This window comes from Saccostrea cucullata, unplaced genomic scaffold (genome assembly GCF_032062105.1).
Source record: "Saccostrea cucullata isolate Sc308-1 unplaced genomic scaffold, CSIRO_AGI_Scuc_v1 ctg977, whole genome shotgun sequence".
Taxonomy (NCBI): domain Eukaryota; kingdom Metazoa; phylum Mollusca; class Bivalvia; order Ostreida; family Ostreidae; genus Saccostrea; species Saccostrea cuccullata.
This window is the reverse complement of record NW_026925640.1, coordinates 1-144,179: the sequence shown is the minus strand read 5'-3', so window position 1 is coordinate 144,179 and position 144,179 is coordinate 1. Positions and strand designations below refer to the sequence as shown.

Below are 144,179 nucleotides of genomic sequence, written 5' to 3'. Positions count from 1 at the left end.
GCCCAATGCATTTGGTGATTTTGTGACAGACAGTCGGACAGCCATACCAGGCCCAATGCATCCTTTTCTCTTAAGAAAAAATGACAATTGAATAAAAACCCTAGTCAATCAGATACGCATTTTCCTTTTTTTTTTTTTTAAAAAAAATGCAAAGAAAACACAAAACACAGTCAAAGTAAATACAGTCTCTTAAAAAGCAATATTAATCAAAAGAATTGAAAAAAAATGCAACAGAAGGGATTGAAGGTACTAAATAAATTACATTCACACCCTGAATGTAATGTGTAGATAAAAAAACAAATGCGTTTATCACGACCGAAAGTGCGTCAGCTTTGCTCTGATATCGGGAAAATTCGAAAAGCGATGGATCTTCATCCCATGGCATCATTATTTGTTCACTGACACTAAAATAATACTTTCACACAGGGATAGGATCACATTACATTTAAAAATAATTAATGCTTAAGCAATTAACTTGTGTTTTAAAAATTAAATTGCGATTAAATCGAACTTATAAGAATGCTTTATAAAACTTAATCAAACTAGAGGTGCTCACTAAATGTTTACCCACGCCTCCCATGTGGTTATAATGGCAAAGTGCATGTTTAGTTCTGAGATCAGAAATAAGTGTCAAATCAAAAAAGTGATAAAGGAGGTGCACAATGACATTATGTACTAAAGAATTTGTGAAAATATCATTTCAGTAGTATAGTATATGCGAAAAAGAGATGGATACCTTTCAATATTATAGAAAAAATTGTCGTGTCCATGTTTGCTCTGGTGTAATATGTGTCCGATCAAAAAGTAAAATACCTGTATATAGAAGGTAAATATATAATATATAATAATATTACATATAATATACGTACACATGTATATGTATCATTTTATTTATTTATTTTACTATATTTTATTTGATTTCTAAAAAAAAATTTAAAATGTAAGAGTAAAACTTTTATTTGCGCATTAATTTTGCATATATAATGCACATATGTAAACATGTATCTAAAGCAGCACTTACATTCCTCATTAACCAATTGATTCAGAATTCAAGGGTTACGTCCAAATATTACATTGAGACAGTAACTTCAAAAAAGTTGCAGATTTAAAAAAAATCTTCAAAACATTACACGAAAGAAATTATGCTTATCGCTATTTTCATCTTTAAAAATTATTTGTTAAAGTGAAAATTTAAGGAGTGATTCTTGTCTGGTTTCTAACTAGATGAAACATTTAAAATATACTAACTTTTATGTCATATATATTGAAATATAAGGGATTTAAAAGATCATCTTTTTCCTTCTATTATCATACAATCTGAACAATTTGAAGTCAAGCAGGGACTATTTTTATGCTCGAATGGCGGCGTATGAAAATATCTCCTATTCTGCCTTTAAAAATAACTATTGAAGAATGAATTTAGTTTCAAATTTTTAAGGCATTTTATTATGTATCTCAAATAATTGGATTAAAATTTTAAATTACATGTATATGAAATAAATATGATTTTTCTAACCAATTACAAACTTTTCAGGTGTTGAAAGTAAGTAATCTAAGAACAAATTTGAGCAATAATACAATAGCCAAAAAAAAAAAAAAAAAAAAAAAAAAAAAAAAATTACAGTAAAAGGCATTTTTCTCTGGAAGTAAACGACCAAAACGGTTTATTTTCCAAACATTTTTTATCTTTATATGACTATTTACCATATGCTAAAATAAGAAAATTTAATCATACGAAGCATATTTAAAAAGTATATTCACAAAAAATTTAAGAAAAATAGAGGTAATTCGGATTAGCCAATATCCTTTTTTTTACTAACTTGTTTATCATGTGAAAGGCCCTTTAATTAGCATCATTTTATGCAAACAGAAAAATAAATTCTTTAAAAAGATTTAGTTTTTTTTTTTTTGAAACAGAAAAAGGCATCAAATAATTGGTAAATGTATTTTTTTATGCTTAATATCAATGAAAATTATGAACTTGATCTGACCTTGCTTCTAAAATAAAAAGAAACTTCATTAGGTCTATCACTTTGTTATATTTCTTTTTGAATCTATTAAAATTTCATCAATTTTTATCAACATTATCCCCCCCCCCAAAAAAAAATTGATTACAGGACTAAATTATACCTTGATTTAAAACTTACTCTAAAATGTTGCCATTTCATCAGAACGTCACAAGTCTCATTAATCTTATTGAGTACAGACTTTTTTTTACAGAGATCAATAGGGTTACAAAAAATGAACTCATATAGTCCGATTAGGTGTTATGTAAACAAAAGTGATAATCGATATCTCGATTAAAAAAAATACGATACAAAGTATATATGTATGCATATATATTGAACTCCCCCAATACCCTTTTCATAGTTAGACGGAGCGAAGAATCAAGAAAATGATCACATCTAAGGTGAGTTCATTTTCCACTTCCCTTTTTGCTATGTGTCTTACTAAATTATCATAATAAACATTAATTTAAAGAGTACTTTATAGATATCATTGCCACTCATTATAATAACTAAAGTAAATTATTGTATAAATTATATTCCAAAATTATTACAATAAAACATCATTTAAAGGGTATTATATAAATGTCCTTTTAGCTTATTTTTATCTTTATCATATTTCGTTAGACATGGTTTGATTAACACTGTAAGAATAACAAATTTCTGAATTTCTCCAATTCAAAACAATATCTTGATGGACCTCTCATTTTATTTTATACATGATACTGAATGAGGAAAATTTAAAAAAAAAAAAATTAATGTAAACTTATGATCTTAAAATATAAAGCAAATATAAAAGCACAAGAAGAACTTTAATTTATATTTTTGATCCCAGTCATTGTGAACTTTAAAAAAAAAATCAAGAAAACAAAGGGAAAAAATACAATTCTTGGTATGTTATGGAGAGTTGAATTTATGAGTATCTTTTAAACATATCTAAAACAGAGGTATTCTGACCAAGGGTGCAAAGACTTTAAACACGAGTAATTGATTGATTGATTAATGTTTTACGCCGAATCGGCACTATTTCAGCCATATATCGGCGATTTAAACGAGTAATGTTTAACAATGAATTCTTCTTGAGCTCTTTTTTAAATGTTCACAATAACTGAGCTCTTTTTTTAAATGTTCACAATGACTGAGCTCTTTTTTAAAATGTTCACAATGACTGAGCTCTTTTTTTAAATGTTCACAATGACTGAGCTCTTTTTTTAAATGTTCACAATGACTGAGCTCTTTTTTTAAATGTTCACAATGACTGAGCTCTTTTTTTAAATGTTCACAATGACTGAGCTCTTTTTTTAAATGTTCACAATGACTGAGCTCTATCGAATATGGGGATTGCTAAGCTGTGTCAGCCAAAAACATTCCTATCTATGCTTTTTGTAGCAGCGTCGTCAGACACAAAAAATTAACTTAGACTTCCCTCGCAGAAAAGATGCAGAACTCTTTTCAATGTTATTAAATAAAAAACAAGACCATAGATGGACCTCCTTTATGTGTAGTATCAGACCTCTTGGCTTAAACCTGTGTAAGAGATGTTTGCAGCTTTGATTTCTTTCAGCAATAATAAGACGACAGCTTTCTAATTTCACTTTTCATTATTGTTCTTCCGTTTCTACACTAAAAAATGAATTTATTTTTTACATTACTGAGTTCACCATACTTTCTTTTGCAATAATGCTTATTTTCATAATAGACGATGGACAAATTTAAAGGAATATGGATTAATTTCAGCTAAAAAAAATTCAAATTTATTTTTCCATTTCTTTTATGTTTACGAATACTCAACTAGGGTATTTTAATGATGATCAAAAATTTGGAATTTCAATTGTCGAGATACAAAACAGATTTAGAGCTCCAAACATTTGTTATAAAAACATGGCCCGTGCCATGTTTTTGTTCACATAGGTTAAATATATATATGTTCGTTCAAAGCATTTTTTTCAATAAGAAAATTAATTCCAAATATTATTAAACACTTTCTAGTAACTCGTTTATATTATATAACTCGTTTTGTTATAATTATAATATTTTTTTATATGCAAACAAAAACAAGACACAGACTGTGTTCACATTGTGAAGAATTGTAAGCTCTGTATCTCTTTTGTAAATCAACAACTGATATTCAAATTTTTGCTGACCATTTGAATTGCCTTAGTTAGAAATTCTAAACATTAAAATTAGTTTGTTTTTTTTAAATCGGTCGAAACTTTGTCCTTTTAAAGTATTTTATCTCCTTAACGTCTGTAAAGAAATAAGGAACATATCTTATATTGAACTATTTTAGATGAGCTCTATAAACTGCGCTGAAGAAATCTCAATTGCCTAACCAACATCTTTCTGCTAAGTGTGGCATTTACACATATCATGTTGCTCACAACATCCAGATATTTTGGTGTCACTATATATATCCTGTTCTATTTTTAGAATTTCTTAATCCATTTGAACACAGTACAGTGTGAAAGGCTTGTCTTTTCAGACATCAAATTAAATCTGTTATATTGGTTTTTCGGCAATTTTGCAAAGAAGAGCAGTTTTTACATTCATCTTAATTTCCGTCTTTTTATCTGTAGGAAAAAAAAACATGCGGTTTTTAGCAATTTTGAGTTTCTAAATAGAACTTTTTGACTATGAAAAATACAATTGTTTTTACGTTCTTTATTAAACGACACTCTTTATTTATTTATCCTAGATTTTAAGTGTACATTTTTTGGTGTCCTTTATCGAAAGAGTGCGAAAGAGAGTGAAGTTTTAGAATACATATATAAACAGCAAATATTTATGAGATTAAATCAAAATTCATATCTTTTAACGTTTTATCATTAACTGAACACCTGAAATAATGGGGAAAATGAATTTAATTTTAATGTTAAAGATAGTTTATTAACGGTCACATCCGTAATAATAAAGCTTTGAATTATGTACATATCTCTGATATTAATTTTACAATTTATTGTATAATAAACTCAAGTTCTAATTTTTAAAAAATTATTCACTCAAAGACATTCCGAAAATCTTTTGTTCATATTTAGATAAGATTGAGAGTAGTTTCTTTTTTTGCAAATATCACGAAGGAAATGCGTTGTTTTGTCCCATCAGTAATTACGAAAAATTGTTTCAGTTAAGAATTTTTCTTCCGATTGAAAAAAAAAATCATAAACTATGATTTACAATGTGTTGAAAAGTAAATAAAATTAATTAAAGAAGGGTATATGATTTCAACTTCCATATATTTCGAATGAAATATTTACATATTCTGTTCATTTACAGCTCAACGTGAAATTTTCATACATGCACTAATTATAAATTAAATGATTTTGTAGATATTTCTTCTGTTTTGTTTATTAACATACATTTCCTGCCAAGAGAAGAAAAATATAGACACCGTACATCTAAGAGCCCTTCTTCCACGATGGATACGGATGATGGATCGACTAGCAGCTCGGGGCTTATTGTCTCACTCGGACTTACAACGTTATGGTAGCCATTCAGTTCTTGTTTGAGAATATATCTTACTTTGATTTCTTTTCATCATATAATAAATTATGTGATTAATACCTTGTCAAACAAAAGAACGCAAATTCTATAGTTCCATTCAATTTAAATTCTTTGAAATTCTAAAAATCAAATTAAAATTCTATTCAAAGTTCCATTGTACAACTAAGATGAAGAAAGAAACATATGATTTTTAAAATTCTTTGCATTTGATTTACATGTATAAGACATATTAAGCAAATATTCTTCGAATTTCATAAAGTCAGAAATCAGACAAGAATCCCTTTCAGGGACAATTAATTGTCATTGCCTTCGAAAATAACAATGTCCAAAAGCAGGGACTATATTTTTGGCGTAATGACAGACTATTTTAGTTGAACTTTTAAAGTCAATTTTATATCAGTTGAAAATACCTAATATGATATGTTTTAAATTTTTTTTTTACGCAAGAAGAAAATAATTAATTTTCTAATTGAAATAGTATGAAATAGACATCCCATGATTGGCAATAGTAACTGTTTATTTTTATTGTGAAGGGAAAACACATTGGCCTTGACCTGACCTTGCCTCTAACTTAAAATGATCAAATTTATCCTAATTGCTACCATCTCCCAGTGATATTGTCTTCTTGAATTTATGGAAATTTCGTTACTTTATACATACAAGAAATGCAAGAAGAATCCTTCATTAAAAAAACAAGCTTTTAACTTTTGTGTGATAATATATTTTTTAAAAAGGTTCAAAGAACTTTATTCGGTAATAACCAATATTTGCCCCCAAAATCAAACTTTGACGGAGAAATATTTAATTATGTTCTTTAACAGGGGTAAATATGCTGACTTCAAAACATTGAATATTTTCATTAGTAATGACGTCATATGTTTGAAATGACGTCAGGAAAATGACTTAAATTTAAGATTTCCATGATTTGTACAGAAAAACGTATATTTTTCGTCGATATTTTGAGTAAAAGTCACCGAGCGCAGATCTGTTCAGGCTCAATATTTTGATATTATGTGTAGAATGATAATATCAATGAAATATGTAAATATTATTCCTGAGCAAACTTGCGCTCTATAATTTTTAAAGCTAAATGACATAAAATCGAACTAGTTTTTGACGTCAAGAAAACAAACATTGTCAATAAAGTACTCTGAAACTATAATATGATCTGTTAATTTATATTTCTTATACAATTTATAAAATTCAGCACATTTCAAGAATTTTTCAAAATTTGACTTTTGTGGGGGCAAAAATATGCAATATACCGCATATAGTTCTTTGTTCACATAAAAAGAAAATCACTCAGTTGTTTAAATACCATTTTTTAAATTCTTAATATATAGATTTTTTAATTACATAGAGTATCAGTTCAGATACACCATTAAAAACTTAAATAAACTATAAGTTCATACCATGATTTACAAATATAAGCTAGTAAAAATATAATATCAATCCCACCTTATCTGTTTCTTCCTGCTGACTGACGTTTTTCATACTAATTGTTAGTCCATTATTTATACCCTGAATTGACGACGGATTTTCCCGTAACTTCCCGATCATGACAAGGAGCACACGCCGGGTGTGACCGGTCGGCAGGGAATTCTCACTCCTCCATGGCACCTGATCCCACCTCTGATGTTTCAGAGGTCCGTGTTTGCTCTGCTCCTATTTTGAATTGTTTTTTGACTTTGATATTGAATACTGTCGGTTATCTCCCTATCCTTCTTCCTGGGGTTCTTGAATGAGAGTATGGTATAGTTCGAGTAAATAGAACAAGCAGTAAGCCCAATCTTCAATTTATTCTCAATGCATCTTCTAAGTAACTGAAAGTAAAGTTAGAGTTAGCCATTTTCCTTGACTTTTAATGTACATGATGGTATTTAATTTATATGTACCATTTCAGAATTGTTCCTGTCAACTATCGGACCTTTGATGAATCACAATGCACATGATTGATGCTTACTGGGTATATTTCAAGACAGAAATATGCCATGAAGATGTCCCAGACCTCTATACCAAACTGAGAATAGACTTAAGTCATTATTTTGATTCTGAATATATCTTAGGCATATTTGAAAATATTCATAGTGTGTAAGTGTTACAAGTTGTCTAAAATGTAGTAGTTGCATCAAAATATACTCTCAGAAATCCTTGGAAGAGTTATGATTTATTTGAAATATTGTCATTAAAGATTCAAAATCTTTGTTATGTTGTAAAAAAAATATAAGTACAATGTGAATGTTTGATCAATTTGAATTTCATAGGAAAGAGAAACAACTTAACTAAAGGTTTAAGCATGATTATATCTATCTCCTTGAAAATATATCTTTATTTTTTAAGTTTGCTTGTTAAATAGCTTTCCACATTTTGTCTTCAGAAAAAAAAAAAAAGTTTCTTTAAAGAGTCTTCGCAATGAAGTGCAATACCTGGATTTTATATCTTTGGACTCCATGAAGTCCAACCTGTCTATTTCGAAATAAAAATACAGTGCCTTGTTTTCCAGTAAAATAAATTTTAGGCAAATTATGGGTTTGAATATTAAATTCGATAATTTTTTTTTCTCCAAAAACCCTAGGCATCGGTTATATATTGCAGATAAAAATTAATGTACTAATTCTGATCAAAGCAATTAATTTATAAAACCTAAAAATGAAATTAAGAAGTGATGTAAATTAATATTGATGAATGATATTTTACTATTGAGCTTACGTTCATAATATTAATAAAAGAGGCTTGAACACCATCCTAGTTATTATGAACTATGACTCGTAATAAAAATATTCTTCGAGATCCGTATTGCATGAAGTGCCAATACTCTTTGGAGCATAGACACTTTGCGCAAAATTGCTTAATACTTCTCAGACCAGATTTATACAAGATCAATAGTGTGATGAAGTCGAATGCTGAATGCGATATTTTCGCTAAAGCTTGAAAACCAGTTCAACTTAGGCCAACTTAATTCATTTCCATGCAAGAAATACACGGAAAAAAAACCATACGATACATCATTAAGGAAGTAGCAAGTACAATATAATATCCATACTTAAACAATTGAGTATATGCAACGCATTTGATTAATGTTAAAACACTTTCAATGTATGAAATGTTTAAAAATTATCAAAGGAAAGAAATGAAAAATAGAACAAAAAGTCATTTTACAAATAATAATACAAACCCTAAGGTATGTCACTCGTCAGCTTTTTAGAAAAGTAGAAAAGGAGGCAGAACCTCTTACTTCAAAACTATTTATTGAAATTCAATCTTTATAACATATTTAAATGAAACAATGTAACTTGTTCACAACATTTCATGTAAAAACTGCTAAAAAAGTTAATAAAGAAGCAAGATTGGTGGTAGACAGTTTCTTGTGGTGGAAGGATATTTAGCAGAAAATTCTGTGCGCATTTATTAATTTTAATATCTTGGAACTTTAACCGCACATACTTTTAATCAGAGATTATTTTCCGTTTTGATATCGTAGGAATATTAAATATAGGTCTCAATATATATTTTTATAACACATTTTACACCTTCCATCAACAATCTATGCCGAGAAGTGAATATCTATTAAAGTAGTTACCTTTTTTGCCTGAAAATTGCATATTTTAACCAATATTTTAAAATTTACATCACTGACCCCAAATTTTTCTTTTATTATTTTAAACTACTTGTGACTGATCAGCACTTAATATTTCATTGCCTATTTTGATTTTTAATGCTATAGATTCCTAAATATACGCGCGGTATTATTCATCGCGTGATTTCGCGAGAAGCACCATTAGCGAAATAAAATTTCTCGCTTTTATTTTAATGATGATGAAATCAATGTAAAAATCTTGATTTGCAAGATTTTTTCAATATATTATTCAAATTATTTTACTCGCGATATATGATGTTGATAACGTCTGATAAAATATGATGAAGGTTAAAGTCATTAACCCAAGAGAAAAATTTAAGTGAATTTATGTTACTATTTTAGTGCAAGAAGGTCACACGATAATTTACGCGCATTAATTTGCAAGATTTCTTCAATGATTTTTATTATTCAAACTATTTTACTTAAAATAAGAATATATTTATTGCCATGATAACGTCTGATAAAATATGATGAAGGTTAAAGTCATTAACCCAAGAGATAAAATTTTTTTTCAAGTGCAAATTCAGGTAATTTGAATATCAATAAATCCTGTAAAGCTCAGAAAGAAAATAGAATGACAATGAAAACAATTTTTTTGCGATTATTTTGAGTCATATTATATAAGTACTTATCCAAGATATACTTATCAAAAATCTTTGATATAACAAATTTCACGAGTGGCATACCTTAATTAAATCATTAATTACTTTTTTAATAGCTTAAACGACAACTATTTTCTACTAAAATCTTTTAAAATCAATATATATATACCGGTATGCTTACTAAGCATGACTAAGATAAACAAATATAGTCCTACAATTTTACCTTATAATCTGAGACATGAGATTTGACCTTATTATTACCAAAAGTAAACATTCCAATCATGAAAGCACTAATCCTAATTTGTTGCAAACATTCTTCACTGAGAATTGACGCAAAAAGAAAAATTTGACAGTAGAACCACGCAGTTATTTAGGAGGTGTTAATATTTCTGACATTAATAAGTATTAATGCTTTTAAATAAATTCTTAAGTCAGCATATAAACCGATATAAATAATGTAATTATACAAAACATGACAAATAGAAATCAAATCTAGATACAGAGAATTTTTTTCATCGGAACAACAAAATGACAAATAGGTGAGAAGGATATGGAGATAACGAACAGTATTCAATATCAAAGTCCATAAAACAATACAAAATAGGAGCAGAGCAAACACAGACCTCCGAAACATCAGAGGTGGGATCAGGTGCCATGGAGGAGTGAGCATCCCCTGCTGACCGGTCACACCCGCCGTGTGCTCCTTGTCATGACGGGAAATAACGGAAAAATCTGTCCTCAATGCAATGTATAAATAATGGACTTACAATTAATATGAAAAACGTCAGTCAGCATTTGACTTAATGATAAATTGTATTTGCTGACAAAGTCATTGTATCGACCATAGAACTTACAATATGATGACTTTAAACTAGACTGCTGATATTCTTGTCTCATCAACTTGCTTGTCAATAATTTACCTCGTTTTAGAAATTGATCATACGTAGAGCATGCTCTTGCGTATCGAATCAACTGAGATATATACACTCCGTATGCAGGTGATGAAGGTATATTTAAGGAATCACTGTCTAGTTAGTATAGTATGCCTGGGCATCAACAATAGTGGGAAACATGGAATAATTTGCATAACGAGAGAAGCCCGTTATGCATAAATTATCCCATGTTTCCCACTATTGTTGATGTCCCTGGCATACTATACTAACTAGACAGTGATTCCTTTTATTTCCATTTCATTGTAAAATAAAATTGTAGATTTAGACTTTAAAAATGCAGACATATATTTAAATTACACGAGTATTCCCATCCCAATTTCAATAGTCCTCGCCCACTGACGTCAAACCCAACGGCAGCCGCACGAGATTTACATGCATATTTGGCCTCCTTAGCGTCAGACTCAGAGACAGATCCGCACGAGATTTGCATGCATAGTAGGCCTCTTTAGCTCCTGACCTATTGACCTGCCTAATTTACATTCCGGTAGAATTATCAAGAAATTAACTCTAACTTTCAAAGAGTTTTCACAGAGAGAAAAAAAATTAGAAATGGAAATATTGTTGTATAAGTAAGGAAAGTTGACAATAGAAAAGTTAAAGTCATCACGTTTATCATATAGCTTGGTTGTTACATTATCATGAACGTCTTTTTCAAGAAAAATATCCAAGTATGAAACAGATGTGTCAGACTCTTTGGTATCTTTTATCTCAAGCCATCCATGATATATCGTATCGATGGAAATTACCATTGTTAATTGATGATACGTCGTCGATATATCTAAATGTCGAGTTGAAGGCCACAGCAAGTGTTTTCTTCTTATAATGCATAAGATTTAGAAATAGAAATTTGAAATTACATCCTTTCAAATCTTAGGTACATGTAAGAAAAGATGTTAAATTTATTTTGTTTTATAATTGTACTTATATTAAGCTTTTTAGGAGAATTAGTATTATGGTTAATTGTGTGAATAAACAAATACAATTGTACTAAATAATAAGATCTTAGGCTAGATTTAAAAAAATGATTTGACAAACTTATCATAGTGGTAGTTATTTACTTAAAAAAAAATAAAATATCCTTATGAGAGTTTTAAAAACTTTAACTAATTTCATCAACTTTTTAAATTATATACTAGTATACATTTTATAAAATGCACCATAGAAATAAAACAAAAATATTTGCAATAAATGCTTACTTTTCTGCAATCCTGAATTTAAAAAAAAATATCAACATTTAGAAAAATAATTTACACCTTATAAAAGGTAAAAAAAATTTAATCAATATCTTAAAAAAAAAACAGGGTGGTAGTTGTAGACAACACAACACGAAGGTCCAAACAAAAATATGGAGACTTTCACAAGAAAAGGTAATAATTTACTTAATATTGTTTACTAGATCTCCATTTTGTATGAATTATACGAATCTTTAAAGAAAGAATGTTTTGAAATATATGGATATTTAAATATCTCGAGAGATGGATTTTTTTTGTAAGTCGGAAGACCCATTCTTTGATCACAACAAAATCGGATCTAATTTGTATCTATTTTGGTCGACCTTTGCAAGAAGCAATGACTTTTACAGTTTACTATTTACTTTGACATTTAAACCTGTTTCATAAATGGAGGAAAAGAATTGATAATAGATAAGAAAACCTTGACAGTGTTCAACTGAATGGTGTTTTTGGCCGTTAGCATTGGAGGGCGGTATTTGAGGCGAGGGTGGCCGAGGGATTCTTCATGGGCAACTTGAGTGCACTTTATTTCAGCCCGCTATTTTCGTTGAATTAATGCTTCGCTTAATATTTTTCTTGCAAAAGAGACACCATATATTTAAGTGTAAAATTAGGTTGTCGACTGAAAAAATTCAACATTTTGATAAGTTTGACGATACTTTTACACACTATCAATGGTCCCCCTGTACAGCAAGACAATATTGTAGAGAACAAATTATTGAAATTATGTTACATTTTATATCCATTGAATCAGTTTCATATCTGATTAAGACCATTATCATGAATCAATTAATTAACGACACTAAGCAAGCTACCTGCATAAATTTCTTGAACAATGGCTGTTCCATCAATTATGCATGCAACATACGATGGTAAGCATCTCTATTACAATGTTGAAAAAATTTAACTTTACTTTGAATGTATTTTTTCCAAAGACATGTTAATATAATGAATAAAGTGTCTTTGCTTTCTATTAGTACGGGAATTAACGTCGTAGATACATTATTGCAGAAAAAAATTAATATAACCCCTTACGCTTGTAAAGCGTTTTTTCTGTAACAACTGCGACACTAATTCCCATACTAACAACCAAAGAAAGCATTTTATTGTTTAAGACAATGCCTTATGTTGTACAATCTATGAGTTGAATTGATTATACAACATATATATATATATATCTTATAATACACTTTACAAACTATAATTTTTAGAATCTATATAAAAATGTGATTCTACATATAGACATTTTTGTCAGTTCTTGGTGACACCCTTTTTAATAAAAAAAACCTCAATTTTCGTTTTTTCTATTTCGGAGGGGAGTAAAAGACCTTGAATCTTTATTATATAAATTAAGAATTATAATGATAAAGTTGCTAATCCTTCTCTTTTATAACGATTGAATATATTGATATACCTGTATAGATCTCACGACAGATCATGTGAGTTTAATCGTGATCTGCTTATCTGTCTTGCATATAAGTGTATAACACCATACCTTCTGCCACAGACCTCTGAGGATATTCAATATACCATGGCTGTCCAGGTTCTAGTCCTCCTATTAGCAGGTATATCATATATAGTAAATCAAATTCGATGTAATTAAAAAAAACATTGCTGACATAATTCCTATGTCATGGATATCTGTCATTACAATTTGGTGTCATTTTTTCAATTGGTTTTTATTTAAGTTTATAAAAGTGACGTTTTAACATGGAGAAATACACTACTTCATAAATTCGGAAACCGAAATGATTTTTAACTTTTCCTGACTTATCAAATATGATTTATCAAATTTAAAGCAAGATACGCAGAATTTCGTTTTGTGTCAAGGTAAATTAAACTGTGGATATTTAAAATATGAATTCATGTCCTAGAATATGTGGTGTGTTGTTAACCATGTAAGAATGAAATTTTTGACAAAGAACTATAAGCTTATCGTCTTTTACTTTACACTCTGGAGGTCATAGAATACTGTTATCTCAGAGCAGAAATTCTTCTTTGAATTTTCCTGATTTTCATGTACCTGAGCTTACTATCAAGAGACAAAGATAATTACTAAAGAAACGTAAGAAAACATAAACCAAAGCATAAGACAGCGGCCAACAAAATTCCTGTTTCTCTATAATCTCTCTCCCACACTCCCTCCTGTTTACATGTTTATGTATTTGGCTGCAACTGAGACAGACGTTTACATGGAATATTGTCGAGAAAAAAAGAGGCAATCTTACATGGATGCAAGAGACTAGCCATCCGTTTTTAACGTAATACTGACTATTTGTTATATATTTACCATATTTGTATTTTTCATATTTTCATTGTAGTAGTCTTTAAAGATTTATATACATTTATCACAAAAATACAAGTATGTTCAATTTAAGATTCACATTGAATCTGGATACCTCAACTCATCTTAAGGAACAGGTTCTTTGGACATTTTGACCGGATGTATGAGTGTTTCAAAGAATTAAAAAAAAATTATTGTGATTTAACATAATAAAAACATTAAGAACATCATAACTGCTATTGTCAATCTAACAGTGACCATCATTCTATATATATATCATGTAATTTTTGTCCATGAACCAGTCTGTTGTGTGTGGCAAAATTACGTCAGGCTTTATCAGCTCCAGTCCGTCCGTACTCTATATAAAGTCATTGTAATGCAATTGTGTTACCAAAATTTCCTTTGCCATATTAAGATTTTTTAAAGAAAAAATATTAATATTAATAAATTGATTAGAAGTTAATAACTACAATATTTGATAGACTTTGATTTGGAAAAAGTAGTCTATTTATGTGAAGGAACACTTGTCTAGAATAAGAAAATATGACTGAACTTAAAAAAAATTATTTTAATATCAGTTAATGCTCCTCTTTTCCTTCTGTTCGAGATGCAGATGAATTGCTTATTCGTAGTAGTTTTTTGTAAGAATTGTACAAAGATTTTAAAAAATTAATAAGAGCATTAAAATTTTAGTCCTTTGAATGTATGAATTGTATCGACATATCTTGAAAAGTGAATTCTTGTTTTCAATTTTAATTTTTTTGTAACCAATGATTTTTTTCTTTTTCAGTTGCTTTGTCTTCTAATGCTTTCCTTTGGGACAGTGAGTACACTGTTTACGAATTTTATATTTAAATATTGGTAAAAAGGGCATGTTTTAACTCAAATTCTGAATGAGTACAAATATGGATGGTATTTTTTAATCAGTTTGTAATTTGATAACACGCATTTCCTTTGAATTGTAAAATTGATTCACATTCATATTTAAAAAAATAAATATATATATACTGTATAATTTATAATTCCTTTAATTATATATCATTATATATCATTTTGTAGCAATAAATCAAGGAAGAACGCAGTATAACTCAGATAATGTACATGAGCCGTGCAGCCGTAAGTACACGAAACTATTTACAAAAAAGATGCATGTTAAGTGGAGATTATATTGTACAATTTAACGTAAAAGTTTAACTCTTTAACCAAGAATGAAACCGTATTATTGACTAGGCCTTCTTTAAAAAAAATGTTTGATTGCCCTCTCCCGACCGACTAACTAAAAATGACCCGATGCAAAACTTTTTTTAACATTCCAGGACACAATATTTTTTCTTTTATTCCTCTCTTCCTTTCCCACCTACCTACCGACCCAATAATTTTTCCCTGAGTTTTTGTGTTTCTTGTAACTTTATATATTCTCTCCATTCTATTTAACTTGAAAAAAAGACCATTAGAATTCATAGTTTTCTTTGATTTTTATCTTCCGAAACATGCCTAAAATGTAGTCGAATAGGCTTGAAAAATACACAATCAATTTTTAATTTTTAGACATAAAAGCCTTAATACATGAATGGCAGAAACACCATCATATGGAAGGTAAACATGTTTTAATGATTTTTATGAAATTTTTGAGAAGTGTCACTGTTGATGTGAATAAATATATATTATATATCTTTTCTTTATTTCAATAATGAAGTACTAATTAGAAGAAATATATGGTGCCGTGACCAGGATATTTATTATTTTCATGTACTTATAAAAAGTTACATATAAATGTTACGACTTGTGCAGGGTTGCTCAATATATATAATTGTAGATCTGTGATCGTTCTAAATACTTCCATTAAAATTTTTATGTGATATGTAATAGTTAGTAAGATTTAAACATGATCTGTTATAATGTTTTGGTCAATTATAATATTTATACAAAAGCCTGCATGTCAATTCCAAATCATTTATTTATTGTATGTGTATAATGGTTCATTACCTGTTTGATTATTTCAAGCTAGATAAAAAGTGTGCATTTACTCTTTTTTTTCCAATTCACACAGCTGTCAGATCGGTATATGAGTATATCGTGACACATCAAAACAGCCACCAAGGACATTTAAGCCACGACAGAGGTATGCTTTATTGAAATTACAAGTCTGTGTATTAATCGACTTTTCTCGAAACATTTGTTATCAGTTAAAGGATAAACAGATAGATAGATAGATAGATTGATTGATTAATTGATTGTATATTGTTTAACGCCGAGTCGGCGATGTTTCAGATAAAGAAATATGTAAGGAAAGAAAATTTAGAAATGTGTATTTTATTTCAAATTTTTCAGCATTACGGTATACATATAGTAGTGACTTTGATGAGGCCTTTGACCACCATAATACCCACCCAGATGGTATGCTGTTATGCTGATATTTTGTTTTATGTATGCAGGAAATTTTTGACCCTGTTTTATTTTCGCCTGTTTGGCCCTTATCACAGGTAGAAGAATTTAACACGTGTCGAATTCATAGAAAACTACTATTTCTTTCATATATTAATTGTGACTGAGCGAAATATAAAAAGGGCCTTTTTTTTTTTTACAAGTGTGGACGGGGCGAAAATAACAATGTTAACGGTAAATTTATAAGAAGTTCGGAACCAATACAGTATTTATGTTATATTACGAACAGGTGTTCGTGGAAAGGACCCCCTACCTTGATATATATCCCGGGTCCAACAAAATTTTTATCTGTCTTTTTAGATAAATTATTTATCTATTAAAGTTTAAGAAAAATGCATTTATATTTCTTTGTTTTCCATATGGAATACCTATCACAGTTTTGGTTTTGCAGTTAAAAGAGTTGAAGACCTAATACGTCACAACCGTGAGCGTGGATGCTTAACCAAATTACAGCAATATTGTGAAGGTAATTTGTTTTCAATTTGCTCTAATAAAAAAATCCCATTTTTTTATTGATTACACAGCAAATTGATTTTTAGAACTTTAAACAATGTTAAAATTATCTGTACATTTGATTTACATATCCACTTATATTTGTGCAAAAAAAAAAATGCATCGTTAGAAGTAACCAAATATTTCTTTTCAAACTATATTTCCTTAAACATTCAAAATACACTTGTTCCGCGTAAAAAATAATTGAACTTGTCTGTAATTTGGTGTGTAGAACTGCTTCATATTCAACCACACTCCTCACACACCACCACCCAGAAACCAACGGAAAAACCTACAACAACACATCACGTGACTCCCCACAAAACAACCACTAAAGAAAAAACTACCACAATGCCACCAACGACAACCACAGTCAAACTAACCACCACAGAAGCCACTACCACACAAGCTGCCACCACAACAGCGGAGACAACCACGGAGTTACCACCTCTTAATCTGAGCAAGTATCTCCATATTCATTAATCAAGTTTGATAAATAATCAAATGAGATCTAGCCCCAACAAAATTAGCAAATTTGAAGAAAACAATATTTTGGGATTTGTAATATTATCATTATTTAAAAACACCTACATCAACATAAAACTTGTTATATTTACCTTATTTCCTTATATCAGTAAGAGATAAAAAGAGAATTTACAAAAGTTATAAGTAATTTTTCCTTGTGATATAATATTATTAGATGAAAAACACTACCAGTAAAGTAAACAGAAAAAAAATTAATATAATTTTTTGAAATTAGTTTTGTTTTTTTTCACACGCAGCGATATACTTGAAGTGAAATTAACAGCAATGTCCTATTCTTTTTACCAGCAATCTGTGACGCCTTTGCCTTTGTGATGGCGCTAGCTAGTGGTGACAAGGTGCTGGATCGGCACGCCGGTCTGTGTTCGGACGGTACCCACAGTCAGTCCGAGGCCGTGCTCTATCAGACCTGTAAAGCCCCGGACGCTTCCACGTGGACAGCTGGACCAAAAGTACCTATTTCAAATTTTAATTTTGATTTTCAAAATTTTGACAATAGCTAAATCATTTTTTGTCTTTGTATAACAAATTATTTATTGATGTAGTTTTTTTCTATGTAGAGAAATTTTTTATCGCATTGTGGCAACGCACTTTGAAAAAATTACGCACTTTGAAAAAATTTTTCAAAGTGCGTTAATTTTTGGGACCAGGTTAACGCACTTTGAAAAAAAACTTTTTTTTTCAAAGTGCGTTAATATGGACCATATTAACGCACTTTGAAAAAAAAATTCTGCATGGCTTAGTCAATATTCCTACAAATCTTATGATAACTTATCATTTGAACCTGATTTGATACTTTTTGTCCCCCGCTTGAAAAGTGGGGGATATTAATTTGGGTCCGTCCGTCCGTCCGTCTAGCTGTCCGTCCATCCGTCTTTCTGTAACGCTTTCGTTTCCACACGATATCTCGACAACCCTTTGTGCTTTTGCAATGAAATTTAACATAACAGAATCCCTGTGGCCTTAGGAAGACCCCTTTTGAATTTGGGGTCAAAAGGTCAACATTCAAGGTCGTAAAGAACTACGAACGATAGTATTATTCTTCCGCCTATCTCTAAGTCAATTCTCAAAAGTAACATCTTGGAATGATTCTCAAAATGTTTATACATATTTATATGAATTTTCATAAAACCTTACTTATTTGGGATACCAAAGAGAGATAACTCTATAATTTTGGCAAAACTTGTGTTTTCCACTATAGAAATCAACGGAAAACTGAAAATATTTTTAAAACAACTCCCCCCCCCCCCCCCCGTGAAACAAAAATTCCTTTTTACAGGTAATTAGGATTGTCAATTTACAAATTCATGCCAAATCTTTTTGTGTTTCACGGGGGGGGGGGGGGGGGGGGGAGGGCATATGTTTATAGACAAAAAACGAAAAAAAAATGCTTATTTTTCACCAATTTTAAAGCTATTTAAAACTAAATAATTGTATTTTATTAATTTATATATGCTTTATTTATTTGCGTAAAACATGAGAAAAGATATTAGATACATGTTAAATGAACAATTCCTATGAAAATATCATGTAAGTTAAATACCTGGAGGTTAACAGAGAGAATATCAGATATGGTATCAAATTAACATCGAAAAGCAGACAGGTACTTAATTTAATTAAATGTAATTAATGTTATTAATATTCTGATTTTCCTGAAAATGAACATAAATAGACTTTGAGATTTAAAAGAACAAAATTTCGATTTACTACAGACTTCCTTGTACAGTGCTTATACTGTATTTAGAATGCTCTTTTTTCCAAATATCATTGACACTTAAGTTTACGAGTTATAGAAATAGATACATCTGGGTGGGAATGATAAAGAGTTAAGCTGATAGACCTTAATTCAGCCAGTCTTTTCTTCGTTGTCCGTTTCTAGGTTTTCTTCAATCCATCATTTTTTAGAAAGAAACACATCAAAGTAAGGGCACCGCAAAGCGGAGCATTCCTTCCCAAAAAGCATGTTCAGTAAATCAAGGCAGCATTTGACATCGATCGCGATACAAATTACGTCAATTCCACACAGATAAAAAAAACATACACATAAAGTAATAACACATGCACATAATTGCATCACTATATCCCATCATACGTTGCGAGGGGGTAATACTGTTGTCTATTTCTAAAATATACATGTAAGTCTAATTCCTTTTGTTTCATGAAAATTTTTTCAAAGTGCGTTAAATGTTTACATGGTGTAAAATTATGATGTACAGTCTTAACGCACTTTGAAAAATTTTTTCAAAGTGCGTAATTTTTCAAAGTGCGTTGTAACATCGCATATTATTTTTTTTCTTTTACTTAATTCATTAATTACAAAAAAATTACAGAAACTGAGATGGCGGTTGGATACAAGTGCATAAAACGTATCAATTGAAACTATGCTCGTGGTATACCTATGTCAAAAAAGGTTTTTTTTGCTATTTACTTACTTATACAAAGACATTTCGTCTTTCCTTGTTCTAGGTTATGGATAACTGTGCGCGGATCCCGGCCTATACACCTATTGCAACTTTTGAGTTTGGTCAGTACAATCTGGACTCGTCTTCATTATCTGGTATCTTTGTCGAGTGCACTGACGATGGATTCAAGGTAAAAAAAATTTAATAATTCTATATTTTTTGTAAATATGTCAATTTTTTATAAAGATTTTAAAACAAACAAGAAAATACAAATATAAAAAAATGGAATAAAAAACACGTACAGGGTATTTGTAATATTATATTGATACTATACCACACTATCATATATTGTAATCCTTATAAAATAAGCTGATGAAATTTATGCAGAATTCAAGTTTCATAATCAATAATCCCAATGTGAGAAATTGCGAAGGTGTTTTGTAAAAAATAACATGAAATTTTTATAGTCTGTCATTTTTATACTACATTTTTATAATCATTTTAAGGTTGCCGCACAATTATGTGGACATGGACCTGAAATTTACACAATCCACAAAGGTGGCTCAACACTGCGACAGGATGCCAATAATTACTATGTCGTTAACATCTAAAAAAGATACTGCGAATTCTGTGATACAAATCTCTCTTGTATATATAACATCATCATCCATTTTATATTTATTTACAAACACTGCCAATTTACTATTTCACAAGTTCATCAGTGTTTTCTTTTATTTATTGCATGCTATATCTTGAAAATTGAAGAAGAAATATTCTTCTTACCCTCAGTCAGCCTTCTCAATTTGACAAATATGTAATATTAAGTTGTGACTTATATACAAATCAAGCAGTCCTGGTGATAGTTAATACATGCACATTACGTCACAGATACAAATCAACTCCTGATTGACACGCTAAATTCTTTGGTAAATCTTAATTTCATTTTTAGATTTAATAACAAGAAAAGACTTAGAATAAATAACTATCAAATGAAAGCAACATATTTCCGTGAAGTCCTAATCTATTTATATCCTGTTGATAAACTTGAGTAATGAGAAAGAAGTGACCTCTATAGAATAGTGTGAAGTTCTTAGACATAGATAAAAAATGAAAAGATACATCCTTTGTTCTTAAATCGAGTGGACCAGTTGTAATACCATGCATTTATATTTGCTGTGTTTTCATCTTAAGGTCCGTCACTTGTGAAATTAGTTTTATCAAGGTTTTTTGAGAAGTATTTTAGTTATACAATAAATTTAATCTAAATTTACGTAAATTTAATTTAATCTTATTTTACGTAAAAAAGTTTGATTTACAATTAACATTGCAAATAAATAAGTTTAATAATTTGCCCATGGGCATATTTTTTTCTATGCAGCTCTGGTGAGTTGCCTGCGTGACTTGTCTCTGCAATTTTAGCCACCAAAAACTCAAAACTTAAAATTATTTCCGAATAAAGCAAACTAATAATACTTGAAAAGGAACTTTCTTACATATTAAATAAATCGTTCATTAATGAAAATTATGATTCTTTTTTCCAGAAGGCAAAATGTCCGATAAAAAGTGTTATATGTTAACCAAACCATTGTTGGGTTTAAAAGCAAAAAAGAATTACCTAGTTATTTTACTGAAATTTACATGTAATTAAAATTTTAAAAAAATGCTAATTTTAAAGTTACTCTTACTGTTTAAGAGAAACTTCAAAATTTGCATTTTTTCCCCCAATAGTCGTATATAATATGAAATTATTATCTGGGAATTCTTAGTTCGTGTCAGTGGTCCTAGGTCATCTATGGATAGAAATAAATCTAATCTGCAAAACGAACATGACAAGGCCAGTGGACAGAATTGTGGGTGAAAATAAGGTCATGACTTTTTGATCACGACCTATTTTTTTTATTCTATCACTAAAACTGATATAGTTCTTGAATCATTCCTCATTCTGTAGATAACAATGATTAAAGAGATGAAAAAAAAATCTTTGAAATGCTCTGCAGGTATATATATTTACATAACGGACAATAAAATATGGATATAAATACATAGGTATGGTATATGATGCATCTACCAACTAATTTCTAGTATATAATCAAATATAACTTCAACTCAGTTCAATATGCTCAAGAGGTAATTTTTTGTCTTTGTTTAAGATCTGGATATAAAAAGAAGTGTTTCAATATTAACATAACGAAGAAAGTTTTTTTTTTTTAATTTAGCCATCTATATTTCTTTTCTTTTTTTTCTCGCTTTCATCAAGTAGAAAAGCTTAAAATCGATTTGTCTCTCACGATTTTCTTCTTTATCTGATTAATATCATATACGAACACAATGAAAAAAGGTTCATAATGGGCTTTAGATTTGATATAAAAATATTGCATTTGTTGATCCAGATCTTGTGTAAAAACAAATACTAGTATTCCAGATCTTGTGTAAAAACAAAACTTAACCTTGTTCTGTTTATTCTGACATGTCAAAGAGTCGAAATACAACAATAATAGTGACAAGTTTTGAAAAGAAAAATGATTTGAAGATTAATGCAAACACTATCAGATTAAGGTAGGATTCTTCTCTGGTTTCTGAGTAGATGAAATATTCAATGTAAATTTGCTTATATGTCTTATATATTTGGGTGAAAGAGATTTAAAAGACCATATTTTTCTTCCCTCATCACAATTGTACAACTTTAAATAGAAATGGTAAATTGTGTTCGAAAACTAGCAGGGACTATATTTTTGGCGGAATGGTGGCGTATGGAAATATCTTCTTTTTTGCCTCTCAAAATTATTATAGAACAAGGAATTTAGTTATAATTTTTACACAATCGAAGACTTGAAGAATTTTTCAATTGTTAGCTAAATTAATAATAAGGGATTAAAGTTTTAAAATATATCAAATAAATATGATTTTCCAAACAAACTACATTTATGTTAGCTTTTAAAAGCTTCCAATCTAAGTACAGATATGAGCCAAAAATCCATAGAAAATGTTTTTACTCTCTTAATAAAGGTCAAAACTTTTTTAGCTCACCTGAGCCGAAGGCTCAAGTGAGCTTTTCTGATCACATTTTGTCCGGCGTCCGTCTGTCCGTCTGTCTGTCTGTCCGTAAACTTTTCACATTTTCGACTTCTTCTCAAGATCCGCTGGGCCAATTTCAACCAAACTTGCCACAAAGCATCCTTGGGTAAAGGGGATTCAAGTTTGTTCAAATGAAGGGCCACGCCCTTTTTCAAGGGGAGATAATTATGAATTAGAGAAAAATTAATGGCATTTTTAAAAAATCTTCTTCTCAAGAACCACTGGGCCAGGAAAGATGGAACTCATGTGGAATCATCCTCAGGTAGTGTAGATTCAAGTTTGTTCAAATCATGACCCCCGGGGCTAGGGTGGGGCCAAAATGGCCGACCCAAGTTTTACATAGGAATATATAGGAAAAATCTTTAAAAATCTTCTTCTCAAGAACCACTGGGCCAGGAAAGATGAAACTCATGTGCAATCATCCTCAGGTAGTGTAGATTCAAGTTTGTTCAAATCATGACCCCTGGGGCTAGGGTGGGGCCAAAATGGCCGATCAAAGTTTTACATAGGAATATATAGGAAAAATCTTTAAAAATCTTTTTCTCAAGAACCACTGGGCCAGGAAAGATGAAACTCATGTGCAATCATCCTCAGGTAGTGTAGATTCAAGTTTGTACAAATCATGACCCCCTGGGCTAGGGTGGGGCCAAAATGGCTGACCCAAGTTTTACATAGGAATATATAGGAAAAATCTTTAAAAATCTTCTTCTCAAGAACCACTGGGCCAGGAAAGATGAAACTCATGTGGAATCATCCTCAGGTAGTGTAGATTCAAGTTTGTTCAAATCATGACCCCCGGGGCTAGGGTGGGGCCAAAATGGCCGATCCAAGTTTTACATAGGAATATATTGGAAAAATCTTTAAAAATCTTTTTCTCAAGAACCACTGGGCCAGGAAAGATGAAACTCATGTGGAATCATCCTCAGGTAGTGTAGATTCAAATTTGTTCAAATCATGACCCCCGGGGCTAGGATGGGGCCAAAATGGCCGACCCAAGTTTTACATAGGGAGTTATAGGGAAACCTTTTAAAATCATCTTTTCAAGTAATTCAAAGCTATGATTAGTGATATTAATATGGAATCATCTTCAGGTAGTGTAGATTCTAGTTTGTTCAAATCATGAACCCCTGGGGGGTTAAAATTCAAGCCCCCCCCCCAGTAAACTTTCAGTTCTGATCTGATATGTGCTTTTTCCTAGCCAATGTGCTCAGGTGAGCGCTGTGGCCCCTGGGCCTCTTGTTTGTTTTTGTATCATTTTGTATCTCTACATGACTTCTTTACCATATGTGAAAATAAGAAAAATTCAAATATAGGGCGCATATAAAAATAACTTAAATATCCTTAAAATTTAAGAAAAAACAGAGAAAATTCGGATTAGCCAAAATTCATTTTTGTTAAACTATTTTTGTCAATTTGGTAGTATCATCTTATAGACCCTATATGGTAATATCTTTTTATGCAAAAAGAAAAACATTTAATGTTTTGAAATAGAAGACCCTATCGCATGATTGGATGCAGTCATTTTTATTCTTAATGTCAAGGGAAAAGGTAATGACCTTGACCTGACCTTGACTCTAATATAAAAAAATCAAAACTAATCTTGATTCTGTGAAAATTTCATTAATTTTATTAAATTTAAGGAATACAGTTTTGTGTGAGAAGAATCCTACCCTAACGCACAATAATTGAACGGTACAGAACGATAAAATAAATGCCTGCGAAAACAATCAAGGGATACACTTTAAAAATAAGAAAACTAGATTGGAAAGAAGAGATTGAAATACGAAGATACCGAAGAGAAATCAAGATCAGAAGTCTATTAAACAATACAAATTAGGAGCAGAGCAAGCTTTAATCACCAAAAACATCAGAGGTATGGTCGGGTGCCATGAATGTACTCACCATGTGCTCCATGTCATCAACAAGCAAATTAAATACTAGTAATCCAATATACAATTCAGCGTAAAACTCTTGGTTTGAGAATTTGTATGAAAAACGCCAGTCAGCAATCTACAATGCTAGATTGGTTTGCTTGCAATGCTAATGTATCAACCAAACAATTGCCAGATAGTTGAGTTTAAATCAAACTCCATATTAACATATAATAAACATATTTGTCAGTAGATTTCTTCTTTTTACAGAATATTCGTGCCAAGGGCATGTTCTTAGGTATCGAATCAATTTTGGGACATGAATCCATATAGAGGAGAAGGAACGTAAAGGTAAAGTGTAAAGAAAGTTGCCGATAGAAAATGTAAACTCATCATAAATTTAGTTCTTAGGTACCTACAATGCATTAAATTTGTAAAATATCCAAATGAAAGCAGTAATTGAGTTCAGGAGGGTGTATATCGAATCAACGTAGGTTTATTCATAAAATTCGTCGAAATATCTAGACAGGGGTTTCTTCATTAAACATAAAAATAAGTCTGATTCTAACGAGAGGCAATTACCCATAGGGGTTGTTGAAAGACTTGAACTAAAAAAATTAAGTTGACATTGTAAATCAGAAAATAAACAATTTTAATGTCATTTTCGGAATACTACGTCTACATCCTATAATGAATTCAAATGTCGTCAATGAAACATTCTACAACAAAAATAGCGTCATATTGTAATCAAAACCCCTGATCCTGATAAAATCTATATTTTTTTTCAAGCTTGTTGTTGCTGCTCCACTTAAGTCTTCACAACATTCTCGTCATATATCCTTTGTAAATAAATGAATTCCTGATATTTGAAGTACATGCATGGAAATATCGCATCATGCAGTATTAAAGAATAAAGGGACAAGCGAAAATTGAGTAATAAAAAATACCAAAATCTTTAAAAAAAAATTTGTAACTATAATTTTCAAATCAATGGAGATACACGTATTTCTCTTTTATAATGAAATAGTTTTACCATGAAAAAAAAAACTTTAAAATGATGATGATTTTGTATATCAATTGTTTAGCAATTTTTTAAAAACAATTCCACAGTATTTTTTGTGAAAAAGTTCATAAGTTCATTAAGTTTTTGGTATTTCGTTTCTGTGATATTTCAAAACGGTAAAAAAGTTCTCTAAATGTACCCAGAGTCCTATTGTAGACAGTAAGAAAACATTAATTTTAAGGGAAAGAGAGACATGAGAGAAGTGATCTTTCAGTTTGGCCGTTTGGATTAACTTCTTGTCCAAATTAAAATTATCTATTTCTTTTTTGTGATACATAATAATTATATAAAAATAATTTCTGTAGGAGTATTTGGGAGATAATTTTAAAAGCTAGGGTAGGGATTCTTGACACTGGTTGAATACGGATAATTTTAATTTACTCTTTTGTATACTGAACTCTCTCTCTCTCTCTCTCTCTCTCTCTCTCTCTCTCTCTCTCTCTCTCTCTCTCTCTCTGTAACCATCCCTTCGGGCAATAATAGGTATAAGATCCTACGCACTTTGTGCTGTACCATTTATTAAGCCTTAGGACAGATCAAGGATTTTTTTCAGGGGAAATGTCCTTTTCCAAAACACGAATATCCTATTTCGTGTGGGGGAAAGGGAGGAGGTAGGTTCGAACTTCAGTAACAAAATTTTTCTCCAAACATCAACACTTTCCTCTTTTTTAATCTATACTGCGACTTGTCTGTGGAAAGTGGGGGGGGGGGGGGGGGGGGGGGGCTAAACCTACGCAGCAATGCTCAGTGTCTATACTAAGTATATATTTATAAAAAAGTCACCCCCCTGGTTCCGACACGTCACCTATGCTCAAACGTACGAGTCGAACCTGGACCTGGACAACAGACAAGAGAATTTTTAAAAAGCTAATTGTAGGTAAAATGTGGAATTCTCACGGGGGGTTTGCTCTCTCTTTCTATCTGCTTTTTCTAGTAATCATTAATTATTTATGTCTAGAAATTTAATTTACATTAAATTCTATTTTCATTATCATTGTACCACAGAATCAAACTCGTTTATTATACCCCTCGCAACAAGTTGCGTGAGGTATAATGTTTTGGATCCATCAGTCAGTCCTTTTTTTTTTTTTTTTGGTCAGCGCAACTTCTTATAAACCACTGCACAGAGTTTTGTCGAACTTTCGAGATATTTATAGGAGTCAATGTGTGTCTAGTTTGCACATCACCAGGAAATTCCGAATTCATTTTTTCGGGAATTTCCGCACTTTTACATTTAGATTTTGGCCATGTCTTGATTATAAAGATGAGCAGTTTGTCAGCGCAATTCCTCATAAACCGCTGCACACAATTTCGTCAAACTTTGCAGATATTTAGGACACAATGTGCATACATGTGCATATAACAAGGAAATAACGATTCCTTTATTTTTTTCTGGGAATTTCAGCACTTCGACTTTTGGGGGAGCGTGGGGTATGTTTTCATTCATTGTGCATAAAATTATGAATAACTTTAAATCAAATTATATTAGGTCTAATAAAGCCAATACACAGTATTTATTTGATAATAATTAATCATAAAGATATCAATCTGTTTCAGACGTTTTTCTTAAATTATTTTTATGAGAGTGTTAATATGCATGTTTTATTACACCCCCCCCTCCTATCACAGGAAAATATATTCAAAAATTGAATGATTCGTAATAATGCATGCTTTATTATAAATTAAATGAAGTTAAACCATGTAATCATAAATTCTATTTGCAACATTTACAGACAAGAGTAATGTTTAGTTTTGAAAAAATTACTTGCATTTTTTTTCAATCAACCCCACTGAGCTTTCAACCTTTGATATTTTCCCTGACCAAATAAAATGATCGGCATGGGCCACGTGTGTCCAAGCATCTTTTACTGTTGAGTTAGCAATGGATTACATGACTTCTGAGATGCATTTTTCAATAAAAGTAAAATAGGATAATTCTTTCGACATGTGCACATCCCTGTAACGATAGCAGTATATTCAGGTAAATGTTTTATCACTGCGTTTGACGCGTTTTCTCGACCTGCATGGATTGTTGCTGTACATGAATGTATTCTGTGTTAGTGTATTTTCTATATTGCAGCAAATGCATTCAAAAATAATTTAATTCTCGGTTTAGTTCTATTTTTTTGTTGAATTCTTACTTTTCAAACATGTATTTGGTCAGTTTATTCAGTTTATGGACTTCTAAAAACTATGCTATCGGAGATGTGTACATGTCGACAGCCAGGCTAGAAAATCACTCAAGTGAAACAATTCTACAAGGCTATATATAGCAGGTACGGGTGGCCAAAAATCTTCGATAAAATATGGCGGAATCGAAGAAATATGGCGGACAAGGGCGTACAGGAATGTAGTAAGTCGTACAAAGATGAAAACTAATGCCTTTTTAAGAGTTCATGTCAGCTTTAATAATAAATTGTATAAATAAATTGAAGATACCAGAAAAGCATCAGTCTCGATTAAAGTCAGCATTTTGAACTTTTAAAGTCTAAACAATGACCTTGTCAGCAAATGATATGAAACATATGAAAAAAAGAACAGTATTCAAGCTCAAAAACTAGGGATGTCAAAATTGTTATTTTCCTTAGTCGAACATTCAATTGCATTATTCGAACGATAGTCGACTATTCGGAACATTTTCTGAAGATAAGCGTATTTATAAAATCAAAAACCATTTTACATCAATTTATATAACAAGTAACATCAATTGCAAATTCCAATATTACATAACGTAAAAAGTTGTTGACACAGAATAGATTTACACTTTTAATTCTCAAAAATGTATTATTTTCAGTCATAAATTGGTCTCTACAGCCAGTTTTTATTCTAGAAGGCTTAGGTAATTGCAATTGTCAGCACAGTATTTTATTTTAAACTTATTAAAATAAATTGGAAATGGGAGGGGTAAAACACTTTCCACACATCAGGTGATATTTATTAAATACTGCTTTTACAACGTAAGATTACTATTTAAATAATTATTGAAGTTTCAAAACTTCACCGCTTTGATATGAAGTCCAATTAAATGTTTTACAAACAAAGTACAATATAGCGTTGCATAATTTACTACAAAAACAAAAGGTCAGAAACTGAGGAAAATATCATCGCAGTAGTGGAATATCTGTAATGACCTTACTTTCCATATGTACATGGAAAGTGAACAGATTTTATGGAAAATTATTTATAAACTGTGACTGTATTTGAGCTGTTATTCGTCTGAGAATGTATACTACATGTATATGGTTTGAGGCTTTTTCAATTTTGATACGAGAATTCATTTTCTTTTCAGACCCCTTTTCTTGCATTTATTTAATATTCGAATGTCGTTTCATTATTCGATCGTCGGTCCTTTCGACTGACAGTCGAATAGTCGACTATTCGTTGACATCCCTATCAAAAACCCATTAAACTATACAAATCAGGGGCAGAGAAAACGAGGACATCTAAATCATCAGAGGTGGGATCAGGTGCCATGAAGGAGTGAGCATCCCCTGCGAACTGGTCACATCTGAAGTAAGCTCATTGTCAAGATCGGGAATTAACGGCAAAATCTATCGACAATTCAGTGTTTGAATAATGGCCTAACAATTAGTATGAATAGCCTAGGCTATAACATTTAGTATGGAAAAAGTCAGGCAGCTTTTGACTTAATGATAGATTGTATTTGCTGACAAAGAAGTTGCATTTCCCATAGAACTTTCGAAATGATGACTTGTTTTAAGAAGACTGATGATACTCTTTTTCATCAACTTGTTTGTCAAAAATTACCCTGTTTTATGGATTGTTCATACGTAGAGCATGTCATTGCGTATCGAATCAACTGAGAGATATAAACCCCATATACGGGCAATGAGAGTATATTGCTACATAAACTTGCATTTAAGGACAGTTGTCGATTGAAAAGTCATCACGTTTATATGTATCATATAGCTTTGTTGTTAGATTAATATTAACATCTTTTTGTAACATAATCAAATATAAAACAGATATGTCAGACGCGGTATGTAAATCTCTTTTATTTCAAACTCCCCGGGATATATCGTGTCTATCATTATGTTGACTTTTTCATTATAACCAAATAGGTCCTCAGTACCCCTTGCTTGTCGTAAAAGGCGACTAAATGGGGCGGTCTTTCGGATGAGACCGTATAAACCGAGGCCCCGTGTCACAGCAGGTGTGGCACGATAAAGATCCCTCCCTGCTCAAAGGCCATAAGTGCCGAGCATAGGCCTAAATTTGCAGCCCTTCACCGGCAATGGTGACGTCTCCATATCAGTGAAATATTCTGGAGAGGGACGTTAAACAGTATATAATCAATCAATCATTATAACCACCCTGCATTGTCTGCGATGTTCTCCGTTTGTCTGATCAGTGAGCGAGCACACAGTGGGTGTAATCGGTCGACATGGGATGCTCACTCCTTCATAACACCCAGCCTTTGATGCTTTAAGAGTCCGTGTTTGGTCTGCTTCCGATTATAATTGTATTAATGGACTTATAAGTTTAATACATGTAACTGTCTCTTATCTTCATGTTTATTGAAAGACTTGACACTTCAAAAAACCATATATGTGGATTATCAGTGATTTACGCAGGCACCGACCAAAATTAGTAACTAGATATTAAAAATCTTATCTGGGAATTCTTTGTTCGTGTCACTGGTCCTCGGTCATCTATGGATAAAAATAAATCTAATTTGCAAAACAAACATGACAAGGCCATTGGACTAAATTATGATTGATTGATTGATTGAATATTGTTTAACGCAGAGTCTGCAATTTTTCAGCCATGTTTCGCTGGATCATTAGTTTAAATCGGTTTTTGAAAATATTTGGTTTCTCTGGCGGCCCCAAGTGAGCCTACTCTTTTTCGAACTCCAGAGAAACGATATTTTACGTGCCAAGGGGGTTGTTATCCTTGACACGGGGCACCATTTAACGTCCCGTCCGACGGACTTAAGTATTTATTTTAAAATATGTAAACTGCTGAATTATGAGAGAAAAAAGATCATTACTTTTTAATCACGACCTAATTTTTTTTATTCTAACACTAAAACTTATATACTTCTTGAATTATTTCGCATTCTTAAGATTATAATGATTGACGAGATGAGACAAAAATGTTTGAAATGTTCTGCAGATACTTTTCTTTATATAACGGACTTAAGTATATTATACATCAACCAACTACTTTCTAGAAATCTAATACAAGTTCAATTCAGTTCAATATGTGCAAAAGTTTAATTTGTTGTCTTTTTCTAGATCTGGGTATAAAAATAAGTGTTTCAATAATAACATACATTTGCAGATCTAGATGGGGGAGGGGGGGGGGGTCATATAAAATCATATAAAATAATTAAGAGCTAAAATCGGCCTTTCGATGATGAAACCATTGTTTAAAAAGGATGACTTAAAGATCTATAAAAGAAAAAGTTGGTGTGGCATTCCACCTTAAATTGTTATGAAAAGTCAAAGGTTTGAAGCATTCCCCCCCAACCCCCCCCCCCCTCCCCCCGGAATAGTTTTTTTTTTTGCTTGTCAAGAAATTTCTGGGTTCGATTTTTTTTTTGACTGGGGTGGAACCCCCCCCCCCCTGGAAAAAATTTCTGGATCCGCGCCTGACATAAAAAAGTGCTGTTTTTTTCACGATTTTCTTCCTTTATTGATTTAAATCATTGATTCAATACAGTGAAAAAGTTCACAATAAGCTTTGGATTTGATATGAAAATACTGCTCTTATTTCAGATCTTGTGGGAAAACAAACTTAACCTTGATCTGTTTATCTTGACATGTCAATGAGTCGAAATACCACAACAATAACGACAAGTTTTGAAAGGAAAAATGATTTTCAGATTGATGCACACATACTATCAGAACATTTCCAAATAAATCAACGCAAATGAACTGCATCGCAAAGAACAACAAAATAAATGCCAATGAAAACAATTAAGGGATAAACTTTAAAACGTAAGAAAATTGGGTTGGAAGGAAGAGGATGAAATAACTATGTGGATACGGAAGAGTAACCAAGCTCAGAAGTTCATTAAAACAATACCAATCGGGAGCGGAGCAAACATGGGTCACCAAAAACAGCAGAAGTATGGGTACCATGTATATGAACGTACCCATCGTGTACTCCATGTCATCAACAAGCAAATGAAATAATCCACACACAACTTAGTTTAAAAGCTAGAGGTACTGTGAGCAATGAAGTCACTAAATGATACCCCCGCCTCCCATATGATTATAATGGAAAAGTCCATGTTTTGCTGTGGCTGGGAAACCCAAAATATGTGTCGGATCAAAAAGTAAAATAGGAGATGCACAATGGCAATATGTAATAAAGATTCTGTGAAAGTTGCATTCATTTTCACTCAGTGGTATAAGAGGAGTTGCGGAAAAGAGATGGGTACCCCAAAGCGTAACAGACAGACGGACGGACGTACCGATTACAGTATAACCTCCCACTTTTCATATAGTATAATAATGGTCTGACAAATTCTATGAAAAAGCCAGTCAGCATTCAACAACAATAGATTGTGTTTGCTTGCAATGCTTATGTATCAACCAAAGAATTGGCAGATTGTTGCCTTTAAATCAGACTCGTGATATCCTCATTTTATCAGCATATTTGTCAATAGATTGTTTCGTTTTACAGATTGTTCATACACAGAGCATGCTCTTAGGTATCGAATCAATTTCATATGCGGGAGAAGGTATATTAGTATATATTAGGTAAGATGCACTTAGAAAAGTTAATCGTCATATTCATCATAAAGTTGTTAGGTTACCACGACTGTCTTTATCTAATAAAATATCCGAATTAATCAGATATAGGAGACTGTATTATAGACTGTATTGAGTTCAAAAGGGTATATAGAATCAACTAATGTGTGAAAATGAATGCTGTTATTTCTTAAAACATCGTCAAATATATATACACAAAACAGAGGTTTCTTCTTTTCATTAAATAAAATAAAATACATTATGTTTTATATGACCATTAATTAGGTCTGCTTCTACCGAAACGCATTTAGCACCCATAAGAATTGTTTAAAGACTTAGTCTTAAGTTTGATGAGATTGATTTTGGAAAATTTTTGTGATTTCAAATGATCCAAAATTTCCTTTGAGTTTTAAGTATCTACGTCTTATTTTAAAATGCAATTCCATCTAATAACAAAGGCAAATGCCCTTGATGAAACATGTAACAACAAAAAATATATCATATTCTTATTATAAGCCCCTGATCCTGATGAAATCTACCGATTTTTTTAAAACTCTTATTTAGCCATTACAACAAAAGAATTGCTTGGTTTCCCTCTCCCTACCGACTAAAATTGGCACAATTCCAAATATTTATTTTATTACAGAAAATATTTTTTTTCCTTTTATTTCCCCTTACACCGTCAACAAATATGTTGAAAGTTTCTAGAAAAAAGATTTTCCCACCTACCTACCAACCAGTAATTTTACCCTGAGTCGGGAGAGGGCATCGAAACATTTTAAAGATGGTCCTGTATATGATGTTCGCTCTATAGTACTAATAATTTCTAAGATCGTGCAAGAGGCAGAGTCATGCTTTAGGCATGCCGACATTGTGGGAAGTGTGGCAATAGGCAGGCAAGGAATAAAACCATCGATAAGGTGGGATACATCGTCGGTAGTGGAGAAGAGGCTACTGGTGCAGAAAGAAGTGCACGAAATGGAACAGCACACAAGAATGGTGCAGTAAAGGGTATGAACAAGCAGGAAAATTGCATGGTTAAACTGGGAAGGAGCCCGACAGAAAGAGTTATCTTGGAACGAGATCTGGATAACAGAGCCCCAAAGACTGCAGTGTCAGCTTAAAGACATATGATACAATTTTTTTTCCAAATTCCTTGAAATAATTTCATTAGTTATATTTATATGTGTGAAAAGAATAAGAACTAGAAACTCTTGTTGCTATAGCAACAAAAAAGGTCTTCCGTTCTCCTCTATTTATCTGTATGAATGAGCTTTTATCTATGTTATAAAGGCAGATAATATTTACAATGATTACAGGAAAACAAACGGCCGGAGGTATAACTCACTAAAATTCTTGACGTTACTTTAGACAGTTTAAAGTCTTAATAACATTCATGAAAAATCATTTTCAATTTTTTAGCACTTCCTGTGATGACTGGAAGTGACAGAGGACGCATTTTACCCTATATCTGTTACCCAATCTTCACAAGTTTAGTGCCTTGGTCTGTTACATTTTAAGAAATCTCGTAATGTTAACTTCTCGTTTTGAGGACAAGAAATCACGTGACCGCGAGTAAATTTTAAAAAAGATATTTTACGTTACTTTAGACTTTTGCAGTCTGAATAACATGTCCTAAAATCATTTCAAATACTCTTTTTATAAAAGATATTTGTGGGATAGTATGATACTCAATTTATGCAGTTTTTTCTCTCATAACTGGAAGTTGTCGTTTTTGTTTCTACTGGGACTGACATATTTCGAAATAACAAATAAGATGCTGTAATATAATATTAAGAAAGATTCCACAAAGAAAAGTTGAATTTTTTGATATATTTGATCACTTCATGTGACAACCGGAAGTGACTGCGGACGATGTTAACTCAAATCGATTTCTCTACTCAGCATAATCTACCATTCCTATTCCTTTGGTGTCTTAATCTCTTACCGTTTACGAAATCTAGCCATGATAACTTCTTAGTTTTAGGACAGAAAATCACGCGACCGGAAGTGAATTTTATAGAGATATTTGAGGTAACTGTAGATATATTGAATCTGAATAACATACCCCAAAACCGTTACACACTTTAAAATTGGTGAATTTTTAAAATATTTTTCTTTTCTCCTTTATTTTCCAATAAATAAAGTGGAAGCAGATAGATTGATATTGATATGATTGGATACTTGTGTAAGGATATAGTATAAATAGTTTTATGGATATGAGTTGAGGAATAAAAAAAATATTGATCATTGTTGCATTGCATTTACGGGATTTCAATTGCAGAAAATGTGACATAATTTTCGAATAGGCATAAAGATGTTGTTTTATTTAAAAATAAAATCATTTGGCATGATATATGTGTACATTATCTTAGCATATAAATGAAATAATATATTTATTTTGTCAAACATGCTAAAATTATCCTAATTATTTTTTTCTGAACTTAAAAATTTGTGGTTTATGTTCGTAACGCATGGTGTCCATATGCATTGAACTTTTTAACACCTCTCTACAAACATTAAATAATTTGTCAAGTTCAATTTCTGTGTTTAATTAATGAGTATGTGTGATAAATTATTTTTAACAATATGCTTCATGAACATAACTCAGTTCTTTTTGTAATCTTAGAATGATCTCTGATTGTAAAATGTTTGGTGTCTTGACCGTTACGAACATAATAGCTTTCAGTATGATTGCTAAAATAACAGCCAATGAATCATAACTTTGGCTCAGGAAGTCCGTAGCAGTAGTATAATTATAAATTGAAAACGAAAGTAGAAAGGTTGCGCAGCTGTCTGCAAAAAAACATGGCGATGCTCATTGTGTCCACGTGGAAGACAGAAGTTACGTACATAATAGATTCGGTAAGTATTTTCATATTGTATCAATTTTAGTGAATTTTTAACACATAAATACAGTCATTGTATCTCTATACCATGTAGACATTAATCAGAGACTGAAATATGTCACTTATGACCATACAAAATGCATAAATCTGTCCGAGTCGAGTACTTTTGGTTTAACATTTGACTTTTGATTCGCGTCTTCTGTTACGAACATGTGTTTTTGCATTATTTGGGCATTATCCTGTTATTCGCTCCGCGGAGTGAATAATATTTGACGTTGTTGACGTTACGTTTTTCTTCATATTTATACTTGCCTTTGAACATGTTGAAAGAATACATAAATACTTTCAGATATTAGCCTTTATTCCGTGGTAATTTTTTTATCACGACTAAATTTCATTACAGGGCATATTGGATAAAATTTTAGATGTGAGAGAATTATTCAATGCAATGTATAGCGTTTATTCCGTGAATTTCTCTTATACGCATGAGGAAACGGCAACTGTTATCAATTAATTTACTCTCTCTATATACTATTTAACGGAATAAACAGCTAGTATTTTCACAAATGATTTCATGTTTATACATTTATCAGAGAATAAAATGTTATATATTATGTTTGTTTTATTACGAGATAAACTACATGGTTTATTGAGTAAAATTTTAAATGTGAGAGAATTATTTGGTATATATAACGTTTATTCCGTAAATGTCTCTTATATGCATGAGGAAAACGAAAACTGTTATCAATTTAATTTCTATATTATTTAACGGAATGAACAATATTTTCATGAATAATTTTATGTTTATACATTTATCAGGGAATAAAATGTAATATGTTATGTTTTTACGCTTGTTTTGTCACGGAATAAACCACATGGTATATCTTCTTGTTTTGTCCATTGTTTTCTTACATGTTAAATTTCATTGCGTAGGACTCAAAAACATGTAGAAATGTGATAAATTGTATGTTTATTTATACACCTGTAACGGAATAAAAAATATTTTTATGCTACTTAAATTATATTGTTCTATAAATTAAGGAATCCATGCCTTGAAGTGGTACAGGTATATCCAAGTGAGTTTACAATATCATTCGAACAGTGAATGAATCTCTGTACATACATGATTTTATTTCCTGTTTACTACATCAGACCTAATTCAAATTGAATACCATAACAAAAATCGAAAAAAAACACGCTTTCACGTTTACTACTTAACAATACGAACAATGACCGAATGCATGAATAGTGTTCACCTTATTGCTATGGTTCAGTTATACTCAGTATGGTCTTTGTAAAAATCTTCCCCCGTTTATTCGCACCGGTGCTAATAAGTATACCTCTATTTTCATCCATTTTAAAAATACTTTTCTCACAATGAATATCCACCAAATATTCCAGTTTAGCTTGAACATGGAAAGATCGTCTGTATATATATACTCCTGTTATTTGCACCGGTGCGAATAATTTTCACACTATATCCATTCATTAAATGTATTAGTGTCTCCCCCAAAAAATATCCAATCCCCATTTTTTTATATTCTCTCCCCCAAAGAAACCCTTTCCCCGGGAATACTTCCCTTTCCTGGGCATTTTAGCTTGAAATCTGGAACTTCGTCTGTATATATATACTCCTGTTATTCGCACCGGTGCGAATAATTTTCACACTATATCCATTCATTAAATGTATTTTAGAGTGTCTTCCCCCAAAAATATCCACGCCCCATTTTTTTATATTCTCTCCCCCAAAGAAACCCTTTTCCCGGGAATACTTCCCTTTCCTGTGCATTTTAGCTTGAAATCTGGAACTTCGTCTGTATATATATAAACTCCTGTTATTCGCACCGGTGCGAATAATTTTCACACTATATCCATTCATTAAATGTATTTTAGAGTGTCTCCCCCCAAAAATATCCAAGCCCCATTTTTTTTATATTCTCTCCCCCAAAGAAACCCTTTTCCCGGGAATACTTCCCTTTCCTGGGCATTTTAGCTTGAAATCTGGAACTTCGTCTGTATATATATACTCCTGTTATTCGCACCGGTGCGAATAATTTTCACACTATATCCATTCATTAAATGTATTTTAGAGTGTCTCCCCCCAAAAATATCCAAGCCCCATTTTTTTATATTCTCTCCCCCCAAAGAAACCCTTTTCCCGGGAATACTTCCCTTTCCTGGGCATTTTAGCTTGAAATCTGGAACTTCGTCTGTATATATATACTCCTGTTATTCGCACCGGTGCGAATAATTTTCACACTATATCCATTCATTAAATGTATTAGTGTCTCCCCCAAAAAATATCCAATCCCCATTCTTTTATATTCTCTCCCCCAAAGAAACCCTTTCCCCGGGAATACTTCCCTTTCCTGGGCATTTTAGCTTGAAATCTGGAACTTCGTCTGTATATATATACTCCTGTTATTCGCACCGGTGCGAATAATTTTCACACTATATCCATTCATTAAATGTATTTTAGAGTGTCTTCCCCCAAAAATATCCACGCCCCATTTTTTTATATTCTCTCCCCCAAAGAAACCCTTTTCCCGGGAATACTTCCCTTTCCTGGGCATTTTAGCTTGAAATCTGGAACTTCGTCTGTATATATATATACTCCTGTTATTCGCACCGGTGCGAATAATTTTCACACTATATCCATTCATTAAATGTATTTTAGAGTGTCTCCCCCCAAAAATATCCAAGCCCCATTTTTTTTATATTCTCTCCCCCAAAGAAACCCTTTTCCCGGGAATACTTCCCTTTCCTGGGCATTTTAGCTTGAAATCTGGAACTTCGTCTGTATATATATACTCCTGTTATTCGCACCGGTGCGAATAATTTTCACACTATATCCATTCATTAAATGTATTTTAGAGTGTCTCCCCCCAAAAATATCCAAGCCCCATTTTTTTATATTCTCTCCCCCAAAGAAACCCTTTTCCCGAGAATTCTTCCCTTTCCTGGGCATTTTAGCTTGAAATCTGGAACTTCGTCTGTATATATATACTCCTGTTATTCGCACCGGTGCGAATAATTTTCACACTATATCCATTCATTAAATGTATTTTAGAGTGTCTCCCCCCAAAAATATCCACGCCCCATTTTTTTATATTCTCTCCCCCAAAGAAACCCTTTTCCCGGGAATACTTCCCTTTCCTGGTCATTTTAGCTTGAAATCTGGAACTTCGTCTGTATATATATACTCCTGTTATTCGCACCGGTGCGAATAATTTTCACACTTTATTCATTCATTAAATATATATAAATGAAAACGGAGAATGTTTTGGATTTCTTTAATTCATACATTTGTATTCTTTAAATTTTTAAGAATAACAAAACACTTGATATTTGCATTTTTATTATATAAATGTTAGTAAGGAATGCATTTTCTCATTACTGTTATTAGTTTCACCCGAGATCTTATTTTTAATTTCGACCTTGACCTAAGATAAATGGATCGTACTGAGGTTTGTTTTAGTTTTATTTGCTATTTCTGCATCCAAGGAATGTTTTGACGTTACGTCAACAACGTCAAATATTATTCACTCCGCGGAGCGAATAACAGGATAATGCCATTATTTGTATAATCTATTAATGATAAAGTTATATTGTACTATATTTTATTCTATATTTGTTAGTTTTGTTCTGCTCTTATCAAAGGATGAATATTTGTTTTAATATTGCCATATCATTTATGCAATTACGTTCATAACAGAGACACGAAAACTTTAAGTAGTGACATAATTTGTACTTTAATTGCCTTCTTTCTGGTTTTATCAAGGATATATAATAAATATAATTAAACAGCATATGTGTTGATTACATCATGTTGTATTTTGTTTTTTATATATTTTTTTCTTTCAGATTTACAAGAAATGACTGTTCATAACATTGACACAAAGATCCAAGACTCAAAATAGAAGACCTAGGATATATAGCAATCCATCTGACAATTTACTTGTCTGCATTAATTCTCTTTGAAAGCTAGTCTATTACTAAGCTTTGAAATGAAATATTAAAAGTATTAAAGACAAGTGTTCGATTGTCTTGTTATTTTTTTTTGTTCGTTTTTAAAGCCTGATTCGGAGTTAGGTGTCCATGTTACTTACATAATTTCTCCTTTTTTGAAACTAGAAATAAAAATTGTGACTTTTTAAATAAATTCCATTTAATATAAAATTAAACATGATTTCATCATACCTTTTTGATTACATTATTTTCATATTTTAACAACTTGTTAAATTCTAGTAACATGTTACTTGTTTAGTGCTTATGTAAGTAACGGTGTCCATTGGTAATCTTGGATATATTTTCTAATTATAATGGAATAAGGCAGAAATAAGTCATGCAGTAAAACATGCAAACTAGTGTTTATATACTTCAAAAAGGATTCACCAGAAAAGAATAGCTTATTGATTTAAAAAACAGTCACTGTGGACACCAAGTTACGTACATAAAATTTCAGACATGCTTGTACATTTGGACACCTTTCTCCTCTTTAAGACTTCAGATTATCTTCCCATCAATTTTTTTCAGAAGCAGGAAGGGTACTGACTCAATTAATATACATAAATTATGAAATTGATTATTTTTAAAAAATAACCCTTTGGTCACACATCTGAACTCAGTACTGAAGAATGAGTTATATATAAATAATATATATTTGAAAGAAAATACTCAAATTATGTAGTTTTTCTCTTATAACCGGAAGTTGTCGTTTTTGTTTCCGGTGGGCCTGATATATTTTGAAACTAGAAATAAGATGTTATCAGGTGATGCAATAAACTTTCCATAAAAGAAAAGTTGAAATTTTCGATTTCTTTGACTACTTCCTGTGACGACCGGAAGTGACGGCGGACAATCTTAACCCACACAGTTTTGCCTACTCATGAAGATCTACCATTTCTATAAGTTTGGTGTCTTCATCTCTTACCATTTACGAGATCTCTCTATGATAAGTTCTCAATTTGAGGACAGGAAATCACGTGACCGGAAGTGAATTTTAAAAAGATATTTGACGTTACTGTAGACATTGGCAGTCTGAATAACATATCCAAAAATCATTTCAAATACTTTATCTATAAAAAATATTTATGGGAAAGAAAAATACTCAAATTATGTAGTTTCTCTCTTATAACCGGAAGTTGCCGTTTTTGTTTCCGGTGGAACTGACATATTTCAATACTACAAGTAAGATGCTATAATGTGATGCAAAAAAAATTTCAAAAAAGAAAAGTTGAAATTTTCGATATTTATGAACACTTCCTGTGACGACCGGAAGTGACGGCGGACAATCTTAACCCAAATGGATTTGCCTACTTATCAAGATCTATCTTCCCTGTAAGTTTGGTGCCTTAATCCCTTACCGTTTCTGAGATCTCACTCGGATTAAATATTTTTGAAAAAAGCGGAAATCGGACATATCTGACGACCGGAAGTGAATTTTCAAAAAATGAAAAAAACGTCTCGCAGTATTTTCATTTTCTACCATCCCTGAAAATTTCAGGAAAATCCGTCCAGCCATCTCTGAGAAATCCTGCCGACAAGATTTGGGGAAAAAAATAATAATAAGAATAAGAAAAAACAGTAGAATCACTATAAGGTCTTCCGTCTGAAACGGAAGACCTGAATTATACTGATTTTGATTTTTTTTATTCAAATTTCACAATGATAGAATTTTAAGTGACAAAAATTGTAAAGGTGAAAAGGGATGGTTGCAAAAAGGTTGGATTTTGAACATCATAGAAAGTTTACAAATTCTTAATGTTCAAAAAATTCATCAATCACATCATTTACAACCAAAATAGGTCAAAAAATATAACATACTAATCCAGATTCCAGACACCCATATTTTCGTTTGTATCATCTGTCCTTTAGTCGGATAATGACGTGCTGCCACCCCAACCAATCCAACAACAAGGGACATGAGGGGCGATCCAAACTGCAGTCTTTGTAGTAGACCAGCCAACCTGGAACATATCTTATCTTCATAATCAGTAGCCTTAACAGATAGAAAATACAAAGACGGAAGGAGGCGGACTGTTGGGGACCGCCAGTAACTGGGAAATGTGAGCAAATCTCAACAGTCTTATGCAATTTCCACAGGAAATGGAATCTACCTGTCAGAGACCAGATATTAATATTAGGTCAATCGTAGCCCGGCTTTTTATTATGCCGAAACTTACAGAGCCGTAGGAGGACAGAATTGAAGAAGCCCATGAGTGGAAAATGACTAAGTACCAGGATCTGGTTGCAGACTGTAAACAACGGGATTGGAGAGTGTTGTGTCTCCCTGTGGAAGTTAGATTCCTTCGATTTGTAGGGCAATCTATGCGGGGGGAAGGGGGGGGGGCTTGCGGATTGTCGGTGTAATAGGCACTGAGAAATGACAACTCAGTGGAAGCCTGGGCAGAGAGGCAGAAGTGGCATCCAGGTGGATATGGAAGAAGAGAGAAGAACAGTGAAAAATGAAACACCAAGATTCCGTGTGTTTGCTTGTAAATTAATTTTAAATGTACTGATGTGAAGGCGGAGAGCTGAGTGGTTCCTGAGGATGGGACCATGATGCATCAAATATTCTCAAGATGTATACAGGTATCTAAAACAAGGCGGATTGTTCACAATATTTTTGCTAAACAAGGTGAAGATACAGAAAAACCAACAGTCTCGTTTAAAGTCAACATTTTGCACATTCTATGGTCTAAACAATGATCTTGTCAGCAAGTACAATTCATCATTATGTCGATTTTTTTTGTTACTTTTTCATTATTTTCACCTTGCGCCAAATAATTATATGTGGACTTTCACCGATTAACGCAGACACCGACCAATGACTAGAACATATCTGATACCATCCTAAATAAGATCTTGATTTTCTGAACAAGAAATGACAGAAGTATATTCCAGGTACAAAATCAATCCCTGCAAGAAAACCCATGAATAATGACTTACAACTTGTGCAAACATTAATTTATTTAACAAGTCATATATAATTATATATTAACAAACTCAATAATTTAAATAATTTCACAGGCATCTAAATCTAGAGAACTTGGAGTGTGCACGCTACCTCAGTAGTTAAAAACAAAATATAACTTTCGTTGTTTCCAAGCTCAGTAACGATAACTTAAGTTCCCAAGAAACAAATTGTTCTTAATTATTCCACGAAGGACAATGTATATTTCCACGTTGAATGTGGCCAAGAATAACTCCAAATATAACAAATTCTTAGCACGGGGTGTTGAAAATTGCACCATTACGAAGTTGGGCGAACAAGCCGAGCAAAAAGCCTACCGTGCGACAAATAAACGTGGGGGAAACATCTCAAAATATCCCAGTTTTCTTTGAAATTTCATTTCACGTTTACATCCTGTAAAATCCGAGTTTTTTTTTCCACATGAGTGAGTCTTTGTTCCATTTTCATGAAAGATTATACTCAAAGTATGCGTAAAATATACACTTTTTGGTTTACCAAACAAAAAATAACATGTGCAGAAATAATAATAATAGAGCAAAGACCCACTAATTTTTTAAAAATAAACATTCATAACAAAATATTTGAAATATTTGAATTCAACGGTCATATCACAGTCATGATTTAAATGGCAATATTTATCATGTAAAGCGTAGTGATTAGCGTGTTTGCTTCCAGGAAGGGAATCCTCGAGATTTCTTTGACTTAAGAAACGGTATTTCTCCTCCGAAAATGTTGTCATAACTTCGGTGATCACTTTACTTTAAATACTAAATTCACAATTGAAAATGTATACAAATGTACACTGTTTATGCACGACTTGTTTGCCCATCTCCTTGCAATAAATACGTTATCTGAAAAAAAAAAATTCCTCTCTCAAGAATAAAATAATACTGTATTATTGATGGCAAATCTGGCTCCTCCATCAGAGATCAGTAGGACAAAAGCTTTACAATTAAATATCACAGACTGCTTTGAACTAAAATTCTACAATGATCAAACTTGTATTTGCCCTTCTTCCTCTAATTTCATCAGCATAGCCTTGTCGACCTCAACAACCCACTTTTTAATCCAATCCTCTTTCTCAGTTGTCATAAGTTCGTTTTCCTCTATGTACTGTTTAACGTTTGTGTAAGCATATGAGTCATTGACGTCACGCCACGTGTGCCAAGTCCTTTCGGAACTCGCTTTCTCATCAACGGAACAACTGGGCAAATTTCCTCCATTCAAAAGCGGCGTGTGACCACTGGAAGACGATTGTTGATGCGGTTCTGTTTTAGTTTTCTTTTCTAGGCGATCTTTCTTCTCCACTGAGATATTGCCTTGTGGGGTATGACTTCCTACCCTGGACGTTTGAGCTTTACGGTTTTCCACCTCATATTGATTATCCACCTCTTCCTTCAGTTTCTTCAATTTGTCTTTATATTGCTCCTCGTGCCATTTTCGGAACTGCTCTATCTTTTTCCTTATAGAAAATTGTTCCTCGTTTCTGGCTCGGCTGTAATCATGAAAAGACTTATGTCTCTCGGCTCTTTGGACAAGTCCCATTTGATTACTTTGAACCTGTAATTTTGCGTTTTTATTACTCTCTTGAACATGGTTCTTTGCAGCCTGTTGATTTGAATTCTCCCTCGCTAATTTTCGTCTATGTTCTAACCGTGATCGTCTTTCTATAAAAGGAGAAGAGCCACCGACTTTATTAATACTTTCATGGGAAAACGATTGGTCTTTTCTAATTCTAGTTACTTCAACTATATTATGCTGTGGTTGATTTTGTGGCGTCCCGGCGTTGTTACGAGAAATATTGGACACTCTCGTGTATTCCTTTTGCACAGGGGATGTTCCATCGTGTTTTGAATATTGGGTATGTAAAACGTATGGTGTCGTGACGTCATGAACACGCGAAATGCCTAATGAACTTATGTATGGCGACTCAGCCTCGATATGGTTTACATACGGCGTAATGACCTCCTTTCTACTCGGTGTTTGGGAAATTGGTGGAAACAAAGCTAAGTCTGTTCCTCTTCGTTGGACGTGTTTTGCGCGTTTTTTCATGACCATTTTTGCACGTGACCTTGGATTTATGTTAACATCAATTGTATCCTTCATTAGAGTGTCTGTAGTATCGTGACGAATGTGATTTGGCGAGAACGATCCTTCATCACTTGTGACGGAATATTTTAACATTATCAAGAACACATTTAATTAGTATTGTCGTTTACTTGATCTCCCTGCCACATGAATTGAAAACTTCTTTTTTCTTTTCCTCAGGAAGGGTGTTCCTGCGACGAAAATTGTGGGAAAATATGAGAGAAATCACTTTCTTTTTAGACACAGATCTTTATTAGATTATAAATCTATTGTGAACCTGTCAACTTTTGAAAAACAAACTTCACCTCAGAAATTATTGTAAATCATTTTTCTAAGAGATAAGAATACTTACATTTCAGGTCTTCCATTTTTGTTCAATCTATTCATCGGCTATCAAAATAGTTCACTGCAAAATAGAAAAATCAACACTCGTCATTATGTTCTGTTTGTTTTGCACATAATCTGAATCGAAGGGAATATTTCCATATATACAGAGGAATATTTTTCTTTGGACAGAATGATTAATTGAATACAAGCAGAGAGCTTACAACGTACAGCAGTCACACTTCACTTGACCTCAATGAATTTAAAGGTTTACCAGTTTATCTTTTGTTTAAATACAAACGATTAGACTTTTAATAATTTTTCCAATTTTCTGTTAGGGTCATTGACAGCATTGTGTTCATATTGAGAATTATCCTCATTTACATAAAGTCTTGTCTGAATACGAAAAATTTCTCTGTGTATCTATCAAAGCACTGCTTTCTCAAACTCTTTACAGGTTCCCTAATATTAATGCTGACGGATTTTTCTGATAATCTTGCACTTACTGATGTCTTACGATACTTTTTTTCATGTGGATGGAGTCGGTTCTAGAACCTACCAGAAAGTACCTTTATCAACACTATCATGTTTCTCAATTGGCTCAAACAAAATGCATTGTCATTATGATGTTTTTCCCATTTTGTCTAGAAATATTTAAACATATAAGAAGAGACATATAAAAACCTCTGAACATAAGTACTAATGGTATAGGAAGTATAAAACAAGAGGCCCAGGGGCCACAGCGCTCACCTGAGCACATCAGGCTTGAATTTACTCCACCCCACCCCCTCCAGGCGTTCATCATTTGAACAAACTTGAATCTACACTACCTGAGGATGATTCCATATAAATATCACTAATCATAGCTTTGAAGTACTTGAACTAAAGATTTTAAAAGGTTTCCCTATATATTCCTATGTAAAACTTGGGTCGGCCATTTTGGCCCCACCCTAGCCCCGGAGGTCACGATTTGAACAAATTTAAATCTACACTACCTGAGGATGATTCCACATGAGATTCATCTTTCCTGGCCCAGTGGTTCTGGAGAAGAAGATTTTTAAAGATTTTTCCTATATATTCCTATGTAAAACTAGGATAGGCCATTTTGGCCCCACCCTTGCCCGGGGGGTCATGATTTGAACAAACTTGAATCTACACTACCTGAGGATGATTCCACCTGAGTTTCATCTTTCCTGGCCCAGCGGTTCTGGAGAAGAAGATTTTTAAAGATTTTTCCTATATATTCCTATGTAAAACTTGGGTCGGCCATTTTGGCCCCACCCTAGCCCCGGGGGTCATGATTTGAACAAACTTGAATCTGCTCTACCTGAGAATGATTCCACATGAGTTTCATCTTTCCTGGCCCAGTGGTTCTGGAGAAGAAGATTTTTAAAGATTTTTCCTATATATTCCTATGTAAAACTTGGGTTGGCCATTTTGGCCCCACCCTTGCCCCTGGGGTCATGATTTGAACAAATTTGAATCTACACTACCTGAGGATGATTCCACATGAGTTTCATCTTTCCTGTCTTAGTGGTTCTTGAGAAGAAGTTTTTTAAAGATTTTTCCTATATATTCCTATGTAAAACTTGGGTCGGCCATTTTGGCCCCACCCTTGCCCAGGGGGTCATGATTTGAACAAACTTGAGTCTACACTACCTGAGGATGATTCCACATGAGTTTCATCTTTCCTGGCCCAGTGGTTCTGAAGAAGAAGATTTTTAAAGATTTTTCCTATATATTCCTATGTAAAACTTGGGTCGGCCATTTTGGCCGCATCTTTGCCCCGGGGGTCATGATTTGTACAAACTTAAATCTACACTACCTGTGGATGATTCCACATGAGTTTCATCTTTCCTGGTCCAGTGGTTCTTGAGAAGATTTTTAAAGATTTTTCCTATATATTCCATGTAAAACTTGGGTCGGCCATTTTGGCCCCACCCTTGCCCCGGGGGTCATGATTTGAACAAACTTGAATCCACACTACCTGAGGATGATTCCACATGAGTTTCATCTTTCCTGGCCCAGCGGTTCTGGAGAAGAAGATTTTTTAAAAATGTCATTAATTTTTAACAAATTCATGATTATCTCCCCTTGGAAAAGGGCGTGGCCCTTCATTTGAACAAACTTAAATCCCCTTCACCCAAGGATACTTTGTACCAAGTTTGGTTGAAATTGGCCCAGTGGTTCTTGAGAAGAAGATGAAAATGTGAAAAGTTTACGACGACAACAACGACAACAACGACAACGACAACGACAGACAACGGACAAATTTTGATCAGAAAAGCTCACTTGAGCCTTCGGCTCAGGTGAGCTAATGAAGCACTTGCTTAAGATGAACACTTATCATTGTAAATTTGCACATACTTTAAGATTTTAAGTAAACACAGTGTTGTATGCAATGAAATTCCACTTATAAGTCGATCATAAATCTTTTTAAATGGCATCGATTCAGTGGTTCGAATTCATTATCATTAATAATAAGCTGATTAAACTTATATTGGAGGCTCTCTAATACCATTCTGACTGAATGATAAAAACATATTTTAAGGTGATCAATTGAAAATTGCTCAGCATTATCAACCACAGATTAAGTTTTGATGAGTTTTTGCAATCACTTTATAAAAAGTGCTTCATGCAACCAATTCTGCACAAAATGCAATAAAGACAGTTTCTTGCTCAAACATTGCATAATTATTCTCTTTCATCAATGACTAAGTTTAATATTTATGGAATATCTTATATCAAACTTGCATTTCAAAGACCCGTTCACTTGACATTAAATTTTTTGTGATGTTGAGAACGATGACTTCACTGTTTTGAATGCTTTTTTCCTTCAATTTATAAATTATGAGCATTTTACTGAGATCACTAATATGCTCATCATTTTGCTAAATATTCCATATATAGCAAGGCTTACTTTATATTATTTACTCTGTTGAACTTATCATCTGGGGCTAGTGTGGATTATTGTATGATGTCAGGATTAACTGTCCTACTTTTCAGATCTGCGTACATAAGAAGTCTTAGGACAATCAATGCTTGCTTACGGTACTCCTTTTTATGTCAGGACAATAATTTTGATATGTTCATTAATTTCAAACTACCACCTATTTTAATGATAAAACAGATTCTTTTTGTCTGCTCATTTTGACAAGTGCAGTCAGAAAGGTACTTACATGCCATTTGAAATTTCTATAAATAATACAAAACAGTAAAGAGGGCTTAAACGAGGACCTCCGGAAATTCCGAAAGTGGGATCAGGTGCCTAGAAGGAGTAATCATCCCTTGTTTACCGGTTACGTCCGACGTGAGCCCTATATATGTATTAATAATGTAGACGGAAAATTCTGAAATCAAATTCGGTATAAAAACAAAGACCTAACGATTGATAGAAACAAGTCATTGTACCCTAAACTTGGTATGCAAACTTTGTATTCACATAAAACTTTTTTGCCAACGAATCTCGGCACTTTTTAAAAATTTGAATCAAATGGAAACATATGACGTAAGACATAGAGGTTCTATAGTGCAAAGCAAAATTGTGTCTTGTTTGAGATCTCATTTTTTTCTTGGTATGTTTTGGTGTAAATATTGAAATTGATAATATCTTTCCCCCAGATTGATAATTCTGACGATTTAGTAAGACAAAGGTCTGCAAAAGAAGTCAAGCTGAAAGCTAATTCGATTTTCTAAAGCCCCCGTAAATTGACCCATTGAGTGTGCCAGGCGTGGGGTAACGATTTTCGTATTGTTATACTAGATATGTACACATGATATGCGAGTTGTTTTTCCTATCAACTGTGTAATAAATGTTCCAAATCAAAAAAGAACAAGTGATCGTTTTATCTTCATGGGTTATCAATGTCGCATTCTTTACAATTGTTCAAAGTATTTAAACTTGCATTATGACTTTAAATGTCTGGACACAATAAATTCTCTGTTTACCAAGTGAAATTAAATGGAAACATCATTTGGACTTCATTGAAATCGAAGAATCGATGGTTCATGTTGCAGGGATGGGATTGCATGCCACAAAGTCTTAAAGATCACCATGGAGAAAAGATTATTTGTTCCTCAAAACATAGAACGATACCATATTTTTAAAATATTTACGCCATCTCTAAAAGAATGTTTGTTTGTCTCCCAAAAGCTGGGTCGGTAGGTAGGTGGGGACACTTTTTTCAAGAAAATTTCAATATACATGTATTAATGTTGACAAAAGAAAATTTTTGGAAAAAGAATGTTAGAAAATATTGTTTTATGCAGGTTTAAATAAAGTTATAGACATTTTAGCCTTTCAGTCCGGAGAAGGCAAACAAACATTTTTTTAAGATGGTCTTACTTAATCATTTTAATATTAGTTCAATTATATTCTTATAATATATATTAGTCTTATAATGTATTGATGACCTTGACTTGAGTCGTAACATCAAACACCCAGCTGCATCTTCATTAATTACTATAAAATGAAATTCCACTTTCACATAGCTAGCTTTTTGTAAATATTGTTGCATTTTATTAAAGGAATTTTCAATTCTTTAGAATAAAATCATGGCATCTTCATTTAGAGATATTTGGTACGTATGTGGTATACCTCTCCACAAGGACATGTCGAATCGAGTACTAGTATGTACTAAACAGTAATCTATTACTATTTCAAAGCAGATTAATGAATTTTTAAATTTTCAATAGTTAAGTTAAATGTTATTAAAGATTTTACTTTGGTTAAAGGGGTATTTATTTAGCGTTAATCTTTTTAGCCCCAATTCCATCCCCTAATTTTCCGAAGTCCACCACTGAAAAAGACAATCGTCATTCTGTTTCGTTTAGGGTAACAAAGTGTGTTCAGCGACACAAGACGCCACATAAATCTGACGTGATATTTGACAATTTTTTTTAAAGTAAATATCTTGATACATGTGCCAGAATCCACTCTTTAGAAAAACTTTGCAATCTCTATAAATATGTATAGACTATGGGGAAAATACCATTTTAGTAGACAACGAAGTGCACTTTTGCCTTGCCAGAATCTATTGAAATCTGCATCAATTAATGACATAATGTTTTGAGGATATTTATATGATTAATGCACGGAAAATGTGTTCAGTTTGAATAAAGGATCTTAAACTCCATTCAATTTATTCTTATATTAATTTTCTGTGGTTTAGAAAGCGTTATTATATCGACAAATAGAAAATTGTACTGCAAACAGAAAACTGCATGACGATGGTGCATTTGCTTGCCTATGCCAATAAATAAATGTCATGTCGACGCGACTTTGCAGAAAATTTTGAAAACATTAATATATTCTAGACACTGCATCATACATTTTTATATTAATCACTAATGGGTTTTACTGAAAGCAGCATGGTACCGCTTTATCGGACATTAATTTGATGACAAAAAATTCTAAAATGCTTACCTCAGTCGATATTCAGTATTGACTGGATCTCAGAATATGTCCTTATCCTGGCACAACGATTTTGAAAGGTTTATCTGCAACATAATGAATAAAATTGATTTAATTGATGTTTAAAGTCAATCGCAGACTATTGCCTTGATATAACAAAGACGAAATGTTATACACAGTTCGTATATCGTGGTGAATTCAGAATCGTTTTAATAGATGCTTGGTCGTTTGAATAAGTAGTTCTGCCAAGTCAGATATGTAAAGTCAGATCAATAGATTTCATTACATCCATTTAAGGCGCTATAAGAACTATTGTAATAAATTAAGATTGAAAAGAATTAGTCCTTTAAGAGACAAAAATGGGTGTGGTATACTGAAATGAAATATGTATTTTTACTTAATATTCACGAAAAAAGATTTCTCAAATAACAATTCCACATTTTAATTGTCAATGCCTTATCATCATTCAATCAATTTTCCAATACCTTTTCTTATAAAATGTGCAACCCTCAGAAAAATTGAAAGGAATCGGTTTTTCTGTTTTGCAAATAAAAAGATTCATTTAACGGGGTATTCACACAAAGTAAATATTCTTTGATTATAGTTATATATACGTGCAATCGACTCATTAATTGGTGACTTGCAATATTTCCCTCTAAAATATACTTTAAACGAAAAAGAATTAATGAGATTTTCGATTATATTGGACCACCTTAAATTCTTGAAAATGCTCTGTCGGAAATTGTCCAAACAGATTAAAGCTTGCTAATTCCTTCACCTCGAAAATTAATATGACAGTGTAAGAAGTAATAGACTTATCGGCGATTTACTAACGAATAACACGTCTAGCAGAGTGCATAGTGTTGCCAGGGCTTGTTTTTTAGTTTTTAATTATACTTGGAAATCTTGATCAGCGAAAAGTTTGGATTTAAGTCCGAGATTTTAAAGGGGGAGCTGATACCTCTGAAAAATATCTATGTAACTAAGTTTTCAGAACACACGTTGATATTTGTCCCCGCAGTGGTAGAACAGAATAACAGAACTAATCTCCAATAAATAGGGGCTAAATAATTTTTATAACATTTATACAGAGATAAGTAAATTTGATATTATTGCTATATGTATAATTATTACTGACTTGGAAAGACAGCGCGGGTGTTACTGTATACATGTACGTAAATTCAGGCCTGTATATATGTAGAGCATTTAATTTTAAAGCGGGGGTTAAACATTTCGGTTGGGGGAGGGGAAACTATACCAGTTTTCATGTATGGACAGAATTCTTCGGGGCACATCATTATTTTAATATTCATACAAGTATTGCGACTGAGTTCAATTGCACTCGTTTAATTTTCGAACTTATACATGAAAGATAATATATTCTGTAAAGTTTTTATAATTTTAAAAGTTAAAAAAAAAAATTCTAAAAATATACTTTTTCCTAGATTTGTTTTTACATGTCTGTAATGCACAGATATTATATACTGAGATCTTTAAGAAAATTGATATCATTATATCTTTTCTTTTATGTATTATTGTCGTTCAACCATTCATTTGAATTCGGCATTTTCGATGCAATTTTTTTTAATTCCACAAAATATAATGGAAATCCTATACTGCATCAGAAATGTTTACAGACATACATGTAGCAACAAGATGAACATTTAAAAAGTAAAATGTATCGATATTTAAAATGTTCTTAAATTAACCTACTCCCTTGTCGGTGTGCAAGTAAGACTAATATATACGTGTATGGGTCCTTTTAAAAACAAGGTGTGGGTCTATGGCAAGTTTGAACTTACAGTAGCTAGGCTGTTTAAAATTCCACTTGATTTACAAATCTGTTCATAGAATTTTTATTTGCTAACACGCTATCCCCAATGCAGTGTGAAATACAACTGTAAGAGCGCCCGGAATCAGTGGTTATCAATAATTCATGAATTCAATAAAAATGTGTTCTTTGCATTTCAGCGCATCAAACTTTATATAGATCTGAGAGAACAGATCGATTTTTACCTTATGCGATGCTTGCAGAATAAAAGGTTTGAACATTTATAGATTATACGTTACCTTCAGTTACTTAATACTTATATCCTAGACTTTTTCCTTCGTAATTCCATGGAAGTATCGATAAATTTGGATACAATCCGATATAGATATTTCCCAGTAGAATTTTACTTATCTAATCCATTTAAATAACTAAGGTATATTCCAGGCTACTAGATTCTTCTGCTAAATAACCCTTTCGTAGTTAGGTAAATACAACCCGAGCTCAAGTTTACAATTACTTATCAAAAAAGAAACGTATTCGGGTCTCTGTTACAGAAAACACTGCAAAAACATATTAATACTCCTTATCGATAGAAAATTCAATCCGCAAACGATAAACTAAATCCACTGGATAAGACTTCGATTACAAATCCTAACACAGAATCAATCTTGAAGGACGGTGTGAAAAAAATGCGATCAATCCCGGCTAATGAAAGAAAAGCAGTCCAACGGTGAATAAAACATGGGGGTTAGGTCAGACCATGTTCACGATTCTCTAGGGGTCGGGTTAAGGAGAGTACTTTTCCCAAGACGTGTTGTTATCCCCCCATTCATCAAAGATCGGAAACCAATTTGTGAAAGGAAGATTAGAACACAACTTAACGGTAGATTAAACTCCAACAACCTATAAACCTTTCTATTAACTGCATAAATTAAAAAGAGAACATAATGGAATAATACACATCTTCTCCCTTAATTCGGTGGCATTTAAATTGAATTATTGTACTTATTTATGTCTAATATGTTCACGACCCCGCGAGTGTTTTCATTTAGTGTTATATCAAGATGAATGTTTTTTTTTCTTTTCTTTTTTATACTGTTAATGCATGCAAACTCTTATAATGACTCAACAAATATAGATCACTATATTAATTAACATTCTGTGTTGCCATTAATGCAAAATGTAATGGAAATTGAAATATTTAAAACGTTATTGCGTATTACATTTTTGTGCTTAGTTTAAATTTACATTGAGGACCCTTAATCCAGTTTTTTTTTTTAAAAATACATCGTTACTTAGTTTCCAAATATCCTGTCGCCAAAATAAAATTGATGAAATCAATTAAATTCGTCTCGCTGGGAGACTAAGCTTTAATGGAATACTTGTAAGTCGTGGTCGATTGAATATGACAGGAGAGCCGATTGCTGAGGTTTTCTGCCACGAACTTGAAAATACAGCATGCTGTCTATAAGAGTGATTCCTTGTAAACCGTGCACAATCCATATTACATAGCCAATACTTAATAGTACAGGATTTATAACCCGGAGTTCGTAATGTTACAGCGAAAAGTGCAATTTACCTCGGTAGTCGTAAAAATATATTCCCTAGTTATATTTAATAGCATTACACCATAGGTCGGTTTTATGAAAGCATCTTCTCATGTATTTAACAAAATGTAATTATTAAATATAATGACCGTCAACAGCGATCACATTAGTAACTAGACCCTGTTATACTTCAGTATATTTTCCCCCTACATATATAATTATGTATTCCTATGTAAAACTTTTAAAGTGGCATCACACTAAATGTACCAAAGGGATAAGGATTACAGCAAAAATTGAAACTTCACCACCTGAGGATGCTTCAGTATTTTAAAATAGAATAGACCTATCATGGCTTTACTCTTCTTGAGACGAATTTTCAAGTCCTATTTCTATAATATGTCAATGTAAAAAAAAAAATGGAGCTCCTACTAAACTCTACTATCATGGCCCGTTTCAGGTGAGTTAAAAAACATATGAATGAATCAGTTTAAGTTTCCAATCCTTTTATGACTTGATCACTCAACAGTAGCTTCAACTGACAAAGAGACCTATGATCCTAAGACCCCCAATAGTTGATGTTTTTAGGGTGAAGGTTGTCATGATCAAAAGGTTGGAACATTGACATCTCTCGGGTACTACTACTTTTTAGTGTAGCATATTCTAGTACATTTAATATGAAGTCATATAATTCCAGTCAGTTCTGATGAGTATTAAAGGGGATTAGGGGATTTTAGGTCTCTTTGCAAAATCTGATATTGAAACACCCCCTCCTAAAATTGGAACAAATGAATACTAATTGTAGAATGGATATAAGGGCATAAAAAAATTATACCATTATGTACATACATGTACAACCTGTCGATATTCCATGTAATATTTCTAGCCATTTTATATACAGTTGAATCTTGTTATGTTGAACTCAGTGAGACCAACATTTTAACTTCAAGATATTTTAGGATCCAAGATGATGAGGTTGACAAAACAATAAAAATGAGTGGTTAGGACTGCTACATCTTTTTGACATATCCCTGGTATTTAAAATACTGACATTCAAGTTAAGAAGTTCAGTATTGAGAATTACTATAAATAAGTCAGTGAAAAATTACTAAATATACCAGTAATATTTTGCAGAATTCATAATATTTTTTTTAACATGAGCATTTTCAAGAAATATTTGTATGGAAACTATTCAAACAACTTTTCCTCTGTGACATTTCAAAACTGATATGTCACATGAATATGTAATCAATATTCATTATGTTGTATAATGTACAAAGAGACATTTTGCATGATTATGAATTTAAAAAAAAAATACCACTCAAACATTTGTTTTACATGTAATATCAAGACAAGAGTTGAAGAATGAATTGAAACACCTCCTTCACTACCCCACTTGAGGTACATTACTGCCAGAATTAATGGTCTTCCTATGTCCAGGGCAGATCTGAGTCACTTTGTTTCTAAAATGTCACACTTCACAACATTCTGTTGTCTACAGAGTTTTCAGTCTCTCCATAAGTGGGAACATTCCATGTTGCAGCATTTGTAGAAGGTTGTCATGGGCTCGTCAGCTGATCTCGTCTGTATCTGCATGAAGTATGCTCTGTTGTGACTGCATTTAGGACATGTTTCTGAGGAGAGAAAAATATTCAATATTTAGATTGTTTGGATCATGCAATGAAGATTTCTGGACTATTTGTTCAATCAGCTGCAAGTTCCATTTCAAGTGCACATTTGCTTTTGTTCATTATTCCTCTTACTTCAAAAGTATTTTTTTAAGTAATGTGAATTCATTGAAATAATATGTTCCAAACTCCACTATCTTTACTGATTCTGGTAGAGTTTAACAATACATGCATATGCAGGCATCTATTTTTTTTTAATAAGATATATAATAAACTCATAGAACCCCTCCTTCCTTTTTCAATCTTATACATGTTTTATATGCAGTTAAACATGTTTATAATGAACACACTTGTAACGAATTGAAGCTTATAGCGAAGTGATCTTCATTTCCAAATGACTTTAAAATATGTTGTAAACTTAACGAATATAACGATGCTTAAATTATATGTAAAAGCAAATCATTAATATGTCCCTAGCATTTTGTTATAAAAGTAATTTAATGCATTGAAGTGGTTGTACTTTTCTCTCTATACTATTGTCTATATGTATTACCAAATCAAATTTCTATTCAAAAAAAATACAAGATGCATGTGGTTTGATTTTTTATTAAATGACAAATAACTTCTGTCCAATCACTAACCTTCCGTAGAATCTACATTTTCCCAGGCCGCTGCTCCTCCCAACACATCATCAACCTCCTTCAGTTTTGGATACTTTCTTGAAGCTATCTATTCAGAAATATTGAAATGAAATAATGGAGATTCTAGCGTTGTCCCTTTCTATTGTAAGAGGTTAGGTGATGAAATACTAAGAAACAAACATTTTGCAAGAAATGACAGTGAATTCTAAAGTCAGTAAAGTATACAAATTATATAAACATACCTTTCTTTGAATATTTTGAACGTACGGACAAGTGTTACAAGCAAATCGATAACAATTCTGTCCTTCTTCAACCACTAAAACATTAGCACACGTTGGACAAAATGTCAACATTTTGGCAACTTTTACTTTCTCTTTTGAAGGTTGTTAATTAAACCGTACAAGTGATGCGTTTAGATATTGTATGTATTTCCCAAGTGAAGCAAACGTTTTCATTTCTAAACATATTTTTAATCTTTTGCTTTTAAGTACTTTCAGTAAATTTTCAGCATTTTCATAATAATGTATAAGATTTTTTCATGTAAAATTGATCAATTTTATGTACGTGTTAATTAGTTAATGATCTACTTTCACTTCAACTAGATGAGGAAAATTTGTAGAACTGGGATGGCCAAATGATGAATGATGGCATTACAGTGGATATGAAATAATAAAATTAACGAAGAAGGTATTTCTTTCAACTGCAGTTATCGTAATATGATGGAATCTCTCTGTTTTAGCTTATATCTGAATTTTTCCAATTATTTTTTAATGTTTTGATTTCATCTCAAGCCAAGGTTCGGAATCCAAAAGATAGTTTTTGTAATAATTGCAGCATACTAATATGATAAATAGTGAACTTTTGAACTTCAAAATCTTATATAACCAGTGTTTATTAGATATATTGGAAAGTCATAACAGTCATAAATTTATCTTTTAAATCTTTGTAGAATATTAAACAATAAAATGTCCAACAATGAACAGAAGCATCCAATTGACTTTGAGCCTCCAGTCACAAGTGAAGACGTAACTGACACTAGTAAAAACACAACAGAGTTGAGTAATGAAGATGGGAAAAGTCCGGGAGAGGATGGAGAAGTAGAGGAAATAGACTCCTCAGAACTGGTGCTCTCGCACCAGGAGGCCATGTCAAAAGTGGAGGCTGCTATTGATGATATTGTCTCAGTAAGTTTTATGAAACAAGGGGTGGTGTCTTGAAGCAAAGCGCAGGTATTATTCCCATTCTCAAGTTGAGAAATTCTTTTGCTTTATCACCTCTGAATGTAAAGAAGCTACAGGTACACAAACTAACAGTACACTGTGAAATACCGTAAATTTTCAATGTTTTTTTTTTTTTTAACTCTTTCCTTTCCTTGTCTGACAATTTCTTTATGGATTATATACCAAACAAATCTATTTTCTAGACTGTATTTTTGCCTGTTTCACACAACACATACGGTATATATTTTTTTTAGAAAGACCCCCTTTTATATGACCTTCCACCTGAGGTGACCTTGGAGGAGATAAATTCATTTATCGCCCTTGAACATGGTCAGGCTATAGTGGTCAACGTCAGAAGAGCTGATGGAGAAGTCCTATGTAATTATCTTTATATTTATTTTATCTTACACTGTTAATCAATCATCATCCATGTGCGAGAAATATCCAGTTAAATTAAGCAATCATCTTTCACTCATGTCCTGCAGAAATCTGCTTTTGTTTAATTTTTTAAAATTCTTTAATGGATGCTTTAATTGCTAAGCTTTATAATCATTGTTTAAGAGCAAAGTTCAATTTTAAGCCATATTTAGTCTATTTACTTAACTTTCTGTAAAAGGCTAAAAAATTCTTTGAACATATAGAGACCACAGGCAGTCTATGCGAAAGTCACCGGACCGTCGGTTTTTACCGGTAAAATTTAGGTCGGGTTGGTGAAAAAAATCAGTTTACAGGACCGAATGTCCGGTAAAAAATAAAGCCAAATAAATCTAAATTAAGAGGTAAACATGGTTCAGTTCCCCACAAATGTCGTTTATTTGACCAATTTAGCAGTAATAACTGATTAATTTTTATATATTACAACCCTGTCATGATCGTTTTTATTCTAATTCGAATTTCCTCTGTCAAAGGTTTGAGATCTTTAGATAGCTCATACGTAGATTTGGTTGGGAAAATATTTAGATAGCTCATACGTAGATTTAGTTGGGATTTTTTTTTCAAATGATCATCAAATTTAAGTAACCATAATGAGTTGTTTCAGGAAAAATAAACATGCATTGAAAGTGCATATTAAATTTAAGAATTTTTTTTTGATACAGTGTATGTTGTACAAGTCAAATGTGAAGGAAAAAAATACATGCAATTGTATAGATACCTTTAACAAAGAAAAATTATGAATAGTCCATGAATGTCCATTTCACTCTGAATTTATTTAAGGTTAAATTTCACAGTGATAATTAACCCCATCCCACCACCCTCTCAATCTCAGTATCATAATGATGTATGGATTTAAAGGAAAAAAAGTCGGTCTGGTAAAAAATTGCTTGGTCTGGTAAAAATTTTATTTTTACCAGACATTTTGTCCGGTAACAATTTTCAACTTTCGCGTAGACTGCACAGGTTGACTAATATTTTAATAGAACTGATGTTAAGACCGTGGAACATTTACTGGCAAAACTGGAAATATACATCTGTTACAATCAAAACATTCAGTGATAGACAATGAAATGGGCGGGTACAATTCGACGCGGACGTGGGGAAAACATCAGATTGAAATTGCAGATCGAAATTCATTTTCAATCCACCTCAGTTACACTAGAATGCACATTATTACTGATTGACCCAGAAGACAAATAATTTCAATTTTGGTATTTGAATTTTTTTTGTCCAGTGTTTTAAATAAATTAATATTTAGGGGCAAACATTTCATTTCTGTTTGGTAAATATATGTATATCTTTGTGTTGGTGTGTGTGTGTGTGTGGGGGGGGGGGGGGGGGGGGGGGGGGGGGGGGGAACGATTTTTAAATAAAGTTGTCCAACACTTTTCAGTGAGAATAAGTATAAAACTCATGCACTCTTATAATCCTAGAAATAAATAATATATTGTCATGTTAAGCCATGACCTCACTCGCCAATTTTTTAACCCCCCCCCCTCCCCTTCTAGAATCAAATATCTCCAGAAAAATAATCTTTGTCTTCTATGATCTTTTGCGTTCTTAAAATTATAAGCTAAAACTCATATTAATGTGAACTTCAAACAATATGTACTTGGGAGTTGAAATTAGTTGATTTTTGGATCATACATTCACTCTTTGCTTTGAAAACAGCTCAGGTGGATTGAAAATGAATTTCGATCTGCAGTTTCAATCCGATGTTTTCCCCACGTCTGCGTCGAATTGTACCCGCCCATTTCATTGTCTAATGTCTATCACTGTATGTTTTGATTGTAACAGATAGAAATGACGTAAGCTGTATATTTCCAATTTTGCCAGTTAATGTTCCGCGGTCTTATTTCTTTGCAGCTATAATGTCAGTATTATGTACAAAATTCTTGCAATGCTCCTATGTTTTATAAAAACATAGGTAATCAGAGATTACAGAGCTCACCTCAACGAATGTTGTCATTAAGTAAGGCAAAGTCACACAGTTAACCAACAAAAAGTGTACATCCAAAAATGCAAAATTTATGCAATTTTGATTTGATACTTTGGAATAGACCTATATAAAAACTTCAAACTAGTTTTTCATCATGAAAACATAATTAAAATCCAGCATCTGAAGCAAGTCTGGGAGTTTTCATCCCTTGATGTATCATCTGTGCAAGTTTGGTTTATATAAGCCTTATAGTTTCTTGTTAATAGACCTGCACCCATAACTTTTACCAGGTCCATTATCTGGAAAATGTATGTCGAATTCAGCATCTGAAGCAAGTTCATTAGGGTGCATCCTAAGATGTATCATCCAGGGTTCGACACTAACGGTGGACCGGCGGGCCGAGTCCACCAAAAAATTGGAAGGTCCACCAAATGTTCTGGACTGGGTGGACCTTCGGTCCACTTAAAATCTGAACACCGTATTAAAAAAAAACAGTGAAATTCCAGGTTTTTTTCTTTAAATCGAAATTCATCCCTAACTCAAATTATTAATTCCTCCATACCTGTATTTTACAAGGAATAAATATACATGTAATAATGTTTTAGGTAATCAGGGGGACCTAGCAACTCGATATATTTTACATGTAAAATTGAAAACTCCAATATTAACAATAATATTGAGACGAAAGAACAATCAACACGGACCTTGAATAAGAAGCATGAAAAATCCATGCCAGTAGCCAGTCTCTCCTCTGTTTACGTAATGTACAGAAAGGTGTGAAAATTACACTGGGTAACAGGAAATTGCTTCACGCCTGAACGCACATAGTTGGAGATAATACTTGATATCGCGATTACTTAACTTAGCGGAACTCTTTCGCGATGGAGGTAGGAAATGTCTGTTGGATGTGGACAAATGTGCTATTGAATACAATGCAAGATCGATCATTTTAGAATTTATAAGTACAGATAATTAAAAAATCTTGGTGGAATACCTTGCTTAACAATCGCTGAACCAGCCTAATTAATTTTTGAGAGGAGCTAATTCTAAAATGTTACATTTTTAACGATATTTATAACTAAGGGGGCTCTTTTCATTAAATTTTCATTGCAAGTCGTCGCATTTAAAAGCTGATAAAATAATCTAAACTTTCCTTAATTGACAATCTATTATTTTGAATTCAATTCTTGGCAATGCATTGTTCTTTCGGCATAAAATGTTCAAATCATTCGAATGTCACTACTGTAAACAATGCCATGTGCCCCAGTAATCTCGTGAGATTTGAGCTTTCTAGACTCCCCCGCAAAAGAGCGGTAGTAAGTTAGATAACTACGAGGTAATCGCGATATAACGTATTAGAATTGATTGACATCTGCATTTATGCATTGTTTTTTGTGTGTGTGTTTTTATAGATGTTCAAAGAGGCATAATTTACATTTTATGAATTATTATCCACAGTTTCATTTTTTTTTCTTGATATACATAATATCACTACTTATTTGAATAAATAATAAATTTAGAAAATAATTAATTTATACACATACATGTACCTATATCAGTTTTGCAACGTTGTAAAAATATGATCTAGCCATAGATCATGTAGATACATGAAAAGCTCAGTTATTTAATATTTGAACATATTAATTAATAATGAATTTTGAATCAAATCTACCTTTGGAAACGAAATAAATGCAGGTTTCACCATTGTAACTTAATGATAATTATTAAAATATTTTTATGGTTTGTAGATTAATACATTTTTTTTAAAGTTTTACAATATTTCTGAAAAAAATGACTAGTCCCTAATCGATTTGATTCTGTTGGCTGGTTAGATCACACAACACATATATAAAAGTTAGTTTTAATTAATGCCTTGTGTAATAATTCATTCATTAATTCAAACATTTATAAAGGTCCACCAGATATTGAGAAGGTCCACCAATAATTTTTCACAAGTGGACCTGCGGTCCACCAAGGTAAAAAAGTTAGTGTCGAACCCTGTCATCCATGCAAGTTTGCTTAACATATGGCTCATAGTTACTTGGAAATGAAACCTGTATAAAAAAGTAACCTTTTCACTAATCCAGAAAATGTAGGTCAGATTCAACATCCGCAGCCAGCCTGGTCGAATGCATCCTTAGATGTATAATCCATACAAGTTTGATTATTAAAGAGCTCAAAGTTACTTGGAAATGAATCCTGCACCAAAAACTTTAAATCAGGAAAATGTATCATTCCATGTGCAAGCAAATATCCACAAGCATCCTTGCAATTTTACATTATAGGGCTCATAGTAACTTGAAAATGAATCCTGCACCAAAAACTTTAACATGTTCAATTTTTCAAAATTCTTTAAGGAATGCTTTAATTGCTAAGCTTTATAATCATTGTTTAAGAGCAAAGTTCAATTTTAGGCCATATTTAGTCTATTTACTTAACTTTCTGTATAAGGCTTATTAAAAATTCTTTGAACATATAGAGACCACAGGTTGACCAATATCTTAATAGAAGTGAAGTTATTTCTTTGCAGCTATAAGTCAGTATTATGTACAAAATTCTCACATTATTCCTTAGTTTCATTAAAAAACCTGCAATATTTTCACAACTTTCTGATAAAAATTTTCTTTCAAATTTATGTTTCATATGTCTTAATTTACAGCTGTGGTAGTGGTTCAGAATGGCACTGTCCTTGACCTTAAACATGCCATTAAACGTCACATGACCTTGAAGCTTGCTCGCAGTAAAGGAAAGAAGCACATCAGCTGGTAAATATTTTTTAATTTGCACATTGCTGTCTATATTTTTAAAAAATTGTAAAGAGTAACTAATTTTGTTCTCCCAAATTAAGAAATATTTTTTTATTGGGGTAGAACTTGACACTTTATAAATTAATTTTTTAGGAAGTATATTTGGAAAAGATATTGGCTATATTTTGAAGGACAGAAACTCAATGAAGACAAGAAGCCTCTAAAAGAGTGAGCATTATTACTTTTCATTTTAAATTAATAAGGTGGTACCAATATATTCAAATTATCTGCAGAGTGACGAAACAATTTTATTCACCTTTTCAGATATGGCATCAGGAACAGAGATGAAGTGACATTTATAAAAAGACTAAAGGAAAGGTGACAGTGTGGAAATATTTTGAAGCAGTCAAGAAAACGGACCCTGTGAACGATTCACATCCTTAATTTCAAGGGGTACAACTCTAGTATCAGACAAGAGCAGTCCTACATTCCCTGAACATTTTGTGTGCCCACCAGTGAAAACACTTTTGTGCTGGTACTGCTGATATACAATGTACATATGCATAGTATTGTGTAACCTGGAGGGAACCAATTAAAAATCCAAATGTAGATTATATGTATTACTGTTTGCTTTATTACTTGATTTGTTTGCGAAAGGAAAAGATTTTGTCAAATAATTATTACAAAAACATAGATTCGCTATATCCGTAATTCGTTATATCCGTATAACGAATTTGTATAATTATACATAGCGAATTCGCAATATGCATTTTTCCTTCAGGTATTACTACCAGATATGTAAGGGAAGCAAATATTACAAAACATACTTTTGATAACTAAGGTTTTATTACGTATGGAATTTTACATACAAATGCTAACAGGAAATAAAGTCAGTTCAATTTATCAAATTTTGAGATCGTTAGAAATTCGTTATAAAAGATGTAAATTTCATTATATTTAATCAAAATGTTCGCTATATCCGTAAATTCGTTATATCAGAGTCATAACCGTAAAATTTTACAAAGATTTGTTAGGAATTTTGCCGGATTTTTGTTATATCCGTGAATTCGCTATATCCTTGTTCGTACTAAACGAGTTTTACTGTAATTTATCAAAATGTTACATTTTTCATGAATTATAGGATAGATTTTGGTTTATTGATTTGCCACTTTAAACACAAGGACATGTAACGGGTATATGTATCAGGAGATGTCAAATTGACATCGATACTGCCATTTTGGTTTTTCTTGGAGGTTGTCTATAACAATGTTTTACCAGCTAATGCTTTTACATCAAAATAAACATTCACCACTATGCATAGTGAATACAAAAGTGGAAAAACATGTAATATCAAGAATATTTATTGATAATACAATGTGTATTACATGTAAGTTCACCACAAACAATGGAATACTACTTGTACATGATATGTATAGTCAGGAGATGTAGCACTGCAAGGATGCTTTCTCCTTTAGTTGTAACAAAAATTTACTTAAATATAAGCACATATTTTGAAGGTAACCAAGATTAGGGTTACCTATATGTATATGAATACAGAAGGAAAATGCCCACAGAACAAAAAAAATAATATCCCAAAACTGTTACTATTCAAAATCAGTTATACAAAAAAGGTATTTCATTTTTCTATTGAAATAGTACATATGTACAGGAATTAACTTAGCATAAAGAAAAGTAAACCATTATGTCTTAAAAAAAAATAATTTACAGCATCCTGAACCCGACAAGCTTCTATAAAACAAAAGACAACAGAGCACTCCTGGATTATAAATCACACAAAGTTTAACAGTTTCATAATGCAGTACAGCTAAAAACACTGTACAAGTTCTCAAATTTAAAACCGAGCTAATGCTGGGAAATATTTTCCCTTTGGAAATCAAAAGAATAACAATAGGCCCATGGGCCACATCACTCACCTGAGCACTTTGGTCAAGAAAAAGAAGAAATCTGTTCAGTATTGAAAACTTTAAATATTAAAGTTTGGCTCCACCCTACCCCTGAGAGTCTTTGATTTGAACAAACATGATTATAAACTACCTGAGTATACTTCCATAAAAATATGACTATAAAATAATCATTGCTTTGTTCTTGAGAAAAAGATTTTTTAAAAATTTTCCTAGGTATTCCTATGTAAAATATTTATCAATCATCTGTGGCCCCACCTTAACCTCAGAGGTCATGATCTGAAAAAAATTGAATTCACAATACCACAGGATGATTCCACAAAACATTTTTTTCATGCACATTGGTTCTTGAGAAGAAGACTTTTAAATGATGCCATTAATTTTTCAAGAAGTCATAATATCTCCCCTCGGAAGAAGGTATGGCCCTTTATTTGAACATTTGAATCCCTTTACCCAAGGATACTTTGCGGAAAGATTACAACAAAGAGGACAGACAATGGACACATTTCAATCAATAAAGCTCACTTGAGCCTTTGGCTCAGGTGACCTAAAAGGTAAAATGAAAATGTGTGAGAGGAAAACTAAATATTAAAAAATATAATATCACAATTTTCTTTAACAAAACTAAACAGGTTATAATCAACTACCAAATGTATGTTTATATATATCTACTATTGTAAAGATTATGGGAAGTTTAAATACTACATGTATCTACTAATGAAACTAAAAGAAAAACTAAATATGGAATGATGTTTTAGATGGTTCGTACCATTTGGGAAAATAAATCTACAAAAATGCATCAAATTTCGTGAACATTGAGATGCCATAACAAATTTGAGATATACCTTCATATATCCCAAAACCTCCAAGCACTTTTGTTCAACTTATGTTTTTTTTTCTTACATTTTTACATTCCAGATGAAAACCTACTACATTGTATATCAACATATTTACACACCTACAATCAAGTGTCACATTCCCATATAAAAACACAATTCATCGACATAGCTACAAAAAGACGATGTCTACTTCAATCTTAATTTCCCATTCAAAAAGGAGGGTAAAATTTCCAGCATCCCACAATAATAGCACAATAACATAGCACTCTAAATACATGTATACACACTAACAAGGGAGGGAACTTTGTACATTGTAAAGATGTTTGTTCCACTATCAAAATAAAACAAAAACGGTTGAGCCCTGATTAAAAGTACATGTACGAATGCCTTTTTTAAACATTCTATAGTATGAATGTAAATATAGATACCAGTTGAAATATATTTGGAGGTCACAATTTTTTTTTTTCACTGTATAACCTTTTGAGATCTTGCTCAGTAAAAAACAATGTATCACAGATCATCGCTTTTGATATAGACAATAGTACCGGTAAAAAGAAGTTATTTTAAACTCAATAACAAATTTGTAAATTTAGTTATGGAAGTAAATAAAATGCTTTCAGTTGTATACAAATTTTGATAATTGTTAGAAATTGTCAAAAATTCAAATTCTACAAATCAAAACAATAGAAAACTGTAAATTCTTTGGAGAAAAAAAAAATCATTTTAAAATAAGCCATTCAAGTCTTTTCGTTGTTTCTTAGAGAAAGACACAAAGAGCAAACATATGAATTCTGCATGCCTCTGGCCCCTACACTGTAATATAACTTGTGATGAGGAAGTACTGCAGGCTCCCATCGGCATTCTGAAATCCGTCCATGGCTGGGTCCACGTAGATTTCGTCCCCGTCCATGATGTCGAATCGACTGATGGGGAGGGACTGGGTCTGCATGATCAGCTCCTCAAAGGTCTGTTCATCCTCCCTGTGATGGGGGCCACACGCGTAGTGGAACATCTTGAAGTTACGCAACCTGGGAATACAAAAAAAAACACAGAAGTGAACATTATATGTATATATACATACTGAATATGAACAGATTTGAAATTTAGAGTAAAGTCAAGAAAGTTTACAAGAAATCTTAGTTTCTCCTTAATACAGTTGAACCATGTTTAAAATATAGTCTTATTTTTTCCCAAAAGGGTCATGGTTCCAAAAATTTGACAATTATTCTATAGATTTGCATTTTTTAAAGAATATGTTAAAATTTTCCAAAAAAGAAGAAAAACCATATACTATACACAGGGTAATTTTCACCCCACTTTATTTTTGCCCTTTCACACTTGCAAACAATTTTGCCCTGTCTTAAATTCTGCCAATCACAGTTTTGCTTCAGAAAATATACTGTTTTTTTTTTAATTCGCCTAGTTTTAAATTCACCCAATCAAGGTAAGGGCGAAAGGGGCGAAAATTTCCCTGTATACAGTATGTAACAAAACAACACTGACTAAGAACACTTACGAAGCATAGAGAGCAAATTTCTGTGCAGCCATGAGCCTGAGTTTCCCGATGGGTTCGACAACATGGACTCTCTCTTGGTAGCGCTTGTCACCGTAGATAAAGGTGACTGTGATCCACTCCTTGTACCCTCCACTGATGTCTATGTCCATCAGGGGCTCCAGTTTACCTAGAATAAGGAAGAGAAAAAGTGAGTCTGACATTTCAACTGGATAATAGAAGGGAAACAAGTTTTACACAATGGAAAACATTTCTGAATTTTTAAAACTTCTTTTTATTTTTTTCTATTTCTAATCTAAATATAAAATTTGAAACTTTTGATCCCAAAACATATATTGTTAATTAAAAGAAGTGGCAACGATTATCTTCAAAAAGAAAATTCTTTAAAATCCATCAAACAGTTAAACAATTCCATTTATGCAAACACAGAAAGGCAAGAGAGCAAAGAGTCTTTATGATAAATATCAAATACAATTAAAACCTGATTAAAAAATTTTAAAATGAAACTGACATACCATGTTTAGCCTCTAATTCATGAAACCTGTCTGGTTTGTGCTGTTTGTCCATGAAGTATCGGAGATAATGTCTCTCTGACTTTTCTCTTTCTGTGCTGGTCACTTCACTTCCATTCAATATTCTGATGCTTGGAATTCTGTTCAAGAAGATTATTATATAGAAATAAAGATTTTTCAGTCTGAAGTTTATTGCAAATGCATGAATTTTTTAGGGATGTATCTACAGTTCAATTTTGGAATCTTGAACGCCGATATCTCAATTACCATGGGTATGTCTAGCTACAGAACTGTAGCGTTATGGTTTTATATATTTGTCTTTGACCACAACGCTACAGATTCTCTAATGTAAAATAGGTGCAATTTACGGCGCAATATTTTTTGCGCACTTTTGGGGAGAATTTCTCCACTTTCTAGCATTGGTCAATCAACTACCTTTCATTCCCTAATTCTAGACACATTCTGTCACCAATATGTATATTTTATCCACCTCCCAACCATTTATACTTGTCTCTACAGGCAATAAACGCTCTTGAAGTGAATTTTCAGCAATCTAACAAATAATTTTAATCAAGTGAATTTACCACTTGTCGAAACGACTATAAAGGGTTGGGAGATGGATAAAATATATAGATTAGTTAAATAATGTGCCTAGAATTAGGGAGTGAAGGGTAGTTAATAGACCAATGCTGGAAAGTGAAGAAATTCTCCCCAAAAGTATGCAAAAAAATAAATTGCACCTTTTTTGCATTAAGGGATCTGTAGCATTATGGTCAAAGACAAATATATAAAACCACAATGCTACAGATCTGCAGCTAGGGTATGTAAGATTGATTTGGAAGTCCCCCTAACTTACTCTTTAAGTACCAGGTATTTTGATATTCTAGATATATTGAAGCCTTGAATATTTTCAAAGTTTTCTTGACCCATCTGAGATGGAGATAAGGAGATTTAACTGTATGAATCAATGTTTGATCACATACTGTGCAACAAGAAGTTTTCTTCTGTCATCTGTTTCTAAATCTTTCACTAAGGGAACATCCTGTGTAAAATAATCAAAAATAAGTTTTTGGAAAACAATTCAAAACAGCCATTCTGAAAAATAAGTTTTTCCACTGATACATGAATCTACACACTGGGGTAATTTTAACTTGTACATTCCAAAAGTGGTACAAACCTTGATTCTGAGAGATTCCAGAGCAGGATACTTTCTGAGTTCTTCACAGTGAGTCCAATCATTGAGCTGAGTCTCACTCAGACAGAGAAGGTTGAGTCTGGAGAACGGGTCACAGTGTTGACAACCTTCAGAGTCACTCTCTGTTTCTTCCATGACATCTCCTCCCACATGGATGATCCGAAAAACATCATCAACAATATCTTCCACAATATCCTGTACATCCATGGAAACATCCCTCTCACTGCTTTCTCCTTTTCCTGTGTTTTCTGGACAGCATATCTTGCACTCCTCTTTTTCTTTGTAGAAGATGTGTTCAATAGGGTTCCCTGACAGAATGAGGGATTCTAAGCAAGGCAGATTTTTCAGTTTCCATACTTCCTCCCAACTGAAATTCAGTTTTTTTCATTTGTACTTCTACTCACAGAATTATTTATTACAGAGTTCAACATCAGAGTTCTTGAAATCTTTCGGTCCTGTCGGCAAGACCGATAAAAACAACCAAGGACTGATAACTTTACGTTCTGTGTCAGTCCAAATGACCGGTAGATGTTGAGAAAGCAACTTACGAAAATCTGACTAATTTTCGTACGAATTCCCTACAACCGACCGATCATAATCTGTTAAATGTTTTTTCAGTATCTCGTAATGGCTTCTTCGATGAACGCAAGTACCAAACTATGATTGATTAATTGTTTAAACAAGTTTTTGACGCCGATAAGGTATAGCCAGGTGAGAAAAATCAAACTAAGATTAAAAACCTATGAAGAAAATCGACCTCCCATGGGAATTCAACGAAATTTGTTACACGATGATCAAATTCGCATGAAGTATGCAGTGTGTATTGACAGAAGGTGCCAAATGTAATGATAATAAAATTCAAAAACAGTTTTAATCTTCTTAAAATTATGTTTTATTATTTTGTTGGACTGATAGAAATCTGTCTGGACCGACAAACGTCCTGTGGCAGTCAGTCCAAATGACTGACAGTGGAAAAAAGATTTCAAGAACTCTGCAACATGCACATAAAAACAAACAGAAAGACATGTCAAAAACTTTTCCAGGGTATAAATATAAGCTGATAAACATGAAACAAATAAAAGTTATAGGCTACAGTGAAATCTGCCCAATCCAGATGCTGTGCATTCTGAAATTCTGCCTAATATAATGCAAAACTTTTTAAGTCTCTCTCTCAGTAAATTCAATTTTTTAAAAAAATGTATAGTCTAAACTATCTGGCATTTTGTCTAATTCTACTAATTTCTTAAGAATCATTGGTATCAGGATTAGACAAGCTTTACTCTGACAAAATTCCAACATTTACCTCCGGAGTCTGTTGTTATTGAGTCTGAGACAGCTGATGTTTTGTAGATACTTGTAAGCATCCTCTGGATGATCCAAATCTTCATATTCTACAATTATATGCAAATAATTACATTTCAGAAAAGACCAAATTAATTTTTGTCGAAATGAAATCTAAGATAGAAATCACAAATTCAATATACACCCCTACTAATGTGTTCGGAACTTTTTATTTATCAGTGTTCTGCAAATTATAAGACCCGATGAGTTCAGAGTAGCCCTGTCAGTGGCTCTGGCGAGAGTTAGCGAGACTTCAGCGAGATAGGGTAAATTATTCACGGAAATGTGGCTAGGAAGTGACTAGCACGTGGAGATATGGTAAACAGAAAAGTTATGTTGCGTTTCAGTTTTAACCACCCTAGAATCAGCTGACAATGTCTGTAGAAATGTACTTCAATCAATCGATCTCTCTTACATTCATTCAAACTTAAATAAGTATTCTCTATAATACAATTTTCTGCAGTCATGAATTAAAATTTCTTTTCGGAAAAATATTTTTGCATGGGAACCGGGACTATATTTTTTGGCGCCAGATTAGCAAATGAGGCACCAGTATGATTTTAACTGACCAATCAGCTGAATGAGTATTGCATTATGGGTTACTACGAATACTACAGGAATTTTACGCTTGAAAAAAAGGAAAATCTTTTGTAAATAAAAAAGCATTTTAAAAATATTACGTTCATGCTCATAATGACAAACAATTCATTTGTTCAATAAACGATGGAAGTCTAGGTCTCTGAAAGTCATACTGCAAAAGCGATTTGCGTCTGTATTAATTCCTTTGTTGTACTATCAGTGAATACCATTGCCAGGTGGATTCCCTGGCCAAACACGTGATCACGAACGTAAACAAAGTTTTGTCCATTTAAATGCATAAGAGATGCTGCTCGTTTTCCATACCCTTGAAGCGCTGGTGTTCTGAACTAGACACAAACTACATTTTATTCAACATTTTTTCCTGTAAACAATAAATTAAAAACGCCCGTAACATCTTTAATATATAGTTTCTTATCTTTGTATTTTGTTCTTAAGAACATTTTTTTATTACTTTGTATTCCATTGACATGATCATAGATTGACCTGAACCACGTGTTCGAAGTAAAAGGTAAACATGTATTTGGCGTAAACGTTGCTATTCATTCCAACGATTGGTCAGTTGCTCGTGGTAAGATCCTCTGTGCGCATTTATAACAATATCCATATAAGGCAAACAAAGGTTTATCAGTGTAGATGATAAAACACATTTTTTACCAGCGAATTGGTCACTAGTGAGCTCTTATTTTCGCCGAAAAGTATAAGACATATTGTTATTTTAACACCCCCTCCTTTAGTCACCCCCTTTCTGTTGAAAATCATGAAAGTTTTTCAGAAAGGTCTGGAAAAATTTATTATAGGACATGTTTTCAAAAGAAACAGGCTATAGCAATATCCTGTTTACTGCCGATTTTATTTATAAAACCAGTTCTACCCTATAACCTTTGAATAGATCAACCTGAACCACGTGTCTTGAATTTAAATCACAATAACATTAGCAGGGGTGATATACATGCATCTTCGAATAAACTGAAAACTTAGAATACAATGGAAAACAAAACAAATAACATATCATTTTGCCCCCTCCCCTTTTCTCCTACTTTGTCTTAATATATTTCCCTCCACCCCCTTCAAACTGCTTGAGAAAAGCAAATGGATGAGAAAATTAAAACATCAAATGATATTGGAATCAATCCGGTAAAAATAAATACTCATTATCTTCAATTCAATGGGAAACAAAAAAAACTTTTAGGCAATCCAAGATTGAAGATGTCCAGGGGAAAATACAGATTCTGAAAGATTATGTAGCTGGGGATATACCATCATATTTGAGACATCATTTTTTGAGATACTAAGATTTAAAGCACCTTTAAGATTTATTATATTTACAGAACAGAAAATTGCCAAAAATAGCCACTATAACTTCAATTTCCTCATCAGTACACTCTTAAATGTAATCCCCTTTAATCTATATATTCTCTTCTTTTTTGATAAATCTAAAAATATTGTTTATAACAAACTGGTTTTATCATTTATGGCAAAATATGGCATACCATTTTCACAGGCATGCAATTCTTTGAGGGACGGAATCTTTTTGGACAACTCAATGACATCCTGCCAGCTGGTGTAGGTTCCATTCAACACTAGGTTTTCTATCTGAGGAAGGGCTGTGCTCCAAGACTGAATGACATTCTACAGAGAAATAAATGTACCAGGTATATTTTTTTAACTTAAAAATTTTAACCACTTAAGGTAAAGAAAGATGAATTGCTCAAAGGTACTTATGTCCATGATATCATTTACACCTTCAGTAAATTGATCTTTATTAATTTTATTGAGCTGAAATTCACCTCATGATTTTGCAACAGGTTTCGGGCTAAATTGACAAACTTAAGGCACTGTAGGTTAGACAAGATGGTCAGCATGTCTTTCCAATCTGTCAGGGCATTGCTGGACAGGTCAAGGTCAACTACATTTGGACACAGAGTGGACAGTCCTTCATTTGGCAGACCAGCATGGCCAACAGCACTGTTAGTCAGGACCTATGGAATAAAAAGATTTATAATCTCCAGATTCTGCTGCCATTTAAAAATGGTACTGAAAGTATATCATATTGGGTATGCAGTTGGCATAGCAACTCATCTGGATGCACGAAGAATGAAATGCATGGTTTCAGTGGTGGCTGCATTGGTGGTGGTGGTGGTGTGTGTGGAGGGGGTTGGGGGTGGGATGGGATGGTAATACTTTAATCATTATGCATCCAGTCGCCAACTTAGTTAAATCTTGGTGAAGTAAACGTATCATAGCTCTCACGTGCACTGATGCATGCAAACTTTTGTTATCTTTATCTAGATCCTTAAATTAAGATGTTTTTTTTTTTAAATTATGATTGACTCTATGGAATTAAATTACATACTTATACAACAATCTATATAATACAAGGTTATGGCGGAAAATTTTTCGCGCTGAGGAAAGCTTAAACTCCACAATATTAACAAACCCTGGGCAGTAAGCATTGGTAAGATGACATTACAATTAATTAAAAATATCAGGCTCAGTGACCTGACAGTTGATTTGGACATGGGGGCCATAATGAAGGAATATCCTGCTACCTGTTTACCAACTAAATTGCAACCAAGAACAGGCAAAGCCAAAAATTCTTTATTTGAAGAAATTGACAACAGTCTTTACGACAAAGGTGCAAAAATTATTACGTATCACACAACTGCAGACAGAATCCTGCCATGGATTAAGACCTTGGCAATCTTTTATTTTGACAACATAAGTCACATTAGTGGAGCGCGCGTGGAGTGGAAGGATGCGCCCACTAGTGCGTGGGATAGCAGCACGCAAAACCCTACAATAACTATTGAATTGCATGACCAGGCTGAATCAGACTCATTGATATACAACCTTACGCTGTTTATTTCAACAGGAACTATTAGGGTGCAAGGTCATAATTACAGCATCTTTGTAGAAAAGCACTTTTCTTTATTGTTACAAATATTAGATATGATCATAGCAGAGGATCAAGATGAAAGTTCGCAAACATCTGTCAAAACATCTGTTAAAACCACAATGCCACCAATGCCTGACACAAGTGACTTAACAAGACTAGAAACCAGTCTAGTAAGTGTCATTGAAAAACTTTCCACTGCGCAGACAAACATTCTATCCAATCAAAAAAGCTTACATGAAGCGATTCTAAGGATGGACGAAGTCCTCAATAAAATGGTCATCACCCAAGACAGAATATCTGCAAATATACAAGAAACACAAAACAAGGTAGAATTACTCATTGGGAGAATTCAAGAATCCACTACAGTTACACATGTTACAGCACCCAAAAGTACTTTGGATGTTGGTTCGGCTGGTGCTGTTGACCTTCCAACAGTCTTGCTCATCGGAACGTCTAACATAAAAAACATTAAAGAAGACAAACTCACTGCTTTCGCAAATTTAATTTAAAAAATAGAATACACACTGGATGAAACATACCAATATATTGAATCAAACTTTTAGGTGATGATACCAGATTTAGTTCTTCTACACTCGTTTACTAACGACATTAAAAAATATGAGCCTAATCAATGCGTGGACAAAATGGATCGAATTATTGGTCTCATGCACCAGGAATGGCTATCCAGTAAAATAATTATATCCCTTGCGACACCCAGGGCAGATGAATTTCGTTACCATACAAATGGACAGATTCTGAATGCACTTCTTAAACAACACTTGCATGAAAACCCTTCTGTGTCAACATTAGATCATTCGTACATGCTACACGAGGGTGATCCACCACTGAACTTGCTGTGTGACGATGGTGTTCACTTAAACGAAAAAGGAGTCTCTCTATTAGCTTCTAATATGAAGAGAGTGATTCACAGCTCCTTAGGAATCGAAACTGTCAACAGCCGCAGACCAAGGTCCAAGTCCAGAGGAAAGTTTGGGTTTGGTAAGAACAGAGGGTCCAGCCGTAAATACTAATGTATAGTACTCAGATCATAAGTACCATAACTTTTATTGATCTCTTATTACAATGTCTTGCAATTGCAAACAAGTAGTTCTCATCATGATTTTATTAGCAATTATTTTTTGCACTATATCCCAGTTCTTTTGTTAAAATTTTTTGTTGTGGAATTTTTTATGATGCTGATCCTGAATCTTCATTTTGTCTCGTTAATCACATACATAAAACAAGAGTGATTCTTGAGATACGACACTTCTTTATTATTAGATTTTTTGTTCATGTATTACTTAAGAATACTACATAACAAATATGGAGTGTACAAGCAAACAAAATTCTTTGAAGTTTGCATTTCTGAATGTTGGTGGCTTAGTAAGTCAGGATTTTAACAAAACCTGTGATCCTAGATTTATGAATACCCTGAAAAAATATGACATTGTTTTTCTTGTTGAAACCCATATTGGGTCTGGTCAACTACCACATAACATTGGTGATTTTTACTTGCATACTGTATGTAGACCAGTGAGTAAACATAACAATAGACATTTTGGTGGATTAGGTATTTTATGTAAAAATCATATTAAACCACACATAAAAATCCTCAATAACACATCTAATGACTTTCAGTGGCTTCAACTAGACAAAAATTATTTTGGTCTCCAAGAAAATTTATTCATATGTGTTGTATATGATCCACCTAGTACGTCATCTTATACTCTTGGACTGAATTACAATATAATTGAATGTTTAGAAAAAGAATTGATACAATAGAGTAAACTAGGTAAGATATTAATCTGTAGCGACTTCAATGCTAGAACATCAAATAACCTTGATTTTATTTCTTGTGATGATAGTGCATATGTGCCCCTATATGACCAATATAATATTGATAAAGAAATCAGACGTAGAAAAAGTCAAGATGACAAAGTAGATAATCGTGGCAAAGAACTTATTGAACTTTGTATCAGTCAAAATATGAGAATAGTGAATGGTAGAACATTTGGAGATATTTTTGGAAAACCTACTTGTTATACCCCTAATGGTTCTAGTGTGGTTGACTATGTTATCATCTCTGAAAGCATTTTGGATCAGATTTTGTACTTCAGAGTAAATGATTTTGATCCTACACTATCTGACTGTCACTGCTTATTACATTGGGAAATGTCTGCCAATTTTACAAATCTAGTAGATAATAATCAAGATATGTGTAAGATGCAATTTATAAATCCACGTTTTATATGGTCAGAAGACTCAGCATTTAAATTTCAAGAAGCTTTAACCTCTGTAGACATACAGAAAGAACTGTCTGATTTGGCAAATTTGGAGGTTCAGAACTCATTATCCTCTGTAAATACTGCTGTAGACAAACTCCAGACTATTATTATTAATGCTGCCACTAGATCCTTAAAAAGAAATAAAACTAAAGCAGAAAAAAATAAAACTAAAGCAGCACAAAGAAATAAAAATAAGAAGTGGTTTGATGGAGATCTAAAACACACAAAAAATAGATTAATTAATATCGCTAGAGTTATGTCTCAATTCCCAAAAGATCCAATTATTAGAGGCAGATTTTTTAAACTCAGAAAACAGTATGCGAAATTATGTAAACACAAACGAATACAATATCAGCAGTCCCTCATTGCAAGGCTTGATGCTTTAAATGAGGATAATCCCAAACTTTACTGGAACCTTGTGAACCATCTTCTTGACAAAAATAATGCAGTAGATACAACTATTCATCCTGATAGATGGCTGGATCATTTTACAAAATTAAATGAAGTGAGAGAGTCATATTTTGACAGGCTAAATGAATTGAAAACGAAAATTTCTCAAATGGAAAATAAACAATGTTTTAACGAATTAGACTATACAATAAGTTCTTCGGAAATATCAGAGGCAATTTCTTGTATTAAATATGATAAATCTCCTGGACTAGACAACATTTCCAATCATATGATTAAATACGGTCACAATGCTCTACTACCATCTTTAAGAAATATTTTCAATGCTTGCTTATCACATGGACTTTATCCCAAATCATGGGCCGAGGGATACATTACTGTTCTGCATAAGTCAGGGGATATCAATAATCCAAACAATTATCGTGGCATTACCATCACTAGTGCAATTGGTAAATTATTTAACAGTATTTTGAATAAAAGACTTGATAAATATCTAGAAAAAAACAAAATTATTAATGATTGTCAAATTGGTTTCTGTAAAAAGGCAAGAACATCTGATCACATGTTTATTTTAAGAACTTTATTTGAAACATATTGCTCTCAGAAAGAAGGACGACTCTATGCATGTTTCATTGACTTTAGAAAAGCATTTGACACAGTAATACATGAAGGCATCAAAATTAAACTGCTAGAAATTGGTGTTGGATCTAAATTTTACAATGTAATTAAGAGTATGTACAATTGTAGTAGATCATGCATTAAGTTAAACAATCAAGTCACTGAGACTTTCCCTATTAAGTTAGGAGTTAAACAGGGAGACAATTTAAGTCCAAATTTTTTCAAAATTTTTATCAATAATCTTCCAGAATACTTCAATAATATAACTGATGATAATATTCAGTTACACGATAAATTACTTCATTGTCTAATGTATGCAGATGATATAGTTTTATTGTCCAAGTCATCAAAAGGACTTCAACAAAAACTTAATTGTCTTGATAAGTTCTGTACTGACTGGTGCCTTGATGTAAATGTTTCAAAAACCAAAGTATTAATCTTTAATAAAGCAGGTAGACACTTGAAAGAAAACTTCACACTAAACAAAGAACCTCTTGAATGTGTTACTTCTTATAAATACTTGGGCATACATTTCACTGCATCTGGAAGTTTTACACTTGCTCAGGATGAACTTTACAAAAAAGCTTCAAAGGCATTTTTTAAATTACAAAAAAATTTCCTATCATTGAACCCTAAAATAAACACAGCTTTACATGTATATGATCATACAATAAAACCCATATTACTTTACGGTAGTGAAATTTGGGGGGCCTTTAACACTACTACATCACGATTTAGAAATGGACCCATTGCACTGGATGAATTATTTTCTAAGTCACTTTGTGAGAAATTACATTACAAGTTTTGTAGATTTTTATTAGGTGTAAATAACAAAAGTACAAAATTTGCAGTCCTTTCAGAACTAGGTAGACACCCTATGAGTTTCAGTATTGTTCAGAATATATTGAAATACTGGCATAGGTTAGAGAATTTGGATGACACATATCCTCTATTAAAAGCTGCGTATACTACCTCGGTATCCAATTTCAATAAAAACAATTTATCATGGTTTGGTTCTATTGATATGTTTAAACAACTTCTTCCTCAGTTAACACCTCATCTGAAATCATCTACATCAACATTTAAATATCATTGTAAATGCATTCTAAATTCATATTTTCTTGAAAAATGGTATCAAAAGAAGGAAGAATTAAGTAATTGTGGGAAATTGGACACCTATTGCACAATTAAACAGAACTTTGGGCTAGAACCTTATTTATTAATTTTAAGAAAGTTTGAAAAAAGAAAGATTCTAACAAAATTTAGAATATCTTCTCACAATCTGATGATTGAAAAAGGTAGACAATACGGTATTCCAAGAGAAGAGAGAATATGCCCCAATTGTAAAATAGAAGAGATAGAAGATGAAGTACATTTTCTTTTAAGTTGTCCATGCCATAGTCAATCAAGAATAAATTTACTATCCATGATATCTATGAGGTGTCATCTTTTTAATAGCTTGTCAAAAAATAACCAATTTTTATGGTTAATGAACTGTGAAGATGTTGATGTGCTGTTCAAATTGTGTGAATTCATAAGTCATGTATAGTTCGACAAATTCAAAATCATTTGAAGTACCTTGGTTGGATAATTATGCTACACTATGTAAAGGTGTTGTTGATATTTGTTGTATTATATACTCTACATTGGACAGAAGTGGATAACTTTAATACATGTATAATAACAATATACTATCCTTCAGCACTGACTCTTGCTGTCCATTGTAGTTTAGTTTAATTAACACATGTGTCAATGTATAATTTATTTATATAATATATGTTTATCTCCATAAATTTTATGTCTGTTTATTCTACATGAGGCAGAAGTGGAATTCTGTATATCCTTTAGCACCGACTCTTGCTGCCTCCTGTTGATGTTTCAAACATAGTTTTATGCATTTTGATATGTATATATTTACATATATATGTATATCATGAATAATACTTATGCACACTTTTTTTGTACAACAAACCATCATGTATGTCTGTATATGAAACTTAAATTGCCACCAACATATATATCAGTATATATATATACTTAATAGAAGAATTGCTCTTCACCACATGTTGTATTCTGTCTATTACTTTAATATTATGTTTATATGTAATTATATATGTTATATGTTTATGCCTAATGGGCCCTGATTGGTAATAAATTCTATTCTATTCTATTCTATAATACACACTTCGTAATTGTTTAACCAGCTAAATAAGACCATCGCACTAAGCATCACGATTTACGTGATAAACATGATAACGGAACAGAGTGCATTATCCAACAATTATTTGGCCTTGTGCCAAAGTAGGTCAGCTGTTTGATTATCTATTTTTGTAAACAACGTAAAAAACATATATCAACACAAAATCATACCACATTTCTGAGATATGCCAATTCAGCTTCCGAGTCATTTGCTTTAGGTTTCCCCGTCACCTTTATGTCGATCACAAACCCTGAAGTAAATATTTTATTGGGATCGCTCATGCAGTATTTTTCTTTGACAGCCTCTGTAAAAGATTTCTTTCTCACTCTCCTTTTTCGTCCTTTGGAAGACGGAAGCATCACACTGAAAGCAACATTTTTTCGCTCCATTCTCTCTTCCTCCATTTTCAAATGGAAGGTTCTAAAGTATTTGAACCTTTGACGAATCATTTATATTTTTAGAACGAGACCACTGCGATATTGACGACTTAGCCACGAGACACCCTTTGTTATTATTTTTGTGAAACGTGATGCACACAAGCATCGTTTTATAAACCGATTAAGATATCACAATATGAAGAGAAGATTGTAAAAAATTAAAGTCATATCAAATTATTTGTTAAATGATACAAAAATATTTTTTGCTCATTGATCAACAAAACATTTTCCCGTCAAAATCCTAATACTGTAGTGCATCACGATGAAGAAACTTTTTTTTTCGGCATTCGGCAAACTTCGGCTTGTTTGCCGAATGACGTTTCGGAGTTTTCCGGAAATTACCGATCTACTCGGAAGAATGACGTAATATTCGGTACTCCTCGGTTTTCTACCACCATTGACGTCACACACAATCAAAGATGTCTGACTTCGATGCTTTCGACACTGAACCTCCAGCACAAAATGAAGAGGAGGACCCAGCAGCTGCCTTCTTAGCCAGGGAACAAACGGAATTAGCTGGTTTAGAAGATGACGACACCACACAACAGACCGATGAAGGTAACTTCCTCATCATTACACCACATAATACAATTTTTTTACCGGTGTCCGCCCACCATGAGCAGTCCAAGGTGAACAATCCCTTGAATTTGCATGTTTAGCTATATAGCTTCATTTAGCTATTCGAAACGGTTCCATGAATTTATTTTAGCTTTTTATCCGCATATGAACACAGGTACTTGGGTCTTGGTTTATAACTATGTATGCACCTTACTGATATGTAAAAAAGTACCTTTTTAACATATCAATAAGGTACATACATATTTTATAAACCAAGACCCAAGTACCTGTGCAAGTGAAGGTAACGGGTTCGTTCGCCTGACCTACCTGTCCGTTCGCGCAGAGTCTGTTCGCCCGAAATATTTTTCGCCCAATATCTTGTTCACCCTATATGTGGTTCGCCCAATACTTATATATAAACTCATATGAATTAAAAAAAGAACATGTTTTTTTTCTGTTTATTTCCTTCATGAACTTGGGATATTTTTTCTCAAATTCTGATACGAGGAACAATGTTTATTCATAGTCTTAATTAATTTTTGATTTGATTCTTATGTTTTTTAAATGACTTTTGAAGAACTTAGTTTTTGCACTACAGTTAATTAGATGATTAATATGATTAATATCAGTGTTAATTAGGGGGATACATCCGTGTTATTTTTACGAATTGCGCTATGTTTTGAAAACAAAGGACTGAGGCGTTAATAGGTCCATTATAGAACTGCATGAACAGCGGATGTGGAAGGTTTTACCTTTGAAGAATCTCCCTTTGATCTCAAAAAATGATTTATTTGGGAAGAAATTCGTTAGATTTTATTCTACATTAATTGAGGGCGAACGGACCCTGTGCGAACAAGTTTTAGGGCGAGCGGACTCTGGGCGAATGGGAAATCGGGCGAACAATTTTTAGGGCAAAGGAACATGGAACCGCAAATGAACATATAAAGAATGCTCACTAAAAATTGTAGTTTTATAACTCTACAGAATATTAGATGGTTTGAGAATGGAAATTGTAAAACATCTACCACAGAAGTTCAAAATTTTATCAATAAAGTCACTAGAAATCAATCGATTGACAAAGCCATTTGCTAAGCGTTAGCGTAGCAAACAGGTTTGCAAAGCTAATGCATAGCTCATGGTTTGATCAATCGAATGATTCCCAATATTGATTTTATTGATAAAATTTCGAATCCCAATGCATCCACAGTCTCTATAATTGCACTTAACTTCAGCTGTTCAATGCCCATGCAGTTGGGCCAACAAAAAAGTAGAAAATGATACCTACGTAGTACACACACAGTGTGTCTTTTCTGACATATCTATGAAAATTTAAATATTGTCACTATTCTCTTTTTCTTGTGTTTTTAGGGCAGTATGATATGTTTGAAGGTGGAGAACCCCAAATAATGAATGGAGCCCCAGGTTTCATGGGAGAAGACCAGTTTGAAGAAGCTCAGGTAGAGAAGACTGTTTTCGTAGAAACTAATGGAGTTATGTACTCTCGTTGGATAAATAAATAGAGAAACGGCACACTTTTTGTACACAATAACTAAACTTTACATGTTTCTTTGGGTATATATCATAATTTTTTCAGACCAGCAAGCTACAGATCTATCTAGATAAAATCAATGACTTATTAAAAAACTTTTTTTATACCAATTCTGATCACTAGTTCTGGAAATTAATAACATTCAAGAGAATAGGGAAATGATAATTTTAAACTGATGGGTAGCAAGATGATTTCATTATCGGAAGGATTTTAATGATTGAAAACCTATCAAACATATGTCCACCCTTTACAGATTATTATACCCCCCGCTTGAAAAGCGGGAGGGTATATAGTAATCGGTATTTCCGTCCGTCTGTACGTCTGTCCGTCCGTCCGTCCGTCTGTCCGTCCGTCCTTCCGTCCGTCCGTCTGTTACGCTTTGGGGTACCCATCTCTTATCCGCAACTCCTCTTATACCACTGAATGAAATTTGATGAAACTTTCACAGAATCTTTATTATATATTGCCATTGTGCACCTCCTATTTTACTTTTTGATCCGACACATATTTTGGGTTTCCCATAGCAAAACATGGACACTGCCATTTATACACATATGGGAGGCGGGGGGTATCATTTAGTGAGCCCATTGCTCACAGTACCTCTAGTTTACTGTTATCAAACTTGCTCTATTTATTATATGTGCAATGCTCATGTCGATAACATACATAATTCTGTTCAGTTTAACATTTAACTCCAAGTGAAAATTTCAGGAAAATTTAATCCCACCACCCACTTTTTTTCAATGCCAAGCAGAGTATAAGCTTTACTTTTGTATTTAATTCTATCTTGGTGACAATTGAGAAATAAATATATAGGACTTATATTTATATTTTCAAGTTGTTTTGATGTATTAATTTTATGAAGGTTGCTTCATTTTCTCTAGACAAATGGACCTTCTGATGCCTATTCAGCTATCACCTCAATGGACAAAGAGAGGAGTGAACCAGAAAAACTCAGGATATGGAGGGAAGAACAGAAAATGAGATTAGAAAAGAAAGGTTCGGTGTAGATAAGACTTAAAAGATTAAAAACATTGTTTGTCATTCAATATATATGTAAAATGAACAGGTTTCAAAACATATTAAGTTGAAAACAATTCAATGTGCATGCATTGAAATTACAGAAATAATTAATACAGTACTATAATATTATAGGCCTTTGATATTCTTATTCTCTCTCTTCATTGATAAAAATATCTCCATACTATAATAGTATAGGGATATTCTTATCAACAAGGAGAAAAGTTTAGAATGTCAAGTGCCTGTGTTTGATATACCTAAGTATAATTATCAGAATCTATTTTTATCAGTGAATTTTATTTTAATTATTAATCTTTTGTAATTAGATGCCGAAGAGGCTCAGAAGAAGGAGGAATGGAGAGAGTCAGCTAAGAAGGAGTTGGACGATTGGTACAAACATCATAATGAGCAGATACAGAAAACAAAGGAAACAAACAGGTTAGTACACCAATACAGATACAGAAAACAAAGGAAACAAACAGGTTAGTACACCAATACAGATACAGAAAACAAAGAAAACAAACAGGTTAGTACACTAATACAGATACAGAAAACAAAGAAAACAAACAGGTAAGTACACCAATACAGATACAGAAAACAAAGAAAACAAACAGGTTAGTACACCAATACAGATACAGAAAACAAAGGAAACAAACAGGTTAGTACACCAATACATGGACATAATTTCACCGTCTGTCCCCAGGGTAGCTTTTGTACAAGGATTGTAGTACAGTCACAGTTAATGTGAGGGAAGGAAAATGACTGATGATTGTCTATTTCTTTGATTACATGTAACACTAATTTAGAAAAAAAAAGTTTTAGAATTTCTTGAAATTGAATTTCTTGAAATTGAAAATACCATACTTGTTTCCATAATCAAAAAATTCTTTGAAATAATTAATAATGAGATAAAAAAAAATCAAAAGACTTGTATGAGGGGAAAAGAAGAAAAAAATCTCCTTTTACAAGTAAAAATTAAAATCAGAGGATTTTAATGAAGTGTCACAATTAAAAAAAATATTATTTTTCAGTTTTTGCTTGTGTATAATGTGTACTGATTTCCAATAGTAGTGATGTAAAAATAATGCAAGGTTTAGACTCTTCAATTAATATCATTGTAATATACATAAACTAATTCTTACCATTAAACATAATAGCCTTACAATAATTGTTTCTAAAATTGTTTTATACACAATTGTGATGAGGGTAGTCTTCCTACAGTGTATTTTTGCTTTTTTATGTGCTTTCATCTGGTTAGAAAACACAATGTGTAAGTATTGGTAAACCTTCTGGAATTATATCAATTTTGTGAATAGTATATGTAGACCTCTGTCTTATTTGGAAAGGGGTATCTTTGTGTTGTTATTAGGTACCGTGGAATCATCACAATTTGTTCAGATTCACTGAAAATTTCTTCGACTTGATTACCTTTATTTAAGAAATGGTGATAAACAAGAGAAATCTTTCATAAAGGATCTTCATCTTTGTAACCTATAACTTTTTATCAATCTTAAAAAATGGTTTCTATGAAAGAAAATGATTCCACATTTATTCTGAATTCTTTTACTTGTGTATGAAAAAAATACTTGTAGTCAGAAAATGGGAGAAAATGCATGTTTGTAAAAAAAAAATGTATATTACACATTTAAATGTAACATGTATTAAATGGTGTGCTTAGCAGCTAGCAGTTTTATGTATTTAAAAAAAAAAATCATGGATCCTAATGGTTATACAGAATACATGCAATAATTAGATTTCACTGGCAATATTTTCTCAATGCTTAGCATTCATTTGCAAACACATTATTCAATATAAATTGTGTATAAAGGTAAGTGTTTTATGAAGTTTTTTTTTCAAATTTAGATGAAGACTGAAGTAAAACCTTTAAATTAATATTCTTGTGAATCATCTTAAGATACAATGGTATTGGGAAGAAGTAATTGATTTATATGAGTAACTGTTTATATTGATTGAAAATTCACAATATTTTCAGATCTGATTTCTATAGGATTATCAGATATATGGAAGGAAAAACAATAAGCATTTATTTCGCTTCAGATTAATGAAGAGTATAACTAATTTTACTCAAGAGACATATTCTAATCCTCCACCCGAAAGGAAGAATACAACAATGCTCTAAAATATAATTAGGTTAAAGGAGAACTCTTTGTAAACTTAGATGAGATTTTCTCCTCAAATAAACCACAAAATTGAAACAGATAATGAACAGAAGATAGAATTTAAGAAATTAATATTTATACTATATGCAAAAGAGACAAATTTTGATTGAGAATTTTTTTTAAATCATAATTTATCAATTATAGTAGAGTTATCTTTCTTTTATAGTGTCATTTGTCCAGTAAAATAAAAAAAAAAAAGGTTACCATTTAAATTTCTATGTTATGGTCACTTTGAACATGCTAACATATCTTAAAAATATACTTTTGCCAAAGACATTGACAGAAATATAAATTTAACTAAGGAATAAAAGTGGTTATAATATTATTCTCCTCTCTACTTCAGAACTGCGGAGGAAGCATTTGTGAAGGACCGAGACACAACCCAACCCGGTGGGGAATGGGAGAAAATCTGTAGATTGTGTGAATTCAACCCCAAAAATTCCAAAAACACAAAGGATGTATCCAGGCTACGCTCCATCCTCCTGCAGTTAAAGCAGACACCATTAGTGCGATGAAATCAAACTGCGTCATTCCCAGAACTTGTAGTTGTGTGTTGTGACTGAACAGCATGTAGAAATTATTTGTTGTCCAGTATGGAAGAATTCTTAATATTAATAATAAATAAGTAATCTTCATATTGAATTTTTAGATTCAAGTGTAAAAGAAATAAAGAAAAGATATGTAAACAGTCAAACCATTTTGTGATATTTAATTTCATTTTTCACTCATATCAATATAATGTTAGCAAAGAAAGATGTATTTCTTATACATGTATTTCATTTGAGTTTTTAAATAACATCACTGATAATAATGAAAAAAAGTAAAACTATGGTAAGATATTCCAGTGTTGTCATTTTGCTATTAAAATACAAGAGAAAGAGTGTGTCATTAAATTGAAAGACCTCAAATTGAGACTGCAGTTTAGTGGATTGACCTTGATATGTCTATGTTTAATAAATTATTGTATACATACATTTATATTGTTCAAAAGTTAAGGTCAAGGTTAAATTTTGTTTTAAAGTGGGTTAACTTCTAAGTCAAGGTCAAAAATGTTTGTACCCAAGGAAAAGGTTTTGTCACAATGAATATACTTGTGAAATATGAAAGCCCTAGCACCAACCGAACAAATTTTATATCCAGGGTTAAAATTTATACTTTTTGCATAAGTGGGTCAAATCTCAAGTTCAAATATATTTATACTAAAAGAAAAGTCTTGTCACAAGGAATGTACAATGACATGCAAAATGTTAAATCCATAGCTCCAACCAATCAAATATTACTGGCAAGTTTAAAGTTTTTTGTGGACAGACAGTTTTTAAAACATATAAACAGCTAGACAGACGCGACATAAACTTTATACGCCCGGACAGAATCATCGAGTACGGGAGCAGAAAAGTAATTCAGCGCAAAACCATCTTATTCACAGAATATGTGTCTCCCGGTTATAAAAGGAAAAAAGAAGAGTATGTGCGGATCTAGGCAATCGAAAGGCTGGTGCGACCATTGGGAGTTATGATGAAATTTCATTGCTAAGCTTGAACCTCTAGAGATATAGCCCGGAAAATAAAAAAAAATTATACACAGACAGAATGTATGAATTTACGACCTTGACTTTTGGCCTCCAATTAAATATTGATCTCCCTCAAGCCACAAAAAGATGTGGTATAAAATTTCACTGCAAAAGCTAAAAACCCTCTCGAGATATCGTGCGGAAATGAAAGTAATAAAAACAAACATAATTTGTTAATTTACTACTTTGACCTTTTGTCCTGAGACCTTTGGTCACAAGGATTTGATATGCAAAATGTCATTGCAAAAGCTCAAAGGCTTTTTGAGATATTTTGCACAAACGAAAAATGTTACAGACAGCCAGAAACACAGAGAGACAAACCGTAATTAATACAGTAACTGTAAAACTCGTTTAGTACAAACACAGATATGGCGAATTCATGGATATAACGAAGTTATCTTGGATTCCCCGGAATTAAAAATATGTTAAGCAAACCCACATTTATTTTCATTAATTGGAACAAATCAATGGATAAATAAAGTTATGATTCTTGATGTCAGTAGTTTGTCTATCAAATCAATGTAATATTATTGCCGTCCGCTTTCACTAACAGTGGGGATGTTTTTTTTCAGCATGTCTATCTTTCCGTCTGTCTGTATGTCTATAACTTTCATTTCCGCGCGATATCTCGAGACGATTTCAGTTTTTATATACACAACAACTCCCGGGTCCCCATGGCCTAAAGAAGATCCCTAAATGTATATATTCTGAGATCAATACGCCAAAGGTCAAGGTCAAAATTTCATATATTCTGTCTGTTTTAATACTTTCGTTTCTCCGCGATATCTCAAAAAGGCTTTAAGCTTTTGCAGTGAAGTTTTATACCACAACCCCTTTAATAGCTTAGCTATGGCCAAAGGAAGACCCCTATTGATTCTGAGGTCAACGGTCAAGGTCGTAAATTCATGCATTCTGTGTGTGTGTTAACCTTTCATTTCACGGCGATTTTTAAAAAAAAACTTTTGAGTTTTTACAATTAAATTTATACCATTTACACTTACGGCCCCGCCCGTCCTTTAAATCCAATATTAATAATATAATAATTTTTATATAGAATAGACTTGGGGTATTTTGACTTAATATTGATTGCTAGTGAGTTGTAATTACGAGTACTAGTAGTTGTTTTAGCTCCATAATTATCTCGAATCCTCAGATATATCGGATTTTTTATAGATCACATCGAGTTCAACATACTTAAACGAGTATTGCTTGAGTAATAATTGCAACACCGTAAGACCGTTCATTGAAAAAGAACAAAATAAGAAATAGCTATATATAGATATGGAGAATTTATCTTTATTTCCACTTATGTATCAAGTTCTATGAAAGTTAAACAAACTCTATGAGACGTGACACACTTTAAGGACTGGGGATGTACAGAGGAGCAATGGAACGTCCCTCCTGGTAAAATCGCTTAGAAAGGTAAAAATGAAAGACTTGTCTCAAATACTGAGTGCGGAAAAAATTTAAAAAGTGACCTGACTTACTGATATGACGATTTCATTTGTTGCTTTAAAAGCCATTCCATTTTACAGTTGCACAAGTTTTATGTTGTATGTTTAATATCGTTGCAAATAAAAGAGAAACTGCTTATATTCAATTTTGTAAAATTAATCTGCAACATTTGTCCCTTAAAATGAATACATGTACCAGTAAAACCAAAATCTGATTTTGGAATGCAAACTACATTTTTGTTTCTTCAAGCACTTCCATATTTGTGTTTATCCTCTGGAAAGGTTCATTATGATACAGATTTTCAGAGGTAATAGCCATGCTATCTAAATCATATGAATCATAAAATAACAAGTCAGTATTCACAGTATTGTTCATTAAAAGTTCGTTTTGATCTATGAAATCTTGGAATATCTGTCCATTCATAGGATTCGTTCCACTGTCCATAATAATGACCACGGGAGCCGGAGGACTTGGTGTAGTGTCTACCTCCCTGTTCGGAACAGCTATGTTCATATAGACCATCAGAAAGAGTATAAGAATTATTAATTGAAGTAACCAACCAACAATGCTTTTTTGGCGACAAGAAGACTTTTCGTCCATAGAAAATTTCGTGGATTCAATAATCACACAGTCGTTGGTAGACTTACTTTCACTATCCTTCGCACGACTGTTAGTGTCAGAGTTTTGTGTAATTGTGAATATCTGGTTGCACATTTCTTCCTGGGCTTTTTGGCTTTTGAGAATATAAGATTTTTGATCGGTACCAATTAAACGAGCTTTTCCATTCGCAGACCAATTCCTGAATTCTTCTTGCATGGCTGATTTTTTTAGTTTTAATTTTTTGCCTCCGAAGGATAACTATACAGCAACAATTTCTCACAAGAATATTTTATCAAAACACCCGTTCCTCTTGCTATATAATGTAGTATATATGTAAGTTTGTATCGGCTTTGACATGTTCATCTGATGGGGTATGTCTCGGTGTAACTTGTTTGGGTTATGATTGATTGCGCAATGATTCATCAGTACTCGGAGTGGATGACCGTGTCAACACGGAAGTACTTCACATAATGCGTCACGGCGAAGTTTATTGAATGAATAATTTGTTGAAAAGATGTTTTCTTAATGAAAAAAGAAGTTTTGGATATAGCGTGGTTGAACTTCCAAATCCAAAGTTTATTTGGTGCAAGGTGCATACATGTGGCATGCACATATTTATCTAATATTAGGCGCTTGAACGAAGATTAAAAACGTCAAGCGCATGTGATTAAGATCATTTATGCAATGTATGAATAGATATATGAAAAAAATGTTTTATCAACATAGTTTAAATTAAAGCGACAGTTGATACTAAGCCATATAGATATATACATTTTCTTCAGATTCAAATTCCTCCAAATTATACCTTCTCTAATTTGCATAATAAAAAATTCTCTTACCATGAGAAAAAAAGACATAATTACCGGTATATTGTACAAAATACCTTCTTTTTTTTTTTTTAAATAATTCTTTTTCGTACATTTTTTTCTTTCGGTATCATATAAATGTTCAAATATCAGAGAAAAATTTTTTGACACAAATGCACCATTTTTGCTGTTGTGCTCAGGCGGAAGTTCTTTATTGATACTGCAGTTTATATAAGGATTTTAATACTTAGGCATATACATACATCCTAAAGTGAAAGATTATATAACTTAAATAAATAAGGGGCCCTAGAGCAGTGGGGGTAGAAAAGACAGCTATCAATTAGAATTAGAGAATGTGATCTAAATTCCTACCAATTTTTGGTGCATTTGTAATTCCAAACCCTTGGTTCTTCCTTTCTATCTATAGATCTTGTATTTTTCTGGCAGCGACCCGCGTTTATGTCAGTACAAGAAACAGCATAACTTGTCTTTGATGCGAAGCCATACGTCGATGCTGTAACAAATTCAAAAAGGTTTTCTTCAAGTCCTCATTAGAGATTTTTCCTAGGTGTGTAACACCATGTCACGTCTGATTCCAGTAAATCTTCACTCACCCAGTTTGCTCGTTCCAGAGCTTGAGAACAATTTTGAAAAATGTTTTGAGGAGTTTGAAAAAGAAGCGCGGAGGGAAATGTTCAAATTAAACCCATGGGACGAGAAAAAGGATCCGCTCGACAAAGCTCACTTTGGAAAGAACCTGCTAGAAATTGACACGCCCTTCATAGAAGACTCTTTTGGAAACAAGAAACTTGATATGAAATTTGATTGCAGTCAATTCAAACCGGAAGAGATTTTTGTGAAAATAGTGGACCGGAACTTGGCAGTGCACGCAAAACACGAGGAGTCAGGGCCCGGAAAAAGAGTGCAGAGGGAGTTTACACGAGCTTACATTCTTCCAGAAGGCGTAGACACCTCAAAACTGACCTCTTCACTATCTTCTAACGGCGTACTGACCATAGAAGCCCCTATATATAAAAACGAGGACTTAGCTGTGATGTCATCATGACTTTTAAATTACTGTAGTATACAAAACATTTATAATGTTGTGTGTATTTGGAGTGTTTAGTTAATCCAAATATTTTGGTAAGAAAATTTACTTCTATATGTAGTTTGTCAAGAATGTTGTTTTTCCTCGTACTTTTATGTTTGTTAAAAGTTGACATTCTTAGATAATAAATTGATTATGTGTCATTTTCTTAGTTGTACATATGTATTTCCCAAAGAAAGATAGTTATAAAAAAAAATACATGCATATTGATTTACTACAACGCCGTCGCAAAAGGCGAGCTTTGGATGTAATAGTCCCCATTTTGACCTCCAAAACTGACATTGAATGCTGAGCATAAAAGCCCATCATAACTATACAGTGACGTTTCATGAAGATTGGATTGACATTTTAGAGAACGTAATACAATAAGTATTTGATTTAATGATTGGAAATGCCTCAAAATACAAAAGAACCATCTATAAAATGATACCCTCCCAGATCTTCTTTGCTCCCCTGCTCAGAAACCTGTCGAAAACCCTGTACCAATATGATAACTTCTAATATTTTTAAAAATATTATCGGTGAATACTATCCAATAACCACGTGGTAAAAATAGTGCATAAAAATCATACAAGAAAGTGTGTGTCGTGCTGATGTTTACAGGAGTTAACATGGTTAAGTGTACTCTTACATAATGTTGATAAGACCAGTGTTTACTTTTATGTGGGCTGCTTACAAGAACCACTTACATAAATATCATGTATGATTATGGAATATCTATACAAATCTACAAAGAGAAACTGTGTTAATTAAATGTACATCCAACATACATATATTTTTAAATACATATTTGCCTGATTTATAACTTATTTTGAAAAGGAACAATAATTAACTAAGATAAAATTCTGTAATTCTTTATTTAAGAAATTGATTTTTGCCTGTTTAACATTCTTTTCGAGAACTTCCGGCGGTGGGCTGCAAATTTTGACCTGTACTCGGCAGGGATGGAACTTTTTCGACCTCAATTTATAGATCTCTTGTTTTGGCTTCAGGAAGTCTTAGAGCTAGGACTTAGTGTCCATTTACAGACTTGGTGTCTGTGGACGGCAGGGGTTGCCATGACTGAAGAGGTTTCAGGAAGCTCTAAGGGTAGGGCTTGGTATCCAGGAATGGACTCTGCGGACGGCATTGGTTGCCGTTACTGAAGGGGTCCAGACACTCAGAGGTAACTCATGCTAAGCTGCGGGTCGAAGCTTCCAAGAGCGCGCGGGGGGGGGGGGGGGGGGGGGGGGGGGGGGGTTAACGTGAGCGACTCCAAGGTGTACACAGACCTTAAAGCTACCAAATAAATATACATTGAGACCATAGAAACATATTTTTATCCGACATAATTAATTATTTGTCCCAATTACATGTATGTAAAAAAAAAAGGTTGTATTCCTTTTTCTTAAGGCTTTTTTATGTCGTAATGACATAATGCACAAGACAATTTGATCATCAATTTTTGCTGGCTAAGCATTGACTTCCTGGTGCATTGTTGAGCATACCAAAACAGCCCTTTCTTGGTGCATGTTTTCAACGTAAGCGTGTGAGCTACACAATGTACACCTCCTGTGACATCCGCTTTTCATTTCTTTAGTAAACTGGTGTTTTATCAAAAACCATTGATTTTTAAAGAAAGTTTTAAAAGTACCTAAACAGCTGTTTGGGCGATGTCTTTCAATATACATGAAACTGGATAGCTATTGAAACAAAGCGGGTGTACAGCTAGATAACAGAAGATATACGTAAAAGAGCGCGAAAATCATTACAACGATTACAAAAACTCTAAAAATAGGTTTTTAAAAACGATTATCTGACATCTTATATGATTGTATGAAAATTATAAGGAGATTGTTTCTTGAACTCAGTTAAAGAGTCTGTCTACAAAAAAAATTTACATGTACGTGTTTCAAGTTTAGTTATCACATCATAAACGCAATATACCAGACAATATCCCGAGAAGTGTTACCCTGTAACCACTTGGCATCAATTTTGGGGAATGAAGAGAGGGATCAAGCCGGGAAAATGATTGACAACTAACTTGAATATATTGTTTACCAGCAAACACAAAAAAGAAAATGTAGACATTAATAATGTTCAATGTACAGAGTGAAACTTGTCTTGTCCGGACACAATCGAATCCATAAAAGTTGGATAGATTAGACAACATTTCGGACTGGTCAATTGAAGTACAGGTGTATTTGAAAAGAATTTAAAATTTACACCGGAATAGAAAGGTTTCGGAATAATACCATCTGGATATGACAAGTTTTACTATAAAAATGTATATGTTTGTTCCATGAAGTCAGAAGGTGTATAGATTTATTCAAATTCATTATTAATTATTGTTAATACATTGTAATATTTTATAAAAGAGAAACACTTATGAAATCTATACGTGAATAAAAGCAGAAACTAATCGGTATTCTTTTTTAATTGAAAATTGTTCAACAAATATATACTACAGTATTCAGATTCTAAAAATATACACTGTATAACTATCCAGACATCTGGGGAAAAAATCATATTTAATTTTTATTCAAATACAGTATTTTTCTAGTTTTTTTTTTATTTACTTCACATTACAAAATGTCATTTAAATAAGCATTTAGTGTCTAAGGCTAGAGAATAGAAAATCCGATAATCTCATAGACGGTATATATACCGGTATTTGTACTTATATGAAGTACAAATGTCAAGTTAGTACAGGACCATTTCTCAATAGACTTTGAATTGTTGTATGAAAACGTTTCAATTTCAAGTTTCGTTTTGACACATAAATAAAATCATTATAAGAATTATCAACCATGACTGAGGAGCTGAATTCTTAAGAATAATTTTATTTAGTCCATCTGTTTGTCTGTTAATCTTTTTGACTGCAAAAACTCTAACCTTTCCCATAACTTTTGATTGGTTCAGATTATGGCTATTTCACATATGTATTCCTTGTGAAATGACCTTTCAAAGGGAACCATCAAATTTGACCTTTTGATCTTGACCTTGGAGTTTGACCCAGTGTTTCACAATTTTAACCGACTTTAACCATAACTTTTTAACAGTTGGGGCCGGTGGTTTCATACTTCACATATGTAATCCTTGTGACAAAATCTTCCATTGGATACCAACGACTTTGACCCTTTGTCCTTGACCTAAGAGTTTGACTTTAATACCATCGAGGAGTGATTCAACTGAACATTACTGCATCTTGAAATGTTCAATCCTTAAAAAAAAAATAAATTAGTTTAAAGCAAAGTATTTTCCCAGTGAACGCGCAGGTCTGAGGAATATGAACTCACTTTTAACTAGAATGAGACACAATATAAATCTCCTAAAATGCTCTTTATTTTTTTTTTTATCTAAAGGATACAAAGTGGTCCTGTAGGTTTACATACTGATAAAAAAAGAAACATGAGTATTACTTTCAACAATTTAAAAAGAATTTGAATTAATTTTTTTTTCCTATCATTAAAATTTATATTGGAATACAGTTGTAAGAGATTTTGACACAATCTTAATCGGGGACCCAAAGATAGGCCACCAAAATAACGATAACATTAAACAGCTGTACACACCGTAAGTATATACATGTACATGTAATGGAAAGATTTCAATGATCAGCGTAAGCATTGCTATCTCATACACTCCTCCCTTATCTATACACCGTGGAATACTTCACCTTTCGATGTACTGATTCTTGAAATGTTTTAAAGTCTAAAAAACTAATGAGACTATTTAGATCGCTTAGAAAAAAAATTGAGGTGTTGAAAAAAAAATTTTTTTTTACTCACAATTTTTTTAAGCGATCCTAAGGCCTGTGGTATAAATTTCTTCCAAAGTACACGTATTTTTCCCATGGTGACTGTGACAGTCCTTTATATATTTAGGTTAGATTAAGTGATCCTATGTGTTTATTTATTTAATTACCGGTAATCGAATTAAGATAAAAAAGTTTCCAATAAAAAAAACATAATAGAGTAATAGATTTTGAAACAGTCTTATTTTGGGACTCAAAGATAGACCACAAAAATAACTTTAACATTGTAAAACAGCATATTTTAATGATCATTGCTATCTAATACACCCTCCTTCTGTTCGAGCTGTCCACTCTTCATTTCTTATCTTTCATCATTCATCTTTGTTAACCTCAGTTATTTTTTTTCTTCATTTTCTTTGTTTTTTGAAGTACATGTAGTTATACAGCTAGCGAGGTGTTACTGTAATATTCATTACTTTATTAGATAAAGGGGGTAGATTTTATTTGTAAAACTTCAAGTTCAAATCATTGTATTTCTTGGAATATTCCGTGAATCATGCCATGTTTGTTTTGTTTATAGATTAATCATTTACCATTGTGTTGGTCCCACATGTTTTTCTGTTATATGCTTATGTATTTTGATTATTATTTACCTGACAAGGCTATGTTCTTAAATTGTTTAAGATTTTATTGTCAATGAATATAAGAATCTACTTACAGAGTTTCAGTTTTATTTATTTAAGGAATGAAGCTAATTTCATTATAACATAACTTGGGGCAGTTTACGCTTTATAAACCGTTTATAAATAAGCGTAAACTGCCCCAATAACATAAGTTGAAATAAGCTTCATTTCTTTAATTTCAATGTAGACAATGAGACAATATTTCCTCCAGGAAAAAGCTTCAAAGTGAGGATTATTTTAAAAGTAACGTCAAGTGATACGTTGCTGACATAACTCATTGTGACGTAGGCAAGTTATGTTATACGAAATGGATAAAACCGTTTAACCAATCAAATAACGCGTTAAAACTGAAATTAAATTATTATGACATGACATCTACTGTCAGTGCATGTAGGCCACCATTGTATGACATCATCAAATAGTTCACTTGGCGCAATAATTTGGATTTGTTATAATGTAAAGCTAGTACAAGTAAATTCCTATTAAATTACAGTTAAATTACAGTTTTTATAACATGAACTATTTAAAAGATACCTGTAGATTTGATCTCTCTATTTATGATTGTTGTCATTTAGCACTATTTATTTTGCTCAAGAATATTACCTAATCACTGATGTCTACTATAGTTACACCACAAGAGATAGTTCTTTGTTAAGAATTGTTTAATTCTTGATTTATTAAGTAAGTAATGCATTCATTTGATTGTGTATAGAGAATTTGTAGTTAACAGGATAATTTGGTAATATATGATTGTTTTTAATTGTTAGAATTATAATAATTTATGCCTGTCAGGATTGTCAGGGAAATGAAGCATTTTGATTGGTTAGTTTCTAGATGCAAAAGCTATGTCCACTGAGCACTTGACTAATTGTTATCTTATTAGGTATGACGAATTCTGAAAAACAAGATCAAAATTTTTATAAAGACAAGTTCTAATTATTATTCAGCATAAAGATTGTTTTCATAACAGAATCCTGACATTTTATAAATTCCTGACACTCAGATTTCCTGACACTCAAATTTTCTAACACACAGATTTCCTGACACTCAAATTTTCTAACACACAGATTTCCTGACAAGTGAAATACTGACAATCTCTTATAATGTAAATTATTATTGCTCTCCACATTTTTTACTCCTGATACAGCTCTCTTTGTTACAAGAGTTATTCCCCTTTTAAATCACATTTTGGCTATAGATACCTAGAACTTCATATCAAGCTATCTCCCACCACTCATGAGACCCTAACAAAATGTTGTGCGAGTTGATAAGAGGGCCAACACAGTTTTGTGCATTAACTGTTGACTTCTTTATAAGTTTGTGCTGAGATTTAATAAACAGTTACAAAGAACATATGGAGTTCCTTTGTGAAACATCTACAGTGAAAATAAGGATATATTAAGGCCAGCCTGTTACATTACTTAAGTTGCTACATGTAGCACAGAATTAATGTCGCAGCTGTTGCAGAACACTTATTAATAATTTTTTTCTGCAAAAGCAGCGAAGTTATAATTTCCGTGCTAACAACCAAAGAAAGACTTTTTATTGTTTATATTTTTATCTGTATAAATTTATCATTTAAAGTAGGCTTAAAAGATTAATAATGTATTATTAATATTTGCGTCATAGTATGTTTCATTGATGGAACAGCCACTGATAAAAAATGTACAGGTGATATGCCTAGTGTTGTTCATGATCTAAATAACGGCATTGGTTTTCTAAAGGAATAAAGTAGAAAATACCCAGTAGATGTATATTTCTATGGTAGTATATTAATTTAGGACTTTTGCAAATAATTTGATTAAATTCCTCTTCAAACACGACGAAGTAAAACTTGTAAAATTGACAAATGAATTAATCGGTTCTCTAAGCAGGTTTTTGGACGGACGAGCTAGGAGATGCATTTCCATCCGTAAATAGCTGTTTAAAATAGTCTCTTATATATCTACTCACGAATTAAAAGTTTTTAAATCGTCAAGCGCCAACCCCTCCTCTTTTTAAATCAATGAAAACCACTAAATAAATTTGATCAAAATGACAATAAATTTAGGCAGAATTAATTCACGTTTTTGCCTGTTTCATAATTTGCCACAGTTCATAGACTACGTGCGCATGCATATGCTTATCCATGTTACTGAAATGTTTGCTGTCATAAACATGATGAATTAAGACGTATGGCTTTTTTCCTTATACAACATCAATTTTTAAGAGTTTATATATACTTATACTTTAAGTCAAGTCTCGGAATATAATACTTAACGTGAAACGTCTGGCTATTTATAGCAAAATTTCATCTGAGCCGACTTTCCTCATCAATTCAGTGTCTGATATTGACCACACCTCCCCGCGCAGATTTTTGACTGACATTCCTGGCAGTATGTGTAGCATGTGTGATATACGATAACATCCCCTAGGCCTCTTCACATGCTGATGCTGCATGAGAGACGGGGGGTCATCGGCTGTCGGCTAATTTACAGCATGTGACTGCCACACAAAATGAGCAAGGCGAAAGGAACGATTATCTTGACATTGTTATTAATTGGAACTTTATTTTATTTACATGTAGCAGTATTTGAAAGGAAATTTGACTTTTATAAGCCAGTAAGTAATTTGTTTATGTGTATGTTTCGTGGTTTTTTCCTCTCAATCTCATATAGTATGGAGGAGATTATATACAAGTCATGATGGTAAAGTCTCCTTCCAAATTGTTTTCACACGTCAGTAGTTCTAACCTCTATGCTGTGAAATACATGCATGTGCATAATGACTTTCTAACATACGCCTACAATATAGCTCTGTTATTCAGAAAGTACACAGTGTCATGCATTTGAAGTGAAGTTTCAGTAGTAGATTGTACTGTCAACAAAATTGAAGTGATCAAGTATCTTTTACAAAAATTCTCCATACTACTGTGATTTTTTTAGACTATTGAGGATGAATTTTGGTGTTAAGAAAAATTTAATGCCCAGTACCCGTGAACAAGTTCAAGTATACGCTAAACTGGTGCTTAGATAGGCGATGGATATATGTAATTCATGTAATCTAATATGGTTGTAGCCATTTTCCTTCAGAATTTTCTATGTCAGCATCAGCTATTTTTCACACGTTTTTTTATTGTTATTCTGATTTCATCATAAGCGATTTTCTCCCCAATTTTGAGATTTTTATACGACGATGTAGATGTGGAGAGCATTGATTACCACGTGACCCTGTGTTCTGTTTTGATGTGAGGGATTAGAGTTTGGCAAATGAATACAGAACGCTCGTATTATTGCATAATGAGTAGAAAGATACAGATTATCGCTTTGGCATCTGTAGCAATTGGAATGGTATATTTATCACTGTTTTCACGACAATTTGACTCATTCACAGCCATTTTCCAGCCAGTAAGTATTTATTCGTGTACCATTATTAACCTCGCAGTCCTCGTAGATTTTCTTTTTGGGGGGAATGTATATGAGTGCGATATGCTGAAAGCGTAAAACACTAGTGTGCGAGATTGTGTAAGTGTGCGTGGAGGTAGGAGGGAGTGTTGAGATTCCAAAACTCGCTGACCATTTGATCATGTTGATAAGTAAATCTACGATATCAGTGATATGACGTCATATGAAGCATTTTCTGACTATTGACAGATAACAAACGCTATAGCCTACATCATGTAGGTCTTCAAACTTTAAATGAAAAACAGGATAGGAAAACAAAACTGTTTTTTAAACAAACCTTTTATGATTTTAACTATTTGACTCCTTATATTATGGTGATTATTTGTCGCAGTTAGCGGGTCCTTTGACCGATGATGGCATCATAACGTTTGAAAAGTTATGTCCCCTGACTGGCCAGCATAAAGGTTAAAAAGTGCCTGCTTTTTAAAGTTGGTTCACATTTAAAACCCCAATCACTTAAAATTGCCATTTTTTGTTACCCAGGGATAGGGCTACCCATATTCCGAAGGTTTTGTTTAAAACAGTGTCTTATCCATATTTGTTTTGGTTATAATTATGGTTGCATAATTAACGGTTACCCTGGAAAGGGACACAACTCATTTTACTTTAATCAGATTGGATTGAACACAAAAATACTAACTTGTTCATGAAAACACAAAAATAGTTGCCAAAAATGAATATTACCTCCAGAACAATTTTCTTAAATATTACGAACATATTATAATGAACAGAATAGTATTCAGATTAATTAAATCGGCCATGGTATGCTTTAGTTTAATATCGTCATCATTTGTAAAAAATTTAAAGGATTTGGTTGTTTTTTTTAATTAAAGCCAAGACATTAGTTTTGAAGTGTGTGTTTCTTTTGCCATGCTTTCAAAACTAAAAAATTTACTATACAAAAAAAAATCAACCAAACAAACAAAGGAAACACCCACACCCTTCCACTCCAACCCTCCCCCCTTTAAAAAACGGCAAACTTACGCACAATACAAATGAACATTATATGTAATCTTTTATGTACATATATTTTTTAACAGAATCATTGGAATTTATGTGTATTTTAAAAGCAGGATATAGATTTCTATTTTAGCCTAATCCATCATTTACTGCGATATATTCGTGGCTAGACTATGTAGAAATCATAATAAGGAAGTGACATATTAGGTTAATATTTATACCATGCAGTGAATTTAATCGTGTCAATTTTTTTTTTAAATATATTTTTTCTTCACACAAAATGGTTTCGCTGGAAAGAGTCAATGACATGATATTGTATTTGTTTGCATGTACTCTAGCTATTATCTATGGGGGAAATAGGAGAGATCTTAGCTTATAAGAATCAGTATTAGGCAATGTAGAATACTGCTGAATTTTCGTAATATTAGTTTAAAAAAACAAATAGCAATTTTTCATGACATTCTTTTTAGAACCCCTCTACATATTGACGGAAATGTTTCTATTTTGGATTTTAAGAAAATTGTATGGCGTATAGGATGTTATATAGATCTATAAAAATGATGTAGTTTATTTTTAAGATTTAGATGTTTGTCTCTTTCATTCAGGAAAAAAGTATTTAAGGAGGAGGAAGTGAAGACATATGAGAAAAATTTGCTTTTCTTAATCAACTAGGAAGGGGGATATACATGCTCAGGCTGACTCAGGCATATTTTAAGTTTTCAATGACTCGCTTGGTCTAATATTATGATAAGAATAATTGAATTAATCACATAATGTAGGACAGATTGACTTTTATTTCTATTTCATACGAAATTGTAAATAAAAGTGTAAAATTTTATTGTGCAATGTAGAAAAGTCTTTTGCCTATAAGAAATACAAGAGAACATGGGACAAGTCACCGAGTAATAAATCTCGCATGTCTTTAAGAATAACTGAATGAGATTTTTCCTTTTTATCTCAATGAACTTGATTTCATTCATTATTTCTAGCCTAGGAATTAGTCTCGTGTACATATATATAGTCATAAAGGACATTTGTTATGTTTGTAGTAATACAATATCACTCGATAAATAATTATACATGTGAAGATACACTAAAGGTTCTAATAATGGAAAAGGCAGAACAGTTTTTAACGGTTGCATGCAAGAGATCATTGTAAAACTTTATGCACAGATTTTTGTGTACCGATCAATTTTTCCGAAATTTTCAGTAAATTAAAAAACTATGTACATATGTAATATCTATAATATTGTATGTATTACGTAGTTTTTAATTTAATGAAAATTTCGATAAAATTGATAGGTACACAAACTTCATTCATTGTAATAACAGGTTTCATCTTTCATTTTGTCCTGTATATCATTATATCTTTTAAATATAGTATACAGTTAATTATGCCTCTCTTAACAACACTGTATAGGGAAACGATATAGAGTTTGTTTGAAGAGTTTTGAGTAGAAAAGTAGATATTCCAATTAAAAATGTGGAAAGTGGTGCTTATCTTGTTTATCCTGTTTTTAATCATGTTAATGTCTAAGTCATAGTGTACTATACTTCTCGTGAAGCAGCTTTGTCATGATTTTTAGACACATATTTCTGAGTGTGAAAAAGATGTACCAAGTACTCACATACAATGTACATGCTTAGTAAAAGTTTGAGGGTTATATTTCAGAGCTATATAGTATATATCAATAAGTCCTCTATAGAATCTATTAAGATTCTTTCACAGTCAATATTCAAACGTATAATACTTTAGGCCATCCTTAAAAAATTGTTTGTTTGGAATTGCCGCCTGAAGGGTTTCAGACACAGGAGGGAGGGAGGGAAATTATTTTTATTTTTTTAAATTGATGATAAATTTAAAATTTTTGATAAAAATCTTAGTAAAAAGTAAAAACATTTTCTGACTTTTAAAAAAAGTATCTACCATCAACAAAAATTCTAAACTTTTACATAGATCTAACTCTGTCTTTCGATGTTTTGTATGGTGCATGTGATACATGAATAATGGGCAAAAAAATTGATTAAATAAAAAAAAAATCTTCCTACTTTTGGTCAATAAAATTTTTTCAGGAGGGGGGCATTTCAATGAGGCGGGAGGCAATTCCAAACAAACTATAATTTTATTTTGGCCTTACGTGGTATCTTTATGTTACAATTCACCTGAAAAAAAAAATACATTGGGAGCCCGGGCCCCCCTCCCCTCGGATATGCACTCAGAATGAAAGCTTAGTTCACGTATACTGTATTTTTATACACCAGATAAATTTAATATTTAAAAAAAAATCATGAAAATTTGCCTGCAGTGGGTAGAATGATGAGTAATTTAATCAGTACAGAAAAAAAAATCCTACTTACATTGACGACTGTCACAAGCTCTGGCTACTGTCGGTTGATTATATCATCAATTTTAATCTATAGCTTGAAATACGACACAAAAATTTAAATATATATGATATATTAGAAAAGGCTGACACGTAATTAATAATTTTAATGCAATATGATTAAAATCAGATCCTTTGATTCGCTCACTGGATCGCTACCTTGTGTAGCGATCTACGCGAACGGATCAAAAGATCTTATTTCAATCAGATTTAATTTTAGTGCATCGAATACATGTAGTATTTACATACATCCTCATATCGTAAAAACTATATGAAGTAAGGAATCACACTGAAGCAAAACAACCCCCACCCACCCCACATCCCCACCGAAAAAAAAGACATTGCAAACATTAGTAAAATGTAACATCCCCCACGACACACACTCACACAGACTATACTAGTACCTTATTTTAAGTACCAAAAAACATTAAAAATTTTTCAAATGTCTTGCTGCGTTTTTCTCCTAGCTGCAGAACCGTAGATTTTAGCTGTCCGAATTTTTTCAAGCAAAGAGCTGCAGCTACGTTTTATCCAAAAATTGATGAGAATATATTTTATGTAAACTACTGTATTCCTTTTTTTTTTTCAGGTAAAAACACTACTTTTTCAAATTTTTGACTTCTTGAAATCAGTCTAAATTTTCTCAAGCAGAGAGCTACGTACTGTTCTGCAACTACATTTTCTAAAAAAAATGGAGAAATATATTTTATATAAGCTCTTTCTAATTTTGGTGAAAACACTATGCTTCTCTCAAAATTTGACTTCCTGAAGAATTTTTGATTACTCGCTTCAAAAAGAATACATGTGCCGATGTCAGTTTTCCTAAGTCTGATGAATAGAGAGGCTTTATAGAATTACACTCACAGACAACTTGGCTTTGTTTGGCAGTTTTGTGTAACCCACTGTGATGAGCAATAAAGACAATCGATGGGGTAAAAGCCTGGCTTACTGGCTGGCTCCAGTAGTTTGGTTCTCAGCCTCTCTGTGCGACAGAAAAATTGGACATTATCGATTTCTCGGCAGAATTGTGCAAAATATTCCATTTTGCCAGAAGCCAATTGACAGATCAAACTTGAGGAGTTCTGTTCCTAGCCTCTCCTCATCTGTCTTCTGTGGATTTCTGTGTACCAATTTCATTTTTGTTCATCGATGATTAACTTTATCGTAGTTTTGAAATGTTGCAATAAATATGGGGTCATTCAATAAAAGGCAGAATTTGCAAAAAGCCTTTCGTAATATAAATGCCCCTTCTCTGAATTAAATGTTTCCCTGACCATGTGTAAAAGATTTTAATTATTTGCGAAAATACACCAGTATATACAAAAATTGGTTCACTAAGTATTTTGAAATTGTGTCATGTTTGTTTTTTTGATTTACTGGGTCATTGAATAAAATTTATTTGATTTAAAAATTATAACTTTGCAAATGTTTATTTAAAAAAAAAATTAATTTGGGATGATATTTGCTCTGCGATTTATGATCATTTCTATGTAAAACAATGCATTTTTCTAGGGATATTTAATCCTACGTAATGAATAATGCATTTTTTTCTCACTGTGGATCAATGCATTATTCCAACTGAGATTCAATCCCAAGTCGTGAACAATTTAATATTTCCCACTGCACTTCAGTGCATTTTAGCACCACTGGTTAGTGGTAAGGGACCAGAAAATCTTCGAAAATAAGGCACCCGTCGTTTGTCTGTATTACTGTCTGTCTGCCTAGATCTTCCAAAAAAAAAATTTTTTAAATGCCACACCCCCTCCTGCAGTTTTTGATCCGATTTCAATGTAACTTGGCACGAAAATAGACTACATGTATATTAATGTACATAATTCTTTGTATCCATGTTTATGTTTTTAATTTCATTTAACGGTGTTGCCATGGTATTAAAAAATGATTTAAAATTCTGTGAAATCTTATTACATGTACATTCCTAATTAAGTTTTGGTCTGATATCAAGACAACCCATCACACGAGTAGACTTCGGCTAATCGGTTTTTTCCATGGCTGCTACAATGTAGAATAGACATTTCTGTAAAAAACTTTCAAAAATGCCACTTTTCCCAAAATTTTGGTCTGATTTAAAATATACTATAGTAATTTGGCATATACGATCGTTATACCGAGGTAAATATTCTGTTTTATGAACAGAACTGCCATTGGTATCAAAATGAGAATTTTTTGAATTTTTTTTTTTTTTTTTTTTTTTTTTGCAAAAGGCCACAATAAATCTTGCCGCAAAAAGAAAGTAAACCAATGATCATTATTTTTTTTATTGCTGTTTTATAGTTTCTATTCCAAACTTTTATCTTCTTTTGTAAAAGTTCAAACCAGTAGAACTTCAGTCTCACCAGAGACTTCTGGTTCCTATTCAATACTGTGATTCAATTCAAAAGGGGAAAACATTGTACTTTCCTCTGTGATTCAATCCCGTGCAAAAAATTGATCAGAAAACTCAAAATGTGCTAAACAGAGAAAGAAAATAACACATTGTAGTATGAATATGTGTTGTATTGATAAAAATCGTCAGTGAAACAATATACTTGTATTCTAATTATACAAGTTATAAGCTTTATCATGTTACGGAACTTAAGTTCTTTGATGATACAGTTTCGTTCCTGACTATCGGGTTATATTATCAGGTATAAATCGTGTCCGATCATTACGCAGAGACGGAAGGAAGGTGGGATGGGGGGTTCAGAAGCAAGGCAAGGGAAAAGTAATTAAGAGATATTGAAAAAAAAAAAGAATTGGAATTTAAGCAGGCAAATTATTTTATCTTTACTTTCAAAGAGGAGGGACAGGAATTTGAATAACGTAAAATTCCTAGTAACCCCTTCTCACTTCACAGAATTTAACCCTCTCATGCAAAAGAGTTCATGTATAAATAAACAAGCATTGCTTTTGGAATGGTACATGTATGATGTTAATGGATTTAAATGCTTGTTTGAGATGTCCCTGAAAATGTCAAAATATAATTTGTAACTCTGTTTTTCAACATAATACTTAACGGGAAATAAAATATAGAATTCATTAATTATTTAAGTATTTGTCCACCAAAAAAGGGATACTATCGATCGAAATGCAATCTCCAATATGATAGCATATTTTTTCTAGATTGGTTACCATGGTTACGATTCGTAATACTTAGAGTTGTATACTATATTTTACAATTCTTATACATATCTGTCTGTTTTATTTCTTTAAAAAGGTTTGCACTTACCTTTCAGTTACTTGAGTTTGAGTAATTTTAAAAGAAAACTAAACAAGTCTCTTTCGGTTAAAGGTTTCAAATTACATATGTATTGGAGAGGAATAGTAAATGAACATTCAATGCAAATTTTGATGCTTTTTGCAGCATACAAAATAACTAAAGTTTATAAGTTATCAATTTTCTCAACTTTAACTTTATTTTCTAGGTGACAGTAAATGCTAAATTTACGACATAACAATAAATTCCCCTTTTATATATTTTCTACGTAAAACAAATATAAACAACAAATGAAGACAGAAGACTGAAAAGTAAAAGTTTTTTAAAAAGTTTTTCTTTATTATGACACTCTGAGTTAAAAGGATCGATGCAAATATACACTGAACATTTGTAAATCTGAGATGAAAAAATTATTTTGGAACACTATATTTGAATGCTCTGAAGTTAAGCTTCGGAAATGAAAATACATGTAGACGAATTTCATTGCATTCCAAATTTGTCAGTTTAATTTTGCTAGCAGATTCAGATTTCCTTCCTCGTTATACAGAATCAGAATTGATTGCAAGATTGTCATTCCAACCTTATACCGTAAAAGATCATTTTTAGCGATAGGTACATGTATTCTTCCTTATATAGCCCTAAAAGATCACTTTTAGCGATAGGCACTATAGTATTTTTCCATACACTAATTTGAATTTTACAATTTAAATTTGTATATGATCAATATAAATAATTAAGAAAAGCACGAGGATTATTTTTTTTAAGGGCGACCTTATAAATGATCATGTACCACGGGTTGGGGAGGGAACATTTTAATACTAATTATATGTTTTACCATGTAAGCATTGATAAGTGAGGTCTTGCCCCTGGTCCTTTTTCTGCATTCACAGATTTTTCAAGACTCGCGAAGGTGATGGACTCCCCAAGTTATAAGGTATAGAGTTAGAGCCTTTTGCCAGTTTTAGCACTCCAAGCGGAAGTTTGATTGTGTACATGCGTTTGACCCCTGGGCATCAACATACATGTGTAATTTGCCTCTTAAAATATTATATTTGCACAACATGCACAATTAATGACATAATCTGGAAGTATGGAATGCATTATTTTCTTCACAGTTTTTTTTTAAATTCAAATTTTGTTTCTTGTATGTAGATATTATAGAAAAAAAAATATTTTTTGTATTTTTTATTATCTAATTTTAGAATATTTGTTAAATCAGGATATCTAAATCAAAATTGATATTTTATTTTTGAAACCAAAATTAGAATAGTAAAGGATGTAAATATTTGACCCAGTGAAAAATGTAGCAGGTGCCTCCAGGCTAAAAAAAAGTTTTGTCGTGATCGTGATGACGAGTGTAGAACTCTCTATAGAAAAAAAGAATTCCTGAAATATGGAAAGAAAAGACATTCTGGTTTTCATCTTGCTATGTCTAGCATCTGGAATATTTACAATTTATCGGTATCAAGTAAGTTATCTCACTGGTCATTTATGATAAATTTTATATATGTGCCTTTAGGTCAGGGTTTATGTGACGCATTCTTTTCAACATGGCAGACCGTGCAGAAATTTACACGACCAGATCTAGATATTTTGTAATGAATTGAATTTTGGAATAGGGTCCTGGTCCAAACTAAAATATAACAATTTTGCATACTTATGACATGCTATTATAATATATTTTATTGATTTTGACGGGTTCTTGAACGTTTTTCTTTCATATTGCACTAATTAATTAAGTGTGTCATCGCGCGTGAACAAAGACAAAAGATGGAGGATTGGGGCTAAATAAACAATAGAAAATTTTCAGATTCATCATTTCCTGCATTGGATCAAGATTTTCTATAATATATAAAATATATCTACATTAGTTGTCTAGAAGGAAGATGTTCAATAAGATTTTTTTCCACAAACAAGTTGAGAAAAATATTACTGTTCCAGAATGACCTTATCGTGAATAATGTATTCTACTCCTTTTTAATAAATGACCATGCTAACCGATGAAAATTATTATTAGTAATGTCATGCAATTTTTTTTTTAATTTTCTTAAATAAATTTTAAAGGTAGTTATGATACAGTTTTTATATCATTAGGTAAAAAATTAAATTGAGAGAGAGAGAGAAAGAGAGAGAGGTGCATGGGATTATAGTTTATTTCAATTGAGAAAACGAGAGCTGAACCTCTTATCCCTTGAGTTTATACAGTAATGATCGAGTTTGAATTTCTTCTTCTTTTTTTTTTTTAAATAAAATAATTTCCTGATGAAAATTATTCCTGGTATATTTTTAGATTAGTCCCAATAGAACTCTATATTTATACAATAGTTTATTTATTCTTCAATACTTTTACTACGTAGCCAATTTAATTTTTTTAAAACAAGAAAATAGTGTAGTTAGTATGTACATGTACATACACCACATCCACACAACCTTCACCCCTGTTGTTTTCATCAACACACAACATAATTAATGGGTGTCGTCTGCTGAATTTCTTGTTTTTGCCTTGAATCAATAAAGTCGGCAAATGTCAGACTTCTTATACTGATGGATTGACATTTGTAGCATATTTGTAGTTCACAAGTAACATTATATGTGCCAGAATAAATCTTTAGAGTTTAGACAATTGAGAAAACAATTAATTGAAGATTGAGTATATAATACTAGTAAAAAGTTTTGGAAACTTGTTTCGACATTTTATTTTTTTTTTAACACTCAACACGCCCCCCCCTCCCCCCCCCCCCCCCAAAAAAATAGATAAAAAGTATCTGTGTTTATTTGTATCATATTAACTAGCTAGTGCTATTTTGATTTTGGTGTTTGGAAATGTTTGTTTAGAACAAACATTGCATCAATATCTTTGCTAGATGAAAAAAACAGTTTAGTTGTTTTTATTTTGGGTCCAATATGTTCACCACACCCCGCCCCCTGTATTTAATGCATAAATGTTCACGGTATAGTATCAAAGCAGAGCACGATTTTAATTAATTTTGTGGGGACATCAAACCAACTTTCAGAATCACGCCCATGAACATGCATTTACATAGATACCAATTTGATATATATGACTTAAGTTACAGCACAGGTAATGAACTTAGAATGGCAGTATAGAATTCACAATTATTGGGTGAGAGAGGTAATAACCATGATTAATACTCTTATTTATACCACATCTAGAGCAGTTTCAATCTTGGTCAGATTTGACTTTTTAAAGGTCAGTCCTCACCTTATTATGCTTCAGCTAAAGACATTGTAGAAACTTTTTTTTTTACTTTATTTAGTTAAGTATTTTGAACACGCTTTAAAATTGTCACTTTTTATTGAAAAGGATGTCTGATTTGTTAATTTGAATCCATCGAATACCCAGCTCCTTTATCTCTTTTGAAAATATCGCGCAATAATCGGATCACGTCATTCTTTTTCCATCGCTCGCTGCGGAAAAGTGCGAGTTGATACGATTACTCTAAGCAGTTTCTTGATGCAATCGCATCATCTCGGATCTTTCCGTCAGAGGTCGGACCGCTAGCCGGAAAGGCCCGAGAAGTTGCGATTGTTTCTTGATGAGGCAGCGACTCACATATAGTCTCCAATCGCATCATCTCGGGTCTTTCCGTCAGAGATCGGAAAAAACAACCTCGAATGTATTTACATCGCCGGATGTTAAAAATTTATACATTTCCTGTTTAGTCAAATGTAAGATAGACGGTGTTATATGTCCCTTCTATAGTATATTTTAGGTAATATCATTACATTGAATAAAGTTAAACTCCATATTCCACAGATAAAAGGTGTCCATGCATTTATTTAAAAGATCGTGAAAAAGGAGGGTTGTCATGGCGTCTACCATATACATTCGAGGTCGTTTTTCCGCTATAGTCGGAAAGGCCCGAGAAGTTGCGATTGATATAGTCTCGTTCAACCAGGCGCTCGGCTGTCTCCGTAAATCTCCGACCAGCAGAAATATTAAACAATACAAATGGAAAATCATAAAATATAAATTAAAACTAAAATCTATACAATAATTTTTGTATATGAAAAATTCTACAATCTAAATTATGGAAGGGAATTACCGCCAAAAGTCTATGTATCTTGCTTTTATTCTTATTCTGCCTACTTCTTTATGCTTTGTTATTATTGTAATTATATGTCACTTTATTGTTTTCATATTCGTCTTTATTACATTTCACTTTGACTTTTATCCTTTTTCATTTTGCCCTTACTTCTATGTTGCTTTATTCTTGTAAATTCATTTTACTTTCTTTTAAATTGATACAGTTTCTTAAATGATTATAACTATTACGAACGTTAACTCAATCACGCAAACAATGAAGCATACATGTATTCAATGAAGACGAACACAAGTTGTCCGAATTTAGTGCCGCATTATAACGCTAGGTGGCAGGGGTGTTCGCTAAGAGTGTTGGTAAAATTAGGTAAGCAAACCCGGGCCGGGGTTATTCGAGTTTTTTTTTTCAATTTTCTGCCTTAATACTTTATTAATCAAACTTAATTTTTTAAAGACTGATGTTTGTTATAAGTCCAGGTATGTACCCGATACATGCCATTCCCTCGGAAGTCTCACTAGATGGTAAGATTTCCCCTGGAAGACTGACTACATAGTGGTGCTTCCTTCGAAAGACTATACAATGGGACTTCCCCCGGGGAAGTTTCAATATATAGCTAGTCTTCCGTGGGAAATCTCGCTATATATAGCAATTCGCCCCCATTCCTAGCAACCCCTTCCCCGAATAGTTTTTTTTTAATCGTAAAACAATGTTTATATATACTAACAGTTTTAGAAGAAAATTTATCCGTTCTATCAGGGACCTATATACAAGTATATAGATGCCTGGTTCTACATGAATAAATATTTAAATAATATCATTTTAATAGTGTTTTATAATTAAATCATTTTAACCATTTTTTTAAAAATATTTAATATTAACGTTTACATATGGTTAATGACTCTTTCTCCCCCCCCCCCCCCCCTTGGATGCAGTCGCCCGCGTGGCACTGTGGTTTCGGCGTCTGCTCTATATAGAGTCACGAAGTACAGTAGTAAGGAGTCGACCAATACGTCGTGGGTTCGAATCCCACTATAGGATGTGGAGCTCGGTCCTTCGGATGAGATCTAGACCTTATTATCCGAGGTCCCGTGTCACAGAAGGTGCTGGCACGAAAAAAGATCCCTCACTGCTCAATGGCTATAAGTGCCGAGTACATAGGACAAATTTGCGGCTCTCCACCGGCAAGTGGTGGCTTCTCCATTTGAGTGAAAAATTCTCGAAAAGGAAATTATACAATGTACAATCACACCACCAAAGTCTCAATATATATGACTGACTTCCGGGTGGACGACCTCCTATGGGGTAAGTTCCATCGGTAGAGGAGAGGGTGGCCACGAAACATTTTCCTAAACGTAACTTTTTACTACTGGAAAAGTTCAGCGAAAGGCTTGTTGCCCCTCATCCCTTATCCCTTACACTTTCTGTTGCAGTACTAAAAGTCAATTTATATATTAAAAGTCATGTACTTAGGGGCATATGAGTAAAATTTATTACTGAAAAAAGTTGACGACCTCCCCTCCCGTTTCACCACCGTCAAATAGAATTTTTGAGTTTTAAGATTTTTTTAGCTCTCCTGGTTGATGACAAACACGATGCATACTAAAGATATTTCTTTCTTAATTGAAAAGTGCTAATTTAATATAAAATATTAACTCAGAAAAAAAGACCAGGGTGTTTCTAGAATGCCTGGGTGCATGTAATCTGGTTCAGACTTCGCCTTCCATGCGCGGATCGGGGGGGGGGGGGGGGGACCCCCTGGAATTAACAAGGTTACTAAAACAAGGAAAAAAAAGTTAACCCCCCCTACGAAATTGAATTTTGACGTTTGGGCGAGTTTAGGTTTTTTTTTATGCTTGTCAAGAAATTTCTTGGATTGGATTTTTTTTTGGACTGGGGTGGACCCCCCCTGGAAAAAAATTCTGGATCCGCGCCTGCCTACCCATAACGCTCCTCACTCCTTTGCAAAGCCCTATCCCTAGAATTACGCGCATCAGCAGAAAAACAACCCAATTTTTATGGGTTAACTAGTATCAAAATATTTAACATTTTTTATAACAATTATACTGTAATTCAATTATCCAACTAATAAATTTAGTAGAGTTATATTTTTCAGGCGAGAGAACAGTGACGTAGCATCGTTTTTGAAAGTGGGGAGGGGGGCAACAAGAGAATAAATATTCAAGCTACTCGGTTGAAAACAACTTGACAAGCGCAAAATAAACCCCAGGAAATTGTCCAAACTTGAAAATACATAGGCGTCGGAACCGGGGAGGGGCGGGGCTTTGCCCCCACTTCTTTCCAAAGATAGACTTAGTATAGACATTGAACATTCATGCGTAGGTTTAGCCCCCCTCACTTTCCATGGGCACGATGCAGTAAAGGTTTAAAATGGGGAAAGTGGTGGTATTTGGAAAATAAATACTTTGGCACTGGAGTTCGAACCTTCAACCCACCCCCATCCCCACCCCTTTTCACGAAATAGGTTTTTTGTGTTTGAAAAATGAACATTTTTTTTTTTGCTTGTCAGGTTTTTTTTGAAGGTCTAAAAAAATTCTTCACTCCCCCCCCCCCAACTTTCAATTAGCTTCCGACGCCAATGAAATCCTATTTCGGGGGCGGGGTGGGTTTTGAGTTAGATTCAAATTCTTCTATAAAATCAAATTTAAATTTTCTTCCAACTATACGTACATGTACTACATTTACTTATTTGACCCTTACTCTTACAAAAAGTGGGTCGGCCTTTAAATGAACATATTTAGTATAGTATAAAGTTATGCATGCGCGGATCTAGAGGGGGGGGGGGGGGGGTCAGGACCTCCTCTGGAATTTACACGGTTAAAAAATGTATATACTAAAGGAAGAAAAAAGTCACCTTGGACCCCCCCTGGAAAATGCTGACCCCCCCCTGGTGAACATGAATATGTGTAAAATGGGTATGAAAAGTGAAAGATTTGAGGCAATAGAAGTCATAGACTACCCCCCCACCCCCCCCACCCCACCCACCCCCCACGAAATAGGTTTTTCACGTTTTGGCGAGTAAGGTTTTTTTTTTTGCTTGTCAAGAAATTTCTGGGATTGGAATTTTTTTTGACTGGGTGGACCCCCCCCCCCCCTAGAAAAATTTCTGGATCCGCGCCTGTTATGTCTGAAAAAAAGAAGCCGCTTTTCCTGTGTGCCAAGAGAAAATAAATATGGAGTTTCCATCATTGGATCGGGAGATCGGATTCGGCCTTCAGAAGTTCGATTGATAAAGTATTAAGGCGTATTGAAGAATCTCAGATAACCCGACCAGGGTTTGCTTACCTAGATTTACCAACACTCGTAGCGAACACCACGCCACCTAGCGTTATAATGCGGCACTAAATTTTGACGGTTTGACAACTTCCATTCGTCTTCATTGAATATGCTTCATTGTTAGCGTGATTGAATTGATATTCGTGGTAGAAATAATGCTAATAATTTATTAAAGAAACTGTTTAAGTTTAAAAGAAAGTAGAATGAATTTACAAGAATAAAGCAACATAGAAGTAAAGACAAAATGAAGAACGATAAAAGTCAAAGTGAAATGTAATTAAGACGAATATGAAAACAATAAAGTGACATATAATTACAATAATAACAAAGCATAAAGAAGTAGGCAGAATAAGAATAAAAGCAAGATACATAGACTTTTGGCGGTAATTCCCTTCCATACTAAATGGAAAATTATAGAATACAAATGAAAGTTATATACCAAATGAAAAAGATCGAATATTGCAATGTTTGACATGTCATACGTATTTCTTAAGCTAAAAAAAATACTTATACGAGATTGAGATTAGATACATATTAAATATATATATTTTTTTTTACCAATTTTTAACTTGATTAACCTCACGTTTCTATAATTGAATTGAATTTTAATCTGTCTGTTATCTAAATGTGGAGACAGTAAATAAATCGATTATTATCTTTTTAAAATTTTAATATCTGTGAAACGTGACTGACTAGGAAAAGTCCTATTTTTCTTTAAAGTAATAAATAAAAAGAAAGATCTTTTTAATTTTAGTTATCCGAACTTATCAATAAATATGCCATATATATCTTTAAAACATTGCCATTTGAATTCCATTCGTTGATTTACATTAAAAGTACCAAAGAAAGATAATGGTATGTTGCCCATTGAAGCAATTTTTCAAGAGTGCAGGTGATCTAAGGAAACAAGATTGTTCAAAGTGATTTGTAAGCAACATATATACATTTATATGTTGTATTTTGAAGGGCCGACACACACAGTAAGATTTGCATTAGATCTATAAGTTTTACACATGTAATCTAAACAGTAAAATGCTTTCTTTGACTGTTAGTGCGCTTTTGCTGTCGCAGCTGTTTCGCGGGTTATGTAATTTTTCTGCAATAGCTGCGACGTTAATTTCCGTATTAACAAACAAAGACATATTATTTATATTTTCATCTCTATGGTAAAAAAAAACCAAAAAATAAACATGCTAAATATTGTATTATAGAAGTACAATTTATTGTATGCTTAACTGATGGAACAGCCATGGGTTAAGAAATCTATGCAGATGGCTTTCTTTTACAGTGTCGTTTATGGGCAGATTAACGGCAATGGTCTTCATAAAAAATAAAGAAAATGATATGTAGATTTAAATATATTATTTAAACAATAAAATGTCTTTCTTTGGTTGTTAGTACCGGAATGAATGTTGTGCACAGCTGTTGCAAAAAAAAATACGCGGGTTATGTAATATTACCTGCAATAGCTGCGACATTGTGTAAACATATAGGTAAAAACAACCTTGAAAGTGGATACTTTGAGGGATTCAATGTTTTACAAAATGACACTTAGTATACATACATTTCCTTAAAAATGGTCATCTAAACAACAGTAAAGGCTCTCATTATGCAAATTCAAAGCACAAAACATCATTACATACCTGTAATTTGCCGATTTTAAAGTAAAATTGATGCAAATACCCTATATAGAGGATAATTTTTTGCCTACGTCTTGATTATGAGGCCACAGTCCTGAGATGTTCAGTCTAATGCATTTAATTCATGGGAAAGAGTGCGTTTGAAATAAAGATTTACGGAAAAATCGTTTTAAAGTAACCAATTAACTTGCCTCTTTTGTACATCGTAGACCGATTCAATTTCGAAAAAATTATCGCCTTGGTGCCAAAGGAACGAAGGGAGGGAATGGGGGTGGGTAGTATTAAATTGTGAAATTTGTTAAAGATAAAGGGTTTCTCTTTATACTGGTTGTAGATTGCAGCTACAGTTTCATTAATGCATGATTTTAATATTAAGTATTAACTAACATCATTTTTATTCTATTTAGGCATGGAACGAGTCCAACGTTTTGAAAAGAATAGTTTCCTCAATGAATCTCAAATCGGTTATGAATTTTTCACAAAATTATGTGACAGAGAAAGTAAAGCCGATAGAATACACGTCAAATCTCACAGTTGTCACAGCGTATTGGAATCTTGGGACATTTCAAAAAGGTTCAACGGGCAAACTGCATTTCTCGACGAACACCTACTTTTCTTGGGCCACCTCCTTTAAATATCTTGTCAATCCACTGGTGGTGTACACGGACTCCAAAGAATTCAAAGAGTTAATGGAAAAATTAAGAGCTGATCGTATGAATACTACAGCAATATATTTAGTAAATCGTACAGAGATATGGCCTTTTCAACTTGTAGACCAAATAAAAGCTGTCTATAGCCAACCTGGTTATCCGAAACACTATCCCAATACAGTGAATCCAGGATATGCCGCGGCCCAACATGCCAAATATGCCGTAGTTGCCAAAGCAGTGCAAAAACAAATATTCCGTGCTCCTTATTACGTTTGGCTGGATATAGGATATTTTAGAGACATTTCAAATAGAAAAGTGTTTTTTGAATTGAACATTCCACCGGGTTTTGACCCCAAGAAATTAGCTGTAAACCGGGTCAATGACCTTTCAATGAATATAGACCCTTTTAGTATATTTAGACACAATATTGTTTGGGTCGGGGGCGGTATGTTTGTCGGAAGTGAAAAACTAATTCTAGACTTTGAAAAATTATACCATAAAGCAGTGTTGTACTTTCTTGACCAAAAATTAATGAATTCTGACCAGCAAGTGTTGTATTCTATGTACAGTAAAAAAGGCAGGGAAGCTTTGAAGCCTAATATAGAACTTCAGTTGTACATTCCAAAAGGATCAGGAAATCCATGGTTTTATTTAGGATATCTATGTCTCAAAGATGTTGTAAGACAAAACTCATGAGAGAGAGAGAGAGAGAGAGAGAATTTGTTTTATAAAGTGCTGTATGGACCAAAACCCTTTCAGTATTATTAGGTTTTCTTTGTTGTTCAAAATTATGATATGTATTTTTTATATATGTAGAACCAAACAGAATGCTCAATTCATGAACAAACATAACAATAAATCCTTTGTTATTTATTTTTTACAGAGTATCTTTTGTTGCATGCATTTCTCTGTGGGAGAAAAATAAAATACAAAATTTGATGAAAGATTACTGCATAATTATCTTTCTTGGAATACATACACATCAAATGGCATCTTCGCTAGCCAAGGGTTTCCTATCCGAACTCTAGTAGATTTCGGATCGGAAACCCTTGGCTAGCGAAGATGATCAAATGGGTGATAGCTGTATTTTTTTTTCACAAAAATTAATTGCTAGCATGCATGTTGATTACACCACCCTCAATATTTTTATTAAAAAATTGAATTATTTCAAACACGTTTGCCCTAGTATTTAAATAATTTTTGGCATGCATGGGATTGTTCTTTAAATATTTCTTCACACTTCGTATTTAAGGTCAGACGATACGTTCCCCAAATTTCTGTTTTGTATATCTTCATAATGTAAGAAAAATAATAATAATCATTAAAAAAATTAGTCACTTTCTGATTTCTAAACCTGTTTCTAGTTGTTTTTGAAAAGTTGAAACACTTAAAATTTGATTTTGGCAAACTTTTTTTCCCCTGAAGGATTATATAATTAAGAAATAACATCATCTGGTATCTCGCACAAATGCCTGATAAGGTACCTCAATTTTTTGTGAGTAAACATGTTAAAGTAGTATTTGTTCAATGACAAAGTCTTAAGAAAAATTATCTAGTATTGAGGAACGTCTCGTCTGTCCTTAATAAACTTTCTTGTCCCTGGACGAACTAATTTTTACCCTTGGTCATTTTGAGAGAGAATTGGTTTCCATCACTTTTATAGCTGGTGCCGCTGTCACATTCAGCCCTAAATGAAGATTATTTCACACAGAAGAGCACATGAGTGCGTTTAAATTGAAAGATACAGTGGAAATCTTGGGAAATTTACTCCTCAAGAATTGCCTGGCCAAAATAATACAAGTTGTAAACAAGGTTATTTTTATGCCCCCGTATATGCAATCGAAGATTCGGGGGTACAGTGTATCTAGTCTTTGTCGTGTCCGTCAGTCGTCTCTCCCCCCCCCCCCCCCAAAAAAAAAAAAAAAATTAGGTACCACCAAATTTAATCTTTTGACCTTGACCTTTTAGTTTGACACAATGTTACACAAAAATTCCAAACTTTTACTTTGGCCATAACTTTTGAACGGTAGATAGTAACTAAGACTCTCATAATCGGTTTTTGCCATGGCTGCTACAACGTAGAATAGACATTTCTGTAAAATACTTTCGAAATGCTACTTTTCTCAAAGTTTAGGTCTGATTTTAATATACTATAGTAACTTGGCATGCACGATCGTTATATATACCGAGGTAAATATTCTGTTTTATGAACGGAACTGCCATTGGTATCAAAATGAGATTTTTTTGAATTTTTTTTTTTTTGCAAAAGGCCACAATAAATCTTGCCGCAAAAAGAAAGTAAACCAATGATCACTATTCTTTTTATTGCTGTTTCAAAGTTTCTATTCCAAGTCATACTTTTATCTTCTTTTGTAAAAGTTCAAACCAGTAGAGCTTCAGTCTCACCAGAGACTTCTGGTTCCTATTCAATTGTGATTCAATTCAAAGGGGGAAAACATTGTACTTTCCTCTGTGATTCAATCCCAAGTAGTGCAAAAACTTGATCAGAAAACTCAAAATGTGCTAAACAGAGAAAGAAAATAACACATTGTAGTATGAATATGTGTTGTATTGATAAAAATCGTCAGTGAAACAATATACTTGTATTCTAATTATACAAGTTATAAGCTTTATCATGTTACGGAACTTAAGTTCTTTGATGATACAGTTTCGTTCCTGACTATCGGGTTATATTTTCAGATATAAATCGTGTCCGATCATTACACAGAGACGGAAGGAAGGTTGGGTGGGGGTTGGGGGTTCAGAAGCAAGGCAAGGAAAAAGTAATTAAGTGATATTGAAAAAAAATAATTGAAATTTAAACAGGCAAATTAATTTATCTTTACTCTAAAAAAGGAGGGACAGGAATTTGAATAACAAAAATTCCTAGGAACCCCTTCCCACTTCACAGAATTTAACCTCTCATGCAAAAGAGTTCATGTATAAATAAACAAGCATTGCTTTTGGAATGGTACATGTATGATGTTAATGGATTTAAATGCTTGTTTGAGATGTCCCTGAAAATGTCAAAATACAATTTGTAACTCTGTTTTTCAACATAATACTTAACGGGAAATAAAATATAGAATTCATTAATTATTTAAGTATTTGTCCACCAAAAAAGGGATACTATCGATCGAAATGCAATATCCAATATGATAGCATATTTTTTCCAGATTGGTTACCATGGTTACGATTCGTAATACTTAGAGTTGTATACTATATTTTACAATTTTTATACATATCTGTCTGTTTTATTTCTTTAAAAAGGTTTGTACTTACCTTTAAGTTACTTGAGTTTGAGTAATTTTAAAAGAAAAGTAAACAAGTCTCTTTCGGTTAAAGGTTTCAAATTACATATGTATTGGAGAGGAATAGTAAATGAACATTCAATGCAAATTTTGATGCTTTTTGCAGCATACAAAATAACTAAAGTTTATAAATTATCAATTTTCTCAATTTTAACTTTATTTTCTAGGTGACAGTAAATGCTAAATTTACGACATAACAATAAATTCCCCTTTTATATATTTTCTACGTAAAATAAATATGAACAAATGAAGACAGAAGACTGAAAAGTAAAAGTTTTTTAAAAAGTTTTTCTTTATTATGACACTCTGAGTTAAAAGGATCAGATGCAAATATACACTGAACATTTGTAAATCTGAGATGAAAAAATTATTTTGGAACACTATATTTGAATGCTCTGAAGTTAAGCTTCGGAAATGAAAATACATGTAGACGAATTTCATTGCATTCCAAATTTGTCAGTTTAATTTTGCTAGCAGATTCAGATTTCCTTCCTCGTTATACAGAATCAGAATTGATTGCAAGATTGTCATTCCAACCTTATACCGTAAAAGATCAATTTTTAGCGATAGGTACATGTATTCTTCCTTGTATAGCCCTAAAAGATCACTTTTAGCGATAGGCACTATAGTATTTTTTCCATACACTAAATTGAATTTTACAATTTAAATTTGTATATGATCAATATAAATAATTAAGAAAAGCACGAGGATTATTTTTTTTTAAGGGCGACCTTATAAATGATAATGTATCACGGGTTGGGGAGGGAACATTTTAATACTAATTATATGTTTTTACCATGTAAGCATTGATAAGTGAGGTCTTGCCCCTGGTCCTTTTTCTGCATTCACAGATTTTTCAAGACTCGCGAAGGTGATGGACTCCCCAAGTTATCAGGTATAGAGTTAGAGCCTTTTGCCAGTTTTAGCACTCCAAGCGGAAGTTTGATTGTGTTTATGCGTTTGACCCCTGGGCATCAACATACATGTGTAATTTGCCTCTTAAAATATTATATTTGCACAACATGCACAATTAATGACATATTCCGGAAGTATGGAATGCATTATTTTCTTCACAGTTTTTTTTTAAATTCAAATTTTGTTTCTTGTATGTAGATATTATAGAAAAAAAATATTTTTTGTATTTTTTATTATCTAATTTTATAATATTTGTTAAATCAGGATATCTAAATCAAAATTGATATTTTATTTTTGAAACCAAAATTAAAATACTAAAGGATGTAAATATTTGACCCAGTGAAAAATGTAGCAGGTGCCTCCAGGCTAAAAAAAAGTTTTGTCGTGATCGTGATGACGAGTGTAGAACTCTCTATAGAAAAAAAGAATTCCTGAAATATGGAAAGAAAAGACATTCTGGTTTTCATCTTGCTATGTCTAGCATCTGGAATATTTACAATTTATCGGTATCAAGTAAGTTATATCTGTCATTTATGATAAATTTTATATATGTACCTTTAGGTCAGGGTTTATGTGACGCATTCTTTTCAACATGGCAGACCGTGCAGAAATTTACACGACCAGATCTAGATATTTTGTAATGAATTGAATTTTGGAATAGGGTCCTGGTCCAAACTAAAATATAACAATTTTGCATACTTATGACATGCTATTATAATATATTTTATTAATTTTGACGGGTTCTTGAACGTTTTTCTTTCATATTGCACTAATTAATTAAGTGTGTCATCGCGCGTGAACAAAGACAAAAGATGGAGGATTGGGGCTAAATAAACAATAGAAAATTTTCAGATTCATCATTTCCTGCATTGGATCAAGATTTTCTATAATATATAAAATATATCTACATTAGTTGTCTAGAAGGAAGATGTTCAATAAGATTTTTTTCCCCAAACAAGTTGAGAAAAATATTACTGTTCCAGAATGACCTTATCGTGAATAATGTATTCTACTCCTTTTTAATAAATGACCATGCTAACCGATGAAAATTATTATTAGTAATGTCATGCAATTTTTTAAAAAATTTTCTTAAATAAATTTTAAAGGTAGTTATGATACAGTTTTTATATCATTAGGTAAAAAATTAAATTGAGAGAGAGAGAGAGAGAGAGAGAGTGCATGGGATTATAGTTTATTTCAATTGAGAAAACGAGAGCTGAACCTCTTATCCCTTGAGTTTATACAGTAATGATCGAGTTTGAATTTCTTCTTCTTTTTTTTTTTTAAATAAAATAATTTCCTGATGAAAATTATTCCTGGTATATTTTTAGATTAGTCCCAATAGAACTCTATATTTATACAATAGTTTATTTATTCTTCAATACTTTTACTACGTAGCCAATTTAATTTTTTTAAAACAAGAAAATAGTGTAGTTAGTATGTACATGTACATACACCACATCCACACAACCTTCACCCCTGTTGTTTTCATCAACACACAACATAATTAATGGGTGTCGTCTGCTGAATTTCTTGTTTTTGCCTTGAATCAATAAAGTCGGCAAATGTCAGACTTCTTATACTGATGGATTGACATTTGTAGCATATTTGTAGTTCACAAGTAACATTATATGTGCCAGAATAAATCTTTAGAGTTTAGACAATTGAGAAAACAATTAATTGAAGATTGAGTATATAATACTAGTAAAAAGTTTTGGAAACTTGTTTCGACATTTTATTTTTTTTTTTAACACTCAACACGCCCCCCCCCTCCCCCCCCCCCAAAAAAATAGATAAAAAGTATCTGTGTTTATTTGTATCATATTAACTAGCTAGTGCTATTTTGATTTTGGTGTTTGGAAATGTTTGTTTAGAACAAACATTGCATCAATATCTTTGCTAGATGAAAAAAACAGTTTAGTTGTTTTTATTTTGGGTCCAATATGTTCACCACACCCCGCCCCCTGTATTTAATGCATAAATGTTCACGGTATAGTATCAAAGCAGAGCACGATTTTAATTAATTTTGTGGGGACATCAAACCAACTTTCAGAATCACGCCCATGAACATGCATTTACATAGATACCAATTTGATATATATGACTTAAGTTACAGCACAGGTAATAACTTAGAATGGCAGTATAGAATTCACAATTATTGGGTGAGAGAGGTAATAAACATGATTAATACTCTTATTTATACCACATCTAGAGCAGTTTCAATCTTGGTCAGATTTGACTTTTTAAAGGTCAGTCCTCACCTTATTATGCTTCAGCTAAAGACATTGTAGAAACTTCTTTTTTTTACTTTATTTAGTTTTGAACACGCTTTAAAATTGTCACTTTTTATTGAAAAGGATGTCTGATTTGTTAATTTGAATCCATCGAATACCCAGCTCCTTTATCTCTTTTGAAAATATCGCGCAATAATCGGATCACGTCATTCTTTTTCCATCGCTCGCTGCGGAAAAGTGCGAGTTGATACGATTACTCTAAGCAGTTTCTTGATGCAATCGCATCATCTCGGATCTTTCCGTCAGAGGTCGGACCGCTAGCCGGAAAGGCCCGAGAAGTTGCGATTGTTTCTTGATGAGGCAGTCTATACAAAGCCTTGGTGTTTGCAGCAAGTCTTCTGCAGCAAGCTTGTTGCAAACATTTTACCATGCAAATGAGGTTTGCGACTCAACATATAGTCAACCAGGCGCTCGGCTGTCTCCGTAAATCTCCGACCAGCAGAAATATTAAACAATACAAATGGAAAATCATAAAATATAAATTAAAACTAAAATCTATACAATAATTTTTGTATATGAAAAATTCTACAATCTAAGTGGAAAATTATAGAATACAAATGAAAGTTATATACCAAATGAAAAAGATCGAATATTGCAATGTTTGACATGTCATACGTATTTCTTAAGCTAAAAAAAATACTTATACGAGATTGAGATTAGATACATATTAAATATATTTTTTTTTTTACCAATTTTTAACTTGATTAACCTCACGTTTCTATAATTGAATTGAATTTTAATCTGTCTGTTATCTAAATGTGGAGACAGTAAATAAATCGATTATTATCTTTTTAAAATTTTAATATCTGTGAAACGTGACTGACTAGGAAAAGTCCTATTTTTCTTTAAAGTAATAAATAAAAAGAAAGATCTTTTTAATTTTAGTTATCCGAACTTATCAATAAATATGCCATATATATCTTTAAAACATTGCCATTTGAATTCCATTCGTTGATTTACATTAAAAGTACCAAAGAAAGATAATGGTATGTTGCCCATTGAAGCAATTTTTCAAGAATGCAGGTGATCTAAGGAAACAAGATTGTTCAAAGTGATTTGTAAGCAACATATATACATTTATATGTTGTATTTTGAAGGGCCGACACACACAGTAAGATTTGCATTAGATCTATAAGTTTTACACATGTAATCTAAAGAGTAAAATGCTTTCTTTGGCTGTTAGTGCGCTTTTGCTGTCGCAGCTGTTTCGCGGGTTATGTAATTTTTCTGCAATAGCTGCGACGTTAATTTCCGTATTAACAAACAAAGACATATTATTTATATTTTCATCTCTATGGTAAAAAAAAAACAAACATTAAACATGCTAAATATTGTATTATAGAAGTACAATTTATTGTATGCTTAACTGATGGAACAGCCATGGGTTAAGAAATCTATGCAGATGGCTTTCTTTTACAGTGTCGTTTATGGGCAGATTAACGGCAATGGTCTTCATAAAAAATAAAGAAAATGATATGTAGATTTAAATATATTATTTAAACAATAAAATGTCTTTCTTTGGTTGTTAGTACCGGAATGAATGTTGTGCACAGCTGTTGCAAAAAAAATACGCGGGTTATTTAATATTACCTGCAATAGCTGCGACATTGTGTAAACATATAGGTAAAAAACAACCTTGAAAGTGGATACTTTGAGGGATTCAATGTTTTACAAAATGACACTTAGTATACATACATTTCCTTAAAAATGGTCATCTAAACAACAGTAAAGGCTCTCATTATGCAAATTCAAAGCACAAAACATCATTACATACCTGTAATTTGCCGATTTTAAAGTAAAATTGATGCAAATACCCTATATAGAGGATAATTTTTTGCCTACGTCTTGATTATGAGGCCACAGTCCTGAGATGTTCAGTCTAATGCATTTAATTCATGGGAAAGAGTGCGTTTGAAATAAAGATTTACGGAAAAATCGTTTTAAAGTAACCAATTAACTTGCCTCTTTTGTACATCGTAGACCGATTCAATTTCGAAAAAATTATCGCCTTGGTGCCAAAGGAACGAAGGGAGGGAATGGGGGTGGGTAGTATTAAATTGTGAAATTTGTTAAAGATAAAGGGTTTCTCTTTATACTGGTTGTAGAATGCAGCTACAGTTTCATTAATGCATGATTTTAATATTAAGTATTAACTAACATCATTTTTATTCTATTTAGGCATGGAACGAGTCCAACGTTTTGAAAAGAATAGTTTCCTCAATGAATCTCAAATCGGTTATGAATTTTTCACAAAATTATGTGACAGAGAAAGTAAAGCCGATAGAATACACGTCAAATCTCACAGTTGTCACAGCGTATTGGAATCTTGGGACATTTCAAAAAGGTTCAACGGGCAAACTGCATTTCTCGACGAACACCTACTTTTCTTGGGCCACCTCCTTTAAATATCTTGTCAATCCACTGGTGGTGTACACGGACTCCAAAGAATTCAAAGAGTTAATGGAAAAATTAAGAGCTGATCGTATGAATACTACAGCAATATATTTAGTAAATCGTACAGAGATATGGCCTTTTCAACTTGTAGACCAAATAAAAGCTGTCTATAGCCAACCTGGTTATCCGAAACACTATCCCAATACAGTGAATCCAGGATATGCCGCGGCCCAACATGCCAAATATGCCGTAGTTGCCAAAGCAGTGCAAAAACAAATATTCCGTGCTCCTTATTACGTTTGGCTGGATATAGGATATTTTAGAGACATTTCAAATAGAAAAGTGTTTTTTGAATTGAACATTCCACCGGGTTTTGACCCCAAGAAATTAGCTGTAAACCGGGTCAATGACCTTTCAATGAATATAGACCCTTTTAGTATATTTAGACACAATATTGTTTGGGTCGGGGGCGGTATGTTTGTCGGAAGTGAAAAACTAATTCTAGACTTTGAAAAATTATACCATAAAGCAGTGTTGTACTTTCTTGACCAAAAATTAATGAATTCTGACCAGCAAGTGTTGTATTCTATGTACAGTAAAAAAGGCAGGGAAGCTTTGAAGCCTAATATAGAACTTCAGTTGTACATTCCAAAAGGATCAGGAAATCCATGGTTTTATTTAGGATATCTATGTCTCAAAGATGTTGTAAGACAAAACTCATGAGAGAGAGAGAGAGAGAGAGAGAATTTGTTTTATAAAGTGCTGTATGGACCAAACCCTTTCAGTATTATTAGGTTTTCTTTGTTGTTCAAAATTATGATATGTATTTTTTATATATGTAGAACCAAACAGAATACTCAATTCATGAACAAACATAACAATAAATCCTTTGTTATTTATTATTTACAGAGTATCTTTTGTTGCATGCATTTCTCTGTGGGAGAAAAATAAAATACAAAATTTGATGAAAGATTACTGCATAATTATCTTTCTTGGAATACATACACATCAAATGGCATCTTCGCTAGCCAAGGGTTTCCTATCCGAAATCTAGTAGATTTCGGATCGGAAACCCTTGGCTAGCGAAGATGATCAAATGGGTGATAGCTGTATTTTTTTTCACAAAAATTAATTGCTAGCATGCATGTTGATTACACCACCCTCAATATTTTTATTAAAAAATTGAATTATTTCAAACACGTTTGCCCTAGTATTTAAATAATTTTTGGCATGCATGGGATTGTTCTTTAAATATTTCTTCACACTTCGTATTTAAGGTCAGACGATACGTTCCCCAAATTTCTGTTTTGTATATCTTCATAATGTAAGAAAAATAATAATAATCATTAAAAAAAAATTAGTCACTTTCTGATTTCTAAACCTGTTTCTAGTTGTTTTTGAAAAGTTGAAACACTTAAAATTTGATTTTGGCAAACTTTTTTTCCCCTGAAGGATTATGTAATTAAGAAATAACATCATCTGGTATCTCGCACAAATGCCTGATAAGGTACCTCAATTTTTTGTGAGTAAACATGTTAAAGTAGTATTTGTTCAATGACAAAGTCTTAAGAAAAATTATCTAGTATTGAGGAACGTCTCGTCTGTCCTTAATAAACTTTCTTGTCCCTGGACGAACTAATTTTTACCCTTGGTCATTTTGAGAGAGAATTGGTTTCCATCACTTTTATAGCTGGTGCCACTGTCACATTCAGCCCTAAATGAAGATTATTTCACACAGAAGAGCACATGAGTGCGTTTAAATTGAAAGATACAGTGGAAATCTTGGGAAATTTACTCCTCAAGAATTGCCTGGCCAAAATAATACAAGTTGTAAACAAGGTTATTTTTATGCCCCCGTATATGCAATCGAAGATTCGGGGGTACAGTGTATCTAGTCTTTGTCGTGTCCGTCAGTCGTCTTCCCCCCCCCCCCAAAAAAAAATTAACCTTGCCCATAACTTTTGATTTAGTGGAGCTATGACTTTCATATTTAGGTACCACCAAATTTAATCTTTTGACCTTGACCTTTTAGTTTGACACAATGTTACACAAAAATTCCAAACTTTTACTTTGGCCATAACTTTTGAACGGTAGATAGTAACTAAGACTCTCATACTTCCAATATGGATTCTTTGTGATAAGAACTTTCATTTTTATCTATCAATACTACTCTCCCTCAAACTGAGTACTCTGAATATGATGATGGTCGTCGAACTGTGCTTCATGCATTGAGAAGAAAACGAAATTATCATGCTTAAAAGTACAGTACATTCAAACAATATTGCAAGCAAAACAAACGTGGCTGTTTTAAAGACAGGGATGGGATCGGCTGCCATGAAGTAAGCATTCCCTGTGAATAGGTCACATCTGCTGTCTGCCCTTTGTCATGAACGCATAATCGAAGAAAAGTCAGTAGACATTTCAGTTTGAAAATAATAGCCTAACCATTTGTATGAACTTCAACAATCGACATAACGATAGAGTGAATTTTTGAAGAAGGTAATTGAATATTCCAAATGCTAACTTTCGATGAGATTGTTGATAACTTGTTATCTGTACATGTATATATTATCAACTTATTTAAGGAATCACTGTCTAGTTAGGAGGGTATGTCAGGGCATCAACAATAGTGGGAAACATGGGATAATTTGCATAACGGGCGAAGGCCGTTATGCTTAAATTATCCCATGTTTCCCACTATTGCTGATGTCCCTGACATACCCTCCTAACTAGACAGTGATTCCTTACATTTCCATTTCATTGTGAAATAAAATTGTAGATTTAGACTTTAAAAATGTAGATAAATAGATTTAAATCACTTGATGACTTCCATGCCAATTTCAATAGTCCTCGAACAACCGACGTCAAACACCTAGGCAGCCGCAAGAGATTTACATGCATATTCGGCCTCCTTAGCGTCAGACACAGAGACAGATGCGCACGAGAATTGCATGCGTATTAGGCCTCCTTAGCTCCCGACCTATCGACCTGCCTAATTTACATTCCGGCAGAATTATCAAGAAATAAACTACCCCTAACTTTCAAAGAGTTATCACAGAGAAAAAAAATTAGAAATGGAAATATTTATCAATAACTGCCTATTTCAAAATTGATCTGTGCGTAGAACATGCTCATGCATATCGATGTGGGCAGTTGATGATAGTTCTAAAATTTGAAGTCACAATATTATACACTTATTGACTGAGTTCGAGGGCAACATGCGTTTTGTCGGACTCCAGAACCAAACTGTTAGCCTGAGACTGTCAGCCAAATTTTGTTCGTGGGTTAAAAAAAACGCATTTTGCCCGACAAGACACTTGATAAGTGTTTTGTTATACTAGTACCTTCTATTTTATTACTTTAATATTTTTTGACACACATGCGTATTGTACTATCTTCCCTGATGTAAACCAGCTCCGTCACTGTTCCAACATCTCATCGACCGCTTCTCTTAAGTCGCCCGCGAGAGCGTCTGTTCTAGATTTGCGAAGTAAAGAGTCAATCCTTATGTCGCGGGTTCGAATTCCACTGTGGGACGTGGAGACCGGTCCTTCGGATGAGACCGTATAAACCGAGGTCCCGTGTCGCAGTAGGTGCTGGCACGAAAAAGATCCCTCCCTGCTCAATGGCCCTCAGTGCCGAGTGTAGGACAAAATTTGCAGCTCTCCACCGGCAAATGTTGGCGTCTCCATATGAGTAAAAAATTCTAGAGAGGGACATTAAACAATACACAATCAATCAATCATCGACCGGTTCAACATCTCACTCAGCGGTCAAACATCGATTTGTTTATGCCCGCTCAGCAGAAATGTTAGACTTTTTTCGCAAATATTTTTATAGGAACAAATTTTCTAAAGGTATAACAATTATCATAAAAGTATTACTTGTTTGCTTACAATCAGTCTTTTTCTAGTAGGACGTGAAGACACGTAATTGAGAAGAGACTTTCTTAGTTTAAAATTGATTACACTCTTGCACACAGAAAGGGAGACAACGTTAGAAAAACAGGAGGATATGACAATTTTGCAATAAAAAATTGTGCAAAACAGGTATGTGGGGTGATGGAACTGGTCTTCAACGAAAACTTTTTTACAAAATTTACATTGTTTGGAAAAAAGCAGTAGGGCAATTTTTTTGGGAACAACATAATATTACAACAGTAAAATTATCCCCCTGTACAATACCATGGAAATAGCATTCTTCAGCTAGTTGTGTTTAGAGCTTCCTTCAGACCATTACGCAAGCAATTCATGATGACTTGATGAATAAAACATGAAAATGATCTTGATAATTTATTGGATACATACTTCCTACAGTACATTTACCAAAAATTCATTTCCCACTTTCTTATCACACTTATTGCATATTTCTCATTCACCATTTCTCTTGATGATTTTGAATCTGAACTTTCTATTTACCTGGTAGACTATGTTCAATAATCATTTATCTCAACAAAAACTTTTTTTTCAAGCAATATAAAATTAACATTTCCTCTAGCTTTGACTAGTGATATAAAACACAGACTTCATTCCCACTCTCTGAAATTTCTTCTTTTTTTCCGTTTTCTCTTGTTTCTCTGATAATCTGTATAAAACACACATATAAAACAAAGGACTGGTCACACTGTCTTCCGTTGCTCCTCGTGAGATTTTTGGTGAAATGTGAAGGAGATGGTTTCGTCCCAGGCCCCTTTGAGGACCACGTCCACTAGTCCTTTTTTATCGGCTGAGTGCTGCCACTGAGACAAGTCTGAATTTGTATCACTACCCTCTGGGGGGCCTCGAACTTGAATGTTATTCACACATCTTTTGCACTTAAACCTTAAAAAAGCAAAAATACCATGTAAATACAGATAAAAGATAACTCTTCGATAACTCAATTGGGATGTTAAAAATACACATTGTAACCATAAATATACATTGTATATACACTCAAATCTCACTACCTATGAACTTGAACAGGAACAAGAACAAACTCAAGATTTTAAGATAATGAGGGTAAAATACTTAAAGAATAAAGTGGTTAAGTGGTTTGGACTTCCAAATAAATTCGATATATCTATAATATTCTTGATACTTTGATCAACCACAATTGATTTTTTTATCCAAAATTTCACCTATTGTATATTTTTTATAAAATTTCTCCATTATTTCAAACTTTTTGAGGATTGCATAAATCAGCTCATGACCCAAACATCTGACAGATCTCTTACTTTTCATGAGTATCGCTGATGGTGTCTTCGTTGAGCCGGAACAAGTCTCGGAGCTGCTCCCGACTGAAGTGTCTCTCCACATCTTCCTCTTTGTCCACTACACAGCTGCTCAGGGCCTTCTTGTGGGTCTGTCGTTGGAAAATCTTCTCCTCTATCGTGCCAGTCTACAAGAATGTGAAGATTTTGTTAATACTGTGAATCAATTTTTATTTGCAGGAACTTTATTTTCATGAAACAATTAACTCTTGAAAATTTCATTCTCTTGTATAAAAGTATTCCTTACGATTATATATCGAGGAATAACAACAATTTGTGAAAATTATGTCTTACTAATGAAGAGTCAATGACTATCTCACAAAAATAAGGTGTCGAGAAAATTTAGTGATCTACAGTATTATGGACCTTACTGATCTCTTTACAGTTTTAAACACATTTTCATTAAAATGTTTACATATGTAATATGTTAAAATGAAATCAAGGAAGAGAAAAAAACCTTGGGAAATTATCTTGCTGTTCCAGAGAAGAAGGACACAAGTAATGAGGATTGATAAAAAAGAATTTGAACATAAAAAAAATTAATCTTGAATATGTGGAAGACCAATTAACATGTGAAATAATGCTTTATCTTTTCATTATGTAATTTGAACACTGTCTCTCACTTAACATGCATATCATATTTAAGCACTCTTGAAAGAAAATGTGCATGCAATTTGAACACTATCTGTCACTTAACATGCATATCATATTTAAGCACTCTTGGCATGAACTTTAAGAGATCTGTATTATTTACAGCAATGAGTCTATATATGTAGCACTGCTTCTTCTGTCCATCTCTCCAACACCTGGCCATTGCTTGTTCATCATTGGCTGGATTCCAGTCAGGATCAAACATCACCAGACGATTGGCTCCAATCAAATTTAAGCCACACCCACCAGCTTTGCTGCTCAGCATGAATATGAACTCTGGTGACTAAAAAAGAAATAGATTTTGTTAAAGGCAATAAATTCAAATTATAATCTTGTATCCCAGGTACACTGCAACATTAAGTCATTTTTTGCAAGTAAGGTGAAACATTACATATATTTCACAAAGCTCACAATAGGATTGCTATAATGCACATGATCAAATTAAAAATTTTCCAACCAATACATGAAACAGAAGAAATACTGTAAATGAGGTTTTATTTGTTTGCGATAAATATCTGTTAGTTCAGCGACTTTCTATAGCTCACAGTATAGCCTATATTTGTTTATATTGATTACAAGATACCAGTAATTGTACAGAAATTTTTCTAGTTCACCAAAATTTATAATAGCAGATTGATTTTAAACTGCAGAATCACTAATAAAAGATGACGCAAATAATCATTAGTTTACAGTAATAGTGTTAAATAATATTGTGCCATACATGTATAGGTAATGCTATAATTTCAAGTCCTGCTTCCCAATTCTGAAACTCAAACAGAAGTGTACTTTCCTGGGTAATGAAAGAAAAAGTGAGCAAGCTCACATACCCCAAGCTCCCCCAAAAATTCAAAGTGCTGAAATTGCCAGGAAAAATAAAGGAATCCCAATTTCCTGGTAATATGCACATCTACACATTGTGTCCTAAATATCTGCAAAGTTTGACCAAATTCTGTGCAGCAGTTTATGAGGAGATGTGCTGACAAAAAAAACATGACTGACGGACGGGTAAAAAATATTATACCTTCCGCATCTTGTTGCATTGTGTATAATAAGGGTTGATTCCTGTAACAAAACACATTACTTACGGACGGATTGTTGAACTGCTCTACAACCTTTGCTCTTTTCTTAATGGTCATTGATCCATCAAGACGTACATATAGATACCTGTAACAGACAACAGTCTAATTATTCAAATTTACAAACAGCATAACATATCTAAATCTTAATTTCCTTAAATAAATAACTTGCAAAATATCATTAATCATATCATCAAAACTATGCACACTGGGTATTGTAATAAAACTCAGTATCGTTGGCTTAGAATATAAATGCATGAATATAATTCATTTTAATTCCACAAAGCTAAAACTTTTTGGAAGAAAAAACAAACAAGTTTTTCTAAAAGTGTGGTGGTTTTAATTTCATACAATAGTCATGTGCCTGCAGATACTTCTCTGATCTACTAATCATATTCACAATAAGATTAATTTTGCAGCAAATGATAACTTGTAAACACAGTCAATTTGAAAATATTCTTCATTTTTCAATCTACAAATCAATATGGTAGTCAGACAATTCTGTCTGTCGGCTTACCTTCTTTGATGACAAAGGGTTTCAAACAGGTCCAGAGTCTGTGTATAGTTAGATACCAGAACCACTTTGTCGCTTGTCTGGGCTTTTATCAGGGCCAGCAAGCGGTCAAGTACTAGCACTTTACCTAAAACCAAGTAAATATGTGAAGAGTAATGCCCATAGAAAATGTAGAGCATGTAAATTTGGATTCTTACCTAGTAGCTTCTCTATATTATATAACACAAAAATGTTATCATAATCTAACAAATTACTTGAAATTTTTAGTTTTAATCTCTGAAAATGATGTTGCCATCATAATTTTTACAAGCTATTGGGAAGAAAAATTCAACCAGATAATTCCCCATGTCTAATATACTTATCAAAGAAAATGCAACAGCAAGTATATAAATGAAGATTTAAACTCACGGCCAAAAATTGTCAGGTGTGATCCAATATTGTGGAATCATCATAGTTTTGTTGAACTTCATGGAATTTTTGGCTGATCTCCACCCACATATTTACATCTCATAAATATTTACTTTCTGTACCCATATAAAAAATACATCCCCACAGCCAGAAAATTTTAATTTGTAGACAACAAATTCAATTGACTTCAAAAATTAAAAAAAAAATTCCACCACATGTAAACACAGGACACTACAGATGATCTAAAGTATCTCACAATGATGTCAGTTGGTTACCCATTTAAATTTTACAAAAATTTTTTTTAAAAAAAAAATTACCACCACATGTAAACACAGGACACTACAGATGATCTATAACCAGTATTCTCACATTTGATGTCAGTTGGTTACCCAATTAAATACATGTATGAATTTCACTATATGAAAGTTATTCAGTACTTTTTTTATTTTTTAAAACATGGTAAATCAATATATTTTCTACAATGAACGTTTTTCCTGCTATATAAAATTCTCTTTATAACGCCAAATTCGCAGTTCTGTTTTCAAAACAAACGTCCATTTTTAAGTGTCAATTATCTCGATATACCGCCACAGGTGCGTGCGGTATGTTTGTTGTAAAGCATACAAAGCCAGACAAGGTACACACAATTAAATAATTAAATTAGAATTAAATGAACAAATAATTTTAGTATGAACTGTTACAATTTTTGTTCTGTTGTTTTGTAAAAAATCATTTAGTCAGGCTTTGCCACGAAAGCGGTAGTTGTGAAAGTACGCCGAATACGATATTATTTTGATGATCTCGATCTGCAAAGTTTGCTGAAAAATGATTATACGGTATAAATTGTGAACGTTTCACGAACAATGATGCCATAAACAATAAATTTATTCAAGAAACTATTTTACGTACTGAAATATATCACGAAGAAATTAAATACATGTAAACAGTGAATTTCACTATATGTAATGAAAAATACTTGAAGTATTTTAAAATTCAGTATGTTTTGTATACATGTACATGTAAAAAAAAAACGCTTTATGGTATTTCTCAACCATTTTTTAAAACCATATACCGATACAAAAGGTGTTGCTTTTTTTTTTTTTTTTTTTCAAAATTGTATTTTTATTTTTAGTAAATATACAGACTTACAATTATTTTTAGTTAAAATTGTTTCTCTGTGATATGAACAAAACATTAAACATACATGTACTACCAATTTTATTGCATATATCTATATTTATGAAACAAATCATATATGCATGTGAACCAGTTTCAACAGATGACAGATTTTTCTGTTGTTTCCCGATCATGACAAGGGGCACAAGGCGGGTGTGACTGATTGGCAGGGGATGCTCACTCCTCCATGGCACCTGTTCCCACCTCTGATGTTTTGGAGGTCTGTGTTTGCTCTGCTCCTATTTTGTATTGTTTTATGGACTTTTGATTTGGAATACTGTTCGTTATCTCCATATGTTTCATTGATTCTTACTATTATATCAGAAATAGCACCTCAAATATCACAATAGCTTTAGCAATTTTACTCTTCCGCATAAACATGCACTGCAGATTTAACTTTTATTCATGTCTTCATTTTAAAATTCAAAGTAATAATTAAAACATATATACTTTCATTTAGCTCTGGTTGACTTACGATTACAGAGTTTTTTCAGCTGTGTAATGAACGCCAGAGTACTGGAGGAAGATTTCTCCTCTTGTTCCACCTCGTAACATTTAGATCTAACCAAGAGTTTATATAACTCAGACTGCATCTGTGTCAAACGACAGCATACTATCTGTTCAACTGGAAATGAAAAAGAAGGCAATTAACTCTGCGACAGAGGAATTATTTTGTAGTTAATAACTCTAGATACTTTTTGAAACTATAAGACATTTTTATTTATTTGACAGAGGGGGTAAATATTGTGATTGTATGTGGATTGCTACATAGAATGTGGATTAGCAAAGGATAGGACTGGGTGGAGGGACTGTGTGGCTGCCTTATGTGCCACCTGGCACGAAGAGGCCTAAGTAAGTAAGTACATGGATTGCTACAATGTGAAGATTTGTGGGGATAAAATTTTATTAATAACTTACTGTATACAGGAAAATTTTCGCCCCCGTTTTATTTTCGCCCCTTTCGCCCTCTTCTTGATTGGGCGAATTTAAAATGGGGCGAATTAAAATTACACAGTAGAATTTCTTAAACAGAACTATGACAGGGCGAATTTAAAACGGGACAAAATTGTTTGCAAGTGCAAAAGGGCAAAAATAACACAAGGCGAAAATAACCCTGTATACAGTATTTTCTTCAGGAGGGTTTAAATTGCTTCACTGAGAATCATGTTTTGAAATTATCAGACAAACCTTTAACTGGTAAATATCTGGTCAGGAGGGCTTGAGTTCTTCTAATGATGCACTTGTTCACAATGTCTGCCAACTACAAAATATTACAACATCTGCAGATTCCTATTTTATCTGAATACTCTTCACTGATGTTCATCCCAATGGAAGAACTGACTTTCAATATTCCCTTGGATATTCTTAATCTTTTGATTTATACATGAATTGCTGGAAACATACTTTTTCTGCTTTGGATTAATTTACGTTACATGTATGTATGAGATAAGATTTTCTGGAAAGCCTTGTCAGGGAGTAATTAGAGTGCAGTAAAGAAATACAGTGTCATTCCAATAAATTTGCCTATCTGATTTCCTACCACTCATTGAACCAAAATTATAATTCCAAAGAAAAAATTACCCAATGGAAATAAAATATGTTTACAGTACATAAAGAATTTTTGTTTTTAATTTTTTGTTGTTGTTGATAAAATCTGAAAGTCATCACATATTATTACAGTAAAACTCATTTAGTACGAACACGGATAAAGCGAATTCACGTATATAGCGAAGTTTTTCTGGGTCCCCGGCAAAATTCTTAATAAATCCTTGTAAAATTTTACGGTTATACCGAACTCTGATATAACAAATTTACGGATATAGCAAACTGATTTTGGGTCCCGTTGAAGTTAAATATAATGAGATTTACATCTTTTATAACGAACTTTCAAAGACCTCAAAATTTGACAAATTGAACTGACTTATTTTTATTCATGGAATTGTATATATAATTCAATTCAAAATAAAACCTTAGTTATCAATTCAAAATAAAACCTTAGTTATCGAAGGTATGTTTTGTAATATTTGTTTCCCTAACATATTTGGTAGTAATACTTGAAGGAAAACATGCATATTGCGAATTCGCTTTATATGTTTTACGAATTCGTTATATGGTTATAACGAATTACGGATAAAGCGAATTCGATTCACAGGTCCCTAGGACTTCGCTATAACCGAGTTTTACTGTAATTCATCAACACAAAGGATAAAGAAATGTAATGAAGTGTATAACATTTTCCAACAAAGCTTACTTCTTGTAACTTTTCCTGGCCCTTTTTATGGTCAGCATCACTGGCATCAGCATCTCTACCTCTAAGTATGGGAGTCTCAAAACGCCTCTTAAACTCCTGGGCAGTACCTTTGAAAACAGAATCATAAGATAATGTATTCACGTTAGGAATAGTTTACTACATATGGACAAAAAATTTATTTATGTAATATGCAATATGTTACAACTTAAAAACTAATACTGTGGAATCATTTTAATTCGTGGGGGTTCAATGTTCGTGGGTAAGCAAAATTTTACCTGTTCGTGGGGATGTGATTTCATGGGTTACTCGGAAATATATACGATGGTTCAATGAATCAATATGTTAACAAAATGTATATTCGAGGGGATGTAAATTCGTGGGTAAGGGTGACCCACAAAATCCATGAACAATGGTCCATGAATAATAATGATTCTACAGTAAGCACATCTTTTAAGGAGGCTGGCGGGTCAAAAATTTAATCCTAAATTAACCACCAGATTTAACTTATTTTTTTAGATACGGTATATTTAGCTGTCAACTATCATTTGGCAAAGAAAAAAATCATATATTTTAGTTTTAAAATTTTATCATTTTGTATATCTTTATATAGAGCTCTCCTTTTAAAGGAGATTGAAATAGTCTAAAAATGGCTGCCACCCCCTAGCCTCGTTAAAAAAATCAGTTATTTACATGCTTTTCTAAAAAAATTATGTAATAATAATAAAAAAATTTAAATTAAAGATGGTCCTTTTCTGGTGATGTTCAATAATAAGGGATGATAATTTATGATTCTCCTGCTTAATACTAACTACTCTTTTTTACAGCATTACTTCTTAGCTTGACTCATATAATTCTTTCTAACAAAGAAAAAAAAGATCAATGAAATTTTCTGATAAAAAAAATATAGAAAACATTAGGACAAAAATTACCCAGAATTCCTCCATTGACAAAGTGGACGAGACTGAAGTACTCCAATAAGTCATTCTGTATAGGAGTCCCTGACAACAGGACACGCCTCCTGGCCTTCAGTCCATTCAGGGCCTGGTAAGTCTGGTTCTCAGAGTTCTTCAGCCGGTGTCCCTACGAATGAAAAATTGAAGGACGGTTTGGTACAAGTACTGGTAACAGAAGAACACATGAATCTACTTTAAGATGTCTTCTATTCAATATTGGTTCTTCATAATTTTAGGAAATTCCTTTAGAATCTCACATTTACAGGTATGCCTATTGCAAACCACGAAAAGTTGCACTTAACATTAAAGAAAAAGTAGATAATTGTAAAAATTACAATCAATGTATAAAATAATCTAAACATGTTTTACTTACATGTATATCTTTCAATTTAAATTTTCACCTGTTTCTTTGTTATAAATAAGTTAGCAAGTAAATGCTTTTGAATCTTTATTATTTATGAAACATGTAATTGTACCTCAGATTTCATACCATGTGTCAATATATGTATAGTGTAATTTCACTTTTACATCTACATGAAAAAACAAGGAGTATTTTTTCATGTACAGGTACATGTAGTTTATAACTTGCTGAGAGCTTACCTCATCACAAATGACTAGACCAACGTTTCCTTTATGCATCACAGCACTGTGAAGACGAAAGGTTTCATAGGAAATAAATAAAATTGGATGTGGATTTCTCTTTCCCTGAAGCTGCATAAATTGATCTAGGGAAAAAAAATTTAAATTACAATCAAAATATTATTCAAGTCATATATTACAAAACTGATCTGCTTCAACAAATTCTATACAAATATGCATTCACAGCAAAACAAAGTTTCAGTTTCATTTGATTAACATCTATTCAGGGTTTTATTTGCACCTACTCAGTTGCCTGTCTATTTCACTTTTGACTCCAGAATCAATGGCCAAACAGTTGATTTTTCCCCCTAACCATTTCTGAACTTCATTGTACCAGTTCTGGAAAAAAATCAAAAGCCTGAAAGGCTTCAATGGCGTCGAACAAGAAAAACAATTTCAAAAGATCTGCAAATAGGTCAAGTGAGTGACTCCAGTAACATAATAATAAAATTTAAAAAAAATAGTCTTAACACAAATACAGTATAGGGCCTGATAGCCTTGTGTCCTGGTCCGAATGAGTCAGGGTTCGAATTGACCAGACATCGTCAGAAATGTCCATCATCTATATCAATCTAATTTCTTTTCAGTCAATCGAAGACATATGAAGGGTTTCATAAATTATTTTAATTAATTGCCATTGTCAGAGTGTTGTTCTTTGTATAGTGATTGCATCTTAACTACAACCATGACTCTAATGTTACAAGTACGATCGACTTACGATAAGGCGCGGTAAACAAATGGAGGAAATGGATAAATACAGTAATACTGGCATTACTGGTCAATATCGTAGGTTGTTCAGCTAAAATTGGATTGAAGATCGTAAAAGTAAAGCTAAGATTAAGAAATTCAATCTTTATAGTCTTGTTGTATTCGTGTTTATTTTGTAATTATTTTACCGTATCTAAGATTGTTTGTATTACAGTAATCGGTCCCAGAATGTGATTCATGTCATTCGACGCACCCTCTCAGTAGAAATTCATCCGCAACAACCATAACGTTTTTCTTGCGTAAAAATTAAACATAATATCGTTGTTTTGTAGTAGTATTAATTGAAGATACAATTGATTTAATTTTATATTCAAGCTATTATTCATTGTGAACGTTTTAAAAGAAATTGGTTTACAGCTGTTGCTATTTTCTATTGCGGATGCATCCACTGACACGTGCGGTCGCGTAAACTTGACTGATCGCTAGATGACGATCGGGCAAGCCCGACGCCATAAAAATCAAGATTCAGTTTAGTCTATTATCAAAGAGATGGATAAAGCATTGAAAGCATTTCATTGGATACTTCTAAAAGCATGTATTGAACTCAAACTGCATCAAAATCTTATTTCAGGTAATTTTAAAGCATTACAGACTTTTAAAATAAAATTTGTACAGAATCATTTGTTCACTCAATCTCAAAAACTTTAAATTTAAATAAGCCATACATACATAGGTTATAAACCTTACTTGTTATATCCTTTAGCATCAAAGTATGTTTAAAACACACGGAGAATGAAATCCACTCTGTTGTAAGCATCAATTCATTAAAAGCATGTTTACTATAAGCATGATTTACTGTACTTGTGCTTAAGTTGAGTTTCTGTATATGAAACGTTACATTGCATACCTTGACCAGACTACTGGGAGTGACCACTACCACTTTATCAATGAGTGGACAACAGTCAGGACTCTGCCTCTGGAAATGACCAAAAAATATTCTGTATCCTCCTCACTTATAAGTACCGGTACATGTATTCATTTCAAATTAAACTTGTCCTAACATATTATAAATAATTATGGAAGTACATGTACATGCATTATAATTCAATAAGAAGCATTTCTCTACTTCAGTATATGATATGAAACAGAATAGCATGAAACTTTGATCAAACCACAGGCACCTGAAAGTTACATGTACTTACTTTTCTTTTAATAAAAAAAATATAAACATACCTAATATTAGGTATGTGTATATTTGTTTCATTAGACTGAAGCTCTACTGGTTTGTACTTATAGCAAAGGAAGAGAAAAGTACTTAAATAAATAGAATAATGATCCTTGATTTAAAGTCTCTTTATGTTCTTGGTGAAGTCTACTTGCATGTCACATTGTATTATAATCAGACTAAAACTGCATGTATTTGGAGACGTAGCATTTTGAGAGTATTTAACAGAAATTTCTATATTTAGTAACCAAGGCAATAATGTTCATCGAAATCAAAAACCGATATTCAAAATTTTGTATCTTAGTGTAGTCTACTCATGTGCCAAGTTATATTGAAATCAGACCAAAACTGTAGGAGGAGTAGCATTTTGAGAGTATTTAACAGAAATTTCTATATTTAGTAACCAAGGCAATAACGTTCATCAAAATCCAAAACCGATATCCAGAATTATGTATCTTAGTGTAGTCTACTCATGTGCCAAGTTATATTGAAATCAGACCAAAACTGTAGGAGGAGTAGCATTTTGAAAGAATTTCACAGAAATTTCTATTTTTAGTAACCACGGCAACACCGTTCATCAAAATCCAAAACCGATACACAGAATTATGTATCTTCATGTAGTCTACTTGTGTGCCAAGTTATATTGAAATCGGACCAAATCTGTAGGAGGAGTAGCATTTTGAAAGAATTTCATAGAAAATTCTATTTTTAGTAACCACGGCAACACCGTTCATCAAAATCCAAAACCGATACATAGAATTATGTATCTTAGTGTAGTCTACTTGTGTGCCAAGTTATATTGAAATTATACCAAAACTGTAGGAGGAGTAGCATTTTGAAAAATTGATTACAGACAGACAGACAGACAGACGGACGGACGCACGCCGGACGCATTACTATTGCATAAGCTCTTCTGGTCTCTGACCAGTAGAGCTAAAAATAAGTAATGTCAGGTGCCTTTGGATCAAACATAAGGTATACATATTTTGATACTTATCAAAATATTTTAGAACCAGAAGTCTCGGTCGAGACTGAAGCTCTACTGGTTTGAACTTATAGCAAAGGAAGAGAAAAGTACTTAAGCAGCTGGGATTTGAAACTAAATAGAATAATGATCGTTGATAAAGTCTCTTTATGTTCTTAGTGTAGTCTACTTGTGTGCCAAGTTATATTGAAATCAGACCAAAACTGTAGGAGGAGTAGCATTTTGAAACAATTTTACAGACATTTCTATTTTTAGTAACCATGGCAACACCGTTCATCAAAATTAAAATTCGATACACAGAATTATGTATCTTAGTGTATTCTACTTATGTGCCAAGTTATATTGAAGAAGGATATGGAAATAACGAACAGTATTCAATCTCAACGTCCATCAAACAAACATACAAAATAAGAGCAGAGCAAACACGGACCTCCGAAACATCAGAGGTGGGATCAGGTGCCATGGAGGAGTGAGCATCCCCTGCCCTTGAAATCAGACCAAAACTGTAGGAGGAGTAGCATTTTGAAACAATTTTACAGATATTTCTATTTTTAGTAACCATGGCAACACCGTTCATAGAAATCAAAAACCGATAAATAGAATTATGTATCTTAGTGTATTCTACTTGTGTGCCAAGTTATAATGAAATCAAACCAAAACTGTAGGAGGAGTAGCATTTTGAAAAAATTTCACAGAAATTTCTATTTTTAGTAACCACGGCAACACCGTTCATCAAAATCAAAAACCGATATACAGAATTATGTATCTCAGTGTAGTCTACTTGTGTGCCAAGTTATACTGAAATCAAACCAAAACTGTAGGAGGAGTAGCATTTTGAAAGAATTTCACAGAAATTTCTATTTTTAGTAACCACGGCAACACCGTTCATCAAAATCAAAAACCGATACACAGAATTATGTATCTTAGTGTAGTCTACTTGTGTGCCAAGTTATATTGAAATTAGACCAAAACTGTAGGAGGAGTAGCATTTTGAAAAATTGTTTACAGACAGACGGACAGACAGACGGACAGACGGACGGACGCCGGACGCATTACTATCGCATAAGCTCTTCTGGTCTCTGACCAGTAGAGCTAAAAATGAATACAAACCAAAAGGGTCCACATTAAAGTTATACATTGCAGAGTTTTGCCCAATCCCTGTAAAAAAAAAAATCAAATAAGAATTAACTGACACACATACATGTAAGTGTAGGCATAATCAGTAACATTTAACAAATACATGAAACTAAATGTAAGAATATTGAACAAATAACTTATCCAATGTAATTGATTACTTTAAAAAATCCAACGAAATTATAATTTTACTGATTACTTTTGAAAGTAATTGACCACAATCCTGCTGAACAAATAATACATTTACAACACAAAATACCTATCTGTGAAAATGAGAGTAATGAAATATCTTTAGAACTTTTGACAATAACAATGGCAGCCACTATTAACCAATTTTTTATGGAACAACAAATCGGACTTGTATACCATTTCATCCGCCATAATGCAACCAAAGTTGTCAGGAATTCTCTGGCCCGTGACACAGTCATACATGAACTTTACACCCTGTCAATGTAGTAAAACAAAAACTTTGAAATATTTTCCAAACTGTACATATGGAGAGGCATATCACTGAAACCTTAATTTACCAGGAAAGAAAAGAGATGTATATATAATATCCAATCAGGCTTTCATAAAAAATTCCACAATAGGAAAAAATAATTGTTACTTGCTTAAGACATAAGAGGATTTCTGATTTTTTAAAATTAATTTATCATTATAAATTAAATCAAACAAATGCTGGAGAAAGAAAAGAAATTGATAAATAACAGTATTCTGTCAGTGATTAGTAACTTGAGCTTCAGAGTATGGTCATTTTCAATAAAAAGAAAACCCTACAAATGTAGTATGATGCCACTGACCTCCCTTTGATGAGGCCTCAAGACTTTGGATAACACTGGATCCACCACTACATGAACTGGCTGCTTGTCCCTGTAAATACACACAGAAACATAAAGATTCTAGATACAGATTTCCTTTACAGAGATGGACATGAACTTTTTTTCTCACTTGTTCATCATGCAAATACATGTATTTATGTCTCTTAAATTATTCAAGGACTTTAATTGAAAAGAAGTTTGAAATTAGAAAAAAAATGATTATTTTTGGATTGGGAATGGGTCCAGCAACACAGGTCTCAAAACATGCCATATTATTATATTGAGTTCACAATATACATTCATAGTAAGAATATGCTAAAATGCTGATTCATGTCTTAATAAATAATCTACAAAATTGACTTTTGATAATTTTAGCAAATTATACAGACATTCAATCATTACCGAATAGTTTACTTACAAATCAGCCTTTAGTTGTTCATGGGCAGATAACTCAGGAGGAGAGTAGAGAATTAATGCCCCTTCTTCATTGGGATCATGGAGAGATTGTCTTGTACCTTGTCGTCTTATTCCAAGTGCTCTACCAGCAAGTGGTCCTTAAAACAAAATATACTGAATTTGTACTCTCCAATATTTAGGATGGTCTCCTTGTATTACTGTGTAAGTGGAATTTTTAGAGAGACGCAACTTTAGCGATTTGTCCTTAAAATCTGGTAATTTATTTTTAGCGAGATGTTATTTTAGCGATTTTAAAATGCACATTTAAGAAGCTATTACAAATAAAACGCAATTAATTTTTAGCGATATTCAATTTTAGCAATCACAGCACCCTCGCTAATAATGCCAAAATTAAATCCTCGCTAAAAATTATACTTTTACGGTATTATTTACTGAAAAATTCTATGAAGAAGTGACAAAGTTTGTCTGTCTAAGAAATATATTTTGTATAAATGCATTCAATGGTATCATGATGCTGAAGGTTTTAAAACTTACTCTAAGGAAACACACACATTTATACTGACCTTTGTAATTAGGTATAGGGACCTTAAATGGCTTGGATAATATCTTCCTGATAAATTCTTCCTATTAATTTTTAAGAAAATCACAGAACAATTTTATTGGAAAGTAAGAAGAAATATTAGAAACAAATATAGTAAATAAATGTTTAATGATAATTCTGATACAAATTCACATTTATTCCTCTATTTCAGATAAATTTACTCTTAAATCAATGAAAATTGAATACAAGGGTTGCTAAATCTGTTCTTGACTTTAGACACCTGTGTGACTTACATGAACCCTTGCATCTGGATAACTGACTGAGGGTATGTTGGTGATTGTTGACAAGGGTTGCCTTTCATCTCTGTCATTGTCATCTTCATAGCGAGGTCTCTTCACCTATAATTTAAAGAAAATCAACATAATTTGACACATACAGAGATAGATGTGTATCTTGAATTTTCCAAAATCAGTCAACACCATCTTTAAAACTAACACAGAAAATCATGTATTCTGAAACATAAAAGAAAGGAGTGTTTAATTATACCGGGTAATAAATAATACCCACCGCAGGTTTAATTTTCTCTTGTACATGTCGGGGGAATGAAACGGGTACCGTAAGCCTCTGGCTAGGGGCCTGACTTCTTCTCTGTTAAAATAATAATAAAAAAAACATGAATGCAGGGGCCTTCTCCCGATGTGTCATAATTATTTTTATTATATAGTCTATTCATATTCCCAATATAATCTATACAAGTGCTAACAGTTCATAACACTACATATTCACTGGATTTGAGGCCGTATTCACCGGGGGGTAATTGACTAATTGCGCGTGCAGCTGCATTGTGACGTCATAATCAATACCTCAAACAACGTTGTAAACAATGGTTGCAACGGCCGCAGCGAGCTACGTATCTGAGCAGGAAAAATATTATACAAACCTATTTCAGGATTATTTTTAAACATTTGGATGTCTTACAAGGCGAAACTCGGAAAGGATAACAGGGAGGTGACAAATTGTAATCTTGGCATTTTTTTCAACGATGTAAGTTAATGAAAGTGCTGTCGTCATTCAGTCTTCAATGTCTTATTTATTCAAATCCTGGACTATATAATAAAACAATTATGGACTCTTTTGGTATTGAATATGGTTTGTTATTCACCAGAAACATATCCATATTGACCTCGGCTTCGCCTCGGTCAATATGAATATTTTTCTGGTGAATAACAAACCATATTCAACACCAAAAGAGTGTAATTGTATAATAAATCATATACATGTTGTTTTAGTATTCTGATATGATTTTTATCAAATTATTATTACACTTTTGGAGCAAGCCCCTGTGAAAAAGACTACCTCTTAAAGAATTGATGGAGACAGAAAACAGAAAGTAAGCTTTTCTTGTTTACTGTTACAAAGAGTGTGGTTTTATCATTTAATTCTAAAATATAGCCTGAATTCTGTATTGCAGGTTGCAATTAACATCTCTGAGAAATAAACCTGGCTGTCCACAGTCTATCATTTCTAAGATATAGGTCTAAATCGTTTTTATTTATAAGGCAAGAATCTCATAGTAAATCAAAAAGAGAAGAAACTGCTTTAGTTCACATAGGTGAAACTAAATCCATTGATAGCATAATCATATTGCATAATTTAAGGGGGATGTCCGGCCACCTTAGGGGCTTTAGTGCAGTAAGAACAAAATGTAAACATTTCTTCAAATGGCTAAAATACATTATATTTTGATCAAATTTTAAGTCCTTATGATAAAAATACAATAAATATTAGGGATGGCAACGAATAGTCGACCATTCAACTGTCAGTCGAATGGGCCGACGATAGAATAATGAAACAACATTCGAATATTAAATAAATGCAAAATATGTGGTGATAATGAAATTTTCATCTCAAAATTGAAAAAGGGTCCTTCCTCAAACTATGCAGCTGAATAGTGTACGTTTTCAGACAAATAAGAGCTCAATAAGAGTCACAGTATATAAATAATTTTCCACAGTTATTAATTACATACCGCGATAATTATTTCTCAATCACTGACGTTTTTTTTTGTTATTGTATGTGGTAAATTATGCAACGCTATACTGGACTATGAAAATTATTTAATTGACTTGTACTAATTATATTTATAAAATCTAGGAATTTCAAATGCTTAGGAACACACAGTATTTGCATAGCTGTGAAGTTTTAAAGTTCGATAATTATTAAAACAATAATCTTACATAAAAGACATTTTGATATATAGCTTGGGCAATCATAAATTAAACAAACATTATTTAACATTTTCATCGGATATGTGGATAGTGTGTGTTTACAATTCCCCATTTCCAATTTCTTTGAAATTTCCAATTTAATTACACAGCTCTCGAAAAAATGTGCTTAAAAAATAATAAATGCCCCGAAAGTTTTTTTGAATAAAA

General features: G+C 32.6%; 10 protein-coding genes across 13 annotated transcripts; 6 read left to right on the top strand and 4 right to left on the bottom strand.

Annotated features, from left to right (window-relative positions):
- Positions 1 to 15,769: 15,769 nt before the first annotated feature.
- LOC134269416 (uncharacterized) lies at positions 15,770 to 20,813 on the top strand. Its single transcript, XM_062751604.1, has 8 exons — positions 15,770 to 15,811; positions 16,266 to 16,337; positions 16,547 to 16,612; positions 17,052 to 17,126; positions 17,385 to 17,612; positions 17,984 to 18,147; positions 20,162 to 20,287; positions 20,604 to 20,813. Exons 1-8 carry the CDS (start codon positions 15,805 to 15,807, stop codon positions 20,706 to 20,708), a joined length of 843 nt encoding a protein of 280 aa, XP_062607588.1. The 5' UTR covers positions 15,770 to 15,804; the 3' UTR covers positions 20,709 to 20,813.
- Positions 20,814 to 42,647: 21,834 nt separating this feature from the next.
- Positions 42,648 to 53,297, bottom strand: LOC134269431 (uncharacterized). 2 transcript variants are annotated; one of them, XM_062751623.1, is made up of 4 exons: positions 52,552 to 53,297; positions 50,494 to 50,567; positions 45,097 to 45,150; positions 42,648 to 44,935 (listed from the first exon to the last, which is right to left on the bottom strand). In XM_062751623.1, the coding sequence occupies exon 4, from the start codon at positions 44,838 to 44,840 to the stop codon at positions 43,650 to 43,652; it is 1,191 nt and encodes a 396-aa protein (XP_062607607.1). In that variant the 5' UTR covers positions 44,841 to 44,935; positions 45,097 to 45,150; positions 50,494 to 50,567; positions 52,552 to 53,297; the 3' UTR covers positions 42,648 to 43,649. The 2 variants fall into 2 exon arrangements, with proteins under 2 accessions (XP_062607607.1, XP_062607608.1); XM_062751624.1 differs by lacking the exons at positions 50,494 to 50,567; positions 52,552 to 53,297 and having other exon boundaries at positions 45,097 to 45,232.
- A 1,708-nt stretch (positions 53,298 to 55,005) lies between these two features.
- LOC134269414 (DNA-directed RNA polymerase III subunit RPC10-like) lies at positions 55,006 to 56,447 on the bottom strand. Its single transcript, XM_062751602.1, has 3 exons — positions 56,308 to 56,447; positions 56,066 to 56,153; positions 55,006 to 55,430 (listed from the first exon to the last, which is right to left on the bottom strand). The coding sequence occupies exons 1-3, from the start codon at positions 56,416 to 56,418 to the stop codon at positions 55,303 to 55,305; spliced, it is 327 nt and encodes a 108-aa protein (XP_062607586.1). The 5' UTR covers positions 56,419 to 56,447; the 3' UTR covers positions 55,006 to 55,302.
- Positions 56,448 to 56,641: 194 nt separating this feature from the next.
- LOC134269413 (U11/U12 small nuclear ribonucleoprotein 25 kDa protein-like) lies at positions 56,642 to 63,052 on the top strand. The gene is made up of 6 exons (XM_062751601.1): positions 56,642 to 56,752; positions 57,015 to 57,249; positions 57,540 to 57,663; positions 62,319 to 62,424; positions 62,560 to 62,634; positions 62,731 to 63,052. Exons 2-6 carry the CDS (start codon positions 57,031 to 57,033, stop codon positions 62,786 to 62,788), a joined length of 582 nt encoding a protein of 193 aa, XP_062607585.1. The 5' UTR covers positions 56,642 to 56,752; positions 57,015 to 57,030; the 3' UTR covers positions 62,789 to 63,052.
- A 2,851-nt stretch (positions 63,053 to 65,903) lies between these two features.
- Positions 65,904 to 79,301, bottom strand: LOC134269425 (tubulin-specific chaperone cofactor E-like protein). The gene is made up of 9 exons (XM_062751615.1): positions 78,906 to 79,301; positions 72,116 to 72,307; positions 71,819 to 71,957; positions 69,691 to 69,778; positions 68,370 to 68,754; positions 68,176 to 68,234; positions 67,196 to 67,332; positions 66,684 to 66,849; positions 65,904 to 66,195 (listed from the first exon to the last, which is right to left on the bottom strand). Exons 1-9 carry the CDS (start codon positions 79,182 to 79,184, stop codon positions 65,976 to 65,978), a joined length of 1,665 nt encoding a protein of 554 aa, XP_062607599.1. The 5' UTR covers positions 79,185 to 79,301; the 3' UTR covers positions 65,904 to 65,975.
- Positions 79,302 to 79,554: 253 nt separating this feature from the next.
- Positions 79,555 to 85,109, top strand: LOC134269426 (clathrin light chain A-like). The gene is made up of 5 exons (XM_062751616.1): positions 79,555 to 79,730; positions 81,099 to 81,187; positions 82,164 to 82,278; positions 82,626 to 82,737; positions 84,823 to 85,109. Exons 1-5 carry the CDS (start codon positions 79,592 to 79,594, stop codon positions 84,992 to 84,994), a joined length of 627 nt encoding a protein of 208 aa, XP_062607600.1. The 5' UTR covers positions 79,555 to 79,591; the 3' UTR covers positions 84,995 to 85,109.
- A 4,266-nt stretch (positions 85,110 to 89,375) lies between these two features.
- On the top strand, positions 89,376 to 90,161 carry LOC134269412 (body wall muscle protein HR-29-like). The gene has a single exon (XM_062751600.1). It carries the CDS (start codon positions 89,491 to 89,493, stop codon positions 89,974 to 89,976), a length of 486 nt encoding a protein of 161 aa, XP_062607584.1. The 5' UTR covers positions 89,376 to 89,490; the 3' UTR covers positions 89,977 to 90,161.
- Positions 90,162 to 96,675: 6,514 nt separating this feature from the next.
- LOC134269424 (uncharacterized) lies at positions 96,676 to 114,983 on the top strand. 3 transcript variants are annotated; one of them, XM_062751613.1, is made up of 2 exons: positions 96,676 to 97,038; positions 113,844 to 114,979. In XM_062751613.1, exons 1-2 carry the CDS (start codon positions 96,934 to 96,936, stop codon positions 114,780 to 114,782), a joined length of 1,044 nt encoding a protein of 347 aa, XP_062607597.1. In that variant the 5' UTR covers positions 96,676 to 96,933; the 3' UTR covers positions 114,783 to 114,979. The 3 variants fall into 3 exon arrangements, with proteins under 3 accessions (XP_062607597.1, XP_062607596.1, XP_062607598.1); XM_062751612.1 differs by lacking the exon at positions 96,676 to 97,038 and adding an exon at positions 97,690 to 97,823 and having other exon boundaries at positions 113,844 to 114,983; XM_062751614.1 differs by lacking the exon at positions 96,676 to 97,038 and adding an exon at positions 105,788 to 105,906 and having other exon boundaries at positions 113,844 to 114,983.
- Positions 114,984 to 118,721: 3,738 nt separating this feature from the next.
- LOC134269410 (uncharacterized) lies at positions 118,722 to 123,900 on the top strand. Its single transcript, XM_062751599.1, has 2 exons — positions 118,722 to 118,825; positions 122,785 to 123,900. The coding sequence occupies exons 1-2, from the start codon at positions 118,751 to 118,753 to the stop codon at positions 123,721 to 123,723; spliced, it is 1,014 nt and encodes a 337-aa protein (XP_062607583.1). The 5' UTR covers positions 118,722 to 118,750; the 3' UTR covers positions 123,724 to 123,900.
- A 3,422-nt stretch (positions 123,901 to 127,322) lies between these two features.
- Positions 127,323 to 142,392, bottom strand: LOC134269421 (DNA repair and recombination protein RAD54-like; the record flags this gene model as incomplete). The annotated part of the gene is given in 20 exon segments (XM_062751609.1): positions 127,323 to 127,820; positions 128,213 to 128,376; positions 129,003 to 129,182; positions 129,985 to 130,063; positions 130,493 to 130,669; positions 130,671 to 130,731; positions 132,549 to 132,698; positions 133,262 to 133,334; positions 134,325 to 134,431; positions 135,254 to 135,404; positions 135,878 to 136,002; positions 136,162 to 136,255; positions 137,532 to 137,600; positions 139,945 to 139,992; positions 140,335 to 140,412; positions 140,769 to 140,838; positions 141,205 to 141,340; positions 141,767 to 141,827; positions 142,038 to 142,142; positions 142,312 to 142,392. Coding segments are annotated over 20 exon segments (2,211 nt in total), but the record flags the coding sequence as incomplete, so codon positions are not given.
- Between the last annotated feature and the right edge of the window lie 1,787 nt (positions 142,393 to 144,179).

Coding starts and splice junctions, on each gene's coding strand:
- LOC134269416 (XM_062751604.1), top strand. Junction 16,338..16,546: donor ACATTTAAGCCACGACAGAG/GTATGCTTTATT, acceptor CAAATTTTTCAG/CATTACGGTATACATATAGT. Junction 17,127..17,384: donor ATTACAGCAATATTGTGAAG/GTAATTTGTTTT, acceptor TTTGGTGTGTAG/AACTGCTTCATATTCAACCA.
- LOC134269431 (XM_062751623.1), bottom strand. CDS start 44,840: ATGTTAAAATATTCCGTCACAAGTGATGAAGGATCGTTCTCGCCAAAT.
- LOC134269414 (XM_062751602.1), bottom strand. CDS start 56,418: ATGTTGACATTTTGTCCAACGTGTGCTAATGTTTTAGTGGTTGAAGAA. Junction 56,154..56,307: donor TTCAAAATATTCAAAGAAAG/GTATGTTTATAT, acceptor ATTTCTGAATAG/ATAGCTTCAAGAAAGTATCC. Junction 55,431..56,065: donor AAATGTAGATTCTACGGAAG/GTTAGTGATTGG, acceptor TTCTCTCCTCAG/AAACATGTCCTAAATGCAGT.
- LOC134269413 (XM_062751601.1), top strand. CDS start 57,031: ATGTCCAACAATGAACAGAAGCATCCAATTGACTTTGAGCCTCCAGTC. Junction 57,664..62,318: donor AGCTGATGGAGAAGTCCTAT/GTAATTATCTTT, acceptor CTTAATTTACAG/CTGTGGTAGTGGTTCAGAAT. Junction 62,635..62,730: donor GACAAGAAGCCTCTAAAAGA/GTGAGCATTATT, acceptor TCACCTTTTCAG/ATATGGCATCAGGAACAGAG.
- LOC134269425 (XM_062751615.1), bottom strand. CDS start 79,184: ATGATTCGTCAAAGGTTCAAATACTTTAGAACCTTCCATTTGAAAATG. Junction 69,779..71,818: donor ATTGCATGCCTGTGAAAATG/GTATGCCATATT, acceptor ATATAATTGTAG/AATATGAAGATTTGGATCAT. Junction 68,755..69,690: donor AATAACAACAGACTCCGGAG/GTAAATGTTGGA, acceptor ACTGAATTTCAG/TTGGGAGGAAGTATGGAAAC.
- LOC134269426 (XM_062751616.1), top strand. CDS start 79,592: ATGTCTGACTTCGATGCTTTCGACACTGAACCTCCAGCACAAAATGAA. Junction 82,279..82,625: donor AATGAGATTAGAAAAGAAAG/GTTCGGTGTAGA, acceptor TTTTGTAATTAG/ATGCCGAAGAGGCTCAGAAG. Junction 82,738..84,822: donor AAAACAAAGGAAACAAACAG/GTTAGTACACCA, acceptor TCTCTACTTCAG/AACTGCGGAGGAAGCATTTG.
- LOC134269412 (XM_062751600.1), top strand. CDS start 89,491: ATGTCACGTCTGATTCCAGTAAATCTTCACTCACCCAGTTTGCTCGTT.
- LOC134269424 (XM_062751612.1), top strand. CDS start 97,716: ATGAGTAGAAAGATACAGATTATCGCTTTGGCATCTGTAGCAATTGGA. Junction 97,824..113,843: donor TCACAGCCATTTTCCAGCCA/GTAAGTATTTAT, acceptor TATTCTATTTAG/GCATGGAACGAGTCCAACGT.
- LOC134269410 (XM_062751599.1), top strand. CDS start 118,751: ATGGAAAGAAAAGACATTCTGGTTTTCATCTTGCTATGTCTAGCATCT. Junction 118,826..122,784: donor TTACAATTTATCGGTATCAA/GTAAGTTATATC, acceptor TATTCTATTTAG/GCATGGAACGAGTCCAACGT.